Below are 144,179 nucleotides of genomic sequence, written 5' to 3'. Positions count from 1 at the left end.
TAGGGCACTTCCACTTATGGTCCTATAGCTTAGGGAAATTAAAATCAAAAAGACACAGCCACCCCAAAGGTTGGGATGGCTCTGTTTACAAGAACCTGGTTTACGGTACAAGTTCAATATCGCAGAAAGTGAAAAATCGATAAAGAAGTTGTGGTACTTACGTACAATGCAGTATCACTCAGCAATGAAATCTATGTCATCAGGCCCGTAGCAGCATAATGAGTGGATTCAGGTATGATGATTCTAACTGAAATAAGTCACACAGGAAAAGAAACATCATAAGATATCACTAATACACGGAATGTAACCTTGGCTACACAGGAACTGAATTACAAAACAGAACAGGGTCTCAAATTTAGAAACCCAACTTATGCTTGCTTAAGGGGAAAGGTGAGTTGGGGTGCTGCATAAAACCAGAGATTGAAATGAGCACAGATAAAGTTCCTTAAGCCAAATATGGAATAGACAAGAGCTACTCCTTGCTCAACGAAATGGACTCAACACCCCATATTAAATGCCTAAGAGTGTACCTGACTAGGAAGTATCTTAAAACCTATGGATTGCTATGTCTCTGAAAGAGAATCAAGTGTGTGTACAGGGGCATAAACGCAGCAGTGATAGGATTGGAGAGGTTCGTTGAGCAAATGAAGACCCTTTGAAGTCATATTGCATGGTACCCATTCCACGGGTCTCAAATCTCCAGGTTTAAGGTATTCTTCCTTCAGCTAAAACATGCATGTGGAACCCAGAGTATGATCAACTGTGTGATCGGGAGACGTGTTCCAATACGTCTCAGTTTTCGTCCCCTGGTACTCGGGTGCAACATTCCAGACGCTTTACTAACACTCTCCCGACTTGGAGAGTCAGTGCCTTTAACCTCCTGTTTGGCCCAGTTTGCAATTTCTGTGGAAGATGAACAGGAATAGGCAGAACCAATGACAGACTAGCTGGAGGTGTCTGGACGGGCAAATTTAACTCTCATTTCCCACCAGGAAGAGGAATTAACCAAAGGCTCAACGTGCCGTGCCGGAACCAGATTAGGGCCTGAAGCCATCCTGCGGTGTTGCGGCCAGCTCACGAGAAAGCGAGTTGAAGAAAGGAGCTCAGGGGCACTGTAATTCACAAACCTGCAGAGTTATAAATGACAGCTATCGTCCAAAAATATACTGAAGTAAGGCTGCCAAGAGGACTTGAAAGCGGGGCAGAATTGCAGGAAACCGATTTCAGGAGGTAGACTGGAATTGCATTTAAAGCATAGGAAAAGAGGCAGAACGTTCACAATGATGCACTTGGCCAAAAAGGGCGTATGCGTTTTTTCCTGAATATATTCAGGAAAAAACGCATACGCCCTTTTTGGCCAACCAAGCAAGCTTGCAAAGGAAATCTGCACTACAATGAAGTCTCACTTCCCCCTGGTCAAAAGGGCCATCTGAAAAAAGTGTAAAATCTAGAAAGGCAGGACAGGCCATGGAGAACTGGGAGCCTTGTTATGCTGATGGGCGGGTTGTCAATTGCCAACAGCCACTCGGGAGAAGTGTATGGTGTTTCATACAACATCTAAAAAACAAAGCAACAGAGCCTAGGGCACTTCCACTTATGGTCCTATAGCTTAGGGAAATTAAAATCAAAAGACACAGCCACCCCAAAGGTTGGGACGGCTCTGTTTACAAGAACCTGGTTTACGGTACAAGTTCAATATCGCAGAAAGTGAAAAATCGATAAAGAAGTTGTGGTACTTACGTACAATGCAATATCACTCAGCAATGAAATCTATGTCATCAGGCCCGTAGCAGCATAATGAGTGGATTCAGGTACGATGATTCTAACTGAAATAAGTCACACAGAAAAAGAAACATCATAAGATATCACTAATACACGGAATGTAACCTTGGCTACACAGGAACTGAATTACAAAACAGAACAGGATCTCAAATTTAGAAAACCAACTTATGCTTGCTTAAGGGGAAAGGTGAGTTGGGGTGCTGCATAAAACCAGAGATTGAAATGAGCACAGATAAAGTTCCTAAAGCCAAATATGGAATAGACAAGAGCTACTCCTTGCTCAACGAAATGGACTCAACACCCCATATTAAATGCCTAAGAGTGTACCTGACTAGGAAGTATCTTAAAACCTATGGATTGCTATGTCTCTGAAAGAGAATCAAGTGTGTGTACAGGGGCATAAACGCAGCAGTGATAGGATTGGAGAGGTTCGGTGAGCAAATGAAGACCCTTTGAAGTCATATTGCATGGTACCCATTCCACGGGTCTCAACTCTCCAGGTTTAAGGTATTCTTCCTTCAGCTAAAACATGCATGTGGAACCCAGAGTATGATCAACCGTGTGATCGGGAAACGTGTTCCAATATGTCTCAGTTTTCGTCCCCTGGTACTCGGTTGCAACATTCCAGACGCTTTACTAACACTCTCCCGACTTGGAGAGTCAGTGCCTTTAACCTCCTGTTTGGCCCAGTTTGCAATTTCTGCGGAAGATGAACAGGAATAGGCAGAACCAATGACAGACTAGCTGGAGGTGTCTGGACGGGCAAATTTAACTCTCATTTCCCACCAGGAAGAGGAATTTACCAAAGGCTCAGCGTGCCGTGCCGGAACCAGATTAGGGCCTGAAGCCATCCTGCCGTGTTGTGGGCAGCTCACAAGAAAGCGACTTGAAGAAAGGAGCTCAGGGGCACTGTAATTCACAAACCTGCAGAGTTATAAATGACAGCTATCGTCCAAAAATATACTGAAGTAAGGCTGCCAAGAGGACTTGAAAGCGGGGCAGAATTGCAGGAAACCGATTTCAGGAGGTAGACTGGAATTGCATTTAAAGCATAGGAAAAGAGGCAGAACGTCCACAATGATGCACTGGGCCAAAAAGGGCGTATGCGTTTTTTCCTGAATATATTCAGGAAATAACGCATACGCCCTTTTTGGCCAACCAAGCAAGCTTGCAAAGGAAATCTGCACTACAATGAAGTCTCACTTCCCCCCGGTCAAAAGGGCCATCTGAAAAAAGTGTAAAATCCAGAAAGGCAGGACAGGCCATGGAGAACTGGGAGCCTTGTTATGCTGATGGGCGGGATGTAAATTGCCAACAGCCACTCGGGAGAAGTGTATGGTGTTTCCTGAAACATCTAAAAAACAAAGCAACAGAGCCTAGGGCACTTCCACTTATGGTCCTATAGCTTAGGGAAATTAAAATCAAAAAGACACAGCCACCCCAAAGGTTGGGACGGCTCTGTTTACAAGAACCTGGTTTATGGTACAAGTTCAATATCGCAGAAAGTGAAAAATGGATAAAGAAGTTGTGGTACTTACGTACAATGCAGTATCACTCAGCAAAGAAATCTATGTCATCAGGCCCGTAGCAGCATAATGAGTGGATTCAGGTATGATGATTCTAACTGAAATAAGTCACACAGAAAAAGAAACATCATAAGATATCACTAATACACGGAATGTAACCTTGGCTACACAGGAACTGAATTACAAAACAGAACAGGGTCTCAAATTTGGAAAACCAACTTATGCTTGCTTAAGGGGAAAGGTGAGTTGGGGTGCTGCATAAAACCAGAGATTGAAATGAGCACAGATAAAGTTCCTTAAGCCAAATATGGAATAGACAAGAGCTACTCCTTGCTCAACGAAATGGACTCAACACCCCATATTAAATGCCTAAGAGTGTACCTGACTAGGAAGTATCTTAAAACCTATGGATTGCTATGTCTCCGAAAGAGAATCAAGCGTGTGTACAGGGGCATAAACGCAGCAGTGATAGGATTGGAGAGGTTCGGTGAACAAATGAAGACCCTTTGAAGTCATATTGCATGGTACCCATTCCACGGGTCTCAACTCTCCAGGTTTAAGGTATTCTTCCTTCAGCTAAAACATGCATGTGGAACCCAGAGTATGATCAACCGTGTGATCGGGAGACGTGTTCCAATATGTCTCAGTTTTCGTCCCCTGGTACTCGGGTGCAACATTCCAGACGCTTTACTAACACTCTCCCGACTTGGAGAGTCAGTGCCTTTAACCTCCTGTTTGGCCCAGTTTGCAATTTCTGCGGAAGATGAACAGGAATAGGCAGAACCAATGACAGACTAGCTGGAGGTGTCTGGACGGGCAAATTTAACTCTCATTTCCCACCAGGAAGAGGAATTAACCAAAGGCTCAGCGTGCCGTGCCGGAACCAGATTAGGGCCTGAAGCCATCCTGCGGTGTTGCGGCCAGCTCACGAGAAAGCGACTTGAAGAAAGGAGCTCAGGGGCACTGTAATTCACAAACCTGCAGAGTTATAAATGACAGCTATCGTCCAAAAATATACTGAAGTAAGGCTGCCAAGAGGACTTGAAAGCGGGGCAGAATTGCAGGAAACCGATTTCAGGAGGTAGACTGGAATTGCATTTAAAGCATAGGAAAAGAGGCAGAACGTCCACAATGATGCACTTGGCCAAAAAGGGCGTATGCGTTTTTTCCTGAATATATTCAGGAAAAAACGCATACGCCCTTTTTGGCCAACCAAGCAAGCTTGCAAAGGAAATCTGCACTACAATGAAGTCTCACTTCCCCCCGGTCAAAAGGGCCATCTGATAAAAGTGTAAAATCCAGAAAGGCAGGACAGGCCATGGAGAACTGGGAGCCTTGTTATGCTGATGGGCGGGATGTAAATTGCCAACAGCCACTCGGGAGAAGTGTATGGTGTTTCCTGAAACATCTAAAAAACAAAGCAACAGAGCCTAGGGCACTTCCACTTATGGTCCTATAGCTTAGGGAAATTAAAATCAAAAAGACACAGCCACCCCAAAGGTTGGGACGGCTCTGTTTACAAGAACCTGGTTTACGGTACAAGTTCAATATCGCAGAAAGTGAAAAATGGATAAAGAAGTTGTGGTACTTACGTACAATGCAATATCACTCAGCAATGAAATCTATGTCATCAGGCCCGTAGCAGCATAATGAGTGGATTCAGGTACGATGATTCTAACTGAAATAAGTCACACAGAAAAAGAAACATCATAAGATATCACTAATACACGGAATGTAACCTTGGCTACACAGGAACTGAATTACAAAACAGAACAGGGTCTCAAATTTAGAAACCCAACTTATGCTTGCTTAAGGGGAAAGGTGAGTTGGGGTGCTGCATAAAACCAGAGATTGAAATGAGCACAGATAAAGTTCCTTAAGCCAAATATGGAATAGACAAGAGCTACTCCTTGCTCAACGAAATGGACTCAACACCCCATATTAAATGCCTAAGAGTGTACCTGACTAGGAAGTATCTTAAAACCTATGGATTGCTATGTCTCCGAAAGAGAATCAAGCGTGTGTACAGGGGCATAAACGCAGCAGTGATAGGACTGGAGAGGTTCGGTGAGCAAATGAAGACCCTTTGAAGTCATATTGCATGGTACCCATTCCACGGGTCTCAACTCTCCAGGTTTAAGGTATTCTTCCTTCAGCTAAAACATGCATGTGGAACCCAGAGTATGATCAACCGTGTGATCGGGAGACGTGTTCCAATATGTCTCAGTTTTCGTCCCCTGGTACTCGGGTGCAACATTCCAGACGCTTTACTAACACTCTCCCGACTTGGAGAGTCAGTGCCTTTAACCTCCTGTTTGGCCCAGTTTGCAATTTCTGCGGAAGATGAACAGGAATAGGCAGAACCAATGACAGACTAGCTGGAGGTGTCTGGACGGGCAAATTTAACTCTCATTTCCCACCAGGAAGAGGAATTAACCAAAGGCTCAGCGTGCCGTGCCGGAACCAGATTAGGGCCTGAAGCCATCCTGCGGTGTTGCGGCCAGCTCACGAGAAAGCGAGTTGAAGAAAGGAGCTCAGGGGCACTGTAATTCACAAACCTGCAGAGTTATAAATGACAGCTATCGTCCAAAAATATACTGAAGTAAGGCTGCCAAGAGGACTTGAAAGCGGGGCAGAATTGCAGGAAACCGATTTCAGGAGGTAGACTGGAATTGCATTTAAAGCATAGGAAAAGAGGCAGAACGTCCACAATGATGCACTTGGCCAAAAAGGGCGTATGCGTTTTTTCCTGAATATATTCAGGAAAAAACGCATACGCCCTTTTTGGCCAACCAAGCAAGCTTGCAAAGGAAATCTGCACTACAGTGAAGTCTCACTTCCCCCCGGTCAAAAGGGCCATCTGAAAAAAGTGTAAAATCCAGAAAGGCAGGACAGGCCATGGAGAACTGGGAGCCTTGTTATGCTGATGGGCGGGATGTAAATTGCCAACAGCCACTCAGGAGAAGTGTATGGTGTTTCCTGAAACATCTAAAAAACAAAGCAACAGAGCCTAGGGCACTTCCACTTACGGTCCTATAGCTTAGGGAAATTAAAATCAAAAGACACAGCCACCCCAAAGGTTGGGACGGCTCTGTTTACAAGAACCTGGTTTACGGTACAAGTTCAATATCGCAGAAAGTGAAAAATGGATAAAGAAGTTGTGGTACTTACGTACAATGCAGTATCACTCAGCAATGAAATCTATGTCATCAGGCCCGTAGCAGCATAATGAGTGGATTCAGGTATGATGATTCTAACTGAAATAAGTCACACAGGAAAAGAAACATCATAAGATATCACTAATACACGGAATGTAAACTTGGCTACACAGGAACTGAATTACAAAACAGAACAGGGTCTCAAATTTAGAAAACCAACTTATGCTTGCTTAAGGGGAAAGGTGAGTTGGGGTGCTGCATAAAACCAGAGATTGAAATGAGCACAGATAAAGTTCCTTAAGCCAAATATGGAATAGACAAGAGCTACTCCTTGCTCAACGAAATGGACTCAACACCCCATATTAAATGCCTAAGAGTGTACCTGACTAGGAAGTATCTTAAAACCTATGGATTGCTATGTCTCTGAAAGAGAATCAAGCGTGTGTACAGGGGCATAAACGCAGCAGTGATAGGATTGGAGAGGTTCGGTGAGCAAATGAAGACCCTTTGAAGTCATATTGCATGGTACCCATTCCACGGGTCTCAACTCTCCAGGTTTAAGGTATTCTTCCTTCAGCTAAAACATGCATGTGGAACCCAGAGTATGATCAACCGTGTGATCGGGAGACGTGTTCCAATATGTCTCAGTTTTCGTCCCCTGGTACTCGGGTGCAACATTCCAGACGCTTTACTAACACTCTCCCGACTTGGAGAGTCAGTGCCTTTAACCTCCTGTTTGGCCCAGTTTGCAATTTCTGCGGAAGATGAACAGGAATAGGGAGAACCAATGACAGACTAGCTGGAGGTGTCTGGACGGGCAAATTTAACTCTCATTTCCCACCAGGAAGAGGAATTAACCAAAGGCTCAGCGTGCCGTGCCGGAACCAGATTAGGGCCTGAAGCCATCCTGCGGTGTTGCGGCCAGCTCACGAGAAAGCGAGTTGAAGAAAGGAGCTCAGGGGCACTGTAATTCACAAACCTGCAGAGTTATAAATGACAGCTATCGTCCAAAAATATACTGAAGTAAGGCTGCCAAGAGGACTTGAAAGCGGGGCAGAATTGCAGGAAACCGATTTCAGGAGGTAGACTGGAATTGCATTTAAAGCATAGGAAAAGAGGCAGAACGTCCACAATGATGCACTTGGCCAAAAAGGGCGTATGCGTTTTTTCCTGAATATATTCAGGAAAAAACGCATACGCCCTTTTTGGCCAACCAAGCAAGCTTGCAAAGGAAATCTGCACTACAATGAAGTCTCACTTCCCCCCGGTCAAAAGGGCCATCTGAAAAAAGTGTAAAATCCAGAAAGGCAGGACAGGCCATGGAGAACTGGGAGCCTTGTTATGCTGATGGGCGGGATGTCAATTGCCAACAGCCACTCGGGAGAAGTGTATGGTGTTTCCTGAAACATCTAAAAAACAAAGCAACAGAGCCTAGGGCACTTCCACTTATGGTCCTATAGCTTAGGGAAATTAAAATCAAAAGACACAGCCACCCCAAATGTTGGGACGGCTCTGTTTACAAGAACCTGGTTTACGGTACAAGTTCAATATCGCAGAAAGTGAAAAATGGATAAAGAAGTTGTGGTACTTACGTACAATGCAGTATCACTCAGCAATGAAATCTATGTCATCAGGCCCGTAGCAGCATAATGAGTGGATTCAGGTATGATGATTCTAACTGAAATAAGTCACACAGGAAAAGAAACATCATAAGATTTCACTAATACACGGAATGTAACCTTGGCTACACAGGAACTGAATTACAAAACAGAACAGGGTCTCAAATTTAGAAACCCAACTTATGCTTGCTTAAGGGGAAAGGTGAGTTGGGGTGCTGCATAAAACCAGAGATTGAAATGAGCACAGATAAAGTTCCTTAAGCCAAATATGGAATAGACAAGAGCTACTCCTTGCTCAACGAAATGGACTCAACACCCCATATTAAATGCCTAAGAGTGTACCTGACTAGGAAGTATCTTAAAACCTATGGATTGCTATGTCTCTGAAAGAGAATCAAGCGTGTGTACAGGGGCATAAACGCAGCAGTGATAGGATTGGAGAGGTTCGGTGAGCAAATGAAGACCCTTTGAAGTCATATTGCATGGTACCCATTCCACGGGTCTCAACTCTCCAGGTTTAAGGTATTCTTCCTTCAGCTAAAACATGCATGTGGAACCCAGAGTATGATCAACCGTGTGATCGGGAGACGTGTTCCAATACGTCTCAGTTTTCGTCCCCTGGTACTCGGGTGCAACATTCCAGACGCTTTACTAACACTCTCCCGACTTGGAGAGTCAGTGCCTTTAACCTCCTGTTTGGCCCAGTTTGCAATTTCTGCGGAAGATGAACAGGAATAGGGAGAACCAATGACAGACTAGCTGGAGGTGTCTGGACGGGCAAATTTAACTCTCATTTCCCACCAGGAAGAGGAATTAACCAAAGGCTCAGCGTGCCGTGCCGGAACCAGATTAGGGCCTGAAGCCATCCTGCGGTGTTGCGGCCAGCTCACGAGAAAGCGACTTGAAGAAAGGAGCTCAGGGGCACTGTAATTCACAAACCTGCAGAGTTATAAATGACAGCTATCGTCCAAAAATATACTGAAGTAAGGCTGCCAAGAGGACTTGAAAGCGGGGCAGAATTGCAGGAAACCGATTTCAGGAGGTAGACTGGAATTGCATTTAAAGCATAGGAAAAGAGGCAGAACGTCCACAATGATGCACTTGGCCAAAAAGGGCGTATGCGTTTTTTCCTGAATATATTCAGGAAAAAACGCATACGCCCTTTTTGGCCAACCAAGCAAGCTTGCAAAGGAAATCTGCACTACAGTGAAGTCTCACTTCCCCCCGGTCAAAAGGGCCATCTGAAAAAAGTGTAAAATCCAGAAAGGCAGGACAGGCCATGGAGAACTGGGAGCCTTGTTATGCTGATGGGCGGGATGTCAATTGCCAACAGCCACTCGGGAGAAGTGTATGGTGTTTCCTGAAACATCTAAAAAACAAAGCAACAGAGCCTAGGGCACTTCCACTTATGGTCCTATAGCTTAGGGAAATTAAAATCAAAAGACACAGCCACCCCAAAGGTTGGGACGGCTCTGTTTACAAGAACCTGGTTTACGGTACAAGTTCAATATCGCAGAAAGTGAAAAATGGATAAAGAAGTTGTGGTACTTACGTACAATGCAGTATCACTCAGCAATGAAATCTATGTCATCAGGCCCGTAGCAGCATAATGAGTGGATTCAGGTATGATGATTCTAACTGAAATAAGTCACACAGAAAAAGAAACATCATAAGATATCACTAATACACGGAATGTAACCTTGGCTACACAGGAACTGAATTACAAAACAGAACAGGGTCTCAAATTTAGAAAACCAACTTATGCTTGCTTAAGGGGAAAGGTGAGTTGGGGTGCTGCATAAAACCAGAGATTGAAATGAGCACAGATAAAGTTCCTTAAGCCAAATATGGAATAGACAAGAGCTACTCCTTGCTCAACGAAATGGACTCAACACCCCATATTAAATGCCTAAGAGTGTATCTGACTAGGAAGTATCTTAAAACCTATGGATTGCTATGTCTCTGAAAGAGAATCAAGTGTGTGTACAGGGGCATAAACGCAGCAGTGATAGGACTGGAGAGGTTCAGTGAGCAAATGAAGACCATTTGAAGTCATATTGCGTGGTACCCATTCCACGGGTCTCAACTCTCCAGGTTTAAGGTATTCTTCCTTCAGCTAAAACATGCATGTGGAACCCAGAGTATGATCAACCGTGTGATCGGGAGACGTGTTCCAATATGTGTCAGTTTTCGTCCCCTGGTACTCGGGTGCAACATTCCAGACGCTTTACTAACACTCTCCCGACTTGGAGAGTCAGTGCCTTTAACCTCCTGTTTGGCCCAGTTTGCAATTTCTGCGGAAGATGAACAGGAATAGGGAGAACCAATGACAGACTAGCTGGAGGTGTCTGGACGGGCAAATTTAACTCTCATTTCCCACCAGGAAGAGGAATTAACCAAAGGCTCAGCGTGCCGTGCCGGAACCAGATTAGGGCCTGAAGCCATCCTGCGGTGTTGTGGCCAGCTCACAAGAAAGCGAGTTGAAGAAAGGACCTCAGGGGCACTGTGTAATTCACAAACCTGCAGAGTTATAAATGACAGCTATCGTCCAAAAATATACTGAAGTAAGGCTGCCAAGAGGACTTGAAAGCGGGGCAGAATTGCAGGAAACCGATTTCAGGAGGTAGACTGGAATTGCATTTAAAGCATAGGAAAAGAGGCAGAACGTCCACAATGATGCACTTGGCCAAAAAGGGCGTATGCGTTTTTTCCTGAATATATTCAGGAAAAAACGCATACGCCCTTTTTGGCCAACCAAGCAAGCTTGCAAAGGAAATCTGCACTACAATGAAGTCTCACTTCCCCCCGGTCCAAAGGGCCATCTGAAAAAAGTGTAAAATCCAGAAAGGCAGGACAGGCCATGGAGAACTGGGAGCCTTGTTATGCTGATGGGCGGGATGTAAATTGCCAACAGCCACTCGGGAGAAGTGTATGGTGTTTCCTGAAACATCTAAAAAACAAAGCAACAGAGCCTAGGGCACTTCCACTTATGGTCCTATAGCTTAGGGAAATTAAAATCAAAAAGACACAGCCACCCCAAAGGTTGGGACGGCTCTGTTTACAAGAACCTGGTTTACAGTACAAGTTCAATATCGCAGAAAGTGAAAAATGGATAAAGAAGTTGTGGTACTTACGTACAATGCAGTATCACTCAGCAAAGAAATCTATGTCATCAGGCCCGTAGCAGCATAATGAGTGGATTCAGGTATGATGATTCTAACTGAAATAAGTCACACAGAAACAGAAACATCATAAGATATCACTAATACACGGAATGTAACCTTGGCTACACAGGAACTGAATTACAAAACAGAACAGGGTCTCAAATTTGGAAAACCAACTTATGCTTGCTTAAGGGGAAAGGTGAGTTGGGGTGCTGCATAAAACCAGAGATTGAAATGAGCACAGATAAAGTTCCTTAAGCCAAATATGGAATAGACAAGAGCTACTCCTTGCTCAACGAAATGGACTCAACACCCCATATTAAATGCCTAAGAGTGTACCTGACTAGGAAGTATCTTAAAACCTATGGATTGCTATGTCTCCGAAAGAGAATCAAGCGTGTGTACAGGGGCATAAACGCAGCAGTGATAGGACTGGAGAGGTTCGGTGAGCAAATGAAGACCCTTTGAAGTCATATTGCATGGTACCCATTCCACGGGTCTCAACTCTCCAGGTTTAAGGTATTCTTCCTTCAGCTAAAACATGCATGTGGAACCCAGAGTATGATCAACCGTGTGATCGGGAGACGTGTTCCAATATGTCTCAGTTTTCGTCCCCTGGTACTCGGGTGCAACATTCCAGACGCTTTACTAACACTCTCCCGACTTGGAGAGTCAGTGCCTTTAACCTCCTGTTTGGCCCAGTTTGCAATTTCTGCGGAAGATGAACAGGAATAGGCAGAACCAATGACAGACTAGCTGGAGGTGTCTGGACGGGCAAATTTAACTCTCATTTCCCACCAGGAAGAGGAATTAACCAAAGGCTCAGCGTGCCGTGCCGGAACCAGATTAGGGCCTGAAGCCATCCTGCGGGGTTGCGGCCAGCTCACGAGAAAGCGACTTGAAGAAAGGAGCTCAGGGGCACTGTAATTCACAAACCTGCAGAGTTATAAATGACAGCTATCGTCCAAAAATATACTGAAGTAAGGCTGCCAAGAGGACTTGAAAGCGGGGCAGAATTGCAGGAAACCGATTTCAGGAGGTAGACTGGAATTGCATTTAAAGCATAGGAAAAGAGGCAGAACGTCCACAATGATGCACTTGGCCAAAAAGGGCGTATGCGTTTTTTCCTGAATATATTCAGGAAAAAACGCATACGCCCTTTTTGGCCAACCAAGCAAGCTTGCAAAGGAAATCTGCACTACAGTGAAGTCTCACTTCCCCCTGGTCAAAAGGGCCATCTGAAAAAAGTGTAAAATCCAGAAAGGCAGGACAGGCCATGGAGAACTGGGAGCCTTGTTATGCTGATGGGCGGGATGTAAATTGCCAACAGCCACTCAGGAGAAGTGTATGGTGTTTCCTGAAACATCTAAAAAACAAAGCAACAGAGCCTAGGGCACTTCCACTTACGGTCCTATAGCTTAGGGAAATTAAAATCAAAAGACACAGCCACCCCAAAGGTTGGGACGGCTCTGTTTACAAGAACCTGGTTTACGGTACAAGTTCAATATCGCAGAAAGTGAAAAATGGATAAAGAAGTTGTGGTACTTACGTACAATGCAGTATCACTCAGCAATGAAATCTATGTCATCAGGCCCGTAGCAGCATAATGAGTGGATTCAGGTATGATGATTCTAACTGAAATAAGTCACACAGGAAAAGAAACATCATAAGATATCACTAATACACGGAATGTAAACTTGGCTACACAGGAACTGAATTACAAAACAGAACAGGGTCTCAAATTTAGAAAACCAACTTATGCTTGCTTAAGGGGAAAGGTGAGTTGGGGTGCTGCATAAAACCAGAGATTGAAATGAGCACAGATAAAGTTCCTTAAGCCAAATATGGAATAGACAAGAGCTACTCCTTGCTCAACGAAATGGACTCAACACCCCATATTAAATGCCTAAGAGTGTACCTGACTAGGAAGTATCTTAAAACCTATGGATTGCTATGTCTCTGAAAGAGAATCAAGCGTGTGTACAGGGGCATAAACGCAGCAGTGATAGGATTGGAGAGGTTCGGTGAGCAAATGAAGACCCTTTGAAGTCATATTGCATGGTACCCATTCCACGGGTCTCAACTCTCCAGGTTTAAGGTATTCTTCCTTCAGCTAAAACATGCATGTGGAACCCAGAGTATGATCAACCGTGTGATCGGGAGACGTGTTCCAATATGTCTCAGTTTTCGTCCCCTGGTACTCGGGTGCAACATTCCAGACGCTTTACTAACACTCTCCCGACTTGGAGAGTCAGTGCCTTTAACCTCCTGTTTGGCCCAGTTTGCAATTTCTGCGGAAGATGAACAGGAATAGGGAGAACCAATGACAGACTAGCTGGAGGTGTCTGGACGGGCAAATTTAACTCTCATTTCCCACCAGGAAGAGGAATTAACCAAAGGCTCAGCGTGCCGTGCCGGAACCAGATTAGGGCCTGAAGCCATCCTGCGGTGTTGCGGCCAGCTCACGAGAAAGCGAGTTGAAGAAAGGAGCTCAGGGGCACTGTAATTCACAAACCTGCAGAGTTATAAATGACAGCTATCGTCCAAAAATATACTGAAGTAAGGCTGCCAAGAGGACTTGAAAGCGGGGCAGAATTGCAGGAAACCGATTTCAGGAGGTAGACTGGAATTGCATTTAAAGCATAGGAAAAGAGGCAGAACGTCCACAATGATGCACTTGGCCAAAAAGGGCGTATGCGTTTTTTCCTGAATATATTCAGGAAAAAACGCATACGCCCTTTTTGGCCAACCAAGCAAGCTTGCAAAGGAAATCTGCACTACAATGAAGTCTCACTTCCCCCCGGTCAAAAGGGCCATCTGAATAAAGTGTAAAATCCAGAAAGGCAGGACAGGCCATGGAGAACTGGGAGCCTTGTTATGCTGATGGGCGGGATGTAAATTGCCAACAGCCACTCGGGAGAAGTGTATGGTGTTTCCTGAAACATCTAAAAAACAAAGCAACAGAGCCTAGGGCACTTCCACTTATGGTCCTATAGCTTAGGGAAATTAAAATCAAAAGACACAGCCACCCCAAATGTTGGGACGGCTCTGTTTACAAGAACCTGGTTTACGGTACAAGTTCAATATCGCAGAAAGTGAAAAATGGATAAAGAAGTTGTGGTACTTACGTACAATGCAGTATCACTCAGCAATGAAATCTATGTCATCAGGCCCGTAGCAGCATAATGAGTGGATTCAGGTATGATGATTCTAACTGAAATAAGTCACACAGGAAAAGAAACATCATAAGATTTCACTAATACACGGAATGTAACCTTGGCTACACAGGAACTGAATTACAAAACAGAACAGGGTCTCAAATTTAGAAACCCAACTTATGCTTGCTTAAGGGGAAAGGTGAGTTGGGGTGCTGCATAAAACCAGAGATTGAAATGAGCACAGATAAAGTTCCTTAAGCCAAATATGGAATAGACAAGAGCTACTCCTTGCTCAACGAAATGGACTCAACACCCCATATTAAATGCCTAAGAGTGTACCTGACTAGGAAGTATCTTAAAACCTATGGATTGCTATGTCTCTGAAAGAGAATCAAGCGTGTGTACAGAGGCATAAACGCAGCAGTGATAGGATTGGAGAGGTTCGGTGAGCAAATGAAGACCCTTTGAAGTCATATTGCATGGTACCCATTCCACGGGTCTCAACTCTCCAGGTTTAAGGTATTCTTCCTTCAGCTAAAACATGCATGTGGAACCCAGAGTATGATCAACCGTGTGATCGGGAGACGTGTTCCAATATGTCTCAGTTTTCGTCCCCTGGTACTCGGGTGCAACATTCCAGACGCTTTACTAACACTCTCCCGACTTGGAGAGTCAGTGCCTTTAACCTCCTGTTTGGCCCAGTTTGCAATTTCTGCGGAAGATGAACAGGAATAGGGAGAACCAATGACAGACTAGCTGGAGGTGTCTGGACGGGCAAATTTAACTCTCATTTCCCACCAGGAAGAGGAATTAACCAAAGGCTCAGCGTGCCGTGCCGGAACCAGATTAGGGCCTGAAGCCATCCTGCGGTGTTGCGGCCAGCTCACGAGAAAGCGACTTGAAGAAAGGAGCTCAGGGGCACTGTAATTCACAAACCTGCAGAGTTATAAATGACAGCTATCGTCCAAAAATATACTGAAGTAAGGCTGCCAAGAGGACTTGAAAGCGGGGCAGAATTGCAGGAAACCGATTTCAGGAGGTAGACTGGAATTGCATTTAAAGCATAGGAAAAGAGGCAGAACGTCCACAATGATGCACTTGGCCAAAAAGGGCGTATGCGTTTTTTCCTGAATATATTCAGGAAAAAACGCATACGCCCTTTTTGGCCAACCAAGCAAGCTTGCAAAGGAAATCTGCACTACAGTGAAGTCTCACTTCCCCCCGGTCAAAAGGGCCATCTGAAAAAAGTGTAAAATCCAGAAAGGCAGGACAGGCCATGGAGAACTGGGAGCCTTGTTATGCTGATGGGCGGGATGTCAATTGCCAACAGCCACTCGGGAGAAGTGTATGGTGTTTCCTGAAACATCTAAAACACAAAGCAACAGAGCCTAGGGCACTTCCACTTATGGTCCTATAGCTTAGGGAAATTAAAATCAAAAGACACAGCCACCCCAAAGGTTGGGACGGCTCTGTTTACAAGAACCTGGTTTACGGTACAAGTTCAATATCGCAGAAAGTGAAAAATGGATAAAGAAGTTGTGGTACTTACGTACAATGCAGTATCACTCAGCAATGAAATCTATGTCATCAGGCCCGTAGCAGCATAATGAGTGGATTCAGGTATGATGATTCTAACTGAAATAAGTCACACAGAAAAAGAAACATCATAAGATATCACTAATACACGGAATGTAACCTTGGCTACACAGGAACTGAATTACAAAACAGAACAGGGTCTCAAATTTAGAAAACCAACTTATGCTTGCTTAAGGGGAAAGGTGAGTTGGGGTGCTGCATAAAACCAGAGATTGAAATGAGCACAGATAAAGTTCCTTAAGCCAAATATGGAATAGACAAGAGCTACTCCTTGCTCAACGAAATGGACTCAACACCCCATATTAAATGCCTAAGAGTGTACCTGACTAGGAAGTATCTTAAAACCTATGGATTGCTATGTCTCTGAAAGAGAATCAAGTGTGTGTAAAGGGGCATAAACGCAGCAGTGATAGTATTGGAGAGGTTCGGTGAGCAAATGAAGACCCTTTGAAGTCATATTGCATGGTACCCATTCCACGGGTCTCAACTCTCCAGGTTTAAGGTATTCTTCCTTCAGCTAAAACATGCATGTGGAACCCAGAGTATGATCAACCGTGTGATCGGGAGACGTGTTCCAATATGTCTCAGTTTTCGTCCCCTGGTACTCGGGTGCAACATTCCAGACGCTTTACTAACACTCTCCCGACTTGGAGAGTCAGTGCCTTTAACCTCCTGTTTGGCCCAGTTTGCTATTTCTGCGGAAGATGAACAGGAATAGGCAGAACCAATGACAGACTAGCTGGAGGTGTCTGGACGGGCAAATTTAACTCTCATTTCCCACCAGGAAGAGGAATTAACCAAAGGCTCAGCGTGCCGTGCCGGAACCAGATTAGGGCCTGAAGCCATCCTGCGGTGTTGCGGCCAGCTCACGAGAAAGCGAGTTGAAGAAAGGAGCTCAGGGGCACTGTAATTCACAAACCTGCAGAGTTATAAATGACAGCTATCGTCCAAAAATATACTGAAGTAAGGCTGCCAAGAGGACTTGAAAGCGGGGCAGAATTGCAGGAAACCGATTTCAGGAGGTAGACTGGAATTGCATTTAAAGCATAGGAAAAGAGGCAGAACGTCCACAATGATGCACTTGGCCAAAAAGGGCGTATGCGTTTTTTCCTGAATATATTCAGGAAAAAACGCATACGCCCTTTTTGGCCAACCAAGCAAGCTTGCAAAGGAAATCTGCACTACAGTGAAGTCTCACTTCCCCCTGGTCAAAAGGGCCATCTGAAAAAAGTGTAAAATCCAGAAAGGCAGGACAGGCCATGGAGAACTGGGAGCCTTGTTATGCTGATGGGCGGGATGTAAATTGCCAACAGCCACTCAGGAGAAGTGTATGGTGTTTCCTGAAACATCTAAAAAACAAAGCAACAGAGCCTAGGGCACTTCCACTTACGGTCCTATAGCTTAGGGAAATTAAAATCAAAAGACACAGCCACCCCAAAGGTTGGGACGGCTCTGTTTACAAGAACCTGGTTTACGGTACAAGTTCAATATCGCAGAAAGTGAAAAATGGATAAAGAAGTTGTGGTACTTACGTACAATGCAGTATCACTCAGCAATGAAATCTATGTCATCAGGCCCGTAGCAGCATAATGAGTGGATTCAGGTATGATGATTCTAACTGAAATAAGTCACACAGGAAAAGAAACATCATAAGATATCACTAATACACGGAATGTAAACTTGGCTACACAGGAACTGAATTACAAAACAGAACAGGGTCTCAAATTTAGAAAACCAACTTATGCTTGCTTAAGGGGAAAGGTGAGTTGGGGTGCTGCATAAAACCAGAGATTGAAATGAGCACAGATAAAGTTCCTTAAGCCAAATATGGAATAGACAAGAGCTACTCCTTGCTCAACGAAATGGACTCAACACCCCATATTAAATGCCTAAGAGTGTACCTGACTAGGAAGTATCTTAAAACCTATGGATTGCTATGTCTCTGAAAGAGAATCAAGCGTGTGTACAGGGGCATAAACGCAGCAGTGATAGGATTGGAGAGGTTCGGTGAGCAAATGAAGACCCTTTGAAGTCATATTGCATGGTACCCATTCCACGGGTCTCAACTCTCCAGGTTTAAGGTATTCTTCCTTCAGCTAAAACATGCATGTGGAACCCAGAGTATGATCAACCGTGTGATCGGGAGACGTGTTCCAATATGTCTCAGTTTTCGTCCCCTGGTACTCGGGTGCAACATTCCAGACGCTTTACTAACACTCTCCCGACTTGGAGAGTCAGTGCCTTTAACCTCCTGTTTGGCCCAGTTTGCAATTTCTGCGGAAGATGAACAGGAATAGGGAGAACCAATGACAGACTAGCTGGAGGTGTCTGGACGGGCAAATTTAACTCTCATTTCCCACCAGGAAGAGGAATTAACCAAAGGCTCAGCGTGCCGTGCCGGAACCAGATTAGGGCCTGAAGCCATCCTGCGGTGTTGCGGCCAGCTCACGAGAAAGCGAGTTGAAGAAAGGAGCTCAGGGGCACTGTAATTCACAAACCTGCAGAGTTATAAATGACAGCTATCGTCCAAAAATATACTGAAGTAAGGCTGCCAAGAGGACTTGAAAGCGGGGCAGAATTGCAGGAAACCGATTTCAGGAGGTAGACTGGAATTGCATTTAAAGCATAGGAAAAGAGGCAGAACGTCCACAATGATGCACTTGGCCAAAAAGGGCGTATGCGTTTTTTCCTGAATATATTCAGGAAAAAACGCATACGCCCTTTTTGGCCAACCAAGCAAGCTTGCAAAGGAAATCTGCACTACAGTGAAGTCTCACTTCCCCCCGGTCAAAAGGGCCATCTGAAAAAAGTGTAAAATCCAGAAAGGCAGGACAGGCCATGGAGAACTGGGAGCCTTGTTATGCTGATGGGCGGGATGTCAATTGCCAACAGCCACTCGGGAGAAGTGTATGGTGTTTCCTGAAACATCTAAAAAACAAAGCAACAGAGCCTAGGGCACTTCCACTTATGGTCCTATAGCTTAGGGAAATTAAAATCAAAAGACACAGCCACCCCAAATGTTGGGACGGCTCTGTTTACAAGAACCTGGTTTACGGTACAAGTTCAATATCGCAGAAAGTGAAAAATGGATAAAGAAGTTGTGGTACTTACGTACAATGCAGTATCACTCAGCAATGAAATCTATGTCATCAGGCCCGTAGCAGCATAATGAGTGGATTCAGGTATGATGATTCTAACTGAAATAAGTCACACAGGAAAAGAAACATCATAAGATTTCACTAATACACGGAATGTAACCTTGGCTACACAGGAACTGAATTACAAAACAGAACAGGGTCTCAAATTTAGAAACCCAACTTATGCTTGCTTAAGGGGAAAGGTGAGTTGGGGTGCTGCATAAAACCAGAGATTGAAATGAGCACAGATAAAGTTCCTTAAGCCAAATATGGAATAGACAAGAGCTACTCCTTGCTCAACGAAATGGACTCAACACCCCATATTAAATGCCTAAGAGTGTACCTGACTAGGAAGTATCTTAAAACCTATGGATTGCTATGTCTCTGAAAGAGAATCAAGCGTGTGTACAGGGGCATAAACGCAGCAGTGATAGGATTGGAGAGGTTCGGTGAGCAAATGAAGACCCTTTGAAGTCATATTGCATGGTACCCATTCCACGGGTCTCAACTCTCCAGGTTTAAGGTATTCTTCCTTCAGCTAAAACATGCATGTGGAACCCAGAGTATGATCAACCGTGTGATCGGGAGACGTGTTCCAATATGTCTCAGTTTTCGTCCCCTGGTACTCGGGTGCAACATTCCAGACGCTTTACTAACACTCTCCCGACTTGGAGAGTCAGTGCCTTTAACCTCCTGTTTGGCCCAGTTTGCAATTTCTGCGGAAGATGAACAGGAATAGGGAGAACCAATGACAGACTAGCTGGAGGTGTCTGGACGGGCAAATTTAACTCTCATTTCCCACCAGGAAGAGGAATTAACCAAAGGCTCAGCATGCCGTGCCGGAACCAGATTAGGGCCTGAAGCCATCCTGCGGTGTTGCGGCCAGCTCACGAGAAAGCGACTTGAAGAAAGGAGCTCAGGGGCACTGTAATTCACAAACCTGCAGAGTTATAAATGACAGCTATCGTCCAAAAATATACTGAAGTAAGGCTGCCAAGAGGACTTGAAAGCGGGGCAGAATTGCAGGAAACCGATTTCAGGAGGTAGACTGGAATTGCATTTAAAGCATAGGAAAAGAGGCAGAACGTCCACAATGATGCACTTGGCCAAAAAGGGCGTATGCGTTTTTTCCTGAATATATTCAGGAAAAAACGCATACGCCCTTTTTGGCCAACCAAGCAAGCTTGCAAAGGAAATCTGCACTACAATGAAGTCTCACTTCCCCCCGGTCAAAAGGGCCATCTGAAAAAAGTGTAAAATCCAGAAAGGCAGGACAGGCCATGGAGAACTGGGAGCCTTGTTATGCTGATGGGCGGGATGTAAATTGCCAACAGCCACTCGGGAGAAGTGTATGGTGTTTCCTGAAACATCTAAAAAACAAAGCAACAGAGCCTAGGGCACTTCCACTTATGGTCCTATAGCTTAGGGAAATTAAAATCAAAAGACACAGCCACCCCAAAGGTTGGGACGGCTCTGTTTACAAGAACCTGGTTTACGGTACAAGTTCAATATCGCAGAAAGTGAAAAATGGATAAAGAAGTTGTGGTACTTACGTACAATGCAGTATCACTCAGCAATGAAATCTATGTCATCAGGCCCGTAGCAGCATAATGAGTGGATTCAGGTATGATGATTCTAAGTGAAATAAGTCACACAGGAAAAGAAACATCATAAGATTTCACTAATACACGGAATGTAACCTTGGCTACACAGGAACTGAATTACAAAACAGAACAGGGTCTCAAATTTAGAAACCCATCTTATGCTTGCTTAAGAGGAAAGGTGAGTTGGGGTGCTGCATAAAACCAGAGATTGAAATGAGCACAGATAAAGTTCCTTAAGCCAAATATGGAATAGACAAGAGCTACTCCTTGCTCAACGAAATGGACTCAACACCCCATATTAAATGCCTAAGAGTGTACCTGACTAGGAAGTATCTTAAAACCTATGGATTGCTATGTCTCTGAAAGAGAATCAAGCGTGTGTACAGGGGCATAAACGCAGCAGTGATAGGATTGGAGAGGTTCGGTGAGCAAATGAAGACCCTTTGAAGTCATATTGCATGGTACCCATTCCACGGGTCTCAACTCTCCAGGTTTAAGGTATTCTTCCTTCAGCTAAAACATGCATGTGGAACCCAGAGTATGATCAACCGTGTGATCGGGAGACGTGTTCCAATATGTCTCAGTTTTCGTCCCCTGGTACTCGGGTGCAACATTCCAGACGCTTTACTAACACTCTCCCGACTTGGAGAGTCAGTGCCTTTAACCTCCTGTTTGGCCCAGTTTGCAATTTCTGCGGAAGATGAACAGGAATAGGGAGAACCAATGACAGACTAGCTGGAGGTGTCTGGACGGGCAAATTTAACTCTCATTTCGCACCAGGAAGAGGAATTAACCAAAGGCTCAGCGTGCCGTGCTGGAACCAGATTAGGGCCTGAAGCCATCCTGCGGTGTTGCGGCCAGCTCACGAGAAAGCGAGTTGAAGAAAGGAGCTCAGGGGCACTGTAATTCACAAACGTGCAGAGTTATAAATGACAGCTATCGTCCAAAAATATACTGAAGTAAGGCTGCCAAGAGGACTTGAAAGCGGGGCAGAATTGCAGGAAACCGATTTCAGGAGGTAGACTGGAATTGCATTTAAAGCATAGGAAAAGAGGCAGAACGTCCACAATGATGCACTTGGCCAAAAAGGGCATATGCGTTTTTTCCTGAATATATTCAGGAAAAAACGCATACGCCCTTTTTGGCCAACCAAGCAAGCTTGCAAAGGAAATCTGCACTACAATGAAGTCTCACTTCCCCCCGGTCAAAAGGGCCATCTGAAAAAAGTGTAAAATCCAGAAAGGCAGGACAGGCCATGGAGAACTGGGAGCCTTGTTATGCTGATGGGCGGGATGTAAATTGCCAACAGCCACTCGGGAGAAGTGTATGGTGTTTCCTGAAACATCTAAAAAACAAAGCAACAGAGCCTAGGGCACTTCCACTTATGGTCCTATAGCTTAGGGAAATTAAAATCAAAAGACACAGCCACCCCAAAGGTTGGGACGGCTCTGTTTACAAGAACCTGGTTTACGGTACAAGTTCAATATCACAGAAAGTGAAAAATGGATAAAGAAGTTGTGGTACTTACGTACAATGCAGTATCACTCAGCAATGAAATCTATGTCATCAGGCCCGTAGCAGCATAATGAGTGGATTCAGGTATGATGATTCTAACTGAAATAAGTCACACAGGAAAAGAAACATCATAAGATATCACTAATACACGGAATGTAACCTTGGCTACACAGGAACTGAATTACAAAACAGAACAGGGTCTCAAATTTAGAAACCCAACTTATGCTTGCTTAAGGGGAAAGGTGAGTTGGGGTGCTGCATAAAACCAGAGATTGAAATGAGCACAGATAAAGTTCCTTAAGCCAAATATGGAATAGACAAGAGCTACTCCTTGCTCAACGAAATGGACTCAACACCCCATATTAAATGCCTAAGAGTGTACCTGACTAGGAAGTATCTTAAAACCTATGGATTGCTATGTCTCTGAAAGAGAATCAAGCGTGTGTACAGGGGCATAAACGCAGCAGTGATAGGATTGGAGAGGTTCGGTGAGCAAATGAAGACCCTTTGAAGTCATATTGCATGGTACCCATTCCACGGGTCTCAACTCTCCAGGTTTAAGGTATTCTTCCTTCAGCTAAAACATGCATGTGGAACCCAGAGTATGATCAACCATGTGATCGGGAGACGTGTAACAATATGTCTCAGTTTTCGTCCCCTGGTACTCGGGTGCAACATTCCAGATGCTTTACTAACACTCTCCCGACTTGGAGAGTCAGTGCCTTTAACCTCCTGTTTGGCCCAGTTTGCAATTTCTGCGGAAGATGAACAGGAATAGGGAGAACCAATGACAGACTAGCTGGAGGTGTCTGGACGGGCAAATTTAACTCTCATTTCCCACCAGGAAGAGGAATTAACCAAAGGCTCAGCGTGCCGTGCCGGAACCAGATTAGGGCCTGAAGCCATCCTGCGGTGTTGCGGCCAGCTCACGAGAAAGCGAGTTGAAGAAAGGAGCTCAGGGGCACTGTAATTCACAAACCTGCAGAGTTATAAATGACAGCTATCGTCCAAAAATATACTGAAGTAAGGCTGCCAAGAGGACTTGAAAGCGGGGCAGAATTGCAGGAAACCGATTTCAGGAGGTAGACTGGAATTGCATTTAAAGCATAGGAAAAGAGGCAGAACGTCCACAATGATGCACTTGGCCAAAAAGGGCGTATGCGTTTTTTCCTGAATATATTCAGGAAAAAACGCATACGCCCTTTTTGGCCAACCAAGCAAGCTTGCAAAGGAAATCTGCACTACAATGAAGTCTCACTTCCCCCCGGTCAAAAGGGCCATCTGAAAAAAGTGTAAAATCCAGAAAGGCAGGACAGGCCATGGAGAACTGGGAGCCTTGTTATGCTGATGGGCGGGATGTAAATTGCCAACAGCCACTCGGGAGAAGTGTATGGTGTTTCCTGAAACATCTAAAAAACAAAGCAACAGAGCCTAGGGCACTTCCACTTATGGTCCTATAGCTTAGGGAAATTAAAATCAAAAGACACAGCCACCCCAAAGGTTGGGACGGCTCTGTTTACAAGAACCTGGTTTACGGTACAAGTTCAATATCGCAGAAAGTGAAAAATGGATAAAGAAGTTGTGGTACTTACGTACAATGCAGTATCACTCAGCAATGAAATCTATGTCATCAGGCCCGTAGCAGCATAATGAGTGGATTCAGGTATGATGATTCTAACTGAAATAAGTCACACAGGAAAAGAAACATCATAAGATATCACTAATACACGGAATGTAACCTTGGCTACACAGGAACTGAATTACAAAACAGAACAGGGTCTCAAATTTAGAAACCCAACTTATGCTTGCTTAAGGGGAAAGGTGAGTTGGGGTGCTGCATAAAACCAGAGATTGAAATGAGCACAGATAAAGTTCCTTAAGCCAAATATGGAATAGACAAGAGCTACTCCTTGCTCAACGAAATGGACTCAACACCCCATATTAAATGCCTAAGAGTGTACCTGACTAGGAAGTATCTTAAAACCTATGGATTGCTATGTCTCTGAAAGAGAATCAAGCGTGTGTACAGGGGCATAAACGCAGCAGTGATAGGATTGGAGAGGTTCGGTGAGCAAATGAAGACCCTTTGAAGTCATATTGCATGGTACCCATTCCACGGGTCTCAACTCTCCAGGTTTAAGGTATTCTTCCTTCAGCTAAAACATGCATGTGGAACCCAGAGTATGATCAACCGTGTGATCGGGAGACGTGTTCCAATATGTCTCAGTTTTCGTCCCCTGGTACTCGGGTGCAACATTCCAGACGCTTTACTAACACTCTCCCGACTTGGAGAGTCAGTGCCTTTAACCTCCTGTTTGGCCCAGTTTGCAATTTCTGCGGAAGATGAACAGGAATAGGGAGAACCAATGACAGACTAGCTGGAGGTGTCTGGACGGGCAAATTTAACTCTCATTTCCCACCAGGAAGAGGAATTAACCAAAGGCTCAGCGTGCCGTGCCGGAACCAGATTAGGGCCTGAAGCCATCCTGCGGTGTTGCGGCCAGCTCACGAGAAAGCGAGTTGAAGAAAGGAGCTCAGGGGCACTGTAATTCACAAACCTGCAGAGTTATAAATGACAGCTATCGTCCAAAAATATACTGAAGTAAGGCTGCCAAGAGGACTTGAAAGCGGGGCAGAATTGCAGGAAACCGATTTCAGGAGGTAGACTGGAATTGCATTTAAAGCATAGGAAAAGAGGCAGAACGTCCACAATGATGCACTTGGCCAAAAAGGGCGTATGCGTTTTTTCCTGAATATATTCAGGAAAAAACGCATACGCCCTTTTTGGCCAACCAAGCAAGCTTGCAAAGGAAATCTGCACTACAATGAAGTCTCACTTCCCCCCGGTCAAAAGGGCCATCTGAAAAAAGTGTAAAATCCAGAAAGGCAGGACAGGCCATGGAGAACTGGGAGCCTTGTTATGCTGATGGGCGGGATGTAAATTGCCAACAGCCACTCGGGAGAAGTGTATGGTGTTTCCTGAAACATCTAAAAAACAAAGCAACAGAGCCTAGGGCACTTCCACTTATGGTCCTATAGCTTAGGGAAATTAAAATCAAAAGACACAGCCACCCCAAAGGTTGGGACGGCTCTGTTTACAAGAACCTGATTTACGGTACAAGTTCAATATCGCAGAAAGTGAAAAATGGATAAAGAAGTTGTGGTACTTACGTACAATGCAGTATCACTCAGCAATGAAATCTATGTCATCAGGCCCGTAGCAGCATAATGAGTGGATTCAGGTATGATGATTCTAACTGAAATAAGTCACACAGGAAAAGAAACATCATAAGATATCACTAATACACGGAATGTAACCTTGGCTACACAGGAACTGAATTACAAAACAGAACAGGGTCTCATATTTAGAAACCCAACTTATGCTTGCTTAAGGGGAAAGGTGAGTTGGGGTGCTGCATAAAACCAGAGATTGAAATGAGCACAGATAAAGTTCCTTAAGCCAAATATGGAATAGACAAGAGCTACTCCTTGCTCAACGAAATGGACTCAACACCCCATATTAAATGCCTAAGAGTGTACCTGACTAGGAAGTATCTTAAAACCTATGGATTGCTATGTCTCTGAAAGAGAATCAAGCGTGTGTACAGGGGCATAAACGCAGCAGTGATAGGATTGGAGAGGTTCGGTGAGCAAATGAAGACCCTTTGAAGTCATATTGCATGGTACCCATTCCACGGGTCTCAACTCTCCAGGTTTAAGGTATTCTTCCTTCAGCTAAAACATGCATGTGGAACCCAGAGTATGATCAACCGTGTGATCGGGAGACGTGTTCCAATATGTCTCAGTTTTCGTCCCCTGGTACTCGGGTGCAACATTCCAGACGCTTTACTAACACTCTCCCGACTTGGAGAGTCAGTGCCTTTAACCTCCTGTTTGGCCCAGTTTGCAATTTCTGCGGAAGATGAACAGGAATAGGGAGAACCAATGACAGACTAGCTGGAGGTGTCTGGACGGGCAAATTTAACTCTCATTTCCCACCAGGAAGAGGAATTAACCAAAGGCTCAGCGTGCCGTGCCGGAACCAGATTAGGGCCTGAAGCCATCCTGCGGTGTTGCGGCCAGCTCACGAGAAAGCGAGTTGAAGAAAGGAGCTCAGGGGCACTGTAATTCACAAACCTGCAGAGTTATAAATGACAGCTATCGTCCAAAAATATACTGAAGTAAGGCTGCCAAGAGGACTTGAAAGCGGGTCAGAATTGCAGGAAACCGATTTCAGGAGGTAGACTGGAATTGCATTTAAAGCATAGGAAAAGAGGCAGAACGTCCACAATGATGCACTTGGCCAAAAAGGGCGTATGCGTTTTTTCCTGAATATATTCAGGAAAAAACGCATACGCCCTTTTTGGCCAACCAAGCAAGCTTGCAAAGGAAATCTGCACTACAATGAAGTCTCAATTCCCCCTGGTCAAAAGGGCCATCTGAAAAAAGTGTAAAATCCATAAAGGCATGACAGGCCATGGAGAACTGGGAGCCATCTTATGCTGATGGGCGGGATGTAAATTGCCAACAGCCACTCTGGAGAAGTGTTTGGTGTTTCCTGAAACATCTAAAAAACAAAGCAACAGAGCCTAGGGCACTTCCACTTATGGTACTATAGTTTAGGGCAATTAAAATCAAAAAGACACAGCCACCCCAAAGTTTGGGATGGCTCTGTTTACAAGAACCTCATATACGGTACAAGTTCAATATCGCAGAAAGTGAAAAATGGATAAAGAAGTTGTGGTACTTACGTACAATGCAATATCACTCAGCAATGAAATCTATGTCATCAGGCCCGTAGCAGCATAATGAGTGGACTAAGTACGATGAATCTAACTGAAATAAGTCACACAGAAAAAGAAACATCATAAGGTATCACTAATACACGGAATGTAAACTTGGCTACACAGGAACTGAATTACAAAACAGAACAGGGTCTCAAATTTAGAAAACCAACTTATGCTTGCTTAAGGGGAAAGGTGAGTTGGGGTGCTGCATAAAACCAGAGATTGAAATGAGCACAGATAAAGTTCCTTAAGCCAAATATGGAATAGACAAGAGCTACTCCTTGCTCAATGAAATGGACTCAACACCCCATATTCAACGCCTAGGAATATACCTGACTAGTAAGAATGATAAAACCTATGGATTTATATATCTCTGTAAGAGAATCCGGAGTGTGTACAGCGGCATTAAAGCAGTGAAAATCAGGTAAATCCCATAATAAAAATAAATTTCTTAAACAAAACACAATGACAGTGAAATAGAGACAAATACTTAAGTAATCATTCAAGGCTTCTGATGCAACCTGCATTTACCACATCTACACCCACAGCTGGGTGACACATAAGGCTGGACACTTGGGGCTCATAAGATTGGTGAGGTTCGGTGAGCAAATGAAGACCCTTTGAAGTCATATTGCATGGTACCCATTCCACGGGTCTCAACTCTCCAGGTTTAAGGGATACTTCCTTCAGCTAAAACATGCATGTGGAACCCAGAGTATGATCAACAGTGTGATCGGGAGACGTGTTCCAATATGTGTCAGTTTTCGTCCCCTGGTACTCGGGTGCAACATGCCAGACGCTTTACTAACACTCTCCCGACTTGGAGAGTCAGTGCCTTTAACCTCCTGTTTGGCCCAGTTTGCAATTTCTGCGGAAGATGAACAGGAATAGGGAGAACCAATGACAGACTAGCTGGAGGTGTCTGGACGGGCAAATTTAACTCTCATTTCCCACCAGGAAGAGGAATTAACCAAAGGCTCAGCGTGCCGTGCCGGAACCAGATTAGGGCCTGAAGCCATCCTGCGGTGTTGCGGCCAGCTCACGAGAAAGCGACTTGAAGAAAGGAGCTCAGGGGCACTGTAATTCACAAACCTGCAGAGTTATAAATGACAGCTATCGTCCAAAAATATACTGAAGTAAGGCTGCCAAGAGGACTTGAAAGCGGGGCAGAATTGCAGGAAACCGATTTCAGGAGGTAGACTGGAATTGCATTTAAAGCATAGGAAAAGAGGCAGAACGTCCACAATGATGCACTTGGCCAAAAAGGGCGTATGCGTTTTTTCCTGAATATATTCAGGAAAAAACGCATACGCCCTTTTTGGCCAACCAAGCAAGCTTGCAAAGGAAATCTGCACTACAATGAAGTCTCACTTACTCCCGGTCAAAAGGGCCATCTGAAAAAATTGTAAAATCCAGAAAGGCAGGACAGGCCATGGAGAACTGGGAGCCTTGTTATGCTGATGGGCGGGATGTCAATTGCCAACAGCCACTCGGGAGAAGTGTATGGTGTTTCCTGAAACATCTAAAAAACAAAGCAACAGAGCCTAGGGCACTTCCACTTATGGTCCTATAGCTTAGGGAAATTAAAATAAAAAAGACACAGCCACCCCAAAGGTTGGGACGGCTCTGTTTACAAGAACCTGGTTTATGGTACAAGTTCAATATCGCAGAAAGTGAAAAATGGATAAAGAAGTTGTGGTACTTACGTACAATGCAATATCACACAGCAATGAAATCTATGTCATCAGGCCCGTAGCATCATAATGAGTGGATTCAGGTATGATGATTCTAACTGAAATAAGTCACACAGAAAAAGAAACATCATAAGGTATCACTAATACACGGAATGTAACCTTGGCTACACAGGAACTGAATTGCAAAACAGAACAGGGTCTCAAATTTAGAAAACCAACTTATGCTTGCTTAAGGGGAAAGGTGAGTTGGGGTGCTGCATAAAACCAGAGATTGAAATGAGCACAGATAAAGTTCCTTAAGCCAAGTATGGAATAGACAAGAGCTACTCCTTGCTCAAGGAAATGGACTCAACACCCCATATTAAACGCCTAAGAATGTACCTGACTAGGAAGTATCTTAAAACCAATGGATTGCTATGTCTCTGAAAGAGAATCAAGCGAGTGTACAGGGGCATAAACGCAGCAGTGATAGGACTGGAGAGGTTCGGTGAGCAAATGAAGACCCTTTGAAATCATATTGCATGGTACCCATTCCACGGGTCTCAACTCTCCAGGTTTCAGGTATTCTTCCTCAGGTAAAACATGCATGTGGAACCCAGAGTATGATCAACCATGTGATCGGGAGACGTATTCCAATATGTGTCAGTTTCCGTCCCCTGGTACTCGGGTGCAACATTCCAGACGCTTTACTAACACTCTCCCGACTTGGAGTCAGCGCCTTTAAACTCCTGTTTGGCCCAGTTTGCAATTTCTGCGGAAGATGTACAGGAATAGGGAGAACCAATGAGAGACTAGCTGGAGGTGCCTGGACGGGCAAATTTAACTCTCATTTCCCACCAGGAAGAGGAATTAACCAAAGGCTCAGCGTGCCGTGCCGGAACCAGATTAGGGCCTGAAGCCATCCTGCGGTGTTGCGGCCAGCTCACGAGAAAGCGACTTGAAGAAAGGAGCTCAGGGGTACTGTAATTCACAAACCTGCAGAGTTATAAATGACAGCTATCGTCCAAAAATATACTGAAGTAAGGCTGCCAAGAGGACTTGAAAGCGGGGCAGAATTGCAGGAAACCGATTTCAGGAGGTAGACTGGAATTGCATTTAAAGCATAGGAAAAGAGGCAGAACGTCCACAATGATGCACTTGGCCAAAAAGGGCGTATGCGTTTTTTCCTGAATATATTCAGGAAAAAACGCATACGCCCTTTTTGGCCAACCAAGCAAGCTTGCAAAGGAAATCTGCACTACAATGAAGTCTCACTTCCCCCTGGTCAAAAGGGCCATCTGAAAAAAGTGTAAAATCCAGAAAGGCAGGACAGGCCATGGAGAACTGGGAGCCTTGTTATGCTGATGGGCGGGATGTCAATTGCCAACAGCCACTCGGGAGAAGTGTATGGTGTTTCCTGAAACATCTAAAAAACAAAGCAACAGAGCCTAGGGCACTTCCACTTATGGTCCTATAGCTTAGGGAAATTAAAATCAAAAGACACAGCCACCTCAAAGGTTGGGACGGCTCTGTTTACAAGAACCTGGTTTACGGTACAAGTTCAATATCGCAGAAAGTGAAAAATGGATAAAGAAGTTGTGGTACTTACGTACAATGCAATATCACTCAGCAATGAAATCTATGTCATCAGGCCCGTAGTAGCATAATGAGTGGATTCAGGTATGATGATTCTAACTGAAATAAGTCACACAGAAAAAGAAACATCATAAGATATCACTAATAGACGGAATGTAAACTTGGCTACACAGGAACTGAATTACAAAACAGAACAGGATCTCAAATTTAGAAAACCAAATTATGCTTGCTTAAGGGGAAAGGTGAGTTGGGGTGCTGCATAAAACCAGAGATTGAAATGAGCACAGATAAAGTTCCTTAAGCCAAATATGGAATAGACAAGAGCTACTCCTTGCTCAACGAAATGGACTCAACACCCCATATTAAACACCTAAGAATATAACTGACTAGGAAGTATCTTAAAACCTATGGATTGCTATGTCTCCGAAAGAGAATCAAGCGTGAGTGCAGGGGCATAAACGCAGCAGTGATAGGACTGGAGAGGTTCGGTGAGCAAATGAAGACCCTTTGAAGTCATATTGCATGGTACCCATTCCACGGGTCTCAACTCTCCAGGTTTAAGGTATTCTTCCTTCAGCTAAAACATGCATGTGGAACCCTGAGTATGATCAACCGTGTGATCGGGAGACGTGTTCAAGTATGTCTCAGTTTTCGTCCCCAGGTACTCGGGTGCAACATTCCAGACGCTTTACTAACACTCTCCCGACTTGGAGAGTCAGTGCCTTTAACCTCCTGTTTGGCCCAGTTTGCAATTTCTGCGGAAGATGAACAGGGATAGGGAGAACCAATGACAGACTAGCTGGAGGTGTCTGGACGGGCAAATTTAACTCTCATTTCGCACCAGGAAGAGGAATTAACCAAAGGCTCAGCGTGCCGTGCTGGAACCAGATTAGGGCCTGAAGCCATCCTGCGGTGTTGCGGCCAGCTCACGAGAAAGCGAGTTGAAGAAAGGAGCTCAGGGGCACTGTAATTCACAAACGTGCAGAGTTATAAATGACAGCTATCGTCCAAAAATATACTGAAGTAAGGCTGCCAAGAGGACTTGAAAGCGGGGCAGAATTGCAGGAAACCGATTTCAGGAGGTAGACTGGAATTGCATTTAAAGCATAGGAAAAGAGGCAGAACGTCCACAATGATGCACTTGGCCAAAAAGGGCGTATGCGTTTTTTCCTGAATATATTCAGGAAAAAACGCATACGCCCTTTTTGGCCAACCAAGCAAGCTTGCAAAGGAAATCTGCACTACAGTGAAGTCTCACTTCCCCCCGGTCAAAAGGGCCATCTGAAAAAAGTGTAAAATCCAGAAAGGCAGGACAGGCCATGGAGAACTGGGAGCCTTGTTATGCTGATGGGCGGGATGTCAATTGCCAACAGCCACTCGGGAGAAGTGTATGGTGTTTCCTGAAACATCTAAAAAACAAAGCAACAGAGCCTAGGGCACTTCCACTTATGGTCCTATAGCTTAGGGAAATTAAAATCAAAAGACACAGCCACCCCAAAGGTTGGGACGGCTCTGTTTACAAGAACCTGGTTTACGGTACAAGTTCAATATCGCAGAAAGTGAAAAATGGATAAAGAAGTTGTGGTACTTACGTACAATGCAGTATCACTCAGCAATGAAATCTATGTCATCAGGCCCGTAGCAGCATAATGAGTGGATTCAGGTATGATGATTCTAACTGAAATAAGTCACACAGAAAAAGAAACATCATAAGATATCACTAATACACGGAATGTAACCTTGGCTACACAGGAACTGAATTACAAAACAGAACAGGGTCTCAAATTTAGAAACCCAACTTATGCTTGCTTAAGGGGAAAGGTGAGTTGGGGTGCTGCATAAAACCAGAGATTGAAATGAGCACAGATAAAGTTCCTTAAGCCAAATATGGAATAGACAAGAGCTACTCCTTGCTCAACGAAATGGACTCAACACCCCATATTAAATGCCTAAGAGTGTACCTGACTAGGAAGTATCTTAAAACCTATGGATTGCTATGTCTCTGAAAGAGAATCAAGTGTGTGTAAAGGGGCATAAACGCAGCAGTGATAGTATTGGAGAGGTTCGGTGAGCAAATGAAGACCCTTTGAAGTCATATTGCATGGTACCCATTCCACGGGTCTCAACTCTCCAGGTTTAAGGTATTCTTCCTTCAGCTAAAACATGCATGTGGAACCCAGAGTATGATCAACCGTGTGATCGGGAGACGTGTTCCAATATGTCTCAGTTTTCGTCCCCTGGTACTCGGGTGCAACATTCCAGACGCTTTACTAACACTCTCCCGACTTGGAGAGTCAGTGCCTTTAACCTCCTGTTTGGCCCAGTTTGCTATTTCTGCGGAAGATGAACAGGAATAGGCAGAACCAATGACAGACTAGCTGGAGGTGTCTGGACGGGCAAATTTAACTCTCATTTCCCACCAGGAAGAGGAATTAACCAAAGGCTCAGCGTGCCGTGCCGGAACCAGATTAGGGCCTGAAGCAATCCTGTGGTGTTGCGGCCAGCTCACAAGAAAGCGAGTTGAATAAAGGAGCTCAGGGGCACTGTAATTCACAAACCTGCAGAGTTATAAATGACAGCTATCGTCCAAAAATATACTGAAGTAAGGCTGCCAAGAGGACTTGAAAGCGGGGCAGAATTGCAAGAAACCGATTTCAGGAGGTAGACTGGATTTGCATTTAAAGCATAGGAAAAGAGGCAGAACGTCCACAATGATGCACTTGGCCAAAAAGGGCGTATGGTTTTTTCCTGAATATATTCAGGAAAAAACGCATACGCCCTTTTTGGCCAACCAAGCAAGCTTGCAAAGAAAATCTGCACTACAGTGAAGTCTCACTTCCCCCCGGTCAAAAGGGCCATCTGAAAAAAGTGTAAAATCCAGAAAGGCAGGACAGGCCATGGAGAACTGGGAGCCTTGTTATGCTGATGGGCGGGATGTCAATTGCCAACAGCCACTCGGGAGAAGTGTATGGTGTTTCCTGAAACATCTAAAAAACAAAGCAACAGAGCCTAGGGCACTTCCACTTATGGTCCTATAGCTTAGGGAAATTAAAATCAAAAGACACAGCCACCCCAAAGGTTGGGACGGCTCTGTTTACAAGAACCTGGTTTACGGTACAAGTTGAGTATCGCAGAAAGTGAAAAATGGATAAAGAAGTTGTGGTACTTACGTACAATGCAGTATCACTCAGCAATGAAATCTATGTCATCAGGCCCGTAGCAGCATAATGAGTGGATTCAGGTACGATGATTCTAACTGAAATAAGTCACACAGGAAAAGAAACATCATAAGATATCACTAATACACGGAATGTAAACTTGGCTACACAGGAACTGAATTACAAAACAGAACAGGGTCTCAAATTTAGAAACCCAACTTATGCTTGCTTAAGGGGAAAGGTGAGTTGGGGTGCTGCATAAAACCAGAGATTGAAATGAGCACAGATAAAGTTCCTTAAGCCAAATATGGAATAGACAAGAGCTACTCCTTGCTCAACGAAATGGACTCAACACCCCATATTAAATGCCTAAGAGTGTACCTGACTAGGAAGTATCTTAAAACCTATGGATTGCTATGTGTCTGAAAGAGAATCAAGTGTGTGTACAGGGGCATAAACGCAGCAGTGATAGGATTGGAGAGGTTCGGTGAGCAAATGAAGACCCTTTGAAGTCATATTGCATGGTACCCATTCCACGAGTCTCAACTCTCCAGGTTTAAGGTATTCTTCCTTCAGCTAAAACATGCATGTGGAACCCAGAGTATGATCAACCGTGTGATCGGGAGACGTGTTCCAATATGTCTCAGTTTTCGTCCCCTGGTACTCGGGTGCAACATTCCAGACGCTTTACTAACACTCTCCCGACTTGGAGAGTCAGTGCCTTTAACCTCCTGTTTGGCCCAGTTTGCAATTTCTGCGGAAGATGAACAGGAATAGGGAGAACCAATGACAGACTAGCTGGAGGTGTCTGGACGGGCAAATTTAACTCTCATTTCCCACCAGGAAGAGGAATTAACCAAAGGCTCAGCGTGCCGTGCCGGAACCAGATTAGGGCCTGAAGCCATCCTGCGGGGTTGCGGCCAGCTCACGAGAAAGCGAGTTGAAGAAAGGAGCTCAGGGGCACTGTAATTCACAAACCTGCAGAGTTATAAATGACAGCTATCGTCCAAAAATATACTGAAGTAAGGCTGCCAAGAGGACTTGAAAGCGGGGCAGAATTGCAGGAAACCGATTTCAGGAGGTAGACTGGAATTGCATTTAAAGCATAGGAAAAGAGGCAGAACGTCCACAATGATGCACTTGGCCAAAAAGTGCGTATGCGTTTTTTCCTGAATATATTCAGGAAAAAACGCATACGCCCTTTTTGGCCAACCAAGCAAGCTTGCAAAGGAAATCTGCACTACAATGAAGTCTCACTTCCCCCCGGTCAAAAGGGCCATCTGAAAAAAGTGTAAAATCCAGAAAGGCAGGACAGGCCATGGAGAACTGGGAGCCTTGTTATGCTGATGGGCGGGATGTCAATTGCCAACAGCCACTCGGGAGAAGTGTATGGTGTTTCCTGAAACATCCAAAAAACAAAGCAACAGAGCCTAGGGCACTTCCACTTATGGTCCTATAGCTTAGGGAAATTAAAATCAAAGGACACAGCCACCCCAAAGGTTGGGACGGCTCTGTTTACAAGAACCTGGTTTACGGTACAAGTTGAGTATCGCAGAAACTGAAAAATGGATAAAGAAGTTGTGGTACTTACGTACAATGCAGTATCACTCAGCAATGAAATCTATGTCATCAGGCCCGTAGCAGCATAATGAGTGGATTCAGGTACGATGATTCTAACTGAAATAAGTCACACAGGAAAAGAAACATCATAAGATATCACTAATACACGGAATGTAAACTTGGCTACACAGGAACTGAATTACAAAACAGAACAGGGTCTCAAATTTAGAAACCCAACTTATGCTTGCTTAAGGGGAAAGGTGAGTTGGGGTGCTGCATAAAACCAGAGATTGAAATGAGCACAGATAAAGTTCCTTAAGCCAAATATGGAATAGACAAGAGCTACTCCTTGCTCAACGAAATGGACTCAACACCCCATATTAAATACCTAAGAGTGTACCTGACTAGGAAGTATCTTAAAACCTATGGATTGCTATGTCTCTGAAAGAGAATCAAGTGTGTGTACAGGGGCATAAACGCAGCAGTGATAGGATTGTGAGAGGGTTCGGTGAGCAAATGAAGACCCTTGAAGTCATATTGCATGGTACCCATTCCACGGGTCTCAACTCTCCAGGTTTAAGGTATTCTTCCTTCAGCTAAAACATGCATGTGGAACCCAGAGTATGATCAACCGTGTGATCGGGAGACGTGTTCCAATATGTCCTCAGTTTTCGTCCCCTGGTACTCGGGTGCAACATTCCAGACGCTTTACTAACACTCTCCCGACTTGGAGAGTCAGTGCCTTTAACCTCCTGTTTGGCCCCAGTTTGCAATTTCTGCGGAAGATGAACAGGAATAGGCAGAACCAATGACAGACTAGCTGGAGGTGTCTGGAGCGGCAAATTTAACTCTCATTTCCCACCAGGAAGAGGAATTTAACCAAAGGCTCAGCGTGCCGTGCCGGAACCAGATTAGGGCCTGAAGCCATCCTGCGGTGTTGCGGCCAGCTCACGAGAGAAAGCGAGTTGAAGAAAGGAGCTCAGGGGCACTGTAATTGCACAAACCTGCAGAGTTATAAATGACAGCTATCGTCCAAAAATATACTGAAGTAAGGCTGCCAAGAGGACTTGAAAGCGGGCTAGAATTGCAGGAAACCGATTTCAGGAGGTAGACTGGAATTGCATTTAAAGCATAGGAATAGAGCAGAACGTCCACAATGATGCACTTGGCCAAAAGGGCGTATGCGTTTTTTCCTGAATATATTCAGGAAAAAACGCATACGCCCTTTTTGGCCAACCAAGCAAGGCTTGCAAAGGAAATCTGCACTACAATGAAGTCTCACTTCCCCCGGTCAAAAGGGCCATCTGAAAAAAGTGTAAAATCCAGAAGGCAGGACAGGCCATGGAGAACTGGGAGCCTTGTTAGGCTGATGGGCGGGATGTAAATTGCCAACAGCCACTCGGGAGAAGTGTATGGTGTTTCCTGAAACATCTAAAAAAACAAAGCAACAGAGCCTAGGGCACTTCCACTTATGGTCCTATAGCTTAGGGGAAATTAAAATCAAAAGACACAGCCACCCCAAAGGTTGGGACGGCTCTGTTTACAAGAACCTGGTTTACGGTACAAGTTCAATATCGCAGAAAGTGAAAAATGGATAAAGAAGTTGTGGTACTTACGTACAATGCAGTATCACTCAGCAATGAAATCTATGTCATCAGGCCCGTAGCAGCATAATGAGTGGATTCAGGTACGATGATTCTAACTGAAATAAGTCACACAGGAAAAGAACATTCATAAGATATCACTAATACACGAATGTAAACTTGGCTACACAGGAACTGAATTACAAAACAGAACAGGGTCTCAAATTTAGAACCCAACTTATGCTTGCTTAAGGGGAAAGGTGAGTTGGGGTGCTGCATAAAACCAGAGATTGAAATGAGCACAGATAAAGTTCCTTAAGCCAAATATGGAATAGACAAGAGCTACTCCTTGCTCAACGAAATGGACTCAACACCCCATATTAAATGCCTAAGAGTGTACCTGACTAGGAAGTATCTTAAAACCTATGGATTGCTATGTCTCTGAAAGAGAATCAAGTGTGTGTACAGGGGCATAAACGCAGCAGTGATAGGATTGGAGAGGTTCGGTGAGCAAATGAAGACCCTTTGAAGTCATATTGCATGGTACCCCTTCCACGGGTCTCAACTCTCCAGGTTTAAGGTATTCTTCCTTCAGCTAAAACATGCATGTGGAACCCAGAGTATGATCAACCGTGTGATCGGGAGACGTGTTCCAATATGTCTCAGTTTTCGTCCCCTGGTACTCGGGTGCAACATTCCAGACGCTTTACTAACACTCTCCCGACTTGGAGAGTCAGTGCCTTTAACCTCCTGTTTGGCCCAGTTTGCAATTTCTGCGGAAGATGAACAGGAATAGGGAGAACCAATGACAGACTAGCTGGAGGTGTCTGGACGGGCAAATTTAACTCTCATTTCCCACCAGGAAGAGGAATTAACCAAAGGCTCAGCGTGCCGTGCCGGAACCAGATTAGGGCCTGAAGCCATCCTGCGGGGTTGCGGCCAGCTCACGAGAAAGCGAGTTGAAGAAAGGAGCTCAGGGGCACTGTAATTCACAAACCTGCAGAGTTATAAATGACAGCTATCGTCCAAAAATATACTGAAGTAAGGCTGCCAAGAGGACTTGAAAGCGGGGCAGAATTGCAGGAAACCGATTTCAGGAGGTAGACTGGAATTGCATTTAAAGCATAGGAAAAGAGGCAGAACGTCCACAATGATGCACTTGGCCAAAAAGGGCGTATGCGTTTTTTCCTGAATATATTCAGGAAAAAACGCATACGCCCTTTTTGGCCAACCAAGCAAGCTTGCAAAGGAAATCTGCACTACAATGAAGTCTCACTTCCCCCCGGTCCAAAGGGCCATCTGAAAAAAGTGTAAAATCCAGAAAGGCAGGACAGGCCATGGAGAACTGGGAGCCTTGTTATGCTGATGGGCGGGATGTAAATTGCCAACAGCCACTCAGGAGAAGTGTATGGTGTTTCCTGAAACATCTAAAAAACAAAGCAACAGAGCCTAGGGCACTTCCACTTATGGTCCTATAGCTTAGGGAAATTAAAATCAAAAGACACAGCCACCCCAAAGGTTGGGACGGCTCTGTTTACAAGAACCTGGTTTACGGTACAAGTTCAATATCGCAGAAAGTGAAAAATGGATAAAGAAGTTGTGGTACTTACGTACAATGCAGTATCACTCAGCAATGAAATCTATGTCATCAGGCCCGTAGCAGCATAATGAGTGGATTCAGGTACGATGATTCTAACTGAAATAAGTCACACAGGAAAAGAAACATCATAAGATATCACTAATACACGGAATGTAACCTTGGCTACACAGGAACTGAATTACAAAACAGAACAGGGTCTCAAATTTAGAAACCCAACTTATGCTTGCTTAAGGGGAAAGGTGAGTTGGGGTGCTGCATAAAACCAGAGATTGAAATGAGCACAGATAAAGTTCCTTAAGCCAAATATGGAATAGACAAGAGCTACTCCTTGCTCAACGAAATGGACTCAACACCCCATATTAAATGCCTAAGAGTGTACCTGACTAGGAAGTATCTTAAAACCTATGGATTGCTATGTCTCTGAAAGAGAATCAAGTGTGTGTACAGGGGCATAAACGCAGCAGTGATAGGATTGGAGAGGTTCGGTGAGCAAATGAAGACCCTTTGAAGTCATATTGCATGGTACCCATTCCACGGGTCTCAACTCTCCAGGTTTAAGGTATTCTTCCTTCAGCTAAAACATGCATGTGGAACCCAGAGTATGATCAACCGTGTGATCGGGAGACGTGTTCCAATATGTCTCAGTTTTCGTCCCCTGGTACTCGGGTGCAACATTCCAGACGCTTTACTAACACTCTCCCGACTTGGAGAGTCAGTGCCTTTAACCTCCTGTTTGGCCCAGTTTGCAATTTCTGCGGAAGATGAACAGGAATAGGGAGAACCAATGACAGACTAGCTGGAGGTGTCTGGACGGGCAAATTTAACTCTCATTTCCCACCAGGAAGAGGAATTAACCAAAGGCTCAGCGTGCCGTGCCGGAACCAGATTAGGGCCTGAAGCCATCCTGCGGGGTTGCGGCCAGCTCACGAGAAAGCGAGTTGAAGAAAGGAGCTCAGGGGCACTGTAATTCACAAACCTGCAGAGTTATAAATGACAGCTATCGTCCAAAAATATACTGAAGTAAGGCTGCCAAGAGGACTTGAAAGCGGGGCAGAATTGCAGGAAACCGATTTCAGGAGGGAGACTGGAATTGCATTTAAAGCATAGGAAAAGAGACAGAACGTCCACAATGATGCACTTGGCCAAAAAGGGCGTATGCGTTTTTTCCTGAATATATTCAGGAAAAAACGCATACGCCCTTTTTGGCCAACCAAGCAAGCTTGCAAAGGAAATCTGCACTACAGTGAAGTCTCACTTCCCCCCGGTCAAAAGGGCCATCTGAAAAAAGTGTAAAATCCAGAAAGGCAGGACAGGCCATGGAGAACTGGGAGCCTTGTTATGCTGATGGGCGGGATGTCAATTGCCAACAGCCACTCGGGAGAAGTGTATGGTGTTTCCTGAAACATCTAAAAAACAAAGCAACAGAGCCTAGGGCACTTCCACTTATGGTCCTATAGCTTAGGGAAATTAAAATCAAAAGACACAGCCACCCCAAAGGTTGGGACGGCTCTGTTTACAAGAACCTGGTTTACGGTACAAGTTCAATATCGCAGAAAGTGAAAAATGGATAAAGAAGTTGTGGTACTTACGTACAATGCAGTATCACTCAGCAATGAAATCTATGTCATCAGGCCCGTAGCAGCATAATGAGTGGATTCAGGTACGATGATTCTAACTGAAATAAGTCACACAGGAAAAGAAACATCATAAGATATCACTAATACACGGAATGTAAACTTGGCTACACAGGAACTGAATTACAAAACAGAACAGGGTCTCAAATTTAGAAACCCAACTTATGCTTGCTTAAGGGGAAAGGTGAGTTGGGGTGCTGCATAAAACCAGAGATTGAAATGAGCACAGATAAAGTTCCTTAAGCCAAATATGGAATAGACAAGAGCTACTCCTTGCTCAACGAAATGGACTCAACACCCCATATTAAATGCCTAAGAGTGTACCTGACTAGGAAGTATCTTAAAACCTATGGATTGCTATGTCTCTGAAAGAGAATCAAGTGTGTGTACAGGGGCATAAACGCAGCAGTGATAGGATTGGAGAGGTTCGGTGAGCAAATGAAGACCCTTTGAAGTCATATTGCATGGTACCCATTCCACGAGTCTCAACTCTCCAGGTTTAAGGTATTCTTCCTTCAGCTAAAACATGCATGTGGAACCCAGAGTATGATCAACCGTGTGATCGGGAGACGTGTTCCAATATGTCTCAGTTTTCGTCCCCTGGTACTCGGGTGCAACATTCCAGACGCTTTACTAACACTCTCCCGACTTGGAGAGTCAGTGCCTTTAACCTCCTGTTTGGCCCAGTTTGCAATTTCTGCGGAAGATGAACAGGAATAGGCAGAACCAATGACAGACTAGCTGGAGGTGTCTGGACGGGCAAATTTAACTCTCATTTCCCACCAGGAAGAGGAATTAACCAAAGGCTCAGCGTGCCGTGCTGGAACCAGATTAGGGCCTGAAGCCATCCTGCGGTGTTGCGGCCAGCTCACGAGAAAGCGAGTTGAAGAAAGGAGCTCAGGGGCACTGTAATTCACAAACCTGCAGAGTTATAAATGACAGCTATCGTCCAAAAATATACTGAAGTAAGGCTGCCAAGAGGACTTGAAAGCGGGGCAGAATTGCAGGAAACCGATTTCAGGAGGTAGACTGGAATTGCATTTAAAGCATAGGAAAAGAGACAGAACGTCCACAATGATGCACTTGGCCAAAAAGGGCGTATGCGTTTTTTCCTGAATATATTCAGGAAAAAACGCATACGCCCTTTTTGGCCAACCAAGCAAGCTTGCAAAGGAAATCTGCACTACAGTGAAGTCTCACGTCCCCCCGGTCAAAAGGGCCATCTGAAAAAAGTGTAAAATCCAGAAAGGCAGGACAGGCCATGGAGAACTGGGAGCCTTGTTAGGCTGATGGGCGGGATGTAAATTGCCAACAGCCACTCGGGAGAAGTGTATGGTGTTTCCTGAAACATCTAAAAAACAAAGCAACAGAGCCTAGGGCACTTCCACTTATGGTCCTATAGCTTAGGGAAATTAAAATCAAAAGACACAGCCACCCCAAAGGTTGGGACGGCTCTGTTTACAAGAACCTGGTTTACGGTACAAGTTCAATATCGCAGAAAGTGAAAAATGGATAAAGAAGTTGTGGTACTTACGTACAATGCAGTATCACTCAGCAATGAAATCTATGTCATCAGGCCCGTAGCAGCATAATGAGTGGATTCAGGTATGATGATTCTAACTGAAATAAGTCACACAGGAAAAGAAACATCATAAGATATCACTAATACACGGAATGTAACCTTGGCTACACAGGAACTGAATTACAAAACAGAACAGGGTCTCAAATTTAGAAAACCAACTTATGCTTGCTTAAGGGGAAAGGTGAGTTGGGGTGCTGCATAAAACCAGAGATTGAAATGAGCACAGATAAAGTTCCTTAAGCCAAATATGGAATAGACAAGAGCTACTCCTTGCTCAACGAAATGGACTCAACACCCCATATTAAATGCCTAAGAGTGTACCTGACTAGGAAGTATCTTAAAACCTATGGATTGCTATGTCTCTGAAAGAGAATCAAGTGTGTGTACAGGGGCATAAACGCAGCAGTGATAGGATTGGAGAGGTTCGGTGAGCAAATGAAGACCCTTTGAAGTCATATTGCATGGTACCCATTCCACGGGTCTCAACTCTCCAGGTTTAAGGTATTCTTCCTTCAGCTAAAACATGCATGTGGAACCCAGAGTATGATCAACCGTGTGATCGGGAGACGTGTTCCAATATGTCTCAGTTTTCGTCCCCTGGTACTCGGGTGCAACATTCCAGACGCTTTACTAACACTCTCCCGACTTGGAGAGTCAGTGCCTTTAACCTCCTGTTTGGCCCAGTTTGCAATTTCTGCGGAAGATGAACAGGAATAGGCAGAACCAATGACAGACTAGCTGGAGGTGTCTGGACGGGCAAATTTAACTCTCATTTCCCACCAGGAAGAGGAATTAACCAAAGGCTCAGCGTGCCGTGCCGGAACCAGATTAGGGCCTGAAGCCATCCTGCGGGGTTGCGGCCAGCTCACGAGAAAGCGAGTTGAAGAAAGGAGCTCAGGGGCACTGTAATTCACAAACCTGCAGAGTTATAAATGACAGCTATCGTCCAAAAATATACTGAAGTAAGGCTGCCAAGAGGACTTGAAAGCGGGGCAGAATTGCAGGAAACCGATTTCAGGAGGGAGACTGGAATTGCATTTAAAGCATAGGAAAAGAGACAGAACGTCCACAATGATGCACTTGGCCAAAAAGGGCGTATGCGTTTTTTCCTGAATATATTCAGGAAAAAACGCATACGCCCTTTTTGGCCAACCAAGCAAGCTTGCAAAGGAAATCTGCACTACAGTGAAGTCTCACTTCCCCCCGGTCAAAAGGGCCATCTGAAAAAAGTGTAAAATCCAGAAAGGCAGGACAGGCCATGGAGAACTGGGAGCCTTGTTATGCTGATGGGCGGGATGTCAATTGCCAACAGCCACTCGGGAGAAGTGTATGGTGTTTCCTGAAACATCTAAAAAACAAAGCAACAGAGCCTAGGGCACTTCCACTTATGGTCCTATAGCTTAGGGAAATTAAAATCAAAAGACACAGCCACCCCAAAGGTTGGGACGGCTCTGTTTACAAGAACCTGGTTTACGGTACAAGTTCAATATCGCAGAAAGTGAAAAATGGATAAAGAAGTTGTGGTACTTACGTACAATGCAGTATCACTCAGCAATGAAATCTATGTCATCAGGCCCGTAGCAGCATAATGAGTGGATTCAGGTACGATGATTCTAACTGAAATAAGTCACACAGGAAAAGAAACATCATAAGATATCACTAATACACGGAATGTAAACTTGGCTACACAGGAACTGAATTACAAAACAGAACAGGGTCTCAAATTTAGAAACCCAACTTATGCTTGCTTAAGGGGAAAGGTGAGTTGGGGTGCTGCATAAAACCAGAGATTGAAATGAGCACAGATAAAGTTCCTTAAGCCAAATATGGAATAGACAAGAGCTACTCCTTGCTCAACGAAATGGACTCAACACCCCATATTAAATGCCTAAGAGTGTACCTGACTAGGAAGTATCTTAAAACCTATGGATTGCTATGTCTCTGAAAGAGAATCAAGTGTGTGTACAGGGGCATAAACGCAGCAGTGATAGGATTGGAGAGGTTCGGTGAGCAAATGAAGACCCTTTGAAGTCATATTGCATGGTACCCATTCCACGAGTCTCAACTCTCCAGGTTTAAGGTATTCTTCCTTCAGCTAAAACATGCATGTGGAACCCAGAGTATGATCAACCGTGTGATCGGGAGACGTGTTCCAATATGTCTCAGTTTTCGTCCCCTGGTACTCGGGTGCAACATTCCAGACGCTTTACTAACACTCTCCCGACTTGGAGAGTCAGTGCCTTTAACCTCCTGTTTGGCCCAGTTTGCAATTTCTGCGGAAGATGAACAGGAATAGGCAGAACCAATGACAGACTAGCTGGAGGTGTCTGGACGGGCAAATTTAACTCTCATTTCCCACCAGGAAGAGGAATTAACCAAAGGCTCAGCGTGCCGTGCTGGAACCAGATTAGGGCCTGAAGCCATCCTGCGGTGTTGCGGCCAGCTCACGAGAAAGCGAGTTGAAGAAAGGAGCTCAGGGGCACTGTAATTCACAAACCTGCAGAGTTATAAATGACAGCTATCGTCCAAAAATATACTGAAGTAAGGCTGCCAAGAGGACTTGAAAGCGGGGCAGAATTGCAGGAAACCGATTTCAGGAGGTAGACTGGAATTGCATTTAAAGCATAGGAAAAGAGACAGAACGTCCACAATGATGCACTTGGCCAAAAAGGGCGTATGCGTTTTTTCCTGAATATATTCAGGAAAAAACGCATACGCCCTTTTTGGCCAACCAAGCAAGCTTGCAAAGGAAATCTGCACTACAGTGAAGTCTCACGTCCCCCCGGTCAAAAGGGCCATCTGAAAAAAGTGTAAAATCCAGAAAGGCAGGACAGGCCATGGAGAACTGGGAGCCTTGTTAGGCTGATGGGCGGGATGTAAATTGCCAACAGCCACTCGGGAGAAGTGTATGGTGTTTCCTGAAACATCTAAAAAACAAAGCAACAGAGCCTAGGGCACTTCCACTTATGGTCCTATAGCTTAGGGAAATTAAAATCAAAAGACACAGCCACCCCAAAGGTTGGGACGGCTCTGTTTACAAGAACCTGGTTTACGGTACAAGTTCAATATCGCAGAAAGTGAAAAATGGATAAAGAAGTTGTGGTACTTACGTACAATGCAGTATCACTCAGCAATGAAATCTATGTCATCAGGCCCGTAGCAGCATAATGAGTGGATTCAGGTATGATGATTCTAACTGAAATAAGTCACACAGGAAAAGAAACATCATAAGATATCACTAATACACGGAATGTAACCTTGGCTACACAGGAACTGAATTACAAAACAGAACAGGGTCTCAAATTTAGAAAACCAACTTATGCTTGCTTAAGGGGAAAGGTGAGTTGGGGTGCTGCATAAAACCAGAGATTGAAATGAGCACAGATAAAGTTCCTTAAGCCAAATATGGAATAGACAAGAGCTACTCCTTGCTCAACGAAATGGACTCAACACCCCATATTAAATGCCTAAGAGTGTACCTGACTAGGAAGTATCTTAAAACCTATGGATTGCTATGTCTCTGAAAGAGAATCAAGTGTGTGTACAGGGGCATAAACGCAGCAGTGATAGGATTGGAGAGGTTCGGTGAGCAAATGAAGACCCTTTGAAGTCATATTGCATGGTACCCATTCCACGGGTCTCAACTCTCCAGGTTTAAGGTATTCTTCCTTCAGCTAAAACATGCATGTGGAACCCAGAGTATGATCAACCGTGTGATCGGGAGACGTGTTCCAATATGTCTCAGTTTTCGTCCCCTGGTACTCGGGTGCAACATTCCAGACGCTTTACTAACACTCTCCCGACTTGGAGAGTCAGTGCCTTTAACCTCCTGTTTGGCCCAGTTTGCAATTTCTGCGGAAGATGAACAGGAATAGGCAGAACCAATGACAGACTAGCTGGAGGTGTCTGGACGGGCAAATTTAACTCTCATTTCCCACCAGGAAGAGGAATTAACCAAAGGCTCAGCGTGCCGTGCCGGAACCAGATTAGGGCCTGAAGCCATCCTGCGGGGTTGCGGCCAGCTCACGAGAAAGCGAGTTGAAGAAAGGAGCTCAGGGGCACTGTAATTCACAAACCTGCAGAGTTATAAATGACAGCTATCGTCCAAAAATATACTGAAGTAAGGCTGCCAAGAGGACTTGAAAGCGGGGCAGAATTGCAGGAAACCGATTTCAGGAGGGAGACTGGAATTGCATTTAAAGCATAGGAAAAGAGACAGAACGTCCACAATGATGCACTTGGCCAAAAAGGGCGTATGCGTTTTTTCCTGAATATATTCAGGAAAAAACGCATACGCCCTTTTTGGCCAACCAAGCAAGCTTGCAAAGGAAATCTGCACTACAGTGAAGTCTCACTTCCCCCCGGTCAAAAGGGCCATCTGAAAAAAGTGTAAAATCCAGAAAGGCAGGACAGGCCATGGAGAACTGGGAGCCTTGTTATGCTGATGGGCGGGATGTCAATTGCCAACAGCCACTCGGGAGAAGTGTATGGTGTTTCCTGAAACATCTAAAAAACAAAGCAACAGAGCCTAGGGCACTTCCACTTATGGTCCTATAGCTTAGGGAAATTAAAATCAAAAGACACAGCCACCCCAAAGGTTGGGACGGCTCTGTTTACAAGAACCTGGTTTACGGTACAAGTTCAATATTGCAGAAAGTGAAAAATGGATAAAGAAGTTGTGGTACTTACGTACAATGCAGTATCACTCAGCAATGAAATCTATGTCATCAGGCCCGTAGCAGCATAATGAGTGGATTCAGGTACGATGATTCTAACTGAAATAAGTCACACAGGAAAAGAAACATCATAAGATATCACTAATACACGGAATGTAAACTTGGCTACACAGGAACTGAATTACAAAACAGAACAGGGTCTCAAATTTAGAAACCCAACTTATGCTTGCTTAAGGGGAAAGGTGAGTTGGGGTGCTGCATAAAACCAGAGATTGAAATGAGCACAGATAAAGTTCCTTAAGCCAAATATGGAATAGACAAGAGCTACTCCTTGCTCAACGAAATGGACTCAACACCCCATATTAAATGCCTAAGAGTGTACCTGACTAGGAAGTATCTTAAAACCTATGGATTGCTATGTCTCTGAAAGAGAATCAAGTGTGTGTACAGGGGCATAAACGCAGCAGTGATAGGATTGGAGAGGTTCGGTGAGCAAATGAAGACCCTTTGAAGTCATATTGCATGGTACCCATTCCACGAGTCTCAACTCTCCAGGTTTAAGGTATTCTTCCTTCAGCTAAAACATGCATGTGGAACCCAGAGTATGATCAACCGTGTGATCGGGAGACGTGTTCCAATATGTCTCAGTTTTCGTCCCCTGGTACTCGGGTGCAACATTCCAGACGCTTTACTAACACTCTCCCGACTTGGAGAGTCAGTGCCTTTAACCTCCTGTTTGGCCCAGTTTGCAATTTCTGCGGAAGATGAACAGGAATAGGCAGAACCAATGACAGACTAGCTGGAGGTGTCTGGACGGGCAAATTTAACTCTCATTTCCCACCAGGAAGAGGAATTAACCAAAGGCTCAGCATGCCGTGCTGGAACCAGATTAGGGCCTGAAGCCATCCTGCGGTGTTGCGGCCAGCTCACGAGAAAGCGAGTTGAAGAAAGGAGCTCAGGGGCACTGTAATTCACAAACCTGCAGAGTTATAAATGACAGCTATCGTCCAAAAATATACTGAAGTAAGGCTGCCAAGAGGACTTGAAAGCGGGGCAGAATTGCAGGAAACCGATTTCAGGAGGTAGACTGGAATTGCATTTAAAGCATAGGAAAAGAGACAGAACGTCCACAATGATGCACTTGGCCAAAAAGGGCGTATGCGTTTTTTCCTGAATATATTCAGGAAAAAACGCATACGCCCTTTTTGGCCAACCAAGCAAGGTTGCAAAGGAAATCTGCACTACAGTGAAGTCTCACGTCCCCCCGGTCAAAAGGGCCATCTGAAAAAAGTGTAAAATCCAGAAAGGCAGGACAGGCCATGGAGAACTGGGAGCCTTGTTAGGCTGATGGGCGGGATGTAAATTGCCAACAGCCACTCGGGAGAAGTGTATGGTGTTTCCTGAAACATCTAAAAAACAAAGCAACAGAGCCTAGGGCACTTCCACTTATGGTCCTATAGCTTAGGGAAATTAAAATCAAAAGACACAGCCACCCCAAAGGTTGGGACGGCTCTGTTTACAAGAACCTGGTTTACGGTACAAGTTCAATATCGCAGAAAGTGAAAAATGGATAAAGAAGTTGTGGTACTTACGTACAATGCAGTATCACTCAGCAATGAAATCTATGTCATCAGGCCCGTAGCAGCATAATGAGTGGATTCAGGTATGATGATTCTAACTGAAATAAGTCACACAGGAAAAGAAACATCATAAGATATCACTAATACACGGAATGTAACCTTGGCTACACAGGAACTGAATTACAAAACAGAACAGGGTCTCAAATTTAGAAACCCAACTTATGCTTGCTTAAGGGGAAAGGTGAGTTGGGGTGCTGCATAAAACCAGAGATTGAAATGAGCACAGATAAAGTTCCTTAAGCCAAATATGGAATAGACAAGAGCTACTCCTTGCTCAACGAAATGGACTCAACACCCCATATTAAATGCCTAAGAGTGTACCTGACTAGGAAGTATCTTAAAACCTATGGATTGCTATGTCTCTGAAAGAGAATCAAGTGTGTGTACAGGGGCATAAACGCAGCAGTGATAGGATTGGAGAGGTTCGGTGAGCAAATGAAGACCCTTTGAAGTCATATTGCATGGTACCCATTCCACGGGTCTCAACTCTCCAGGTTTAAGGTATTCTTCCTTCAGCTAAAACATGCATGTGGAACCCAGAGTATGATCAACCGTGTGATCGGGAGACGTGTTCCAATATGTCTCAGTTTTCGTCCCCTGGTACTCGGGTGCAACATTCCAGACGCTTTACTAACACTCTCCCGACTTGGAGAGTCAGTGCCTTTAACCTCCTGTTTGGCCCAGTTTGCAATTTCTGCGGAAGATGAACAGGAATAGGGAGAACCAATGACAGACTAGCTGGAGGTGTCTGGACGGGCAAATTTAACTCTCATTTCCCACCAGGAAGAGGAATTAACCAAAGGCTCAGCGTGCCGTGCCGGAACCAGATTAGGGCCTGAAGCCATCCTGCGGGGTTGCGGCCAGCTCACGAGAAAGCGAGTTGAAGAAAGGAGCTCAGGGGCACTGTAATTCACAAACCTGCAGAGTTATAAATGACAGCTATCGTCCAAAAATATACTGAAGTAAGGCTGCCAAGAGGACTTGAAAGCGGGGCAGAATTGCAGGAAACCGATTTCAGGAGGGAGACTGGAATTGCATTTAAAGCATAGGAAAAGAGACAGAACGTCCACAATGATGCACTTGGCCAAAAAGGGCGTATGCGTTTTTTCCTGAATATATTCAGGAAAAAACGCATACGCCCTTTTTGGCCAACCAAGCAAGCTTGCAAAGGAAATCTGCACTACAGTGAAGTCTCACTTCCCCCCGGTCAAAAGGGCCATCTGAAAAAAGTGTAAAATCCAGAAAGGCAGGACAGGCCATGGAGAACTGGGAGCCTTGTTATGCTGATGGGCGGGATGTCAATTGCCAACAGCCACTCGGGAGAAGTGTATGGTGTTTCCTGAAACATCTAAAAAACAAAGCAACAGAGCCTAGGGCACTTCCACTTATGGTCCTATAGCTTAGGGAAATTAAAATCAAAAGACACAGCCACCCCAAAGGTTGGGACGGCTCTGTTTACAAGAACCTGGTTTACGGTACAAGTTCAATATCGCAGAAAGTGAAAAATGGATAAAGAAGTTGTGGTACTTACGTACAATGCAGTATCACTCAGCAATGAAATCTATGTCATCAGGCCCGTAGCAGCATAATGAGTGGATTCAGGTACGATGATTCTAACTGAAATAAGTCACACAGGAAAAGAAACATCATAAGATATCACTAATACACGGAATGTAAACTTGGCTACACAGGAACTGAATTACAAAACAGAACAGGGTCTCAAATTTAGAAACCCAACTTATGCTTGCTTAAGGGGAAAGGTGAGTTGGGGTGCTGCATAAAACCAGAGATTGAAATGAGCACAGATAAAGTTCCTTAAGCCAAATATGGAATAGACAAGAGCTACTCCTTGCTCAACGAAATGGACTCAACACCCCATATTAAATGCCTAAGAGTGTACCTGACTAGGAAGTATCTTAAAACCTATGGATTGCTATGTCTCTGAAAGAGAATCAAGTGTGTGTACAGGGGCATAAACGCAGCAGTGATAGGATTGGAGAGGTTCGGTGAGCAAATGAAGACCCTTTGAAGTCATATTGCATGGTACCCATTCCACGAGTCTCAACTCTCCAGGTTTAAGGTATTCTTCCTTCAGCTAAAACATGCATGTGGAACCCAGAGTATGATCAACCGTGTGATCGGGAGACGTGTTCCAATATGTCTCAGTTTCCGTCCCCTGGTACTCGGGTGCAACATTCCAGACGCTTTACTAACACTCTCCCGACTTGGAGAGTCAGTGCCTTTAACCTCCTGTTTGGCCCAGTTTGCAATTTCTGCGGAAGATGAACAGGAATAGGCAGAACCAATGACAGACTAGCTGGAGGTGTCTGGACGGGCAAATTTAACTCTCATTTCCCACCAGGAAGAGGAATTAACCAAAGGCTCAGCGTGCCGTGCTGGAACCAGATTAGGGCCTGAAGCCATCCTGCGGTGTTGCGGCCAGCTCACGAGAAACCGAGTTGAAGAAAGGAGCTCAGGGGCACTGTAATTCACAAACCTGCAGAGTTATAAATGACAGCTATCGTCCAAAAATATACTGAAGTAAGGCTGCCAAGAGGACTTGAAAGCGGGGCAGAATTGCAGGAAACCGATTTCAGGAGGTAGACTGGAATTGCATTTAAAGCATAGGAAAAGAGACAGAACGTCCACAATGATGCACTTGGCCAAAAAGGGCGTATGCGTTTTTTCCTGAATATATTCAGGAAAAAACGCATACGCCCTTTTTGGCCAACCAAGCAAGGTTGCAAAGGAAATCTGCACTACAGTGAAGTCTCACGTCCCCCCGGTCAAAAGGGCCATCTGAAAAAAGTGTAAAATCCAGAAAGGCAGGACAGGCCATGGAGAACTGGGAGCCTTGTTAGGCTGATGGGCGGGATGTAAATTGCCAACAGCCACTCGGGAGAAGTGTATGGTGTTTCCTGAAACATCTAAAAAACAAAGCAACAGAGCCTAGGGCACTTCCACTTATGGTCCTATAGCTTAGGGAAATTAAAATCAAAAGACACAGCCACCCCAAAGGTTGGGACGGCTCTGTTTACAAGAACCTGGTTTACGGTACAAGTTCAATATCGCAGAAAGTGAAAAATGGATAAAGAAGTTGTGGTACTTACGTACAATGCAGTATCACTCAGCAATGAAATCTATGTCATCAGGCCCGTAGCAGCATAATGAGTGGATTCAGGTATGATGATTCTAACTGAAATAAGTCACACAGGAAAAGAAACATCATAAGATATCACTAATACACGGAATGTAACCTTGGCTACACAGGAACTGAATTACAAAACAGAACAGGGTCTCAAATTTAGAAAACCAACTTATGCTTGCTTAAGGGGAAAGGTGAGTTGGGGTGCTGCATAAAACCAGAGATTGAAATGAGCACAGATAAAGTTCCTTAAGCCAAATATGGAATAGACAAGAGCTACTCCTTGCTCAACGAAATGGACTCAACACCCCATATTAAATGCCTAAGAGTGTACCTGACTAGGAAGTATCTTAAAACCTATGGATTGCTATGTCTCTGAAAGAGAATCAAGTGTGTGTACAGGGGCATAAACGCAGCAGTGATAGGATTGGAGAGGTTCGGTGAGCAAATGAAGACCCTTTGAAGTCATATTGCATGGTACCCATTCCACGGGTCTCAACTCTCCAGGTTTAAGGTATTCTTCCTTCAGCTAAAACATGCATGTGGAACCCAGAGTATGATCAACCGTGTGATCGGGAGACGTGTTCCAATATGTCTCAGTTTTCGTCCCCTGGTACTCGGGTGCAACATTCCAGACGCTTTACTAACACTCTCCCGACTTGGAGAGTCAGTGCCTTTAACCTCCTGTTTGGCCCAGTTTGCAATTTCTGCGGAAGATGAACAGGAATAGGGAGAACCAATGACAGACTAGCTGGAGGTGTCTGGACGGGCAAATTTAACTCTCATTTCCCACCAGGAAGAGGAATTAACCAAAGGCTCAGCGTGCCGTGCCGGAACCAGATTAGGGTTGAAGCCATCCTGCGGGGTTGCGGCCAGCTCACGAGAAAGCGAGTTGAAGAAAGGAGCTCAGGGGCACTGTAATTCACAAACCTGCAGAGTTATAAATGACAGCTATCGTCCAAAAATATACTGAAGTAAGGCTGCCAAGAGGACTTGAAAGCGGGGCAGAATTGCAGGAAACCGATTTCAGGAGGGAGACTGGAATTGCATTTAAAGCATAGGAAAAGAGACAGAACGTCCACAATGATGCACTTGGCCAAAAAGGGCGTATGCGTTTTTTCCTGAATATATTCAGGAAAAAACGCATACGCCCTTTTTGGCCAACCAAGCAAGCTTGCAAAGGAAATCTGCACTACAATGAAGTCTCACTTCCCCCCGGTCCAAAGGGCCATCTGAAAAAAGTGTAAAATCCAGAAAGGCAGGACAGGCCATGGAGAACTGGGAGCCTTGTTATGCTGATGGGCGGGATGTAAATTGCCAACAGCCACTCAGGAGAAGTGTATGGTGTTTCCTGAAACATCTAAAAAACAAAGCAACAGAGCCTAGGGCACTTCCACTTATGGTCCTATAGCTTAGGGAAATTAAAATCAAAAGACACAGCCACCCCAAAGGTTGGGACGGCTCTGTTTACAAGAACCTGGTTTACGGTACAAGTTCAATATCGCAGAAAGTGAAAAATGGATAAAGAAGTTGTGGTACTTACGTACAATGCAGTATCACTCAGCAATGAAATCTATGTCATCAGGCCCGTAGCAGCATAATGAGTGGATTCAGGTACGATGATTCTAACTGAAATAAGTCACACAGGAAAAGAAACATCATAAGATATCACTAATACACGGAATGTAAACTTGGCTACACAGGAACTGAATTACAAAACAGAACAGGGTCTCAAATTTAGAAACCCAACTTATGCTTGCTTAAGGGGAAAGGTGAGTTGGGGTGCTGCATAAAACCAGAGATTGAAATGAGCACAGATAAAGTTCCTTAAGCCAAATATGGAATAGACAAGAGCTACTCCTTGCTCAACGAAATGGACTCAACACCCCATATTAAATGCCTAAGAGTGTACCTGACTAGGAAGTATCTTAAAACCTATGGATTGCTATGTCTCTGAAAGAGAATCAAGTGTGTGTACAGGGGCATAAACGCAGCAGTGATAGGATTGGAGAGGTTCGGTGAGCAAATGAAGACCCTTTGAAGTCATATTGCATGGTACCCATTCCACGGGTCTCAACTCTCCAGGTTTAAGGTATTCTTCCTTCAGCTAAAACATGCATGTGGAACCCAGAGTATGATCAACCGTGTGATCGGGAGACGTGTTCCAATATGTCTCAGTTTTCGTCCCCTGGTACTCGGGTGCAACATTCCAGACGCTTTACTAACACTCTCCCGACTTGGAGAGTCAGTGCCTTTAACCTCCTGTTTGGCCCAGTTTGCAATTTCTGCGGAAGATGAACAGGAATAGGGAGAACCAATGACAGACTAGCTGGAGGTGTCTGGACGGGCAAATTTAACTCTCATTTCCCACCAGGAAGAGGAATTAACCAAAGGCTCAGCGTGCCGTGCCGGAACCAGATTAGGGCCTGAAGCCATCCTGCGGGGTTGCGGCCAGCTCACGAGAAAGCGAGTTGAAGAAAGGAGCTCAGGGGCACTGTAATTCACAAACCTGCAGAGTTATAAATGACAGCTATCGTCCAAAAATATACTGAAGTAAGGCTGCCAAGAGGACTTGAAAGCGGGGCAGAATTGCAGGAAACCGATTTCAGGAGGTAGACTGGAATTGCATTTAAAGCATAGGAAAAGAGGCAGAACGTCCACAATGATGCACTTGGCCAAAAAGGGCGTATGCGTTTTTTCCTGAATATATTCAGGAAAAAACGCATACGCCCTTTTTGGCCAACCAAGCAAGCTTGCAAAGGAAATCTGCACTACAGTGAAGTCTCACTTCCCCCCGGTCAAAAGGGCCATCTGAAAAAAGTGTAAAATCCAGAAAGGCAGGACAGGCCATGGAGAACTGGGAGCCTTGTTATGCTGATGGGCGGGATGTCAATTGCCAACAGCCACTCGGGAGAAGTGTATGGTGTTTCCTGAAACATCTAAAAAACAAAGCAACAGAGCCTAGGGCACTTCCACTTATGGTCCTATAGCTTAGGGAAATTAAAATCAAAAGACACAGCCACCCCAAAGGTTGGGACGGCTCTGTTTACAAGAACCTGGTTTACGGTACAAGTTCAATATCGCAGAAAGTGAAAAATGGATAAAGAAGTTGTGGTACTTACGTACAATGCAGTATCACTCAGCAATGAAATCTATGTCATCAGGCCCGTAGCAGCATAATGAGTGGATTCAGGTACGATGATTCTAACTGAAATAAGTCACACAGGAAAAGAAACATCATAAGATATCACTAATACACGGAATGTAAACTTGGCTACACAGGAACTGAATTACAAAACAGAACAGGGTCTCAAATTTAGAAACCCAACTTATGCTTGCTTAAGGGGAAAGGTGAGTTGGGGTGCTGCATAAAACCAGAGATTGAAATGAGCACAGATAAAGTTCCTTAAGCCAAATATGGAATAGACAAGAGCTACTCCTTGCTCAACGAAATGGACTCAACACCCCATATTAAATGCCTAAGAGTGTACCTGACTAGGAAGTATCTTAAAACCTATGGATTGCTATGTCTCTGAAAGAGAATCAAGTGTGTGTACAGGGGCATAAACGCAGCAGTGATAGGATTGGAGAGGTTCGGTGAGCAAATGAAGACCCTTTGAAGTCATATTGCATGGTACCCCTTCCACGGGTCTCAACTCTCCAGGTTTAAGGTATTCTTCCTTCAGCTAAAACATGCATGTGGAACCCAGAGTATGATCAACCGTGTGATCGGGAGACGTGTTCCAATATGTCTCAGTTTTCGTCCCCTGGTACTCGGGTGCAACATTCCAGACGCTTTACTAACACTCTCCCGACTTGGAGAGTCAGTGCCTTTAACCTCCTGTTTGGCCCAGTTTGCAATTTCTGCGGAAGATGAACAGGAATAGGGAGAACCAATGACAGACTAGCTGGAGGTGTCTGGACGGGCAAATTTAACTCTCATTTCCCACCAGGAAGAGGAATTAACCAAAGGCTCAGCGTGCCGTGCCGGAACCAGATTAGGGCCTGAAGCCATCCTGCGGGGTTGCGGCCAGCTCACGAGAAAGCGAGTTGAAGAAAGGAGCTCAGGGGCACTGTAATTCACAAACCTGCAGAGTTATAAATGACAGCTATCGTCCAAAAATATACTGAAGTAAGGCTGCCAAGAGGACTTGAAAGCGGGGCAGAATTGCAGGAAACCGATTTCAGGAGGTAGACTGGAATTGCATTTAAAGCATAGGAAAAGAGGCAGAACGTCCACAATGATGCACTTGGCCAAAAAGGGCGTATGCGTTTTTTCCTGAATATATTCAGGAAAAAACGCATACGCCCTTTTTGGCCAACCAAGCAAGCTTGCAAAGGAAATCTGCACTACAATGAAGTCTCACTTCCCCCCGGTCCAAAGGGCCATCTGAAAAAAGTGTAAAATCCAGAAAGGCAGGACAGGCCATGGAGAACTGGGAGCCTTGTTATGCTGATGGGCGGGATGTAAATTGCCAACAGCCACTCGGGAGAAGTGTATGGTGTTTCCTGAAACATCTAAAAAACAAAGCAACAGAGCCTAGGGCACTTCCACTTATGGTCCTATAGCTTAGGGAAATTAAAATCAAAAGACACAGCCACCCCAAAGGTTGGGACGGCTCTGTTTACAAGAACCTGGTTTACGGTACAAGTTCAATATCGCAGAAAGTGAAAAATGGATAAAGAAGTTGTGGTACTTACGTACAATGCAGTATCACTCAGCAATGAAATCTATGTCATCAGGCCCGTAGCAGCATAATGAGTGGATTCAGGTACGATGATTCTAACTGAAATAAGTCACACAGGAAAAGAAACATCATAAGATATCACTAATACACGGAATGTAACCTTGGCTACACAGGAACTGAATTACAAAACAGAACAGGGTCTCAAATTTAGAAACCCAACTTATGCTTGCTTAAGGGGAAAGGTGAGTTGGGGTGCTGCATAAAACCAGAGATTGAAATGAGCACAGATAAAGTTCCTTAAGCCAAATATGGAATAGACAAGAGCTACTCCTTGCTCAACGAAATGGACTCAACACCCCATATTAAATGCCTAAGAGTGTACCTGACTAGGAAGTATCTTAAAACCTATGGATTGCTATGTCTCTGAAAGAGAATCAAGTGTGTGTACAGGGGCATAAACGCAGCAGTGATAGGATTGGAGAGGTTCGGTGAGCAAATGAAGACCCTTTGAAGTCATATTGCATGGTACCCATTCCACGGGTCTCAACTCTCCAGGTTTAAGGTATTCTTCCTTCAGCTAAAACATGCATGTGGAACCCAGAGTATGATCAACCGTGTGATCGGGAGACGTGTTCCAATATGTCTCAGTTTTCGTCCCCTGGTACTCGGGTGCAACATTCCAGACGCTTTACTAACACTCTCCCGACTTGGAGAGTCAGTGCCTTTAACCTCCTGTTTGGCCCAGTTTGCAATTTCTGCGGAAGATGAACAGGAATAGGGAGAACCAATGACAGACTAGCTGGAGGTGTCTGGACGGGCAAATTTAACTCTCATTTCCCACCAGGAAGAGGAATTAACCAAAGGCTCAGCGTGCCGTGCCGGAACCAGATTAGGGCCTGAAGCCATCCTGCGGGGTTGCGGCCAGCTCACGAGAAAGCGAGTTGAAGAAAGGAGCTCAGGGGCACTGTAATTCACAAACCTGCAGAGTTATAAATGACAGCTATCGTCCAAAAATATACTGAAGTAAGGCTGCCAAGAGGACTTGAAAGCGGGGCAGAATTGCAGGAAACCGATTTCAGGAGGGAGACTGGAATTGCATTTAAAGCATAGGAAAAGAGGCAGAACGTCCACAATGATGCACTTGGCCAAAAAGGGCGTATGCGTTTTTTCCTGAATATATTCAGGAAAAAACGCATACGCCCTTTTTGGCCAACCAAGCAAGCTTGCAAAGGAAATCTGCACTACAGTGAAGTCTCACGTCCCCCCGGTCAAAAGGGCCATCTGAAAAAAGTGTAAAATCCAGAAAGGCAGGACAGGCCATGGAGAACTGGGAGCCTTGTTATGCTGATGGGCGGGATGTAAATTGCCAACAGCCACTCGGGAGAAGTGTATGGTGTTTCCTGAAACATCTAAAAAACAAAGCAACAGAGCCTAGGGCACTTCCACTTATGGTCCTATAGCTTAGGGAAATTAAAATCAAAAGACACAGCCACCCCAAAGGTTGGGACGGCTCTGTTTACAAGAACCTGGTTTACGGTACAAGTTCAGTATCGCAGAAAGTGAAAAATGGATAAAGAAGTTGTGGTACTTACGTACAATGCAGTATCACTCAGCAATGAAATCTATGTCATCAGGCCCGTAGCAGCATAATGAGTGGATTCAGGTATGATGATTCTAACTGAAATAAGTCACACAGGAAAAGAAACATCATAAGATATCACTAATACACGGAATGTAAACTTGGCTACACAGGAACTGAATTACAAAACAGAACAGGGTCTCAAATTTAGAAACCCAACTTATGCTTGCTTAAGGGGAAAGGTGAGTTGGGGTGCTGCATAAAACCAGAGATTGAAATGAGCACAGATAAAGTTCCTTAAGCCAAATATGGAATAGACAAGAGCTACTCCTTGCTCAACGAAATGGACTCAACACCCCATATTAAATGCCTAAGAGTGTACCTGACTAGGAAGTATCTTAAAACCTATGGATTGCTATGTCTCTGAAAGAGAGTCAAGTGTGTGTACAGGGGCATAAACGCAGCAGTGATAGGATTGGAGAGGTTCGGTGAGCAAATGAAGACCCTTTGAAGTCATATTGCATGGTACCCCTTCCACGGGTCTCAACTCTCCAGGTTTAAGGTATTCTTCCTTCAGCTAAAACATGCATGTGGAACCCAGAGTATGATCAACCATGTGATCGGGAGACGTGTTCCAATATGTCTCAGTTTTCGTCCCCTGGTACTCGGGTGCAACATTCCAGACGCTTTACTAACACTCTCCCGACTTGGAGAGTCAGTGCCTTTAACCTCCTGTTTGGCCCAGTTTGCAATTTCTGCGGAAGATGAACAGGAATAGGGAGAACCAATGACAGACTAGCTGGAGGTGTCTGGACGGGCAAATTTAACTCTCATTTCCCACCAGGAAGAGGAATTAACCAAAGGCTCAGCGTGCCGTGCCGGAACCAGATTAGGGCCTGAAGCCATCCTGCGGGGTTGCGGCCAGCTCACGAGAAAGCGAGTTGAAGAAAGGAGCTCAGGGGCACTGTAATTCACAAACCTGCAGAGTTATAAATGACAGCTATCGTCCAAAAATATACTGAAGTAAGGCTGCCAAGAGGACTTGAAAGCGGGGCAGAATTGCAGGAAACCGATTTCAGGAGGTAGACTGGAATTGCATTTAAAGCATAGGAAAAGAGGCAGAACGTCCACAATGATGCACTTGGCCAAAAAGGGCGTATGCGTTTTTTCCTGAATATATTCAGGAAAAAACGCATACGCCCTTTTTGGCCAACCAAGCAAGCTTGCAAAGGAAATCTGCACTACAATGAAGTCTCACTTCCCCCCGGTCCAAAGGGCCATCTGAAAAAAGTGTAAAATCCAGAAAGGCAGGACAGGCCATGGAGAACTGGGAGCCTTGTTATGCTGATGGGCGGGATGTAAATTGCCAACAGCCACTCAGGAGAAGTGTATGGTGTTTCCTGAAACATCTAAAAAACAAAGCAACAGAGCCTAGGGCACTTCCACTTATGGTCCTATAGCTTAGGGAAATTAAAATCAAAAGACACAGCCACCCCAAAGGTTGGGACGGCTCTGTTTACAAGAACCTGGTTTACGGTACAAGTTCAATATCGCAGAAAGTGAAAAATGGATAAAGAAGTTGTGGTACTTACGTACAATGCAGTATCACTCAGCAATGAAATCTATGTCATCAGGCCCGTAGCAGCATAATGAGTGGATTCAGGTACGATGATTCTAACTGAAATAAGTCACACAGGAAAAGAAACATCATAAGATATCACTAATACACGGAATGTAAACTTGGCTACACAGGAACTGAATTACAAAACAGAACAGGGTCTCAAATTTAGAAACCCAACTTATGCTTGCTTAAGGGGAAAGGTGAGTTGGGGTGCTGCATAAAACCAGAGATTGAAATGAGCACAGATAAAGTTCCTTAAGCCAAATATGGAATAGACAAGAGCTACTCCTTGCTCAACGAAATGGACTCAACACCCCATATTAAATGCCTAAGAGTGTACCTGACTAGGAAGTATCTTAAAACCTATGGATTGCTATGTCTCTGAAAGAGAATCAAGTGTGTGTACAGGGGCATAAACGCAGCAGTGATAGGATTGGAGAGGTTCGGTGAGCAAATGAAGACCCTTTGAAGTCATATTGCATGGTACCCATTCCACGGGTCTCAACTCTCCAGGTTTAAGGTATTCTTCCTTCAGCTAAAACATGCATGTGGAACCCAGAGTATGATCAACCGTGTGATCGGGAGACGTGTTCCAATATGTCTCAGTTTTCGTCCCCTGGTACTCGGGTGCAACATTCCAGACGCTTTACTAACACTCTCCCGACTTGGAGAGTCAGTGCCTTTAACCTCCTGTTTGGCCCAGTTTGCAATTTCTGCGGAAGATGAACAGGAATAGGGAGAACCAATGACAGACTAGCTGGAGGTGTCTGGACGGGCAAATTTAACTCTCATTTCCCACCAGGAAGAGGAATTAACCAAAGGCTCAGCGTGCCGTGCCGGAACCAGATTAGGGCCTGAAGCCATCCTGCGGGGTTGCGGCCAGCTCACGAGAAAGCGAGTTGAAGAAAGGAGCTCAGGGGCACTGTAATTCACAAACCTGCAGAGTTATAAATGACAGCTATCGTCCAAAAATATACTGAAGTAAGGCTGCCAAGAGGACTTGAAAGCGGGGCAGAATTGCAGGAAACCGATTTCAGGAGGGAGACTGGAATTGCATTTAAAGCATAGGAAAAGAGACAGAACGTCCACAATGATGCACTTGGCCAAAAAGGGCGTATGCGTTTTTTCCTGAATATATTCAGGAAAAAACGCATACGCCCTTTTTGGCCAACCAAGCAAGCTTGCAAAGGAAATCTGCACTACAGTGAAGTCTCACTTCCCCCCGGTCAAAAGGGCCATCTGAAAAAAGTGTAAAATCCAGAAAGGCAGGACAGGCCATGGAGAACTGGGAGGCTTGTTATGCTGATGGGCGGGATGTCAATTGCCAACAGCCACTCGGGAGAAGTGTATGGTGTTTCCTGAAACATCTAAAAAACAAAGCAACAGAGCCTAGGGCACTTCCACTTATGGTCCTATAGCTTAGGGAAATTAAAATCAAAAGACACAGCCACCCCAAAGGTTGGGACGGCTCTGTTTACAAGAACCTGGTTTACGGTACAAGTTCAATATCGCAGAAAGTGAAAAATGGATAAAGAAGTTGTGGTACTTACGTACAATGCAGTATCACTCAGCAATGAAATCTATGTCATCAGGCCCGTAGCAGCATAATGAGTGGATTCAGGTACGATGATTCTAACTGAAATAAGTCACACAGGAAAAGAAACATCATAAGATATCACTAATACACGGAATGTAAACTTGGCTACACAGGAACTGAATTACAAAACAGAACAGGGTCTCAAATTTAGAAACCCAACTTATGCTTGCTTAAGGGGAAAGGTGAGTTGGGGTGCTGCATAAAACCAGAGATTGAAATGAGCACAGATAAAGTTCCTTAAGCCAAATATGGAATAGACAAGAGCTACTCCTTGCTCAACGAAATGGACTCAACACCCCATATTAAATGCTTAAGAGTGTACCTGACTAGGAAGTATCTTAAAACCTATGGATTGCTATGTCTCTGAAAGAGAATCAAGTGTGTGTACAGGGGCATAAACGCAGCAGTGATAGGATTGGAGAGGTTCGGTGAGCAAATGAAGACCCTTTGAAGTCATATTGCATGGTACCCATTCCACGGGTCTCAACTCTCCAGGTTTAAGGTATTCTTCCTTCAGCTAAAACATGCATGTGGAACCCAGAGTATGATCAACCGTGTGATCGGGAGACGTGTTCCAATATGTCTCAGTTTTCGTCCCCTGGTACTCGGGTGCAACATTCCAGACGCTTTACTAACACTCTCCCGACTTGGAGAGTCAGTGCCTTTAACCTCCTGTTTGGCCCAGTTTGCAATTTCTGCGGAAGATGAACAGGAATAGGGAGAACCAATGACAGACTAGCTGGAGGTGTCTGGACGGGCAAATTTAACTCTCATTTCCCACCAGGAAGAGGAATTAACCAAAGGCTCAGCGTGCCGTGCCGGAACCAGATTAGGGCCTGAAGCCATCCTGCGGGGTTGCGGCCAGCTCACGAGAAAGCGAGTTGAAGAAAGGAGCTCAGGGGCACTGTAATTCACAAACATGCAGAGTTATAAATGACAGCTATCGTCCAAAAATATACTGAAGTAAGGCTGCCAAGAGGACTTGAAAGCGGGGCAGAATTGCAGGAAACCGATTTCAGGAGGGAGACTGGAATTGCATTTAAAGCATAGGAAAAGAGACAGAACGTCCACAATGATGCACTTGGCCAAAAAGGGCGTATGCGTTTTTTCCTGAATATATTCAGGAAAAAACGCATACGCCCTTTTTGGCCAACCAAGCAAGCTTGCAAAGGAAATCTGCACTACAGTGAAGTCTCACTTCCCCCCGGTCAAAAGGGCCATCTGAAAAAAGTGTAAAATCCAGAAAGGCAGGACAGGCCATGGAGAACTGGGAGCCTTGTTATGCTGATGGGCGGGATGTCAATTGCCAACAGCCACTCGGGAGAAGTGTATGGTGTTTCCTGAAACATCTAAAAAACAAAGCAACAGAGCCTAGGGCACTTCCACTTATGGTCCTATAGCTTAGGGAAATTAAAATCAAAAGACACAGCCACCCCAAAGGTTGGGACGGCTCTGTTTACAAGAACCTGGTTTACGGTACAAGTTCAATATCGCAGAAAGTGAAAAATGGATAAAGAAGTTGTGGTACTTACGTACAATGCAGTATCACTCAGCAATGAAATCTATGTCATCAGGCCCGTAGCAGCATAATGAGTGGATTCAGGTATGATGATTCTAACTGAAATAAGTCACACAGAAAAAGAAACATCATAAGATATCACTAATACACGGAATGTAACCTTGGCTACACAGGAACTGAATTACAAAACAGAACAGGGTCTCAAATTTAGAAACCCAACTTATGCTTGCTTAAGGGGAAAGGTGAGTTGGGGTGCTGCATAAAACCAGAGATTGAAATGAGCACAGATAAAGTTCCTTAAGCCAAATATGGAATAGACAAGAGCTACTCCTTGCTCAACGAAATGGACTCAACACCCCATATTAAATGCCTAAGAGTGTACCTGACTAGGAAGTATCTTAAAACCTATGGATTGCTATGTCTCTGAAAGAGAATCAAGTGTGTGTACAGGGGCATAAACGCAGCAGTGATAGGATTGGAGAGGTTCGGTGAGCAAATGAAGACCCTTTGAAGTCATATTGCATGGTACCCATTCCACGGGTCTCAACTCTCCAGGTTTAAGGTATTCTTCCTTCAGCTAAAACATGCATGTGGAACCCAGAGTATGATCAACCGTGTGATCGGGAGACGTGTTCCAATATGTCTCAGTTTTCGTCCCCTGGTACTCGGGTGCAACATTCCAGACGCTTTACTAACACTCTCCCGACTTGGAGAGTCAGTGCCTTTAACCTCCTGTTTGGCCCAGTTTGCTATTTCTGCGGAAGATGAACAGGAATAGGCAGAACCAATGACAGACTAGCTGGAGGTGTCTGGACGGGCAAATTTAACTCTCATTTCCCACCAGGAAGAGGAATTAACCAAAGGCTCAGCGTGCCGTGCTGGAACCAGATTAGGGCCTGAAGCCATCCTGCGGTGTTGCGGCCAGCTCACGAGAAAGCGAGTTGAAGAAAGGAGCTCAGGGGCACTGTAATTCACAAACCTGCAGAGTTATAAATGACAGCTATCGTCCAAAAATATACTGAAGTAAGGCTGCCAAGAGGACTTGAAAGCGGGGCAGAATTGCAGGAAACCGATTTCAGGAGGTAGACTGGAATTGCATTTAAAGCATAGGAAAAGAGGCAGAACGTCCACAATGATGCACTTGGCCAAAAAGGGCGTATGCGTTTTTTCCTGAATATATTCAGGAAAAAACGCATACGCCCTTTTTGGCCAACCAAGCAAGCTTGCAAAGGAAATCTGCACTACAATGAAGTCTCACTTCCCCCCGGTCAAAAGGGCCATCTGAAAAAAGTGTAAAATCCAGAAAGGCAGGACAGGCCATGGAGAACTGGGAGCCTTGTTACGCTGATGGGCGGGATGTAAATTGCCAACAGCCACTCGGAAGAAGTGTATGGTGTTTCCTGAAACATCTAAAAAACAAAGCAACAGAGCCTAGGGCACTTCCACTTATGGTCCTATAGCTTAGGGAAATTAAAATCAAAAGACACAGCCACCCCAAAGGTTGGGACGGCTCTGTTTACAAGAACCTGGTTTACGGTACAAGTTCAATATCGCAGAAAGTGAAAAATGGATAAAGAAGTTGTGGTACTTACGTACAATGCAGTATCACTCAGAAATGAAATCTATGTCATCAGGCCCGTAGCAGCATAATGAGTGGATTCAGGTATGATGATTCTAACTGAAATAAGTCACACAGGAAAAGAAACATCATAAGATATCACTAATACACGGAATGTAAACTTGGCTACACAGGAACTGAATTACAAAACAGAACAGGGTCTCAAATTTAGAAACCCAACTTATGCTTGCTTAAGGGGAAAGGTGAGTTGGGGTGCTGCATAAAACCAGAGATTGAAATGAGCACAGATAAAGTTCCTTAAGCCAAATATGGAATAGACAAGAGCTACTCCTTGCTCAACGAAATGGACTCAACACCCCATATTAAATGCCTAAGAGTGTACCTGACTAGGAAGTATCTTAAAACCTATGGATTGCTATGTGTCTGAAAGAGAATCAAGTGTGTGTACAGGGGCATAAACGCAGCAGTGATAGGATTGGAGAGGTTCGGTGAGCAAATGAAGACCCTTTGAAGTCATATTGCATGGTACCCATTCCACGGGTCTCAACTCTCCAGGTTTAAGGTATTCTTCCTTCAGCTAAAACATGCATGTGGAACCCAGAGTATGATCAACCGTGTGATCGGGAGACGTGTTCCAATATGTGTCAGTTTTCGTCCCCTGGTACTCGGGTGCAACATTCCAGACGCTTTACTAACACTCTCCCGACTTGGAGAGTCAGTGCCTTTAACCTCCTGTTTGGCCCAGTTTGCAATTTCTGCGGAAGATGAACAGGAATAGGGAGAACCAATGACAGACTAGCTGGAGGTGTCTGGACGGGCAAATTTAACTCTCATTTCCCACCAGGAAGAGGAATTAACCAAAGGCTCAGCGTGCCGTGCCGGAACCAGATTAGGGCCTGAAGCCATCCTGCGGTGTTGCGGCCAGCTCACGAGAAAGCGAGTTGAAGAAAGGAGCTCAGGGGCACTGTAATTCACAAACCTGCAGAGTTATAAATGACAGCTATCGTCCAAAAATATACTGAAGTAAGGCTGCCAAGAGGACTTGAAAGCGGGGCAGAATTGCAGGAAACCGATTTCAGGAGGTAGACTGGAATTGCATTTAAAGCATAGGAAAAGAGGCAGAACGTCCACAATGATGCACTTGGCCAAAAAGGGCGTATGCGTTTTTTCCTGAATATATTCAGGAAAAAACGCATACGCCCTTTTTGGCCAACCAAGCAAGCTTGCAAAGGAAATCTGCACTACAATGAAGTCTCACTTCCCCCCGGTCCAAAGGGCCATCTGAAAAAAGTGTAAAATCCAGAAAGGCAGGACAGGCCATGGAGAACTGGGAGCCTTGTTATGCTGATGGGCGGGATGTCAATTGCCAACAGCCACTCGGGAGAAGTGTATGGTGTTTCCTGAAACATCTAAAAAACAAAGCAACAGAGCCTAGGGCACTTCCACTTATGGTCCTATAGCTTAGGGAAATTAAAATCAAAAAGATACAGCCACCCCAAATGTTGGGACGGCTCTGTTTACAAGAACCTGGTTTACGGTACAAGTTCAATATCGCAGAAAGTGAAAAATGGATAAAGAAGTTGTGGTACTTACGTACAATGCAGTATCACTCAGAAATGAAATCTATGTCATCAGGCCTGTAGCAGCATAATGAGTGGATTCAGGTATGATGATTCTAACTGAAATAAGTCACACAGGAAAAGAAACATCATAAGATATCACTAATACACGGAATGTAAACTTGGCTACACAGGAACTGAATTACAAAACAGAACAGGGTCTCAAATTTAGAAACCCAACTTATGCTTGCTTAAGGGGAAAGGTGAGTTGGGGTGCTGCATAAAACCAGAGATTGAAATGAGCACAGATAAAGTTCCTTAAGCCAAATATGGAATAGACAAGAGCTACTCCTTGCTCAACGAAATGGACTCAACACCCCATATTAAATGCCTAAGAGTGTACCTGACTAGGAAGTATCTTAAAACCTATGGATTGCTATGTGTCTGAAAGAGAATCAAGTGTGTGTACAGGGGCATAAACGCAGCAGTGATAGGATTGGAGAGGTTCGGTGAGCAAATGAAGACCCTTTGAAGTCATATTGCATGGTACCCATTCCACGGGTCTCAACTCTCCAGGTTTAAGGTATTCTTCCTTCAGCTAAAACATGCATGTGGAACCCAGAGTATGATCAACCGTGTGATCGGGAGACGTGTTCCAATATGTCTCAGTTTTCGTCCCCTGGTACTCGGGTGCAACATTCCAGACGCTTTACTAACACTCTCCCGACTTGGAGAGTCAGTGCCTTTAACCTCCTGTTTGGCCCAGTTTGCAATTTCTGCGGAAGATGAACAGGAATAGGGAGAACCAATGACAGACTAGCTGGAGGTGTCTGGACCGGCAAATTTAACTCTCATTTCCCACCAGGAAGAGGAATTAACCAAAGGCTCAGCGTGCAGTGCCGGAACCAGATTAGGGCCTGAAGCCATCCTGCGGTGTTGCGGCCAGCTCACGAGAAAGCGAGTTGAAGAAAGGAGCTCAGGGGCACTGTAATTCACAAACCTGCAGAGTTATAAATGACAGCTATCGTCCAAAAATATACTGAAGTAAGGCTGCCAAGAGGACTTGAAAGCGGGGCAGAATTGCAGGAAACCGATTTCAGGAGGTAGACTGGAATTGCATTGAAAGCATAGGAAAAGAGGCAGAACGTCCACAATGATGCACTTGGCCAAAAAGGGCGTATGCGTTTTTTCCTGAATATATTCAGGAAAAAACGCATACGCCCTTTTTGGCCAACCAAGCAAGCTTGCAAAGGAAATCTGCACTACAATGAAGTCTCACTTCCCCCCGGTCCAAAGGGCCATCTGAAAAAAGTGTAAAATCCAGAAAGGCAGGACAGGCCATGGAGAACTGGGAGCCTTGTTACGCTGATGGGCGGGATGTAAATTGCCAACAGCCACTCGGGAGAAGTGTATGGTGTTTCCTGAAACATCTAAAAAACAAAGCAACAGAGCCTAGGGCACTTCCACTTATGGTCCTATAGCTTAGGGAAATTAAAATCAAAAGACACAGCCACCCCAAATGTTGGGACGGCTCTGTTTACAAGAACCTGGTTTACGGTACAAGTTCAATATCGCAGAAAGTGCAAAATGGATAAAGAAGTTGTGGTACTTACGTACAATGCAATATCACTCAGCAATGAAATCTATGTCATCAGCCCCGTAGCAGCATAATGAGTGGATTCAAGTATGATGATTCTAACTGAAATAAGTCACACAGGAAAAGAAACATCATAAGATATCACTAATACACGGAATGTAACCTTGGCTACACAGGAACTGAATTACAAAACAGAACAGGGTCTCAAATTTAGAAACCCAAATTATGCTTGCTTAAGGGGAAAGGTGAGTTGGGGTGCTGCATAAAACCAGAGATTGAAATGAGCACAGATAAAGTTCCTTAAGCCAAATATGGAATAGACAAGAGCTACTCCTTGCTCAATGAAATGGACTCAACACCCCATATTAAATGCCTAAGAGTGTACCTGACTAGGAAGTATCTTAAAACCTATGGATTGCTATGTCTCTGAAAGAGAATCAAGTGTGTGTACAGGGGCATAAACGCAGCAGTGATAGGATTGGAGAGGTTCGGTGAGCAAATGAAGACCCTTTGAAGTCATATTGCATGGTACCCATTCCACGGGTCTCAACTCTCCAGGTTTAAGGTATTCTTCCTTCAGCTAAAACATGCATGTGGAACCCAGAGTATGATCAACCGTGTGATCGGGAGACGTGTTCCAATATGTCTCAGTTTTCGTCCCCTGGTACTCGGGTGCAACATTCCAGACGCTTTACTAACACTCTCCCGACTTGGAGAGTCAGTGCCTTTAACCTCCTGTTTGGCCCAGTTTGCAATTTCTGCGGAAGATGAACAGGAATAGGGAGAACCAATGACAGACTAGCTGGAGGTGTCTGGACGGGCAAATTTAACTCTCATTTCCCACCAGGAAGAGGAATTAACCAAAGGCTCAGCGTGCCGTGCCGGAACCAGATTAGGGCCTGAAGCCATCCTGCGGTGTTGCGGCCAGCTCACGAGAAAGCGAGTTGAAGAAAGGAGCTCAGGGGCACTGTAATTCACAAACCTGCAGAGTTATAAATGACAGCTATCGTCCAAAAATATACTGAAGTAAGGCTGCCAAGAGGACTTGAAAGCGGGGCAGAATTGCAGGAAACCGATTTCAGGAGGTAGACTGGAATTGCATTTAAAGCATAGGAAAAGAGGCAGAACGTCCACAATGATGCACTTGGCCAAAAAGGGCGTATGCGTTTTTTCCTGAATATATTCAGGAAAAAACGCATACGCCCTTTTTGGCCAACCAAGCAAGCTTGCAAAGGAAATCTGCACTACAATGAAGTCTCACTTCCCCCCGGTCCAAAGGGCCATCTGAAAAAAGTGTAAAATCCAGAAAGGCAGGACAGGCCATGGAGAACTGGGAGCCTTGTTATGCTGATGGGCGGGATGTAAATTGCCAACAGCCACTCGGGAGAAGTGTATGGTGTTTCCTGAAACATCTAAAAAACAAAGCAACAGAGCCTAGGGCACTTCCACTTATGGTCCTATAGCTTAGGGAAATTAAAATCAAAAGACACAGCCACCCCAAAGGTTGGGACGGCTCTGTTTACAAGAACCTGGTTTACGGTACAAGTTCAATATCGCAGAAAGTGAAAAATGGATAAAGAAGTTGTGGTACTTACGTACAATGCAGTATCACTCAGAAATGAAATCTATGTCATCAGGCCTGTAGCAGCATAATGAGTGGATTCAGGTATGATGATTCTAACTGAAATAAGACACACAGGAAAAGAAACATCATAAGATATCACTAATACACGGAATGTAAACTTGGCTACACAGGAACTGAATTACAAAACAGAACAGGGTCTCAAATTTAGAAACCCAACTTATGCTTGCTTAAGGGGAAAGGTGAGTTGGGGTGCTGCATAAAACCAGAGATTGAAATGAGCACAGATAAAGTTCCTAAAGCCAAATATGGAATAGACAAGAGCTACTCCTTGCTCAACGAAATGGACTCAACACCCCATATTAAATGCCTAAGAGTGTACCTGACTAGGAAGTATCTTAAAACCTATGGATTGCTATGTCTCTGAAAGAGAATCAAGTGTGTGTACAGGGGCATAAACGCAGCAGTGATAGGATTGGAGAGGTTCGGTGAGCAAATGAAGACCCTTTGAAGTCATATTGCATGGTACCCATTCCACGGGTCTCAACTCTCCAGGTTTAAGGTATTCTTCCTTCAGCTAAAACATGCATGTGGAACCCAGAGTATGATCAACCGTGTGATCGGGAGACGTGTTCCAATATGTCTCAGTTTTCGTCCCCTGGTACTCGGGTGCAACATTCCAGACGCTTTACTAACACTCTCCCGACTTGGAGAGTCAGTGCCTTTAACCTCCTGTTTGGCCCAGTTTGCAATTTCTGCGGAAGATGAACAGGAATAGGCAGAACCAATGACAGACTAGCTGGAGGTGTCTGGACGGGCAAATTTAACTCTCATTTCCCACCAGGAAGAGGAATTAACCAAAGGCTCAGCGTGCCGTGCCGGAACCAGATTAGGGCCTGAAGCCATCCTGCGGTGTTGCGGCCAGCTCACGAGAAAGCGAGTTGAAGAAAGGAGCTCAGGGGCACTGTAATTCACAAACCTGCAGAGTTATAAATGACAGCTATCGTCCAAAAATATACTGAAGTAAGGCTGCCAAGAGGACTTGAAAGCGGGGCAGAATTGCAGGAAACCGATTTCAGGAGGTAGACTGGAATTGCATTGAAAGCATAGGAAAAGAGGCAGAACGTCCACAATGATGCACTTGGCCAAAAAGGGCGTATGCGTTTTTTCCTGAATATATTCAGGAAAAAACGCATACGCCCTTTTTGGCCAACCAAGCAAGCTTGCAAAGGAAATGTGCACTACAATGAAGTCTCACTTCCCCCCGGTCCAAAGGGCCATCTGAAAAAAGTGTAAAATCCAGAAAGGCAGGACAGGCCATGGAGAACTGGGAGCCTTGTTATGCTGATGGGCGGGATGTAAATTGCCAACAGCCACTCGGGAGAAGTGTATGGTGTTTCCTGAAACATCTAAAAAACAAAGCAACAGAGCCTAGGGCAATTCCACTTATGGTCCTATAGCTTAGGGAAATTAAAATCAAAAAGACACAGCCACCCCAAAGGTTGGGACGGCTCTGTTTACAAGAACCTGGTTTACGGTACAAGTTCAATATCGCAGAAAGTGAAAAATGGATAAAGAAGTTGTGGTACTTACGTACAATGCAGTATCACTCAGAAATGAAATCTATGTCATCAGGCCTGTAGCAGCATAATGAGTGGATTCAGGTATGATGATTCTAACTGAAATAAGTCACACAGGAAAAGAAACATCATAAGATATCACTAATACACGGAATGTAAACTTGGCTACACAGGAACTGAATTACAAAACAGAACAGGGTCTCAAATTTAGAAAACCAACTTATGCTTGCTTAAGGGGAAAGGTGAGTTGGGGTGCTGCATAAAACCAGAGATTGAAATGAGCACAGATAAAGTTCCTTAATCCAAATATGGAATAGACAAGAGCTACTCCTTGCTCAACGAAATGGACTCAACACCCCATATTAAATGCCTAAGAGTGTACCTGACTAGGAAGTATCTTAAAACCTATGGATTGCTATGTCTCTGAAAGAGAATCAAGTGTGTGTACAGGGGCATAAACGCAGCAGTGATAGGATTGGAGAGGTTCGGTGAGCAAATGAAGACCCTTTGAAGTCATATTGCATGGTACCCATTCCACGGGTCTCAACTCTCCAAGTTTAAGGTATTCTTCCTTCAGCTAAAACATGCATGTGGAACCCAGAGTATGATCAACCATGTGATCGGGAGACGTGTTCCAATATGTCTCAGTTTTCGTCCCCTGGTACTCGGGTGCAACATTCCAGACGCTTTACTAACACTCTCCCGACTTGGAGAGTCAGTGCCTTTAACCTCCTGTTTGGCCCAGTTTGCAATTTCTGCGGAAGATGAACAGGAATAGGGAGAACCAATGACAGACTAGCTGGAGGTGTCTGGACGGGCAAATTTAACTCTCATTTCCCACCAGGAAGAGGAATTAACCAAAGGCTCAGCGTGCCGTGCCGGAACCAGATTAGGGCCTGAAGCCATCCTGCGGGGTTGCGGCCAGCTCACGAGAAAGCGAGTTGAAGAAAGGAGCTCAGGGGCACTGTAATTCACAAACCTGCAGAGTTATAAATGACAGCTATCGTCCAAAAATATACTGAAGTAAGGCTGCCAAGAGGACTTGAAAGCGGGGCAGAATTGCAGGAAACCGATTTCAGGAGGTAGACTGGAATTGCATTTAAAGCATAGGAAAAGAGGCAGAACGTCCACAATGATGCACTTGGCCAAAAAGGGCGTATGCGTTTTTTCCTGAATATATTCAGGAAAAAACGCATACGCCCTTTTTGGCCAACCAAGCAAGCTTGCAAAGGAAATCTGCACTACAGTGAAGTCTCACTTCCCCCCGGTCAAAAGGGCCATCTGAAAAAAGTGTAAAATCCAGAAAGGCAGGACAGGCCATGGAGAACTGGGAGCCTTGTTATGCTGATGGGCGGGATGTCAATTGCCAACAGCCACTCGGGAGAAGTGTATGGTGTTTCCTGAAACATCTAAAAAACAAAGCAACAGAGCCTAGGGCACTTCCACTTATGGTCCTATAGCTTAGGGAAATTAAAATCAAAAGACACAGCCACCCCAAAGGTTGGGACGGCTCTGTTTACAAGAACCTGGTTTACGGTACAAGTTCAATATCGCAGAAAGTGAAAAATGGATAAAGAAGTTGTGGTACTTACTTACAATGCAATATCACTCAGCAATGAAATCTATGTCATCAGGCCCGTAGCAGCATAATGAGTGGATTCAGGTACGATGATTCTAACTGAAATAAGTCACACAGAAAAAGAAACATCATAAGATATCACTAATACACGGAATGTAACCTTGGCTACACAGGAACTGAATTACAAAACAGAACAGGGTCTCAAATTTAGAAACCCAACTTATGCTTGCTTAAGGGGAAAGGTGAGTTGGGGTGCTGCATAAAACCAGAGATTGAAATGAGCACAGATAAAGTTCCTTAAGCCAAATATGGAATAGACAAGAGCTACTCCTTGCTCAACGAAATGGACTCAACACCCCATATTAAATGCCTAAGAGTGTACCTGACTAGGAAGTATCTTAAAACCTATGGATTGCTATGTCTCTGAAAGAGAATCAAGTGTGTGTACAGGGGCATAAACGCAGCAGTGATAGGATTGGAGAGGTTCGGTGAGCAAATGAAGACCCTTTGAAGTCATATTGCATGGTACCCATTCCACGGGTCTCAACTCTCCAGGTTTAAGGTATTCTTCCTTCAGCTAAAACATGCATGTGGAACCCAGAGTATGATCAACTGTGTGATCGGGAGACGTGTTCCAATACGTCTCAGTTTTCGTCCCCTGGTACTCGGGTGCAACATTCCAGACGCTTTACTAACACTCTCCCGACTTGGAGAGTCAGTGCCTTTAACCTCCTGTTTGGCCCAGTTTGCAATTTCTGTGGAAGATGAACAGGAATAGGCAGAACCAATGACAGACTAGCTGGAGGTGTCTGGACGGGCAAATTTAACTCTCATTTCCCACCAGGAAGAGGAATTAACCAAAGGCTCAACGTGCCGTGCCGGAACCAGATTAGGGCCTGAAGCCATCCTGTGGTGTTGCGGCCAGCTCACGAGAAAGCGACTTGAAGAAAGGAGCTCAGGTACACTGTAATTCACAAACCTGCAGAGTTATAAATGACAGCTATCGTCCAAAAATATACTGAAGTAAGGCTGCCAAGAGGACTTGAAAGCGGGGCAGAATTGCAGGAAACCGATTTCAGGAGGTAGACTGGAATTGCATTTAAAGCATAGGAAAAGAGGCAGAACGTCCACAATGATGCACTTGGCCAAAAAGGGCGTATGCGTTTTTTCCTGAATATATTCAGGAAAAAACGCATACGCCCTTTTTGGCCAACCAAGCAATCTTGCAAAGGAAATCTGCACTACAATGAAGTCTCACTTCCCCCCGGTCCAAAGGGCCATCTGAAAAAAGTGTAAAATCCAGAAAGGCAGGACAGGCCATGGAGAACTGGGAGCCTTGTTACGCTGATGGGCGGGATGTAAATTGCCAACAGCCACTCGGGAGAAGTGTATGGTGTTTCCTGAAACATCTAAAAAACAAAGCAACAGAGCCTAGGGCACTTCCACTTATGGTCCTATAGCTTAGGGAAATTAAAATCAAAAGACACAGCCACCCCAAATGTTGGGACGGCTCTGTTTACAAGAACCTGGTTTACGGTACAAGTTCAATATCGCAGAAAGTGAAAAATGGATAAAGAAGTTGTGGTACTTACGTACAATGCAATATCACTCAGCAATGAAATCTATGTCATCAGCCCCGTAGCAGCATAATGAGTGGATTCAGGTATGATGATTCTAACTGAAATAAGTCACACAGGAAAAGAAACATCATAAGATATCACTAATACACGGAATGTAACCTTGGCTACACAGGAACTGAATTACAAAACAGAACAGGGTCTCAAATTTAGAAACCCAAATTATGCTTGCTTAAGGGGAAAGGTGAGTTGGGGTGCTGCATAAAACCAGAGATTGAAATGAGCACAGATAAAGTTCCTTAAGCCAAATATGGAATAGACAAGAGCTACTCCTTGCTCAATGAAATGGACTCAACACCCCATATTAAATGCCTAAGAGTGTACCTGACTAGGAAGTATCTTAAAACCTATGGATTGCTATGTCTCTGAAAGAGAATCAAGTGTGTGTACAGGGGCATAAACGCAGCAGTGATAGGATTGGAGAGGTTCGGTGAGCAAATGAAGACCCTTTGAAGTCATATTGCATGGTACCCATTCCACGGGTCTCAACTCTCCAGGTTTAAGGTATTCTTCCTTCAGCTAAAACATGCATGTGGAACCCAGAGTATGATCAACCGTGTGATCGGGAGACGTGTTCCAATATGTCTCAGTTTTCGTCCCCTGGTACTCGGGTGCAACATTCCAGACGCTTTACTAACACTCTCCCGACTTGGAGAGTCAGTGCCTTTAACCTCCTGTTTGGCCCAGTTTGCAATTTCTGCGGAAGATGAACAGGAATAGGGAGAACCAATGACAGACTAGCTGGAGGTGTCTGGACGGGCAAATTTAACTCTCATTTCCCACCAGGAAGAGGAATTAACCAAAGGCTCAGCGTGCCGTGCCGGAACCAGATTAGGGCCTGAAGCCATCCTGCGGTGTTGCGGCCAGCTCACGAGAAAGCGAGTTGAAGAAAGGAGCTCAGGGGCACTGTAATTCACAAACCTGCAGAGTTATAAATGACAGCTATCGTCCAAAAATATACTGAAGTAAGGCTGCCAAGAGGACTTGAAAGCGGGGCAGAATTGCAGGAAACCGATTTCAGGAGGTAGACTGGAATTGCATTTAAAGCATAGGAAAAGAGGCAGAACGTCCACAATGATGCACTTGGCCAAAAAGGGCGTATGCGTTTTTTCCTGAATATATTCAGGAAAAAACGCATACGCCCTTTTTGGCCAACCAAGCAAGCTTGCAAAGGAAATCTGCACTACAATGAAGTCTCACTTCCCCCCGGTCCAAAGGGCCATCTGAAAAAAGTGTAAAATCCAGAAAGGCAGGACAGGCCATGGAGAACTGGGAGCCTTGTTATGCTGATGGGCGGGATGTAAATTGCCAACAGCCACTCGGGAGAAGTGTATGGTGTTTCCTGAAACATCTAAAAAACAAAGCAACAGAGCCTAGGGCACTTCCACTTATGGTCCTATAGCTTAGGGAAATTAAAATCAAAAGACACAGCCACCCCAAAGGTTGGGACGGCTCTGTTTACAAGAACCTGGTTTACGGTACAAGTTCAATATCGCAGAAAGTGAAAAATGGATAAAGAAGTTGTGGTACTTACGTACAATGCAGTATCACTCAGAAATGAAATCTATGTCATCAGGCCTGTAGCAGCATAATGAGTGGATTCAGGTATGATGATTCTAACTGAAATAAGTCACACAGGAAAAGAAACATCATAAGATATCACTAATACACGGAATGTAAACTTGGCTACACAGGAACTGAATTACAAAACAGAACAGGGTCTCAAATTTAGAAAACCAACTTATGCTTGCTTAAGGGGAAAGGTGAGTTGGGGTGCTGCATAAAACCAGAGATTGAAATGAGCACAGATAAAGTTCCTAAAGCCAAATATGGAATAGACAAGAGCTACTCCTTGCTCAACGAAATGGACTCAACACCCCATATTAAATGCCTAAGAGTGTACCTGACTAGGAAGTATCTTAAAACCTATGGATTGCTATGTCTCTGAAAGAGAATCAAGTGTGTGTACAGGGGCATAAACGCAGCAGTGATAGGATTGGAGAGGTTCGGTGAGCAAATGAAGACCCTTTGAAGTCATATTGCATGGTACCCATTCCACGGGTCTCAACTCTCCAGGTTTAAGGTATTCTTCCTTCAGCTAAAACATGCATGTGGAACCCAGAGTATGATCAACCATGTGATCGGGAGACGTGTTCCAATATGTCTCAGTTTTCGTCCCCTGGTACTCGGGTGCAACATTCCAGACGCTTTACTAACACTCTCCCGACTTGGAGAGTCAGTGCCTTTAACCTCCTGTTTGGCCCAGTTTGCAATTTCTGCGGAAGATGAACAGGAATAGGCAGAACCAATGACAGACTAGCTGGAGGTGTCTGGACGGGCAAATTTAACTCTCATTTCCCACCAGGAAGAGGAATTAACCAAAGGCTCAGCGTGCCGTGCCGGAACCAGATTAGGGCCTGAAGCCATCCTGCGGTGTTGCGGCCAGCTCACGAGAAAGCGAGTTGAAGAAAGGAGCTCAGGGGCACTGTAATTCACAAACCTGCAGAGTTATAAATGACAGCTATCGTCCAAAAATATACTGAAGTAAGGCTGCCAAGAGGACTTGAAAGCGGGGCAGAATTGCAGGAAACCGATTTCAGGAGGTAGACTGGAATTGCATTGAAAGCATAGGAAAAGAGGCAGAACGTCCACAATGATGCACTTGGCCAAAAAGGGCGTATGCGTTTTTTCCTGAATATATTCAGGAAAAAACGCATACGCCCTTTTTGGCCAACCAAGCAAGCTTGCAAAGGAAATGTGCACTACAATGAAGTCTCACTTCCCCCCGGTCCAAAGGGCCATCTGAAAAAAGTGTAAAATCCAGAAAGGCAGGACAGGCCATGGAGAACTGGGAGCCTTGTTATGCTGATGGGCGGGATGTAAATTGCCAACAGCCACTCGGGAGAAGTGTATGGTGTTTCCTGAAACATCTAAAAAACAAAGCAACAGAGCCTAGGGCACTTCCACTTATGGTCCTATAGCTTAGGGAAATTAAAATCAAAAAGACACAGCCACCCCAAAGGTTGGGATGGCTCTGTTTACAAGAACCTGGTTTACGGTACAAGTTCAATATCGCAGAAAGTGAAAAATGGATAAAGAAGTTGTGGTACTTACGTACAATGCAGTATCACTCAGAAATGAAATCTATGTCATCAGGCCTGTAGCAGCATAATGAGTGGATTCAGGTATGATGATTCTAACTGAAATAAGTCACACAGGAAAAGAAACATCATAAGATATCACTAATACACGGAATGTAAACTTGGCTACACAGGAACTGAATTACAAAACAGAACAGGGTCTCAAATTTAGAAAACCAACTTATGCTTGCTTAAGGGGAAAGGTGAGTTGGGGTGCTGCATAAAACCAGAGATTGAAATGAGCACAGATAAAGTTCCTTAAGCCAAATATGGAATAGACAAGAGCTACTCCTTGCTCAACGAAATGGACTCAACACCCCATATTAAATGCCTAAGAGTGTACCTGACTAGGAAGTATCTTAAAACCTATGGATTGCTATGTCTCTGAAAGAGAATCAAGTGTGTGTACAGGGGCATAAACGCAGCAGTGATAGGATTGGAGAGGTTCGGTGAGCAAATGAAGACCCTTTGAAGTCATATTGCATGGTACCCATTCCACGGGTCTCAAATCTCCAGGTTTAAGGTATTCTTCCTTCAGCTAAAACATGCATGTGGAACCCAGAGTATGATCAACCGTGTGATCGGGAGACGTGTTCCAATATGTCTCAGTTTTCGTCCCCTGGTACTCGGGTGCAACATTCCAGACGCTTTACTAACACTCTCCCGACTTGGAGAGTCAGTGCCTTTAACCTCCTGTTTGGCCCAGTTTGCAATTTCTGCGGAAGATGAACAGGAATAGGCAGAACCAATGACAGACTAGCTGGAGGTGTCTGGACGGGCAAATTTAACTCTCATTTCCCACCAGGAAGAGGAATTAACCAAAGGCTCAGCGTGCCGTGCCGGAACCAGATTAGGGCCTGAAGCCATCCTGCGGTGTTGCGGCCAGCTCACGAGAAAGCGAGTTGAAGAAAGGAGCTCAGGGGCACTGTAATTCACAAACCTGCAGAGTTATAAATGACAGCTATCGTCCAAAAATATACTGAAGTAAGGCTGCCAAGAGGACTTGAAAGCGGGGCAGAATTGCAGGAAACCGATTTCAGGAGGTAGACTGGAATTGCATTTAAAGCATAGGAAAAGAGGCAGAACGTCCACAATGATGCACTTGGCCAAAAAGGGCGTATGCGTTTTTTCCTGAATATATTCAGGAAAAAACGCATACGCCCTTTTTGGCCAACCAAGCAAGCTTGCAAAGGAAATCTGCACTACAATGAAGTCTCACTTCCCCCCGGTCCAAAGGGCCATCTGAAAAAAGTGTAAAATCCAGAAAGGCAGGACAGGCCATGGAGAACTGGGAGCCTTGTTATGCTGATGGGCGGGATGTAAATTGCCAACAGCCACTCGGGAGAAGTGTATGGTGTTTCCTGAAACATCTAAAAAACAAAGCAACAGAGCCTAGGGCAATTCCACTTATGGTCCTATAGCTTAGGGAAATTAAAATCAAAAAGACACAGCCACCCCAAAGGTTGGGACGGCTCTGTTTACAAGAACCTGGTTTACGGTACAAGTTCAATATCGCAGAAAGTGAAAAATGGATAAAGAAGTTGTGGTACTTACGTACAATGCAGTATCACTCAGAAATGAAATCTATGTCATCAGGCCTGTAGCAGCATAATGAGTGGATTCAGGTATGATGATTCTAACTGAAATAAGTCACACAGGAAAAGAAACATCATAAGATATCACTAATACACGGAATGTAAACTTGGCTACACAGGAACTGAATTACAAAACAGAACAGGGTCTCAAATTTAGAAAACCAACTTATGCTTGCTTAAGGGGAAAGGTGAGTTGGGGTGCTGCATAAAACCAGAGATTGAAATGAGCACAGATAAAGTTCCTTAAGCCAAATATGGAATAGACAAGAGCTACTCCTTGCTCAACGAAATGGACTCAACACCCCATATTAAATGCCTAAGAGTGTACCTGACTAGGAAGTATCTTAAAACCTATGGATTGCTATGTCTCTGAAAGAGAATCAAGTGTGTGTACAGGGGCATAAACGCAGCAGTGATAGGATTGGAGAGGTTCGGTGAGCAAATGAAGACCCTTTGAAGTCATATTGCATGGTACCCATTCCACGGGTCTCAACTCTCCAAGTTTAAGGTATTCTTCCTTCAGCTAAAACATGCATGTGGAACCCAGAGTATGATCAACCATGTGATCGGGAGACGTGTTCCAATATGTCTCAGTTTTCGTCCCCTGGTACTCGGGTGCAACATTCCAGACGCTTTACTAACACTCTCCCGACTTGGAGAGTCAGTGCCTTTAACCTCCTGTTTGGCCCAGTTTGCAATTTCTGCGGAAGATGAACAGGAATAGGCAGAACCAATGACAGACTAGCTGGAGGTGTCTGGACGGGCAAATTTAACTCTCATTTCCCACCAGGAAGAGGAATTAACCAAAGGCTCAGCGTGCCGTGCCGGAACCAGATTAGGGCCTGAAGCCATCCTGCGGGGTTGCGGCCAGCTCACGAGAAAGCGAGTTGAAGAAAGGAGCTCAGGGGCACTGTAATTCACAAACCTGCAGAGTTATAAATGACAGCTATCGTCCAAAAATATACTGAAGTAAGCCTGCCAAGAGGACTTGAAAGCGGGGCAGAATTGCAGGAAACCGATTTCAGGAGGTAGACTGGAATTGCATTGAAAGCATAGGAAAAGAGGCAGAACGTCCACAATGATGCACTTGGCCAAAAAGGGCGTATGCGTTTTTTCCTGAATATATTCAGGAAAAAACGCATACGCCCTTTTTGGCCAACCAAGCAAGCTTGCAAAGGAAATCTGCACTACAATGAAGTCTCACTTCCCCCCGGTCAAAAGGGCCATCTGAAAAAAGTGTAAAATCCAGAAAGGCAGGACAGGCCATGGAGAACTGGGAGCCTTGTTATGCTGATGGGCGGGATGTCAATTGCCAACAGCCACTCGGGAGAAGTGTATGGTGTTTCCTGAAACATCTAAAAAACAAAGCAACAGAGCCTAGGGCACTTCCACTTATGGTCCTATAGCTTAGGGAAATTAAAATCAAAAGACACAGCCACCCCAAATGTTGGGACGGCTCTGTTTACAAGAACCTGGTTTACGGTACAAGTTCAATATCGCAGAAAGTGAAAAATGGATAAAGAAGTTGTGGTACTTACGTACAATGCAATATCACTCAGCAATGAAATCTATGTCATCAGGCCCGTAGCAGCATAATGAGTGGATTCAGGTACGATGATTCTAACTGAAATAAGTCACACAGGAAAAGAAACATCATAAGATATCACTAATACACGGAATGTAACCTTGGCTACACAGGAACTGAATTACAAAACAGAACAGGGTCTCAAATTTAGAAACCCAACTTATGCTTGCTTAAGGGGAAAGGTGAGTTGGGGTGCTGCATAAAACCAGAGATTGAAATGAGCACAGATAAAGTTCCTTAAGCCAAATATGGAATAGACAAGAGCTACTCCTTGCTCAACGAAATGGACTCAACACCCCATATTAAATGCCTAAGAGTGTACCTGACTAGGAAGTATCTTAAAACCTATGGATTGCTATGTCTCTGAAAGAGAATCAAGTGTGTGTACAGGGGCATAAACGCAGCAGTGATAGGATTGGAGAGGTTCGTTGAGCAAATGAAGACCCTTTGAAGTCATATTGCATGGTACCCATTCCACGGGTCTCAAATCTCCAGGTTTAAGGTATTCTTCCTTCAGCTAAAACATGCATGTGGAACCCAGAGTATGATCAACTGTGTGATCGGGAGACGTGTTCCAATACGTCTCAGTTTTCGTCCCCTGGTACTCGGGTGCAACATTCCAGACGCTTTACTAACACTCTCCCGACTTGGAGAGTCAGTGCCTTTAACCTCCTGTTTGGCCCAGTTTGCAATTTCTGTGGAAGATGAACAGGAATAGGCAGAACCAATGACAGACTAGCTGGAGGTGTCTGGACGGGCAAATTTAACTCTCATTTCCCACCAGGAAGAGGAATTAACCAAAGGCTCAACGTGCCGTGCCGGAACCAGATTAGGGCCTGAAGCCATCCTGTGGTGTTGCGGCCAGCTCACGAGAAAGCGACTTGAAGAAAGGAGCTCAGGGGCACTGTAATTCACAAACCTGCAGAGTTATAAATGACAGCTATCGTCCAAAAATATACTGAAGTAAGGCTGCCAAGAGGACTTGAAAGCGGGGCAGAATTGCAGGAAACCGATTTCAGGAGGTAGACTGGAATTGCATTTAAAGCATAGGAAAAGAGGCAGAACGTCCACAATGATGCACTTGGCCAAAAAGGGCGTATGCGTTTTTTCCTGAATATATTCAGGAAAAAACGCATACGCCCTTTTTGGCCAACCAAGCAAGCTTGCAAAGGAAATCTGCACTACAATGAAGTCTCACTTCCCCCTGGTCAAAAGGGCCATCTGAAAAAAGTGTAAAATCTAGAAAGGCAGGACAGGCCATGGAGAACTGGGAGCCTTGTTATGCTGATGGGCGGGATGTAAATTGCCAACAGCCACTCGGGAGAAGTGTATGGTGTTTCCTGAAACATCTAAAAAACAAAGCAACAGAGCCTAGGGCACTTCCACTTATGGTCCTATAGCTTAGGGAAATTAAAATCAAAAGACACAGCCACCCCAAAGGTTGGGACGGCTCTGTTTACAAGAACCTGGTTTACGGTACAAGTTCAATATCGCAGAAAGTGAAAAATGGATAAAGAAGTTGTGGTACTTACGTACAATGCAATATCACTCAGCAATGAAATCTATGTCATCAGGCCCGTAGCAGCATAATGAGTGGATTCAGGTACGATGATTCTAACTGAAATAAGTCACACAGAAAAAGAAACATCATAAGATATCACTAATACACGGAATGTAACCTTGGCTACACAGGAACTGAATTACAAAACAGAACAGGGTCTCAAATTTAGAAACCCAACTTATGCTTGCTTAAGGGGAAAGGTGAGTTGGGGTGCTGCATAAAACCAGAGATTGAAATGAGCACAGATAAAGTTCCTTAAGCCAAATATGGAATAGACAAGAGCTACTCCTTGCTCAACGAAATGGACTCAACACCCCATATTAAATGCCTAAGAGTGTACCTGACTAGGAAGTATCTTAAAACCTATGGATTGCTATGTCTCTGAAAGAGAATCAAGTGTGTGTACAGGGGCATAAACGCAGCAGTGATAGGATTGGAGAGGTTCGTTGAGCAAATGAAGACCCTTTGAAGTCATATTGCATGGTACCCATTCCACGGGTCTCAAATCTCCAGGTTTAAGGTATTCTTCCTTCAGCTAAAACATGCATGTGGAACCCAGAGTATGATCAACTGTGTGATCGGGAGACGTGTTCCAATACGTCTCAGTTTTCGTCCCCTGGTACTCGGGTGCAACATTCCAGACGCTTTACTAACACTCTCCCGACTTGGAGAGTCAGTGCCTTTAACCTCCTGTTTGGCCCAGTTTGCAATTTCTGTGGAAGATGAACAGGAATAGGCAGAACCAATGACAGACTAGCTGGAGGTGTCTGGACGGGCAAATTTAACTCTCATTTCCCACCAGGAAGAGGAATTAACCAAAGGCTCAACGTGCCGTGCCGGAACCAGATTAGGGCCTGAAGCCATCCTGTGGTGTTCCGGCCAGCCCACGAGAAAGCGACTTGAAGAAAGGAGCTCAGGGGCACTGTAATTCACAAACCTGCAGAGTTATAAATGACAGCTATCGTCCAAAAATATACTGAAGTAAGGCTGCCAAGAGGACTTGAAAGCGGGGCAGAATTGCAGGAAACCGATTTCAGGAGGTAGACTGGAATTGCATTTAAAGCATAGGAAAAGAGGCAGAACGTCCACAATGATGCACTTGGCCAAAAAGGGCGTATGCGTTTTTTCCTGAATATATTCAGGAAAAAACGCATACGCCCTTTTTGGCCAACCAAGCAAGCTTGCAAAGGAAATCTGCACTACAATGAAGTCTCACTTCCCCCCGGTCAAAAGGGCCATCTGAAAAAAGTGTAAAATCCAGAAAGGCAGGACAGGCCATGGAGAACTGGGAGCCTTGTTATGCTGATGGGCGGGATGTCAATTGCCAACAGCCACTCGGGAGAAGTGTATGGTGTTTCCTGAAACATCTAAAAAACAAAGCAACAGAGCCTAGGGCACTTCCACTTATGGTCCTATAGCTTAGGGAAATTAAAATCAAAAAGACACAGCCACCCCAAAGGTTGGGATGGCTCTGTTTACAAGAACCTGGTTTACGGTACAAGTTCAATATCGCAGAAAGTGAAAAATGGATAAAGAAGTTGTGATACTTACGTACAATGCAATATCACTCAGCAATGAAATCTATGTCATCAGGCCCGTAGCAGCATAATGAGTGGATTCAGGTACGATGATTCTAACTGAAATAAGTCACACAGAAAAAGAAACATCATAAGATATCACTAATACACGGAATGTAACCTTGGCTACACAGGAACTGAATTACAAAACAGAACAGGGTCTCAAATTTAGAAACCCAACTTATGCTTGCTTAAGGGGAAAGGTGAGTTGGGGTGCTGCATAAAACCAGAGATTGAAATGAGCACAGATAAAGTTCCTTAAGCCAAATATGGAATAGACAAGAGCTACTCCTTGCTCAACGAAATGGACTCAACACCCCATATTAAATGCCTAAGAGTGTACCTGACTAGGAAGTATCTTAAAACCTATGGATTGCTATGTGTCTGAAAGAGAATCAAGCGTGTGTACAGGGGCATAAACGCAGCAGTGATAGGATTGGAGAGTTTCGTTGAGCAAATGAAGACCCTTTGAAGTCATATTGCATGGTACCCATTCCACGGGTCTCAACTCTCCAGGTTTAAGGTATTCTTCCTTCAGCTAAAACATGCATGTGGAACCCAGAGTATGATCAACCATGTGATCGGGAGACGTGTTCCAATATGTCTCAGTTTTCGTCCCCTGGTACTCGGGTGCAACATTCCAGACACTTTACTAACACTCTCCCGGCTTGGAGAGTCAGTGCCTTTAACCTCCTGTTTGGCCCAGTTTGCAATTTCTGCGGAAGATGAACAGGAATAGGCAGAACCAATGACAGACTAGCTGGAGGTGTCTGGACGGGCAAATTTAACTCTCATTTCGCACCAGGAAGAGGAATTAACCAAAGGCTCAGCGTGCCGTTCCGGAACCAGATTAGGGCCTGAAGCAATCCTGCGGTGTTGCGGCCAGCTCACGAGAAAGCAAGTTGAAGAAAGGAGCTCAGGGGCACTGTAATTCACAAACCTGCAGAGTTATAAATGACAGCTATCGTCCAAAAATATACTGAAGTAAGGCTGCCAAGAGGACTTGAAAGCGGGGCAGAATTGCAGGAAACCGATTTCAGGAGGTAGACTGGAATTGCATTTAAAGCATAGGAAAAGAGGCAGAACGTCCACAATGATGCACTTGGCCAAAAAGGGCGTATGCGTTTTTTCCTGAATATATTCAGGAAAAAACGCATACGCCCTTTTTGGCCAACCAAGCAAGCTTGCAAAGGAAATCTGCACTACAATGAAGTCTCACTTCCCCCCGGTCAAAAGGGCCATCTGAAAAAAGTGTAAAATCCAGAAAGGCAGGACAGGCCATGGAGAACTGGGAGCCTTGTTATGCTGATGGGCGGGATGTAAATTGCCAACAGCCACTCGGGAGAAGTGTATGGTGTTTCCTGAAACATCTAAAAAACAAAGCAACAGAGCCTAGGGCACTTCCACTTATGGTCCTATAGCTTAGGGAAATTAAAATCAAAAAGACACAGCCACCCCAAAGGTTGGGATGGCTCTGTTTACAAGAACCTGGTTTACGGTACAAGTTCAATATCGCAGAAAGTGAAAAATCGATAAAGAAGTTGTGGTACTTACGTACAATGCAGTATCACTCAGCAATGAAATCTATGTCATCAGGCCCGTAGCAGCATAATGAGTGGATTCAGGTATGATGATTCTAACTGAAATAAGTCACACAGGAAAAGAAACATCATAAGATATCACTAATACACGGAATGTAACCTTGGCTACACAGGAACTGAATTACAAAACAGAACAGGGTCTCAAATTTAGAAACCCAACTTATGCTTGCTTAAGGGGAAAGGTGAGTTGGGGTGCTGCATAAAACCAGAGATTGAAATGAGCACAGATAAAGTTCCTTAAGCCAAATATGGAATAGACAAGAGCTACTCCTTGCTCAACGAAATGGACTCAACACCCCATATTAAATGCCTAAGAGTGTACCTGACTAGGAAGTATCTTAAAACCTATGGATTGCTATGTCTCTGAAAGAGAATCAAGTGTGTGTACAGGGGCATAAATGCAGCAGTGATAGGATTGGAGAGGTTCGTTGAGCAAATGAAGACCCTTTGAAGTCATATTGCATGGTACCCATTCCACGGGTCTCAAATCTCCAGGTTTAAGGTATTCTTCCTTCAGCTAAAACATGCATGTGGAACCCAGAGTATGATCAACTGTGTGATCGGGAGACGTGTTCCAATACGTCTCAGTTTTCGTCCCCTGGTACTCGGGTGCAACATTCCAGACGCTTTACTAACACTCTCCCGACTTGGAGAGTCAGTGCCTTTAACCTCCTGTTTGGCCCAGTTTGCAATTTCTGTGGAAGATGAACAGGAATAGGCAGAACCAATGACAGACTAGCTGGAGGTGTCTGGACGGGCAAATTTAACTCTCATTTCCCACCAGGAAGAGGAATTAACCAAAGGCTCAACGTGCCGTGCCGGAACCAGATTAGGGCCTGAAGCCATCCTGCGGTGTTGCGGCCAGCTCACGAGAAAGCGAGTTGAAGAAAGGAGCTCAGGGGCACTGTAATTCACAAACCTGCAGAGTTATAAATGACAGCTATCGTCCAAAAATATACTGAAGTAAGGCTGCCAAGAGGACTTGAAAGCGGGGCAGAATTGCAGGAAACCGATTTCAGGAGGTAGACTGGAATTGCATTTAAAGCATAGGAAAAGAGGCAGAACGTTCACAATGATGCACTTGGCCAAAAAGGGCGTATGCGTTTTTTCCTGAATATATTCAGGAAAAAACGCATACGCCCTTTTTGGCCAACCAAGCAAGCTTGCAAAGGAAATCTGCACTACAATGAAGTCTCACTTCCCCCTGGTCAAAAGGGCCATCTGAAAAAAGTGTAAAATCTAGAAAGGCAGGACAGGCCATGGAGAACTGGGAGCCTTGTTATGCTGATGGGCGGGTTGTCAATTGCCAACAGCCACTCGGGAGAAGTGTATGGTGTTTCATACAACATCTAAAAAACAAAGCAACAGAGCCTAGGGCACTTCCACTTATGGTCCTATAGCTTAGGGAAATTAAAATCAAAAGACACAGCCACCCCAAAGGTTGGGACGGCTCTGTTTACAAGAACCTGGTTTACGGTACAAGTTCAATATCGCAGAAAGTGAAAAATGGATAAAGAAGTTGTGGTACTTACGTACAATGCAATATCACTCAGCAATGAAATCTATGTCATCAGGCCCGTAGCAGCATAATGAGTGGATTCAGGTACGATGATTCTAACTGAAATAAGTCACACAGAAAAAGAAACATCATAAGATATCACTAATACACGGAATGTAACCTTGGCTACACAGGAACTGAATTACAAAACAGAACAGGATCTCAAATTTAGAAAACCAACTTATGCTTGCTTAAGGGGAAAGGTGAGTTGGGGTGCTGCATAAAACCAGAGATTGAAATGAGCACAGATAAAGTTCCTAAAGCCAAATATGGAATAGACAAGAGCTACTCCTTGCTCAACGAAATGGACTCAACACCCCATATTAAATGCCTAAGAGTGTACCTGACTAGGAAGTATCTTAAAACCTATGGATTGCTATGTCTCTGAAAGAGAATCAAGTGTGTGTACAGGGGCATAAACGCAGCAGTGATAGGATTGGAGAGGTTCGGTGAGCAAATGAAGACCCTTTGAAGTCATATTGCATGGTACCCATTCCACGGGTCTCAACTCTCCAGGTTTAAGGTATTCTTCCTTCAGCTAAAACATGCATGTGGAACCCAGAGTATGATCAACCGTGTGATCGGGAAACGTGTTCCAATATGTCTCAGTTTTCGTCCCCTGGTACTCGGTTGCAACATTCCAGACGCTTTACTAACACTCTCCCGACTTGGAGAGTCAGTGCCTTTAACCTCCTGTTTGGCCCAGTTTGCAATTTCTGCGGAAGATGAACAGGAATAGGCAGAACCAATGACAGACTAGCTGGAGGTGTCTGGACGGGCAAATTTAACTCTCATTTCCCACCAGGAAGAGGAATTTACCAAAGGCTCAGCGTGCCGTGCCGGAACCAGATTAGGGCCTGAAGCCATCCTGCCGTGTTGTGGGCAGCTCACAAGAAAGCGACTTGAAGAAAGGAGCTCAGGGGCACTGTAATTCACAAACCTGCAGAGTTATAAATGACAGCTATCGTCCAAAAATATACTGAAGTAAGGCTGCCAAGAGGACTTGAAAGCGGGGCAGAATTGCAGGAAACCGATTTCAGGAGGTAGACTGGAATTGCATTTAAAGCATAGGAAAAGAGGCAGAACGTCCACAATGATGCACTGGGCCAAAAAGGGCGTATGCGTTTTTTCCTGAATATATTCAGGAAATAACGCATACGCCCTTTTTGGCCAACCAAGCAAGCTTGCAAAGGAAATCTGCACTACAGTGAAGTCTCACTTCCCCCCGGTCAAAAGGGCCATCTGAAAAAAGTGTAAAATCCAGAAAGGCAGGACAGGCCATGGAGAACTGGGAGCCTTGTTATGCTGATGGGCGGGATGTAAATTGCCAACAGCCACTCGGGAGAAGTGTATGGTGTTTCCTGAAACATCTAAAAAACAAAGCAACAGAGCCTAGGGCACTTCCACTTATGGTCCTATAGCTTAGGGAAATTAAAATCAAAAAGACACAGCCACCCCAAAGGTTGGGACGGCTCTGTTTACAAGAACCTGGTTTATGGTACAAGTTCAATATCGCAGAAAGTGAAAAATGGATAAAGAAGTTGTGGTACTTACGTACAATGCAGTATCACTCAGCAATGAAATCTATGTCATCAGGCCCGTAGCAGCATAATGAGTGGATTCAGGTATGATGATTCTAACTGAAATAAGTCACACAGAAAAAGAAACATCATAAGATATCACTAATACACGGAATGTAACCTTGGCTACACAGGAACTGAATTACAAAACAGAACAGGGTCTCAAATTTGGAAAACCAACTTATGCTTGCTTAAGGGGAAAGGTGAGTTGGGGTGCTGCATAAAACCAGAGATTGAAATGAGCACAGATAAAGTTCCTTAAGCCAAATATGGAATAGACAAGAGCTACTCCTTGCTCAACGAAATGGACTCAACACCCCATATTAAATGCCTAAGAGTGTACCTGACTAGGAAGTATCTTAAAACCTATGGATTGCTATGTCTCCGAAAGAGAATCAAGCGTGTGTACAGGGGCATAAACGCAGCAGTGATAGGATTGGAGAGGTTCGGTGAACAAATGAAGACCCTTTGAAGTCATATTGCATGGTACCCATTCCACGGGTCTCAACTCTCCAGGTTTAAGGTATTCTTCCTTCAGCTAAAACATGCATGTGGAACCCAGAGTATGATCAACCGTGTGATCGGGAGACGTGTTCCAATATGTCTCAGTTTTCGTCCCCTGGTACTCGGGTGCAACATTCCAGACGCTTTACTAACACTCTCCCGACTTGGAGAGTCAGTGCCTTTAACCTCCTGTTTGGCCCAGTTTGCAATTTCTGCGGAAGATGAACAGGAATAGGCAGAACCAATGACAGACTAGCTGGAGGTGTCTGGACGGGCAAATTTAACTCTCATTTCCCACCAGGAAGAGGAATTAACCAAAGGCTCAGCGTGCCGTGCCGGAACCAGATTAGGGCCTGAAGCCATCCTGCGGTGTTGCGGCCAGCTCACGAGAAAGCGACTTGAAGAAAGGAGCTCAGGGGCACTGTAATTCACAAACCTGCAGAGTTATAAATGACAGCTATCGTCCAAAAATATACTGAAGTAAGGCTGCCAAGAGGACTTGAAAGCGGGGCAGAATTGCAGGAAACCGATTTCAGGAGGTAGACTGGAATTGCATTTAAAGCATAGGAAAAGAGGCAGAACGTCCACAATGATGCACTTGGCCAAAAAGGGCGTATGCGTTTTTTCCTGAATATATTCAGGAAAAAACGCATACGCCCTTTTTGGCCAACCAAGCAAGCTTGCAAAGGAAATCTGCACTACAATGAAGTCTCACTTCCCCCCGGTCAAAAGGGCCATCTGATAAAAGTGTAAAATCCAGAAAGGCAGGACAGGCCATGGAGAACTGGGAGCCTTGTTATGCTGATGGGCGGGATGTAAATTGCCAACAGCCACTCGGGAGAAGTGTATGGTGTTTCCTGAAACATCTAAAAAACAAAGCAACAGAGCCTAGGGCACTTCCACTTATGGTCCTATAGCTTAGGGAAATTAAAATCAAAAAGACACAGCCACCCCAAAGGTTGGGACGGCTCTGTTTACAAGAACCTGGTTTACGGTACAAGTTCAATATCGCAGAAAGTGAAAAATGGATAAAGAAGTTGTGGTACTTACGTACAATGCAATATCACTCAGCAATGAAATCTATGTCATCAGGCCCGTAGCAGCATAATGAGTGGATTCAGGTACGATGATTCTAACTGAAATAAGTCACACAGAAAAAGAAACATCATAAGATATCACTAATACACGGAATGTAACCTTGGCTACACAGGAACTGAATTACAAAACAGAACAGGGTCTCAAATTTAGAAACCCAACTTATGCTTGCTTAAGGGGAAAGGTGAGTTGGGGTGCTGCATAAAACCAGAGATTGAAATGAGCACAGATAAAGTTCCTTAAGCCAAATATGGAATAGACAAGAGCTACTCCTTGCTCAACGAAATGGACTCAACACCCCATATTAAACACCTAACAATATACCTGACTAGGAAGTATCTTAAAACCTATGGATTGCTATGTCTCCGAAAGAGAATCAAGCGTGTGTACAGGGGCATAAACGCAGCAGTGATAGGACTGGAGAGGTTCGGTGAGCAAATGAAGACCCTTTGAAGTCATATTGCATGGTACCCATTCCACGGGTCTCAACTCTCCAGGTTTAAGGTATTCTTCCTTCAGCTAAAACATGCATGTGGAACCCAGAGTATGATCAACCGTGTGATCGGGAGACGTGTTCCAATATGTCTCAGTTTTCGTCCCCTGGTACTCGGGTGCAACATTCCAGACGCTTTACTAACACTCTCCCGACTTGGAGAGTCAGTGCCTTTAACCTCCTGTTTGGCCCAGTTTGCAATTTCTGCGGAAGATGAACAGGAATAGGCAGAACCAATGACAGACTAGCTGGAGGTGTCTGGACGGGCAAATTTAACTCTCATTTCCCACCAGGAAGAGGAATTAACCAAAGGCTCAGCGTGCCGTGCCGGAACCAGATTAGGGCCTGAAGCCATCCTGCGGTGTTGCGGCCAGCTCACGAGAAAGCGAGTTGAAGAAAGGAGCTCAGGGGCACTGTAATTCACAAACGTGCAGAGTTATAAATGACAGCTATCGTCCAAAAATATACTGAAGTAAGGCTGCCAAGAGGACTTGAAAGCGGGGCAGAATTGCAGGAAACCGATTTCAGGAGGTAGACTGGAATTGCATTTAAAGCATAGGAAAAGAGGCAGAACGTCCACAATGATGCACTTGGCCAAAAAGGGCGTATGCGTTTTTTCCTGAATATATTCAGGAAAAAACGCATACGCCCTTTTTGGCCAACCAAGCAAGCTTGCAAAGGAAATCTGCACTACAGTGAAGTCTCACTTCCCCCTGGTCAAAAGGGCCATCTGAAAAAAGTGTAAAATCCAGAAAGGCAGGACAGGCCATGGAGAACTGGGAGCCTTGTTATGCTGATGGGCGGGATGTAAATTGCCAACAGCCACTCAGGAGAAGTGTATGGTGTTTCCTGAAACATCTAAAAAACAAAGCAACAGAGCCTAGGGCACTTCCACTTACGGTCCTATAGCTTAGGGAAATTAAAATCAAAAGACACAGCCACCCCAAAGGTTGGGACGGCTCTGTTTACAAGAACCTGGTTTACGGTACAAGTTCAATATCGCAGAAAGTGAAAAATGGATAAAGAAGTTGTGGTACTTACGTACAATGCAGTATCACTCAGCAATGAAATCTATGTCATCAGGCCCGTAGCAGCATAATGAGTGGATTCAGGTACGATGATTCTAACTGAAATAAGTCACACAGGAAAAGAAACATCATAAGATATCACTAATACACGGAATGTAACCTTGGCTACACAGGAACTGAATTACAAAACAGAACAGGGTCTCAAATTTAGAAAACCAACTTATGCTTGCTTAAGGGGAAAGGTGAGTTGGGGTGTTGCATAAAACCAGAGATTGAAATGAGCACAGATAAAGTTCCTTAAGCCAAATATGGAATAGACAAGAGCTACTCCTTGCTCAACGAAATGGACTCAACACCCCATATTAAATGCCTAAGAGTGTACCTGACTAGGAAGTATCTTAAAACCTATGGATTGCTATGTCTCTGAAAGAGAATCAAGTGTGTGTACAGGGGCATAAACGCAGCAGTGATAGGATTGGAGAGGTTCGGTGAGCAAATGAAGACCCTTTGAAATCATATTGCATGGTACCCATTCCACGGGTCTCAAATCTCCAGGTTTAAGGTATTCTTCCTTCAGCTAAAACATGCATGTGGAACCCAGAGTATGATCAACCGTGTGATCGGGAGACGTGTTCCAATATGTCTCAGTTTTCGTCCCCTGGTACTCGGGTGCAACATTCCAGACGCTTTACTAACACTCTCCCGACTTGGAGAGTCAGTGCCTTTAACCTCCTGTTTGGCCCAGTTTGCGATTTCTGCGGAAGATGAACAGGAATAGGGAGAACCAATGACAGACTAGCTGGAGGTGTCTGGACGGGCAAATTTAACTCTCATTTCCCACCAGGAAGAGGAATTAACCAAAGGCTCAGCGTGCCGTGCCGGAACCAGATTAGGGCCTGAAGCCATCCTGCGGTGTTGCGGCCAGCTCACGAGAAAGCGAGTTGAAGAAAGGAGCTCAGGGGCACTGTAATTCACAAACCTGCAGAGTTATAAATGACAGCTATCGTCCAAAAATATACTGAAGTAAGGCTGCCAAGAGGACTTGAAAGCGGGGCAGAATTGCAGGAAACCGATTTCAGGAGGTAGACTGGAATTGCATTTAAAGCATAGGAAAAGAGGCAGAACGTCCACAATGATGCACTTGGCCAAAAAGGGCGTATGCGTTTTTTCCTGAATATATTCAGGAAAAATCGCATACGCCCTTTTTGGCCAACCAAGCAAGCTTGCAATGGAAATCTGCACTACAATGAAGTCTCACTTCCCCCCGGTCAAAAGGGCCATCTGAAAAAAGTGTAAAATCCAGAAAGGCAGGACAGGCCATGGAGAACTGGGAGCCTTGTTATGCTGATGGGCGGGATGTAAATTGCCAACAGCCACTCGGGAGAAGTGTATGGTGTTTCCTGAAACATCTAAAAAACAAAGCAACAGAGCCTAGGGCACTTCCACTTATGGTCCTATAGCTTAGGGAAATTAAAATCAAAAAGACACAGCCACCCGAAAGGTTGGGACGGCTCTGTTTACAAGAACCTGGTTTACGGTACAAGTTCAATATCGCAGAAAGTGAAAAATGGATAAAGAAGTTGTGGTACTTACGTACAATGCAATATCACTCAGCAATGAAATCTATGTCATCAGGCCCGTAGCAGCATAATGAGTGGATTCAGGTATGATGATTCTAACTGAAATAAGTCACACAGGAAAAGAAACATCATAAGATATCACTAATACACGGAATGTAACCTTGGCTACACAGGAACTGAATTACAAAACAGAACAGGGTCTCAAATTTAGAAAACCAACTTATGCTTGCTTAAGGGGAAAGGTGAGTTGGGGTGCTGCATAAAACCAGAGATTGAAATGAGCACAGATAAAGTTCCTTAAGCCAAATATGGAATAGACAAGAGCTACTCCTTGCTCAACGAAATGGACTCAACACCCCATATTAAATGCCTAAGAGTGTATCTGACTAGGAAGTATCTTAAAACCTATGGATTGCTATGTCTCTGAAAGAGAATCAAGTGTGTGTACAGGGGCATAAACGCAGCAGTGATAGGACTGGAGAGGTTCAGTGAGCAAATGAAGACCATTTGAAGTCATATTGCGTGGTACCCATTCCACGGGTCTCAACTCTCCAGGTTTAAGGTATTCTTCCTTCAGCTAAAACATGCATGTGGAACCCAGAGTATGATCAACCGTGTGATCGGGAGACGTGTTCCAATATGTGTCAGTTTTCGTCCCCTGGTACTCGGGTGCAACATTCCAGACGCTTTACTAACACTCTCCCGACTTGGAGAGTCAGTGCCTTTAACCTCCTGTTTGGCCCAGTTTGCAATTTCTGCGGAAGATGAACAGGAATAGGGAGAACCAATGACAGACTAGCTGGAGGTGTGTGGACGGGCAAATTTAACTCTCATTTCCCACCAGGAAGAGGAATTAACCAAAGGCTCAGCGTGCCGTGCCGGAACCAGATTAGGGCCTGAAGCCATCCTGCGGTGTTGTGGCCAGCTCACAAGAAAGCGAGTTGAAGAAAGGACCTCAGGGGCACTGTGTAATTCACAAACCTGCAGAGTTATAAATGACAGCTATCGTCCAAAAATATACTGAAGTAAGGCTGCCAAGAGGACTTGAAAGCGGGGCAGAATTGCAGGAAACCGATTTCAGGAGGTAGACTGGAATTGCATTTAAAGCATAGGAAAAGAGGCAGAACGTCCACAATGATGCACTTGGCCAAAAAGGGCGTATGCGTTTTTTCCTGAATATATTCAGGAAAAAACGCATACGCCCTTTTTGGCCAACCAAGCAAGCTTGCAAAGGAAATCTGCACTACAATGAAGTCTCACTTCCCCCCGGTCCAAAGGGCCATCTGAAAAAAGTGTAAAATCCAGAAAGGCAGGACAGGCCATGGAGAACTGGGAGCCTTGTTATGCTGATGGGCGGGATGTAAATTGCCAACAGCCACTCGGGAGAAGTGTATGGTGTTTCCTGAAACATCTAAAAAACAAAGCAACAGAGCCTAGGGCACTTCCACTTATGGTCCTATAGCTTAGGGAAATTAAAATCAAAAAGACACAGCCACCCCAAAGGTTGGGACGGCTCTGTTTACAAGAACCTGGTTTACAGTACAAGTTCAATATCGCAGAAAGTGAAAAATGGATAAAGAAGTTGTGGTACTTACGTACAATGCAGTATCACTCAGCAAAGAAATCTATGTCATCAGGCCCGTAGCAGCATAATGAGTGGATTCAGGTATGATGATTCTAACTGAAATAAGTCACACAGAAACAGAAACATCATAAGATATCACTAATACACGGAATGTAACCTTGGCTACACAGGAACTGAATTACAAAACAGAACAGGGTCTCAAATTTGGAAAACCAACTTATGCTTGCTTAAGGGGAAAGGTGAGTTGGGGTGCTGCATAAAACCAGAGATTGAAATGAGCACAGATAAAGTTCCTTAAGCCAAATATGGAATAGACAAGAGCTACTCCTTGCTCAACGAAATGGACTCAACACCCCATATTAAATGCCTAAGAGTGTACCTGACTAGGAAGTATCTTAAAACCTATGGATTGCTATGTCTCCGAAAGAGAATCAAGCGTGTGTACAGGGGCATAAACGCAGCAGTGATAGGACTGGAGAGGTTCGGTGAGCAAATGAAGACCCTTTGAAGTCATATTGCATGGTACCCATTCCACGGGTCTCAACTCTCCAGGTTTAAGGTATTCTTCCTTCAGCTAAAACATGCATGTGGAACCCAGAGTATGATCAACCGTGTGATCGGGAGACGTGTTCCAATATGTCTCAGTTTTCGTCCCCTGGTACTCGGGTGCAACATTCCAGACGCTTTACTAACACTCTCCCGACTTGGAGAGTCAGTGCCTTTAACCTCCTGTTTGGCCCAGTTTGCAATTTCTGCGGAAGATGAACAGGAATAGGCAGAACCAATGACAGACTAGCTGGAGGTGTCTGGACGGGCAAATTTAACTCTCATTTCCCACCAGGAAGAGGAATTAACCAAAGGCTCAGCGTGCCGTGCCGGAACCAGATTAGGGCCTGAAGCCATCCTGCGGTGTTGCGGCCAGCTCACGAGAAAGCGAGTTGAAGAAAGGAGCTCAGGGGCACTGTAATTCACAAACCTGCAGAGTTATAAATGACAGCTATCGTCCAAAAATATACTGAAGTAAGGCTGCCAAGAGGACTTGAAAGCGGGGCAGAATTGCAGGAAACCGATTTCAGGAGGTAGACTGGAATTGCATTTAAAGCATAGGAAAAGAGGCAGAACGTCCACAATGATGCACTTGGCCAAAAAGGGCGTATGCGTTTTTTCCTGAATATATTCAGGAAAAAACGCATACGCCCTTTTTGGCCAACCAAGCAAGCTTGCAAAGGAAATCTGCACTACAGTGAAGTCTCACTTCCCCCCGGTCAAAAGGGCCATCTGAAAAAAGTGTAAAATCCAGAAAGGCAGGACAGGCCATGGAGAACTGGGAGCCTTGTTATGCTGATGGGCGGGATGTAAATTGCCAACAGCCACTCAGGAGAAGTGTATGGTGTTTCCTGAAACATCTAAAAAACAAAGCAACAGAGCCTAGGGCACTTCCACTTACGGTCCTGTAGCTTAGGGAAATTAAAATCAAAAGACACAGCCACCCCAAAGGTTGGGACGGCTCTGTTTACAAGAACCTGGTTTACGGTACAAGTTCAATATCGCAGAAAGTGAAAAATGGATAAAGAAGTTGTGGTACTTACGTACAATGCAGTATCACTCAGCAATGAAATCTATGTCATCAGGCCCGTAGCAGCATAATGAGTGGATTCAGGTATGATGATTCTAACTGAAATAAGTCACACAGGAAAAGAAACATCATAAGATATCACTAATACACGGAATGTAAACTTGGCTACACAGGAACTGAATTACAAAACAGAACAGGGTCTCAAATTTAGAAAACCAACTTATGCTTGCTTAAGGGGAAAGGTGAGTTGGGGTGCTGCATAAAACCAGAGATTGAAATGAGCACAGATAAAGTTCCTTAAGCCAAATATGGAATAGACAAGAGCTACTCCTTGCTCAACGAAATGGACTCAACACCCCATATTAAATGCCTAAGAGTGTACCTGACTAGGAAGTATCTTAAAACCTATGGATTGCTATGTCTCTGAAAGAGAATCAAGCGTGTGTACAGGGGCATAAACGCAGCAGTGATAGGATTGGAGAGGTTCGGTGAGCAAATGAAGACCCTTTGAAGTCATATTGCATGGTACCCATTCCACGGGTCTCAACTCTCCAGGTTTAAGGTATTCTTCCTTCAGCTAAAACATGCATGTGGAACCCAGAGTATGATCAACCGTGTGATCGGGAGACGTGTTCCAATATGTCTCAGTTTTCGTCCCCTGGTACTCGGGTGCAACATTCCAGACGCTTTACTAACACTCTCCCGACTTGGAGAGTCAGTGCCTTTAACCTCCTGTTTGGCCCAGTTTGCGATTTCTGCGGAAGATGAACAGGAATAGGGAGAACCAATGACAGACTAGCTGGAGGTGTCTGGACGGGCAAATTTAACTCTCATTTCCCACCAGGAAGAGGAATTAACCAAAGGCTCAGCGTGCCGTGCCGGAACCAGATTAGGGCCTGAAGCCATCCTGCGGTGTTGCGGCCAGCTCACGAGAAAGCGAGTTGAAGAAAGGAGCTCAGGGGCACTGTAATTCACAAACCTGCAGAGTTATAAATGACAGCTATCGTCCAAAAATATACTGAAGTAAGGCTGCCAAGAGGACTTGAAAGCGGGGCAGAATTGCAGGAAACCGATTTCAGGAGGTAGACTGGAATTGCATTTAAAGCATAGGAAAAGAGGCAGAACGTCCACAATGATGCACTTGGCCAAAAAGGGCGTATGCGTTTTTTCCTGAATATATTCAGGAAAAATCGCATACGCCCTTTTTGGCCAACCAAGCAAGCTTGCAATGGAAATCTGCACTACAATGAAGTCTCACTTCCCCCCGGTCAAAAGGGCCATCTGAAAAAAGTGTAAAATCCAGAAAGGCAGGACAGGCCATGGAGAACTGGGAGCCTTGTTATGCTGATGGGCGGGATGTAAATTGCCAACAGCCACTCGGGAGAAGTGTATGGTGTTTCCTGAAACATCTAAAAAACAAAGCAACAGAGCCTAGGGCACTTCCACTTATGGTCCTATAGCTTAGGGAAATTAAAATCAAAAAGACACAGCCACCCGAAAGGTTGGGACGGCTCTGTTTACAAGAACCTGGTTTACGGTACAAGTTCAATATCGCAGAAAGTGAAAAATGGATAAAGAAGTTGTGGTACTTACGTACAATGCAGTATCACTCAGCAATGAAATCTATGTCATCAGGCCCGTAGCAGCATAATGAGTGGATTCAGGTATGATGATTCTAACTGAAATAAGTCACACAGGAAAAGAAACATCATAAGATATCACTAATACACGGAATGTAAACTTGGCTACACAGGAACTGAATTACAAAACAGAACAGGGTCTCAAATTTAGAAACCCAACTTATGCTTGCTTAAGGGGAAAGGTGAGTTGGGGTGCTGCATAAAACCAGAGATTGAAATGAGCACAGATAAAGTTCCTTAAGCCAAATATGGAATAGACAAGAGCTACTCCTTGCTCAACGAAATGGACTCAACACCCCATATTAAATGCCTAAGAGTGTACCTGACTAGGAAGTATCTTAAAACCTATGGATTGCTATGTCTCTGAAAGAGAATCAAGCGTGTGTACAGGGGCATAAACGCAGCAGTGATAGGATTGGAGAGGTTCGGTGAGCAAATGAAGACCCTTTGAAGTCATATTGCATGGTACCCATTCCACGGGTCTCAACTCTCCAGGTTTAAGGTATTCTTCCTTCAGCTAAAACATGCATGTGGAACCCAGAGTATGATCAACCGTGTGATCGGGAGACGTGTTCCAATATGTGTCAGTTTTCGTCCCCTGGTACTCGGGTGCAACATTCCAGACGCTTTACTAACACTCTCCCGACTTGGAGAGTCAGTGCCTTTAACCTCCTGTTTGGCCCAGTTTGCGATTTCTGCGGAAGATGAACAGGAATAGGGAGAACCAATGACAGACTAGCTGGAGGTGTCTGGACGGGCAAATTTAACTCTCATTTCCCACCAGGAAGAGGAATTAACCAAAGGCTCAGCGTGCCGTGCCGGAACCAGATTAGGGCCTGAAGCCATCCTGCGGTGTTGCGGCCAGCTCACGAGAAAGCGAGTTGAAGAAAGGAGCTCAGGGGCACTGTAATTCACAAACCTGCAGAGTTATAAATGACAGCTATCGTCCAAAAATATACTGAAGTAAGGCTGCCAAGAGGACTTGAAAGCGGGGCAGAATTGCAGGAAACCGATTTCAGGAGGTAGACTGGAATTGCATTTAAAGCATAGGAAAAGAGGCAGAACGTCCACAATGATGCACTTGGCCAAAAAGGGCGTATGCGTTTTTTCCTGAATATATTCAGGAAAAATCGCATACGCCCTTTTTGGCCAACCAAGCAAGCTTGCAATGGAAATCTGCACTACAATGAAGTCTCACTTCCCCCCGGTCAAAAGGGCCATCTGAAAAAAGTGTAAAATCCAGAAAGGCAGGACAGGCCATGGAGAACTGGGAGCCTTGTTATGCTGATGGGCGGGATGTAAATTGCCAACAGCCACTCGGGAGAAGTGTATGGTGTTTCCTGAAACATCTAAAAAACAAAGCAACAGAGCCTAGGGCACTTCCACTTATGGTCCTATAGCTTAGGGAAATTAAAATCAAAAAGACACAGCCACCCGAAAGGTTGGGACGGCTCTGTTTACAAGAACCTGGTTTACGGTACAAGTTCAATATCGCAGAAAGTGAAAAATGGATAAAGAAGTTGTGGTACTTACGTACAATGCAATATCACTCAGCAATGAAATCTATGTCATCAGGCCCGTAGCAGCATAATGAGTGGATTCAGGTATGATGATTCTAACTGAAATAAGTCACACAGGAAAAGAAACATCATAAGATATCACTAATACACGGAATGTAACCTTGGCTACACAGGAACTGAATTACAAAACAGAACAGGGTCTCAAATTTAGAAAACCAACTTATGCTTGCTTAAGGGGAAAGGTGAGTTGGGGTGCTGCATAAAACCAGAGATTGAAATGAGCACAGATAAAGTTCCTTAAGCCAAATATGGAATAGACAAGAGCTACTCCTTGCTCAACGAAATGGACTCAACACCCCATATTAAATGCCTAAGAGTGTATCTGACTAGGAAGTATCTTAAAACCTATGGATTGCTATGTCTCTGAAAGAGAATCAAGTGTGTGTACAGGGGCATAAACGCAGCAGTGATAGGACTGGAGAGGTTCAGTGAGCAAATGAAGACCATTTGAAGTCATATTGCGTGGTACCCATTCCACGGGTCTCAACTCTCCAGGTTTAAGGTATTCTTCCTTCAGCTAAAACATGCATGTGGAACCCAGAGTATGATCAACCGTGTGATCGGGAGACGTGTTCCAATATGTGTCAGTTTTCGTCCCCTGGTACTCGGGTGCAACATTCCAGACGCTTTACTAACACTCTCCCGACTTGGAGAGTCAGTGCCTTTAACCTCCTGTTTGGCCCAGTTTGCAATTTCTGCGGAAGATGAACAGGAATAGGGAGAACCAATGACAGACTAGCTGGAGGTGTGTGGACGGGCAAATTTAACTCTCATTTCCCACCAGGAAGAGGAATTAACCAAAGGCTCAGCGTGCCGTGCCGGAACCAGATTAGGGCCTGAAGCCATCCTGCGGTGTTGTGGCCAGCTCACAAGAAAGCGAGTTGAAGAAAGGACCTCAGGGGCACTGTGTAATTCACAAACCTGCAGAGTTATAAATGACAGCTATCGTCCAAAAATATACTGAAGTAAGGCTGCCAAGAGGACTTGAAAGCGGGGCAGAATTGCAGGAAACCGATTTCAGGAGGTAGACTGGAATTGCATTTAAAGCATAGGAAAAGAGGCAGAACGTCCACAATGATGCACTTGGCCAAAAAGGGCGTATGCGTTTTTTCCTGAATATATTCAGGAAAAAACGCATACGCCCTTTTTGGCCAACCAAGCAAGCTTGCAAAGGAAATCTGCACTACAATGAAGTCTCACTTCCCCCCGGTCCAAAGGGCCATCTGAAAAAAGTGTAAAATCCAGAAAGGCAGGACAGGCCATGGAGAACTGGGAGCCTTGTTATGCTGATGGGCGGGATGTAAATTGCCAACAGCCACTCGGGAGAAGTGTATGGTGTTTCCTGAAACATCTAAAAAACAAAGCAACAGAGCCTAGGGCACTTCCACTTATGGTCCTATAGCTTAGGGAAATTAAAATCAAAAAGACACAGCCACCCCAAAGGTTGGGACGGCTCTGTTTACAAGAACCTGGTTTACAGTACAAGTTCAATATCGCAGAAAGTGAAAAATGGATAAAGAAGTTGTGGTACTTACGTACAATGCAGTATCACTCAGCAAAGAAATCTATGTCATCAGGCCCGTAGCAGCATAATGAGTGGATTCAGGTATGATGATTCTAACTGAAATAAGTCACACAGAAACAGAAACATCATAAGATATCACTAATACACGGAATGTAACCTTGGCTACACAGGAACTGAATTACAAAACAGAACAGGGTCTCAAATTTGGAAAACCAACTTATGCTTGCTTAAGGGGAAAGGTGAGTTGGGGTGCTGCATAAAACCAGAGATTGAAATGAGCACAGATAAAGTTCCTTAAGCCAAATATGGAATAGACAAGAGCTACTCCTTGCTCAACGAAATGGACTCAACACCCCATATTAAATGCCTAAGAGTGTACCTGACTAGGAAGTATCTTAAAACCTATGGATTGCTATGTCTCCGAAAGAGAATCAAGCGTGTGTACAGGGGCATAAACGCAGCAGTGATAGGACTGGAGAGGTTCGGTGAGCAAATGAAGACCCTTTGAAGTCATATTGCATGGTACCCATTCCACGGGTCTCAACTCTCCAGGTTTAAGGTATTCTTCCTTCAGCTAAAACATGCATGTGGAACCCAGAGTATGATCAACCGTGTGATCGGGAGACGTGTTCCAATATGTCTCAGTTTTCGTCCCCTGGTACTCGGGTGCAACATTCCAGACGCTTTACTAACACTCTCCCGACTTGGAGAGTCAGTGCCTTTAACCTCCTGTTTTGCCCAGTTTGCAATTTCTGCGGAAGATGAACAGGAATAGGCAGAACCAATGACAGACTAGCTGGAGGTGTCTGGACGGGCAAATTTAACTCTCATTTCCCACCAGGAAGAGGAATTAACCAAAGGCTCAGCGTGCCGTGCCGGAACCAGATTAGGGCCTGAAGCCATCCTGCGGTGTTGCGGCCAGCTCACGAGAAAGCGAGTTGAAGAAAGGAGCTCAGGGGCACTGTAATTCACAAACCTGCAGAGTTATAAATGACAGCTATCGTCCAAAAATATACTGAAGTAAGGCTGCCAAGAGGACTTGAAAGCGGGGCAGAATTGCAGGAAACCGATTTCAGGAGGTAGACTGGAATTGCATTTAAAGCATAGGAAAAGAGGCAGAACGTCCACAATGATGCACTTGGCCAAAAAGGGCGTATGCGTTTTTTCCTGAATATATTCAGGAAAAAACGCATACGCCCTTTTTGGCCAACCAAGCAAGCTTGCAAAGGAAATCTGCACTACAGTGAAGTCTCACTTCCCCCCGGTCAAAAGGGCCATCTGAAAAAAGTGTAAAATCCAGAAAGGCAGGACAGGCCATGGAGAACTGGGAGCCTTGTTATGCTGATGGGCGGGATGTAAATTGCCAACAGCCACTCAGGAGAAGTGTATGGTGTTTCCTGAAACATCTAAAAAACAAAGCAACAGAGCCTAGGGCACTTCCACTTACGGTCCTGTAGCTTAGGGAAATTAAAATCAAAAGACACAGCCACCCCAAAGGTTGGGACGGCTCTGTTTACAAGAACCTGGTTTACGGTACAAGTTCAATATCGCAGAAAGTGAAAAATGGATAAAGAAGTTGTGGTACTTACGTACAATGCAGTATCACTCAGCAATGAAATCTATGTCATCAGGCCCGTAGCAGCATAATGAGTGGATTCAGGTATGATGATTCTAACTGAAATAAGTCACACAGGAAAAGAAACATCATAAGATATCACTAATACACGGAATGTAAACTTGGCTACACAGGAACTGAATTACAAAACAGAACAGGGTCTCAAATTTAGAAAACCAACTTATGCTTGCTTAAGGGGAAAGGTGAGTTGGGGTGCTGCATAAAACCAGAGATTGAAATGAGCACAGATAAAGTTCCTTAAGCCAAATATGGAATAGACAAGAGCTACTCCTTGCTCAACGAAATGGACTCAACACCCCATATTAAATGCCTAAGAGTGTACCTGACTAGGAAGTATCTTAAAACCTATGGATTGCTATGTCTCTGAAAGAGAATCAAGCGTGTGTACAGGGGCATAAACGCAGCAGTGATAGGATTGGAGAGGTTCGGTGAGCAAATGAAGACCCTTTGAAGTCATATTGCATGGTACCCATTCCACGGGTCTCAACTCTCCAGGTTTAAGGTATTCTTCCTTCAGCTAAAACATGCATGTGGAACCCAGAGTATGATCAACCGTGTGATCGGGAGACGTGTTCCAATATGTCTCAGTTTTCGTCCCCTGGTACTCGGGTGCAACATTCCAGACGCTTTACTAACACTCTCCCGACTTGGAGAGTCAGTGCCTTTAACCTCCTGTTTGGCCCAGTTTGCAATTTCTGCGGAAGATGAACAGGAATAGGGAGAACCAATGACAGACTAGCTGAAGGTGTCTGGACGGGCAAATTTAACTCTCATTTCCCACCAGGAAGAGGAATTAACCAAAGGCTCAGCGTGCCGTGCCGGAACCAGATTAGGGCCTGAAGCCATCCTGCGGTGTTGCGGCCAGCTCACGAGAAAGCGAGTTGAAGAAAGGAGCTCAGGGGCACTGTAATTCACAAACCTGCAGAGTTATAAATGACAGCTATCGTCCAAAAATATACTGAAGTAAGGCTGCCAAGAGGACTTGAAAGCGGGGCAGAATTGCAGGAAACCGATTTCAGGAGGTAGACTGGAATTGCATTTAAAGCATAGGAAAAGAGGCAGAACGTCCACAATGATGCACTTGGCCAAAAAGGGCGTATGCGTTTTTTCCTGAATATATTCAGGAAAAAACGCATACGCCCTTTTTGGCCAACCAAGCAAGCTTGCAAAGGAAATCTGCACTACAATGAAGTCTCACTTCCCCCCGGTCAAAAGGGCCATCTGAAAAAAGTGTAAAATCCAGAAAGGCAGGACAGGCCATGGAGAACTGGGAGCCTTGTTATGCTGATGGGCGGGATGTAAATTGCCAACAGCCACTCGGGAGAAGTGTATGGTGTTTCCTGAAACATCTAAAAAACAAAGCAACAGAGCCTAGGGCACTTCCACTTATGGTCCTATAGCTTAGGGAAATTAAAATCAAAAGACACAGCCACCCCAAATGTTGGGACGGCTCTGTTTACAAGAACCTGGTTTACGGTACAAGTTCAATATCGCAGAAAGTGAAAAATGGATAAAGAAGTTGTGGTACTTACGTACAATGCAGTATCACTCAGCAATGAAATCTATGTCATCAGGCCCGTAGCAGCATAATGAGTGGATTCAGGTATGATGATTCTAACTGAAATAAGTCACACAGGAAAAGAAACATCATAAGATTTCACTAATACACGGAATGTAACCTTGGCTACACAGGAACTGAATTACAAAACAGAACAGGGTCTCAAATTTAGAAACCCAACTTATGCTTGCTTAAGGGGAAAGGTGAGTTGGGGTGCTGCATAAAACCAGAGATTGAAATGAGCACAGATAAAGTTCCTTAAGCCAAATATGGAATAGACAAGAGCTACTCCTTGCTCAACGAAATGGACTCAACACCCCATATTAAATGCCTAAGAGTGTACCTGACTAGGAAGTATCTTAAAACCTATGGATTGCTATGTCTCTGAAAGAGAATCAAGCGTGTGTACAGGGGCATAAACGCAGCAGTGATAGGATTGGAGAGGTTCGGTGAGCAAATGAAGACCCTTTGAAGTCATATTGCATGGTACCCATTCCACGGGTCTCAACTCTCCAGGTTTAAGGTATTCTTCCTTCAGCTAAAACATGCATGTGGAACCCAGAGTATGATCAACCGTGTGATCGGGAGACGTGTTCCAATATGTCTCAGTTTTCGTCCCCTGGTACTCGGGTGCAACATTCCAGACGCTTTACTAACACTCTCCCGACTTGGAGAGTCAGTGCCTTTAACCTCCTGTTTGGCCCAGTTTGCAATTTCTGCGGAAGATGAACAGGAATAGGGAGAACCAATGACAGACTAGCTGGAGGTGTCTGGACGGGCAAATTTAACTCTCATTTCCCACCAGGAAGAGGAATTAACCAAAGGCTCAGCGTGCCGTGCCGGAACCAGATTAGGGCCTGAAGCCATCCTGCGGTGTTGCGGCCAGCTCACGAGAAAGCGACTTGAAGAAAGGAGCTCAGGGGCACTGTAATTCACAAACCTGCAGAGTTATAAATGACAGCTATCGTCCAAAAATATACTGAAGTAAGGCTGCCAAGAGGACTTGAAAGCGGGGCAGAATTGCAGGAAACCGATTTCAGGAGGTAGACTGGAATTGCATTTAAAGCATAGGAAAAGAGGCAGAACGTCCACAATGATGCACTTGGCCAAAAAGGGCGTATGCGTTTTTTCCTGAATATATTCAGGAAAAAACGCATACGCCCTTTTTGGCCAACCAAGCAAGCTTGCAAAGGAAATCTGCACTACAGTGAAGTCTCACTTCCCCCCGGTCAAAAGGGCCATCTGAAAAAAGTGTAAAATCCAGAAAGGCAGGACAGGCCATGGAGAACTGGGAGCCTTGTTATGCTGATGGGCGGGATGTCAATTGCCAACAGCCACTCGGGAGAAGTGTATGGTGTTTCCTGAAACATCTAAAAAACAAAGCAACAGAGCCTAGGGCACTTCCACTTATGGTCCTATAGCTTAGGGAAATTAAAATCAAAAGACACAGCCACCCCAAAGGTTGGGACGGCTCTGTTTACAAGAACCTGGTTTACGGTACAAGTTCAATATCGCAGAAAGTGAAAAATGGATAAAGAAGTTGTGGTACTTACGTACAATGCAGTATCACTCAGCAATGAAATCTATGTCATCAGGCCCGTAGCAGCATAATGAGTGGATTCAGGTATGATGATTCTAACTGAAATAAGTCACACAGAAAAAGAAACATCATAAGATATCACTAATACACGGAATGTAACCTTGGCTACACAGGAACTGAATTACAAAACAGAACAGGGTCTCAAATTTAGAAAACCAACTTATGCTTGCTTAAGGGGAAAGGTGAGTTGGGGTGCTGCATAAAACCAGAGATTGAAATGAGCACAGATAAAGTTCCTTAAGCCAAATATGGAATAGACAAGAGCTACTCCTTGCTCAACGAAATGGACTCAACACCCCATATTAAATGCCTAAGAGTGTATCTGACTAGGAAGTATCTTAAAACCTATGGATTGCTATGTCTCTGAAAGAGAAACAAGTGTGTGTACAGGGGCATAAACGCAGCAGTGATAGGACTGGAGAGGTTCAGTGAGCAAATGAAGACCATTTGAAGTCATATTGCGTGGTACCCATTCCACGGGTCTCAACTCTCCAGGTTTAAGGTATTCTTCCTTCAGCTAAAACATGCATGTGGAACCCAGAGTATGATCAACCGTGTGATCGGGAGACGTGTTCCAATATGTGTCAGTTTTCGTCCCCTGGTACTCGGGTGCAACATTCCAGACGCTTTACTAACACTCTCCCGACTTGGAGAGTCAGTGCCTTTAACCTCCTGTTTGGCCCAGTTTGCAATTTCTGCGGAAGATGAACAGGAATAGGGAGAACCAATGACAGACTAGCTGGAGGTGTCTGGACGGGCAAATTTAACTCTCATTTCCCACCAGGAAGAGGAATTAACCAAAGGCTCAGCGTGCCGTGCCGGAACCAGATTAGGGCCTGAAGCCATCCTGCGGTGTTGCGGCCAGCTCACAAGAAAGCGAGTTGAAGAAAGGACCTCAGGGGCACTGTGTAATTCACAAACCTGCAGAGTTATAAATGACAGCTATCGTCCAAAAATATACTGAAGTAAGGCTGCCAAGAGGACTTGAAAGCGGGGCAGAATTGCAGGAAACCGATTTCAGGAGGTAGACTGGAATTGCATTTAAAGCATAGGAAAAGAGGCAGAACGTCCACAATGATGCACTTGGCCAAAAAGGGCGTATGCGTTTTTTCCTGAATATATTCAGGAAAAAACGCATACGCCCTTTTTGGCCAACCAAGCAAGCTTGCAAAGGAAATCTGCACTACAATGAAGTCTCACTTCCCCCCGGTCCAAAGGGCCATCTGAAAAAAGTGTAAAATCCAGAAAGGCAGGACAGGCCATGGAGAACTGGGAGCCTTGTTATGCTGATGGGCGGGATGTAAATTGCCAACAGCCACTCGGGAGAAGTGTATGGTGTTTCCTGAAACATCTAAAAAACAAAGCAACAGAGCCTAGGGCACTTCCACTTATGGTCCTATAGCTTAGGGAAATTAAAATCAAAAAGACACAGCCACCCCAAAGGTTGGGACGGCTCTGTTTACAAGAACCTGGTTTACAGTACAAGTTCAATATCGCAGAAAGTGAAAAATGGATAAAGAAGTTGTGGTACTTACGTACAATGCAGTATCACTCAGCAAAGAAATCTATGTCATCAGGCCCGTAGCAGCATAATGAGTGGATTCAGGTATGATGATTCTAACTGAAATAAGTCACACAGAAACAGAAACATCATAAGATATCACTAATACACGGAATGTAACCTTGGCTACACAGGAACTGAATTACAAAACAGAACAGGGTCTCAAATTTGGAAAACCAACTTATGCTTGCTTAAGGGGAAAGGTGAGTTGGGGTGCTGCATAAAACCAGAGATTGAAATGAGCACAGATAAAGTTCCTTAAGCCAAATATGGAATAGACAAGAGCTACTCCTTGCTCAACGAAATGGACTCAACACCCCATATTAAATGCCTAAGAGTGTACCTGACTAGGAAGTATCTTAAAACCTATGGATTGCTATGTCTCCGAAAGAGAATCAAGCGTGTGTACAGGGGCATAAACGCAGCAGTGATAGGACTGGAGAGGTTCGGTGAGCAAATGAAGACCCTTTGAAGTCATATTGCATGGTACCCATTCCACGGGTCTCAACTCTCCAGGTTTAAGGTATTCTTCCTTCAGCTAAAACATGCATGTGGAACCCAGAGTATGATCAACCGTGTGATCGGGAGACGTGTTCCAATATGTCTCAGTTTTCGTCCCCTGGTACTCGGGTGCAACATTCCAGACGCTTTACTAACACTCTCCCGACTTGGAGAGTCAGTGCCTTTAACCTCCTGTTTGGCCCAGTTTGCAATTTCTGCGGAAGATGAACAGGAATAGGCAGAACCAATGACAGACTAGCTGGAGGTGTCTGGACGGGCAAATTTAACTCTCATTTCCCACCAGGAAGAGGAATTAACCAAAGGCTCAGCGTGCCGTGCCGGAACCAGATTAGGGCCTGAAGCCATGCTGCGGTGTTGCGGCCAGCTCACGAGAAAGCGACTTGAAGAAAGGAGCTAAGGGGCACTGTAATTCACAAACCTGCAGAGTTATAAATGACAGCTATCGTCCAAAAATATACTGAAGTAAGGCTGCCAAGAGGACTTGAAAGCGGGGCAGAATTGCAGGAAACCGATTTCAGGAGGTAGACTGGAATTGCATTTAAAGCATAGGAAAAGAGGCAGAACGTCCACAATGATGCACTTGGCCAAAAAGGGCGTATGCGTTTTTTCCTGAATATATTCAGGAAAAAACGCATACGCCCTTTTTGGCCAACCAAGCAAGCTTGCAAAGGAAATCTGCACTACAGTGAAGTCTCACTTCCCCCTGGTCAAAAGGGCCATCTGAAAAAATTGTAAAATCCAGAAAGGCAGGACAGGCCATGGAGAACTGGGAGCCTTGTTATGCTGATGGGCGGGATGTAAATTGCCAACAGCCACTCAGGAGAAGTGTATGGTGTTTCCTGAAACATCTAAAAAACAAAGCAACAGAGCCTAGGGCACTTCCACTTACGGTCCTATAGCTTAGGGAAATTAAAATCAAAAGACACAGCCACCCCAAAGGTTGGGACGGCTCTGTTTACAAGAACCTGGTTTACGGTACAAGTTCAATATCGCAGAAAGTGAAAAATGGATAAAGAAGTTGTGGTACTTACGTACAATGCAGTATCACTCAGCAATGAAATCTATGTCATCAGGCCCGTAGCAGCATAATGAGTGGATTCAGGTATGATGATTCTAACTGAAATAAGTCACACAGGAAAAGAAACATCATAAGATATCACTAATACACGGAATGTAAACTTGGCTACACAGGAACTGAATTACAAAACAGAACAGGGTCTCAAATTTAGAAAACCAACTTATGCTTGCTTAAGGGGAAAGGTGAGTTGGGGTGCTGCATAAAACCAGAGATTGAAATGAGCACAGATAAAGTTCCTTAAGCCAAATATGGAATAGACAAGAGCTACTCCTTGCTCAACGAAATGGACTCAACACCCCATATTAAATGCCTAAGAGTGTACCTGACTAGGAAGTATCTTAAAACCTATGGATTGCTATGTCTCTGAAAGAGAATCAAGCGTGTGTACAGGGGCATAAACGCAGCAGTGATAGGATTGGAGAGGTTCGGTGAGCAAATGAAGACCCTTTGAAGTCATATTGCATGGTACCCATTCCACGGGTCTCAACTCTCCAGGTTTAAGGTATTCTTCCTTCAGCTAAAACATGCATGTGGAACCCAGAGTATGATCAACCGTGTGATCGGGAGACGTGTTCCAATATGTCTCAGTTTTCGTCCCCTGGTACTCGGGTGCAACATTCCAGACGCTTTACTAACACTCTCCCGACTTGGAGAGTCAGTGCCTTTAACCTCCTGTTTGGCCCAGTTTGCAATTTCTGCGGAAGATGAACAGGAATAGGGAGAACCAATGACAGACTAGCTGGAGGTGTCTGGACGGGCAAATTTAACTCTCATTTCCCACCAGGAAGAGGAATTAACCAAAGGCTCAGCGTGCCGTGCCGGAACCAGATTAGGGCCTGAAGCCATCCTGCGGTGTTGCGGCCAGCTCACGAGAAAGCGAGTTGAAGAAAGGAGCTCAGGGGCACTGTAATTCACAAACCTGCAGAGTTATAAATGACAGCTATCGTCCAAAAATATACTGAAGTAAGGCTGCCAAGAGGACTTGAAAGCGGGGCAGAATTGCAGGAAACCGATTTCAGGAGGTAGACTGGAATTGCATTTAAAGCATAGGAAAAGAGGCAGAACGTCCACAATGATGCACTTGGCCAAAAAGGGCGTATGCGTTTTTTCCTGAATATATTCAGGAAAAAACGCATACGCCCTTTTTGGCCAACCAAGCAAGCTTGCAAAGGAAATCTGCACTACAATGAAGTCTCACTTCCCCCCGGTCAAAAGGGCCATCTGAAAAAAGTGTAAAATCCAGAAAGGCAGGACAGGCCATGGAGAACTGGGAGCCTTGTTATGCTGATGGGCGGGATGTAAATTGCCAACAGCCACTCGGGAGAAGTGTATGGTGTTTCCTGAAACATCTAAAAAACAAAGCAACAGAGCCTAGGGCACTTCCACTTATGGTCCTATAGCTTAGGGAAATTAAAATCAAAAGACACAGCCACCCCAAATGTTGGGACGGCTCTGTTTACAAGAACCTGGTTTACGGTACAAGTTCAATATCGCAGAAAGTGAAAAATGGATAAAGAAGTTGTGGTACTTACGTACAATGCAGTATCACTCAGCAATGAAATCTATGTCATCAGGCCCGTAGCAGCATAATGAGTGGATTCAGGTATGATGATTCTAACTGAAATAAGTCACACAGGAAAAGAAACATCATAAGATTTCACTAATACACGGAATGTAACCTTGGCTACACAGGAACTGAATTACAAAACAGAACAGGGTCTCAAATTTAGAAACCCAACTTATGCTTGCTTAAGGGGAAAGGTGAGTTGGGGTGCTGCATAAAACCAGAGATTGAAATGAGCACAGATAAAGTTCCTTAAGCCAAATATGGAATAGACAAGAGCTACTCCTTGCTCAACGAAATGGACTCAACACCCCATATTAAATGCCTAAGAGTGTACCTGACTAGGAAGTATCTTAAAACCTATGGATTGCTATGTCTCTGAAAGAGAATCAAGCGTGTGTACAGGGGCATAAACGCAGCAGTGATAGGATTGGAGAGGTTCGGTGAGCAAATGAAGACCCTTTGAAGTCATATTGCATGGTACCCATTCCACGGGTCTCAACTCTCCAGGTTTAAGGTATTCTTCCTTCAGCTAAAACATGCATGTGGAACCCAGAGTATGATCAACCGTGTGATCGGGAGACGTGTTCCAATATGTCTCAGTTTTCGTCCCCTGGTACTCGGGTGCAACATTCCAGACGCTTTACTAACACTCTCCCGACTTGGAGAGTCAGTGCCTTTAACCTCCTGTTTGGCCCAGTTTGCAATTTCTGCGGAAGATGAACAGGAATAGGGAGAACCAATGACAGACTAGCTGGAGGTGTCTGGACGGGCAAATTTAACTCTCATTTCCCACCAGGAAGAGGAATTAACCAAAGGCTCAGCGTGCCGTGCCGGAACCAGATTAGGGCCTGAAGCCATCCTGCGGTGTTGCGGCCAGCTCACGAGAAAGCGACTTGAAGAAAGGAGCTCAGGGGCACTGTAATTCACAAACCTGCAGAGTTATAAATGACAGCTATCGTCCAAAAATATACTGAAGTAAGGCTGCCAAGAGGACTTGAAAGCGGGGCAGAATTGCAGGAAACCGATTTCAGGAGGTAGACTGGAATTGCATTTAAAGCATAGGAAAAGAGGCAGAACGTCCACAATGATGCACTTGGCCAAAAAGGGCGTATGCGTTTTTTCCTGAATATATTCAGGAAAAAACGCATACGCCCTTTTTGGCCAACCAAGCAAGCTTGCAAAGGAAATCTGCACTACAGTGAAGTCTCACTTCCCCCCGGTCAAAAGGGCCATCTGAAAAAAGTGTAAAATCCAGAAAGGCAGGACAGGCCATGGAGAACTGGGAGCCTTGTTATGCTGATGGGCGGGATGTCAATTGCCAACAGCCACTCGGGAGAAGTGTATGGTGTTTCCTGAAACATCTAAAAAACAAAGCAACAGAGCCTAGGGCACTTCCACTTATGGTCCTATAGCTTAGGGAAATTAAAATCAAAAGACACAGCCACCCCAAAGGTTGGGACGGCTCTGTTTACAAGAACCTGGTTTACGGTACAAGTTCAATATCACAGAAAGTGAAAAATGGATAAAGAAGTTGTGGTACTTACGTACAATGCAGTATCACTCAGCAATGAAATCTATGTCATCAGGCCCGTAGCAGCATAATGAGTGGATTCAGGTATGATGATTCTAACTGAAATAAGTCACACAGAAAAAGAAACATCATAAGATATCACTAATACACGGAATGTAACCTTGGCTACACAGGAACTGAATTACAAAACAGAACAGGGTCTCAAATTTAGAAAACCAACTTATGCTTGCTTAAGGGGAAAGGTGAGTTGGGGTGCTGCATAAAACCAGAGATTGAAATGAGCACAGATAAAGTTCCTTAAGCCAAATATGGAATAGACAAGAGCTACTCCTTGCTCAACGAAATGGACTCAACACCCCATATTAAATGCCTAAGAGTGTACCTGACTAGGAAGTATCTTAAAACCTATGGATTGCTATGTCTCTGAAAGAGAATCAAGTGTGTGTAAAGGGGCATAAACGCAGCAGTGATAGTATTGGAGAGGTTCGGTGAGCAAATGAAGACCCTTTGAAGTCATATTGCATGGTACCCATTCCACGGGTCTCAACTCTCCAGGTTTAAGGTATTCTTCCTTCAGCTAAAACATGCATGTGGAACCCAGAGTATGATCAACCGTGTGATCGGGAGACGTGTTCCAATATGTCTCAGTTTTCGTCCCCTGGTACTCGGGTGCAACATTCCAGACGCTTTACTAACACTCTCCCGACTTGGAGAGTCAGTGCCTTTAACCTCCTGTTTGGCCCAGTTTGCTATTTCTGCGGAAGATGAACAGGAATAGGCAGAACCAATGACAGACTAGCTGGAGGTGTCTGGACGGGCAAATTTAACTCTCATTTCCCACCAGGAAGAGGAATTAACCAAAGGCTCAGCGTGCCGTGCCGGAACCAGATTAGGGCCTGAAGCCATCCTGCGGTGTTGCGGCCAGCTCACGAGAAAGCGAGTTGAAGAAAGGAGCTCAGGGGCACTGTAATTCACAAACCTGCAGAGTTATAAATGACAGCTATCGTCCAAAAATATACTGAAGTAAGGCTGCCAAGAGGACTTGAAAGCGGGGCAGAATTGCAGGAAACCGATTTCAGGAGGTAGACTGGAATTGCATTTAAAGCATAGGAAAAGAGGCAGAACGTCCACAATGATGCACTTGGCCAAAAAGGGCGTATGCGTTTTTTCCTGAATATATTCAGGAAAAAACGCATACGCCCTTTTTGGCCAACCAAGCAAGCTTGCAAAGGAAATCTGCACTACAGTGAAGTCTCACTTCCCCCTGGTCAAAAGGGCCATCTGAAAAAAGTGTAAAATCCAGAAAGGCAGGACAGGCCATGGAGAACTGGGAGCCTTGTTATGCTGATGGGCGGGATGTAAATTGCCAACAGCCACTCAGGAGAAGTGTATGGTGTTTCCTGAAACATCTAAAAAACAAAGCAACAGAGCCTAGGGCACTTCCACTTACGGTCCTATAGCTTAGGGAAATTAAAATCAAAAGACACAGCCACCCCAAAGGTTGGGACGGCTCTGTTTACAAGAACCTGGTTTACGGTACAAGTTCAATATCGCAGAAAGTGAAAAATGGATAAAGAAGTTGTGGTACTTACGTACAATGCAGTATCACTCAGCAATGAAATCTATGTCATCAGGCCCGTAGCAGCATAATGAGTGGATTCAGGTATGATGATTCTAACTGAAATAAGTCACACAGGAAAAGAAACATCATAAGATATCACTAATACACGGAATGTAAACTTGGCTACACAGGAACTGAATTACAAAACAGAACAGGGTCTCAAATTTAGAAAACCAACTTATGCTTGCTTAAGGGGAAAGGTGAGTTGGGGTGCTGCATAAAACCAGAGATTGAAATGAGCACAGATAAAGTTCCTTAAGCCAAATATGGAATAGACAAGAGCTACTCCTTGCTCAACGAAATGGACTCAACACCCCATATTAAATGCCTAAGAGTGTACCTGACTAGGAAGTATCTTAAAACCTATGGATTGCTATGTCTCTGAAAGAGAATCAAGCGTGTGTACAGGGGCATAAACGCAGCAGTGATAGGATTGGAGAGGTTCGGTGAGCAAATGAAGACCCTTTGAAGTCATATTGCATGGTACCCATTCCACGGGTCTCAACTCTCCAGGTTTAAGGTATTCTTCCTTCAGCTAAAACATGCATGTGGAACCCAGAGTATGATCAACCGTGTGATCGGGAGACGTGTTCCAATATGTCTCAGTTTTCGTCCCCTGGTACTCGGGTGCAACATTCCAGACGCTTTACTAACACTCTCCCGACTTGGAGAGTCAGTGCCTTTAACCTCCTGTTTGGCCCAGTTTGCAATTTCTGCGGAAGATGAACAGGAATAGGGAGAACCAATGACAGACTAGCTGGAGGTGTCTGGACGGGCAAATTTAACTCTCATTTCCCACCAGGAAGAGGAATTAACCAAAGGCTCAGCGTGCCGTGCCGGAACCAGATTAGGGCCTGAAGCCATCCTGCGGTGTTGCGGCCAGCTCACGAGAAAGCGAGTTGAAGAAAGGAGCTCAGGGGCACTGTAATTCACAAACCTGCAGAGTTATAAATGACAGCTATCGTCCAAAAATATACTGAAGTAAGGCTGCCAAGAGGACTTGAAAGCGGGGCAGAATTGCAGGAAACCGATTTCAGGAGGTAGACTGGAATTGCATTTAAAGCATAGGAAAAGAGGCAGAACGTCCACAATGATGCACTTGGCCAAAAAGGGCGTATGCGTTTTTTCCTGAATATATTCAGGAAAAAACGCATACGCCCTTTTTGGCCAACCAAGCAAGCTTGCAAAGGAAATCTGCACTACAATGAAGTCTCACTTCCCCCCGGTCAAAAGGGCCATCTGAAAAAAGTGTAAAATCCAGAAAGGCAGGACAGGCCATGGAGAACTGGGAGCCTTGTTATGCTGATGGGCGGGATGTAAATTGCCAACAGCCACTCGGGAGAAGTGTATGGTGTTTCCTGAAACATCTAAAAAACAAAGCAACAGAGCCTAGGGCACTTCCACTTATGGTCCTATAGCTTAGGGAAATTAAAATCAAAAGACACAGCCACCCCAAATGTTGGGACGGCTCTGTTTACAAGAACCTGGTTTACGGTACAAGTTCAATATCGCAGAAAGTGAAAAATGGATAAAGAAGTTGTGGTACTTACGTACAATGCAGTATCACTCAGCAATGAAATCTATGTCATCAGGCCCGTAGCAGCATAATGAGTGGATTCAGGTATGATGATTCTAACTGAAATAAGTCACACAGGAAAAGAAACATCATAAGATTTCACTAATACACGGAATGTAACCTTGGCTACACAGGAACTGAATTACAAAACAGAACAGGGTCTCAAATTTAGAAACCCAACTTATGCTTGCTTAAGGGGAAAGGTGAGTTGGGGTGCTGCATAAAACCAGAGATTGAAATGAGCACAGATAAAGTTCCTTAAGCCAAATATGGAATAGACAAGAGCTACTCCTTGCTCAACGAAATGGACTCAACACCCCATATTAAATGCCTAAGAGTGTACCTGACTAGGAAGTATCTTAAAACCTATGGATTGCTATGTCTCTGAAAGAGAATCAAGCGTGTGTACAGGGGCATAAACGCAGCAGTGATAGGATTGGAGAGGTTCGGTGAGCAAATGAAGACCCTTTGAAGTCATATTGCATGGTACCCATTCCACGGGTCTCAACTCTCCAGGTTTAAGGTATTCTTCCTTCAGCTAAAACATGCATGTGGAACCCAGAGTATGATCAACCGTGTGATCGGGAGACGTGTTCCAATATGTCTCAGTTTTCGTCCCCTGGTACTCGGGTGCAACATTCCAGACGCTTTACTAACACTCTCCCGACTTGGAGAGTCAGTGCCTTTAACCTCCTGTTTGGCCCAGTTTGCAATTTCTGCGGAAGATGAACAGGAATAGGGAGAACCAATGACAGACTAGCTGGAGGTGTCTGGACGGGCAAATTTAACTCTCATTTCCCACCAGGAAGAGGAATTAACCAAAGGCTCAGCGTGCCGTGCCGGAACCAGATTAGGGCCTGAAGCCATCCTGCGGTGTTGCGGCCAGCTCACGAGAAAGCGAGTTGAAGAAAGGAGCTCAGGGGCACTGTAATTCACAAACCTGCAGAGTTATAAATGACAGCTATCGTCCAAAAATATACTGAAGTAAGGCTGCCAAGAGGACTTGAAAGCGGGGCAGAATTGCAGGAAACCGATTTCAGGAGGTAGACTGGAATTGCATTTAAAGCATAGGAAAAGAGGCAGAACGTCCACAATGATGCACTTGGCCAAAAAGGGCGTATGCGTTTTTTCCTGAATATATTCAGGAAAAAACGCATACGCCCTTTTTGGCCAACCAAGCAAGCTTGCAAAGGAAATCTGCACTACAATGAAGTCTCACTTCCCCCGGGTCAAAAGGGCCATCTGAAAAAAGTGTAAAATCCAGAAAGGCAGGACAGGCCATGGAGAACTGGGAGCCTTGTTATGCTGATGGGCGGGATGTAAATTGCCAACAGCCACTCGGGAGAAGTGTATGGTGTTTCCTGAAACATCTAAAAAACAAAGCAACAGAGCCTAGGGAACTTCCACTTATGGTCCTATAGCTTAGGGAAATTAAAATCAAAAGACACAGCCACCCCAAAGGTTGGGATGGCTCTGTTTACAAGAACCTGGTTTACGGTACAAGTTCAATATCGCAGAAAGTGAAAAATGGATAAAGAAGTTGTGGTACTTACGTACAATGCAGTATCACTCAGCAATGAAATCTATGTCATCAGGCCCGTAGCAGCATAATGAGTGGATTCAGGTATGATGATTCTAAGTGAAATAAGTCACACAGGAAAAGAAACATCATAAGATTTCACTAATACACGGAATGTAACCTTGGCTACACAGGAACTGAATTACAAAACAGAACAGGGTCTCAAATTTAGAAACCCATCTTATGCTTGCTTAAGAGGAAAGGTGAGTTGGGGTGCTGCATAAAACCAGAGATTGAAATGAGCACAGATAAAGTTCCTTAAGCCAAATATGGAATAGACAAGAGCTACTCCTTGCTCAACGAAATGGACTCAACACCCCATATTAAATGCCTAAGAGTGTACCTGACTAGGAAGTATCTTAAAACCTATGGATTGCTATGTCTCTGAAAGAGAATCAAGCGTGTGTACAGGGGCATAAACGCAGCAGTGATAGGATTGGAGAGGTTCGGTGAGCAAATGAAGACCCTTTGAAGTCATATTGCATGGTACCCATTCCACGGGTCTCAACTCTCCAGGTTTAAGGTATTCTTCCTTCAGCTAAAACATGCATGTGGAACCCAGAGTATGATCAACCGTGTGATCGGGAGACGTGTTCCAATATGTCTCAGTTTTCGTCCCCTGGTACTCGGGTGCAACATTCCAGACGCTTTACTAACACTCTCCCGACTTGGAGAGTCAGTGCCTTTAACCTCCTGTTTGGCCCAGTTTGCAATTTCTGCGGAAGATGAACAGGAATAGGGAGAACCAATGACAGACTAGCTGGAGGTGTCTGGACGGGCAAATTTAACTCTCATTTCCCACCAGGAAGAGGAATTAACCAAAGGCTCAGCGTGCCGTGCCGGAACCAGATTAGGGCCTGAAGCCATCCTGCGGTGTTGCGGCCAGCTCACGAGAAAGCGAGTTGAAGAAAGGAGCTCAGGGGCACTGTAATTCACAAACCTGCAGAGTTATAAATGACAGCTATCGTCCAAAAATATACTGAAGTAAGGCTGCCAAGAGGACTTGAAAGCGGGGCAGAATTGCAGGAAACCGATTTCAGGAGGTAGACTGGAATTGCATTTAAAGCATAGGAAAAGAGGCAGAACGTCCACAATGATGCACTTGGCCAAAAAGGGCGTATGCGTTTTTTCCTGAATATATTCAGGAAAAAACGCATACGCCCTTTTTGGCCAACCAAGCAAGCTTGCAAAGGAAATCTGCACTACAATGAAGTCTCACTTCCCCCCGGTCAAAAGGGCCATCTGAAAAAAGTGTAAAATCCAGAAAGGCAGGACAGGCCATGGAGAACTGGGAGCCTTGTTATGCTGATGGGCGGGATGTAAATTGCCAACAGCCACTCGGGAGAAGTGTATGGTGTTTCCTGAAACATCTAAAAAACAAAGCAACAGAGCCTAGGGCACTTCCACTTATGGTCCTATAGCTTAGGGAAATTAAAATCAAAAGACACAGCCACCCCAAAGGTTGGGACGGCTCTGTTTACAAGAACCTGATTTACGGTACAAGTTCAATATCGCAGAAAGTGAAAAATGGATAAAGAAGTTGTGGTACTTACGTACAATGCAGTATCACTCAGCAATGAAATCTATGTCATCAGGCCCGTAGCAGCATAATGAGTGGATTCAGGTATGATGATTCTAACTGAAATAAGTCACACAGGAAAAGAAACATCATAAGATATCACTAATACACGGAATGTAACCTTGGCTACACAGGAACTGAATTACAAAACAGAACAGGGTCTCATATTTAGAAACCCAACTTATGCTTGCTTAAGGGGAAAGGTGAGTTGGGGTGCTGCATAAAACCAGAGATTGAAATGAGCACAGATAAAGTTCCTTAAGCCAAATATGGAATAGACAAGAGCTACTCCTTGCTCAACGAAATGGACTCAACACCCCATATTAAATGCCTAAGAGTGTACCTGACTAGGAAGTATCTTAAAACCTATGGATTGCTATGTCTCTGAAAGAGAATCAAGCGTGTGTACAGGGGCATAAACGCAGCAGTGATAGGATTGGAGAGGTTCGGTGAGCAAATGAAGACCCTTTGAAGTCATATTGCATGGTACCCATTCCACGGGTCTCAACTCTCCAGGTTTAAGGTATTCTTCCTTCAGCTAAAACATGCATGTGGAACCCAGAGTATGATCAACTGTGTGATCGGGAGACGTGTTCCAATATGTCTCAGTTTTCGTCCCCTGGTACTCGGGTGCAACATTCCAGACGCTTTACTAACACTCTCCCGACTTGGAGAGTCAGTGCCTTTAACCTCCTGTTTGGCCCAGTTTGCAATTTCTGCGGAAGATGAACAGGAATAGGGAGAACCAATGACAGACTAGCTGGAGGTGTCTGGACGGGCAAATTTAACTCTCATTTCCCACCAGGAAGAGGAATTAACCAAAGGCTCAGCGTGCCGTGCCGGAACCAGATTAGGGCCTGAAGCCATCCTGCGGTGTTGCGGCCAGCTCACGAGAAAGCGAGTTGAAGAAAGGAGCTCAGGGGCACTGTAATTCACAAACCTGCAGAGTTATAAATGACAGCTATCGTCCAAAAATATACTGAAGTAAGGCTGCCAAGAGGACTTGAAAGCGGGGCAGAATTGCAGGAAACCGATTTCAGGAGGTAGACTGGAATTGCATTTAAAGCATAGGAAAAGAGGCAGAACGTCCACAATGATGCACTTGGCCAAAAAGGGCGTATGCGTTTTTTCCTGAATATATTCAGGAAAAAACGCATACGCCCTTTTTGGCCAACCAAGCAAGCTTGCAAAGGAAATCTGCACTACAATGAAGTCTCAATTCCCCCTGGTCAAAAGGGCCATCTGAAAAAAGTGTAAAATCCATAAAGGCATGACAGGCCATGGAGAACTGGGAGCCATCTTATGCTGATGGGCGGGATGTAAATTGCCAACAGCCACTCTGGAGAAGTGTTTGGTGTTTCCTGAAACATCTAAAAAACAAAGCAACAGAGCCTAGGGCACTTCCACTTATGGTACTATAGTTTAGGGCAATTAAAATCAAAAAGACACAGCCACCCCAAAGTTTGGGATGGCTCTGTTTACAAGAACCTCATATACGGTACAAGTTCAATATCGCAGAAAGTGAAAAATGGATAAAGAAGTTGTGGTACTTACGTACAATGCAATATCACTCAGCAATGAAATCTATGTCATCAGGCCCGTAGCAGCATAATGAGTGGATTCAGGTATGATGATTCTAACTGAAATAAGTCACACAGAAAAAGAAACATCATAAGATATCACTAATACACGGAATGTAACCTTGGCTACACAGGAACTGAATTCCAAAACAGAACAGGGTCTCAAATTTAGAAACCCAACTTATGCTTGCTTAAGGGGAAAGGTGAGTTGGGGTGCTGCATAAAACCAGAGATTGAAATGAGCACAGATAAAGTTCCTTAAGCCAAATATGGAATAGACAAGAGCTACTCCTTGCTCAACGAAATGGACTCAACACCCCATATTAAATGCCTAAGAGTGTACCTGACTAGGAAGTATCTTAAAACCTATGGATTGCTATGTCTCTGAAAGAGAATCAAGCGTGTGTACAGGGGCATAAACGCAGCAGTGATAGGATTGGAGAGGTTCGGTGAGCAAATGAAGACCCTTTGAAGTCATATTGCATGGTACCCATTCCACGGGTCTCAACTCTCCAGGTTTAAGGTATTCTTCCTTCAGCTAAAACATGCATGTGGAACCCAGAGTATGATCAACCGTGTGATCGGGAGACGTGTTCCAATATGTCTCAGTTTTCGTCCCCTGGTACTCGGGTGCAACATTCCAGACGCTTTACTAACACTCTCCCGACTTGGAGAGTCAGTGCCTTTAACCTCCTGTTTGGCCCAGTTTGCAATTTCTGCGGAAGATGAACAGGAATAGGGAGAACCAATGACAGACTAGCTGGAGGTGTCTGGACGGGCAAATTTAACTCTCATTTCCCACCAGGAAGAGGAATTAACCAAAGGCTCAGCGTGCCGTGCCAGAACCAGATTAGGGCCTGAAGCCATCCTGCGGTGTTGCGGCCAGCTCACGAGAAAGCGAGTTGAAGAAAGGAGCTCAGGGGCACTGTAATTCACAAACCTGCAGAGTTATAAATGACAGCTATCGTCCAAAAATATACTGAAGTAAGGCTGCCAAGAGGACTTGAAAGCGGGGCAGAATTGCAGGAAACCGATTTCAGGAGGTAGACTGGAATTGCATTTAAAGCATAGGAAAAGAGGCAGAACGTCCACAATGATGCACTTGGCCAAAAAGGGCGTATGCGTTTTTTCCTGAATATATTCAGGAAAAAACGCATACGCCCTTTTTGGCCAACCAAGCAAGCTTGCAAAGGAAATCTGCACTACAATGAAGTCTCACTTCCCCCCGGTCAAAAGGGCCATCTGAAAAAAGTGTAAAATCCAGAAAGGCAGGACAGGCCATGGAGAACTGGGAGCCTTGTTATGCTGATGGGCGGGATGTAAATTGCCAACAGCCACTCGGGAGAAGTGTATGGTGTTTCCTGAAACATCTAAAAAACAAAGCAACAGAGCCTAGGGCACTTCCACTTATGGTCCTATAGCTTAGGGAAATTAAAATCAAAAGACACAGCCACCCCAAAGGTTGGGACGGCTCTGTTTACAAGAACCTGATTTACGGTACAAGTTCAATATCGCAGAAAGTGAAAAATGGATAAAGAAGTTGTGGTACTTACGTACAATGCAGTATCACTCAGCAATGAAATCTATGTCATCAGGCCCGTAGCAGCATAATGAGTGGATTCAGGTATGATGATTCTAACTGAAATAAGTCACACAGGAAAAGAAACATCATAAGATATCACTAATACACGGAATGTAACCTTGGCTACACAGGAACTGAATTACAAAACAGAACAGGGTCTCATATTTAGAAACCCAACTTATGCTTGCTTAAGGGGAAAGGTGAGTTGGGGTGCTGCATAAAACCAGAGATTGAAATGAGCACAGATAAAGTTCCTTAAGCCAAATATGGAATAGACAAGAGCTACTCCTTGCTCAACGAAATGGACTCAACACCCCATATTAAATGCCTAAGAGTGTACCTGACTAGGAAGTATCTTAAAACCTATGGATTGCTATGTCTCTGAAAGAGAATCAAGCGTGTGTACAGGGGCATAAACGCAGCAGTGATAGGATTGGAGAGGTTCGGTGAGCAAATGAAGACCCTTTGAAGTCATATTGCATGGTACCCATTCCACGGGTCTCAACTCTCCAGGTTTAAGGTATTCTTCCTTCAGCTAAAACATGCATGTGGAACCCAGAGTATGATCAACCGTGTGATCGGGAGACGTGTTCCAATATGTCTCAGTTTTCGTCCCCTGGTACTCGGGTGCAACATTCCAGACGCTTTACTAACACTCTCCCGACTTGGAGAGTCAGTGCCTTTAACCTCCTGTTTGGCCCAGTTTGCAATTTCTGCGGAAGATGAACAGGAATAGGGAGAACCAATGACAGACTAGCTGGAGGTGTCTGGACGGGCAAATTTAACTCTCATTTCCCACCAGGAAGAGGAATTAACCAAAGGCTCAGCGTGCCGTGCCGGAACCAGATTAGGGCCTGAAGCCATCCTGCGGTGTTGCGGCCAGCTCACGAGAAAGCGAGTTGAAGAAAGGAGCTCAGGGGCACTGTAATTCACAAACCTGCAGAGTTATAAATGACAGCTATCGTCCAAAAATATACTGAAGTAAGGCTGCCAAGAGGACTTGAAAGCGGGGCAGAATTGCAGGAAACCGATTTCAGGAGGTAGACTGGAATTGCATTTAAAGCATAGGAAAAGAGGCAGAACGTCCACAATGATGCACTTGGCCAAAAAGGGCGTATGCGTTTTTTCCTGAATATATTCAGGAAAAAACGCATACGCCCTTTTTGGCCAACCAAGCAAGCTTGCAAAGGAAATCTGCACTACAATGAAGTCTCAATTCCCCCTGGTCAAAAGGGCCATCTGAAAAAAGTGTAAAATCCATAAAGGCATGACAGGCCATGGAGAACTGGGAGGCATCTTATGCTGATGGGCGGGATGTAAATTGCCAAAGCCACTCTGGAGAAGTGTTTGGTGTTTCCTGAAACATCTAAAAAACAAAGCAACAGAGCCTAGGGCACTTCCACTTATGGTACTATAGTTTAGGGCAATTAAAATCAAAAAGACACAGCCACCCCAAAGTTTGGGATGGCTCTGTTTACAAGAACCTCATATACGGTACAAGTTCAATATCGCAGAAAGTGAAAAATGGATAAAGAAGTTGTGGTACTTACGTACAATGCAATATCACTCAGCAATGAAATCTATGTCATCAGGCCCGTAGCAGCATAATGAGTGGACTAAGTACGATGAATCTAACTGAAATAAGTCACACAGAAAAAGAAACATCATAAGGTATCACTAATACACGGAATGTAAACTTGGCTACACAGGAACTGAATTACAAAACAGAACAGGGTCTCAAATTTAGAAAACCAACTTATGCTTGCTTAAGGGGAAAGGTGAGTTGGGGTGCTGCATAAAACCAGAGATTGAAATGAGCACAGATAAAGTTCCTTAAGCCAAATATGGAATAGACAAGAGCTACTCCTTGCTCAATGAAATGGACTCAACACCCCATATTCAACGCCTAGGAATATACCTGACTAGTAAGAATGATAAAACCTATGGATTTATATATCTCTGTAAGAGAATCCGGAGTGTGTACAGCGGCATTAAAGCAGTGAAAATCAGGTAAATCCCATAATAAAAATAAATTTCTTAAACAAAACACAATGACAGTGAAATAGAGACAAATACTTAAGTAATCATTCAAGGCTTCTGATGCAACCTGCATTTACCACATCTACACCCACAGCTGGGTGACACATAAGGCTGGACACTTGGGGCTCATAAGATTGTTGAGGTTCGGTGAGCAAATGAAGACCCCTTGAAGTCATATTGCATGGTACCCATTCCACGGGTCTCAACTCTCCAGGTTTAAGGGATACTTCCTTCAGCTAAAACATGCATGTGGAACCCAGAGTATGATCAACAGTGTGATCGGGAGACGTGTTCCAATATGTGTCAGTTTTCGTCCCCTGGTACTCGGGTGCAACATGCCAGACGCTTTACTAACACTCTCCCGACTTGGAGAGTCAGTGCCTTTAACCTCCTGTTTGGCCCAGTTTGCAATTTCTGCGGAAGATGAACAGGAATAGGGAGAACCAATGACAGACTAGCTGGAGGTGTCTGGACGGGCAAATTTAACTCTCATTTCCCACCAGGAAGAGGAATTAACCAAAGGCTCAGCGTGCCGTGCCGGAACCAGATTAGGGCCTGAAGCCATCCTGCGGTGTTGCGGCCAGCTCACGAGAAAGCGAGTTGAAGAAAGGAGCTCAGGGGCACTGTAATTCACAAACCTGCAGAGTTATAAATGACAGCTATCGTCCAAAAATATACTGAAGTAAGGCTGCCAAGAGGACTTGAAAGCGGGGCAGAATTGCAGGAAACCGATTTCAGGAGGTAGACTGGAATTGCATTTAAAGCATAGGAAAAGAGGCAGAACGTCCACAATGATGCACTTGGCCAAAAAGGGCGTATGCGTTTTTTCCTGAATATATTCAGGAAAAAACGCATACGCCCTTTTTGGCCAACCAAGCAAGCTTGCAAAGGAAATCTGCACTACAATGAAGTCTCACTTACTCCCGGTCAAAAGGGCCATCTGAAAAAATTGTAAAATCCAGAAAGGCAGGACAGGCCATGGAGAACTGGGAGCCTTGTTATGCTGATGGGCGGGATGTCAATTGCCAACAGCCACTCGGGAGAAGTGTATGGTGTTTCCTGAAACATCTAAAAAACAAAGCAACAGAGCCTAGGGCACTTCCACTTATGGTCCTATAGCTTAGGGAAATTAAAATAAAAAAGACACAGCCACCCCAAAGGTTGGGACGGCTCTGTTTACAAGAACCTGGTTTATGGTACAAGTTCAATATCGCAGAAAGTGAAAAATGGATAAAGAAGTTGTGGTACTTACGTACAATGCAATATCACACAGCAATGAAATCTATGTCATCAGGCCCGTAGCATCATAATGAGTGGATTCAGGTATGATGATTCTAACTGAAATAAGTCACACAGAAAAAGAAACATCATAAGGTATCACTAATACACGGAATGTAAACTTGGCTACACAGGAACTGAATTGCAAAACAGAACAGGGTCTCAAATTTAGAAAACCAACTTATGCTTGCTTAAGGGGAAAGGTGAGTTGGGGTGCTGCATAAAACCAGAGATTGAAATGAGCACAGATAAAGTTCCTTAAGCCAAGTATGGAATAGACAAGAGCTACTCCTTGCTCAAGGAAATGGACTCAACACCCCATATTAAACGCCTAAGAATGTACCTGACTAGGAAGTATCTTAAAACCAATGGATTGCTATGTCTCTGAAAGAGAATCAAGCGAGTGTACAGGGGCATAAACGCAGCAGTGATAGGACTGGAGAGGTTCGGTGAGCAAATGAAGACCCTTTGAAATCATATTGCATGGTACCCATTCCACGGGTCTCAACTCTCCAGGTTTCAGGTATTCTTCCTCAGGTAAAACATGCATGTGGAACCCAGAGTATGATCAACCATGTGATCGGGAGACGTATTCCAATATGTGTCAGTTTCCGTCCCCTGGTACTCGGGTGCAACATTCCAGACGCTTTACTAACACTCTCCCGACTTGGAGTCAGCGCCTTTAAACTCCTGTTTGGCCCAGTTTGCAATTTCTGCGGAAGATGTACAGGAATAGGGAGAACCAATGAGAGACTAGCTGGAGGTGTCTGGACGGGCAAATTTAACTCTCATTTCCCACCAGGAAGAGGAATTAACCAAAGGCTCAGCGTGCCGTGCCGGAACCAGATTAGGGCCTGAAGCCATCCTGCGGTGTTGCGGCCAGCTCACGAGAAAGCGACTTGAAGAAAGGAGCTCAGGGGTACTGTAATTCACAAACCTGCAGAGTTATAAATGACAGCTATCATCCAAAAATATACTGAAGTAAGGCTGCCAAGAGGACTTGAAAGCGGGGCAGAATTGCAGGAAACCGATTTCAGGAGGTAGACTGGAATTGCATTTAAAGCATAGGAAAAGAGGCAGAACGTCCACAATGATGCACTTGGCCAAAAGGGCGTATGCGTTTTTTCCTGAATATATTCAGGAAAAAACGCATACGCCCTTTTTGGCCAACCAAGCAAGCTTGCAAAGGAAATCTGCACTACAATGAAGTCTCACTTCCCCCCGGTCAAAAGGGCCATCTGAAAAAAGTGTAAAATCCAGAAAGGCAGGACAGGCCATGGAGAACTGGGAGCCTTGTTATGCTGATGGGCGGGATGTCAATTGCCAACAGCCACTCGGGAGAAGTGTATGGTGTTTCCTGAAACATCTAAAAAACAAAGCAACAGAGCCTAGGGCACTTCCACTTATGGTCCTATAGCTTAGGGAAATTAAAATCAAAAGATACAGCCACCTCAAAGGTTGGGACGGCTCTGTTTACAAGAACCTGGTTTACGGTACAAGTTCAATATCGCAGAAAGTGAAAAATGGATAAAGAAGTTGTGGTACTTACGTACAATGCAATATCACTCAGCAATGAAATCTATGTCATCAGGCCCGTAGTAGCATAATGAGTGGATTCAGGTATGATGATTCTAACTGAAATAAGTCACACAGAAAAAGAAACATCATAAGATATCACTAATAGACGGAATGTAAACTTGGCTACACAGGAACTGAATTACAAAACAGAACAGGATCTCAAATTTAGAAAACCAACTTATGCTTGCTTAAGGGGAAAGGTGAGTTGGGGTGCTGCATAAAACCAGAGATTGAAATGAGCACAGATAAAGTTCCTTAAGCCAAATATGGAATAGACAAGAGCTACTCCTTGCTCAACGAAATGGACTCAACACCCCATATTAAATGCCTAAGAGTGTACCTGACTAGGAAGTATCTTAAAACCTATGGATTGCTATGTCTCCGAAAGAGAATCAAGCGTGAGTGCAGGGGCATAAACGCAGCAGTGATAGGACTGGAGAGGTTCGGTGAGCAAATGAAGACCCTTTGAAGTCATATTGCATGGTACCCATTCCACGGGTCTCAACTCTCCAGGTTTAAGGTATTCTTCCTTCAGCTAAAACATGCATGTGGAACCCTGAGTATGATCAACCGTGTGATCGGGAGACGTGTTCAAGTATGTCTCAGTTTTCGTCCCCAGGTACTCGGGTGCAACATTCCAGACGCTTTACTAACACTCTCCCGACTTGGAGAGTCAGTGCCTTTAACCTCCTGTTTGGCCCAGTTTGCAATTTCTGCGGAAGATGAACAGGAATAGGGAGAACCATTGAGAGACTAGCTGGAGGTGTCTGGACGGGCAAATTTAACTCTCATTTCCCACCAGGAAGAGGAATTAACCAAAGGCTCAGCGTGCCGTGCCGGAACCAGATTAGGGCCTGAAGCCATCCTGCGGTGTTGCGGCCAGCTCACGAGAAAGCGAGTTGAAGAAAGGAGCTCAGGGGCACTGTAATTCACAAACCTGCAGAGTTATAAATGACAGCTATCGTCCAAAAATATACTGAAGTAAGGCTGCCAAGAGGACTTGAAAGCGGGGCAGAATTGCAAGAAACCGATTTCAGGAGGTAGACTGGATTTGCATTTAAAGCATAGGAAAAGAGGCAGAACGTCCACAATGATGCACTTGGCCAAAAAGGGCGTATGTTTTTTTCCTGAATATATTCAGGAAAAAACGCATACGCCCTTTTTGGCCAACCAAGCAAGCTTGCAAAGAAAATCTGCACTACAATGAAGTCTCACTTCCCCCCGGTCCAAAGGGCCATCTGAAAAAAGTGTAAAATCCAGAAAGGCAGGACAGGCAATGGAGAACTGGGAGCCTTGTTATGCTGATGGGCGGGATGTAAATTGCCAACAGCCACTCGGGAGAAGTGTATGGTGTTTCCTGAAACATCTAAAAAACAAAGCAACAGAGCCTAGGGCACTTCCACTTATGGTCCTATAGCTTAGGGAAATTAAAATCAAAAGACACAGCCACCCCAAAGGTTGGGACGGCTCTGTTTACAAGAACCTGGTTTACGGTACAAGTTCAATATCGCAGAAAGTGAAAAATGGATAAAGAAGTTGTGGTACTTACGTACAATGCAGTATCACTCAGCAATGAAATCTATGTCATCAGGCCCGTAGCAGCATAATGAGTGGATTCAGGTATGATGATTCTAACTGAAATAAGTCACACAGAAAAAGAAACATCATAAGATATCACTAATACACGGAATGTAACCTTGGCTACACAGGAACTGAATTACAAAACAGAACAGGGTCTCAAATTTAGAAAACCAACTTATGCTTGCTTAAGGGGAAAGGTGAGTTGGGGTGCTGCATAAAAGCAGAGATTGAAATGAGCACAGATAAAGTTCCTTAAGCCAAATATGGAATAGACAAGAGCTACTCCTTGCTCAACGAAATGGACTCAACACCCCATATTAAATGCCTAAGAGTGTACCTGACTAGGAAGTATCTTAAAACCTATGGATTGCTATGTCTCTGAAAGAGAATCAAGTGTGTGTACAGGGGCATAAACGCAGCAGTGATAGGATTGGAGAGGTTCGGTGAGCAAATGAAGACCCTTTGAAGTCATATTGCATGGTACCCATTCCACGGGTCTCAACTCTCCAGGTTTAAGGTATTCTTCCTTCAGCTAAAACATGCATGTGGAACCCAGAGTATGATCAACCGTGTGATCGGGAGACGTGTTCCAATATGTCTCAGTTTTCGTCCCCTGGTACTCGGGTGCAACATTCCAGACGCTTTACTAACACTCTCCCGACTTGGAGAGTCAGCGCCTTTAACCTCCTGTTTGGCCCAGTTTGCAATTTCTGCGGAAGATGAACAGGAATAGGGAGAACCAATGACAGACTAGCTGGAGGTGTCTGGACGGGCAAATTGAACTCTCATTTCCCACCAGGAAGAGGAATTAACCAAAGGCTCAGCGTGCCGTGCTGGAACCAGATTAGGGCCTGAAGCCATCCTGCGGTGTTGCGGCCAGCTCACGAGAAAGCGAGTTGAAGAAAGGAGCTCAGGGGCACTGTAATTCACAAACGTGCAGAGTTATAAATGACAGCTATCGTCCAAAAATATACTGAAGTAAGGCTGCCAAGAGGACTTGAAAGCGGGGCAGAATTGCAGGAAACCGATTTCAGGAGGTAGACTGGAATTGCATTTAAAGCATAGGAAAAGAGGCAGAACGTCCACAATGATGCACTTGGCCAAAAAGGGCGTATGCGTTTTTTCCTGAATATATTCAGGAAAAAACGCATACGCCCTTTTTGGCCAACCAAGCAAGCTTGCAAAGGAAATCTGCACTACAGTGAAGTCTCACTTCCCCCCGGTCAAAAGGGCCATCTGAAAAAAGTGTAAAATCCAGAAAGGCAGGACAGGCCATGGAGAACTGGGAGCCTTGTTATGCTGATGGGCGGGATGTCAATTGCCAACAGCCACTCGGGAGAAGTGTATGGTGTTTCCTGAAACATCTAAAAAACAAAGCAACAGAGCCTAGGGCACTTCCACTTATGGTCCTATAGCTTAGGGAAATTAAAATCAAAAGACACAGCCACCCCAAAGGTTGGGACGGCTCTGTTTACAAGAACCTGGTTTACGGTACAAGTTCAATATCGCAGAAAGTGAAAAATGGATAAAGAAGTTGTGGTACTTACGTACAATGCAGTATCACTCAGCAATGAAATCTATGTCATCAGGCCCGTAGCAGCATAATGAGTGGATTCAGGTATGATGATTCTAACTGAAATAAGTCACACAGAAAAAGAAACATCATAAGATATCACTAATACACGGAATGTAACCTTGGCTACACAGGAACTGAATTACAAAACAGAACAGGGTCTCAAATTTAGAAAACCAACTTATGCTTGCTTAAGGGGAAAGGTGAGTTGGGGTGCTGCATAAAACCAGAGATTGAAATGAGCACAGATAAAGTTCCTTAAGCCAAATATGGAATAGACAAGAGCTACTCCTTGCTCAACGAAATGGACTCAACACCCCATATTAAATGCCTAAGAGTGTACCTGACTAGGAAGTATCTTAAAACCTATGGATTGCTATGTCTCTGAAAGAGAATCAAGTGTGTGTAAAGGGGCATAAACGCAGCAGTGATAGTATTGGAGAGGTTCGGTGAGCAAATGAAGACCCTTTGAAGTCATATTGCATGGTACCCATTCCACGGGTCTCAACTCTCCAGGTTTAAGGTATTCTTCCTTCAGCTAAAACATGCATGTGGAACCCAGAGTATGATCAACCGTGTGATCGGGAGACGTGTTCCAATATGTCTCAGTTTTCGTCCCCTGGTACTCGGGTGCAACATTCCAGACGCTTTACTAACACTCTCCCGACTTGGAGAGTCAGTGCCTTTAACCTCCTGTTTGGCCCAGTTTGCTATTTCTGCGGAAGATGAACAGGAATAGGCAGAACCAATGACAGACTAGCTGGAGGTGTCTGGACGGGCAAATTTAACTCTCATTTCCCACCAGGAAGAGGAATTAACCAAAGGCTCAGCGTGCCGTGCCGGAACCAGATTAGGGCCTGAAGCCATCCTGCGGTGTTGCGGCCAGCTCACGAGAAAGCGAGTTGAAGAAAGGAGCTCAGGGGCACTGTAATTCACAAACCTGCAGAGTTATAAATGACAGCTATCGTCCAAAAATATACTGAAGTAAGGCTGCCAAGAGGACTTGAAAGCGGGGCAGAATTGCAAGAAACCGATTTCAGGAGGTAGACTGGATTTGCATTTAAAGCATAGGAAAAGAGGCAGAACGTCCACAATGATGCACTTGGCCAAAAAGGGCGTATGGTTTTTTCCTGAATATATTCAGGAAAAAACGCATACGCCCTTTTTGGCCAACCAAGCAAGCTTGCAAAGAAAATCTGCACTACAATGAAGTCTCACTTCCCCCCGGTCAAAAGGGCCATCTGAAAAAAGTGTAAAATCCAGAAAGGCAGGACAGGCCATAGAGAACTGGGAGCCTTGTTATGCTGATGGGCGGGATGTCAATTGCCAACAGCCACTCGGGAGAAATGTATGGTGTTTCCTGAAATATCTAAAAAACAAAGCAACAGAGCCTAGGGCACTTCCACTTATGGTCCTATAGCTTAGGGAAATTAAAATCAAAAGACACAGCCACCCCAAAGGTTGGGACGGCTCTGTTTACAAGAACCTGGTTTACGGTACAAGTTCAATATCGCAGAAAGTGAAAAATGGATAAAGAAGTTGTGGTACTTACGTACAATGCAGTATCACTCAGCAATGAAATCTATGTCATCAGGCCCGTAGCAGCATAATGAGTGGATTCAGGTACGATGATTCCAACTGAAATAAGTCACACAGGAAAAGAAACATCATAAGATATCACTAATACACGGAATGTAAACTTGGCTACACAGGAACTGAATTACAAAACAGAACAGGGTCTCAAATTTAGAAACCCAACTTATGCTTGCTTAAGGGGAAAGGTGAGTTGGGGTGCTGCATAAAACCAGAGATTGAAATGAGCACAGATAAAGTTCCTTAAGCCAAATATGGAATAGACAAGAGCTACTCCTTGCTCAACGAAATGGACTCAACACCCCATATTAAATGCCTAAGAGTGTACCTGACTAGGAAGTATCTTAAAACCTATGGATTGCTATGTGTCTGAAAGAGAATCAAGTGTGTGTACAGGGGCATAAACGCAGCAGTGATAGGATTGGAGAGGTTCGGTGAGCAAATGAAGACCCTTTGAAGTCATATTGCATGGTACCCATTCCACGGGTCTCAACTCTCCAGGTTTAAGGTATTCTTCCTTCAGCTAAAACATGCATGTGGAACCCAGAGTATGATCAACCGTGTGATCGGGAGACGTGTTCCAATATGTCTCAGTTTTCGTCCCCTGGTACTCGGGTGCAACATTCCAGACGCTTTACTAACACTCTCCCGGCTTGGAGAGTCAGTGCCTTTAACCTCCTGTTTGGCCCAGTTTGCAATTTCTGCGGAAGATGAACAGGAATAGGCAGAACCAATGACAGACTAGCTGGAGGTGTCTGGACGGGCAAATTTAACTCTCATTTCCCACCAGGAAGAGGAATTAACCAAAGGCTCAGCGTGCCGTGCCGGAACCAGATTAGGGCCTGAAGCCATCCTGCGGTGTTGCGGCCAGCTCACGAGAAAGCGAGTTGAAGAAAGGAGCTCAGGGGCACTGTAATTCACAAACGTGCAGAGTTATAAATGACAGCTATCGTCCAAAAATATACTGAAGTAAGGCTGCCAAGAGGACTTGAAAGCGGGGCAGAATTGCAGGAAACCGATTTCAGGAGGTAGACTGGAATTGCATTTAAAGCATAGGAAAAGAGGCAGAACGTCCACAATGATGCACTTGGCCAAAAAGGGCGTATGCGTTTTTTCCTGAATATATTCAGGAAAAAACGCATACGCCCTTTTTGGCCAACCAAGCAAGCTTGCAAAGGAAATCTGCACTACAATGAAGTCTCACTTCCCCCAGGTCAAAAGGGCCATCTGAAAAAAGTGTAAAATCCAGAAAGGCAGGACAGGCCATGGAGAACTGGGAGCCTTGTTATGCTGATGGGCGGGATGTCAATTGCCAACAGCCACTCGGGAGAAGTGTATGGTGTTTCCTGAAACATCTAAAAAACAAAGCAACAGAGCCTAGGGCACTTCCACTTATGGTCCTATAGCTTAGGGAAATTAAAATCAAAAGACACAGCCACCCCAAAGGTTGGGACGGCTCTGTTTACAAGAACCTGGTTTACGGTACAAGTTCAATATCGCAGAAAGTGAAAAATGGATAAAGAAGTTGTGGTACTTACGTACAATGCAGTATCACTCAGCAATGAAATCTATGTCATCAGGCCCGTAGCAGCATAATGAGTGGATTCAGGTATGATGATTCTAACTGAAATAAGTCACACAGGAAAAGAAACATCATAAGATATCACTAATACACGGAATGTAACCTTGGCTACACAGGAACTGAATTACAAAACAGAACAGGGTCTCAAATTTAGAAAACCAACTTATGCTTGCTTAAGGGGAAAGGTGAGTTGGGGTGCTGCATAAAACCAGAGATTGAAATGAGCACAGATAAAGTTCCTTAAGCCAAATATGGAATAGACAAGAGCTACTCCTTGCTCAACGAAATGTATTCAACACCCCATATTAAACACCTAAGAATGTACCTGACTAGGAAGTATCTTAAAACCTATGGATTGCTATGTCTCCAAAAGAGAATCAAGCGTGTGTGCAGGGGCATAAACGCAGCAGTGATAGGATTGGAGAGGTTCGGTGAGCAAATGAAGACCCTTTGAAGTCATATTGCATGGTACCCATTCCACGGGTCTCAACTCTCCAGGTTTAAGGTATTCTTCCTTCAGCTAAAACATGCATGTGGAACCCAGAGTATGATCAACCGTGTGATCGGGAGACGTGTTCCAATATGTCTCAGTTTTCGTCCCCTGGTACTCGGGTGCAACATTCCAGACGCTTTACTAACACTCTCCCGACTTGGAGAGTCAGTGCCTTTAACCTCCTGTTTGGCCCAGTTTGCAATTTCTGCGGAAGATGAACAGGAATAGGGAGAACCAATGACAGACTAGCTGGAGGTGTCTGGACGGGCAAATTTAACTCTCATTTCCCACCAGGAAGAGGAATTAACCAAAGGCTCAGCGTGCCGTGCCGGAACCAGATTAGGGCCTGAAGCCATCCTGCGGTGTTGCGGCCAGCTCACGAGAAAGCGAGTTGAAGAAAGGAGCTCAGGGGCACTGTAATTCACAAACCTGCAGAGTTATAAATGACAGCTATCGTCCAAAAATATACTGAAGTAAGGCTGCCAAGAGGACTTGAAAGCGGGGCAGAATTGCAGGAAACCGATTTCAGGAGGTAGACTGGAATTGCATTTAAAGCATAGGAAAAGAGGCAGAACGTCCACAATGATGCACTTGGCCAAAAAGGGCGTATGCGTTTTTTCCTGAATATATTCAGGAAAAAACGCATACGCCCTTTTTGGCCAACCAAGCAAGCTTGCAAAGGAAATCTGCACTACAATGAAGTCTCACTTCCCCCCGGTCAAAAGGGCCATCTGAAAAAAGTGTAAAATCCAGAAAGGCAGGACAGGCCATGGAGAACTGGGAGCCTTGTTATGCTGATGGGCGGGATGTAAATTGCCAACAGCCACTCGGGAGAAGTGTATGGTGGTTCCTGAAACATCTAAAAAACAAAGTAACAGAGCCTAGGGCACTTCCACTTATGGTCCTATAGCTTAGGGAAATTAAAATCAAAAGACACAGCCACCCCAAAGGTTGGGACGGCTCTGTTTACAAGAACCTGGTTTACGGTACAAGTTCAATATCGCAGAAAGTGAAAAATGGATAAAGAAGTTGTGGTACTTACGTACAATGCAATATCACTCAGCAATGAAATCTATGTCATCAGGCCCGTAGCAGCATAATGAGTGGATTCAGGTACGATGATTCTAACTGAAATAAGTCACACAGAAAAAGAAACATCATAAGATATCACTAATACACGGAATGTAACCTTGGCTACACAGGAACTGAATTACAAAACAGAACAGGGTCTCAAATTTGAAACCCAACTTATGCTTGCTTAAGGGGAAAGGTGAGTTGGGGTGCTGCATAAAACCAGAGATTGAAATGAGCACAGATAAAGTTCCTTAAGCCAAATATGGAATAGACAAGAGCTACTCCTTGCTCAACGAAATGTATTCAACACCCCATATTAAACACCTAAGAATGTACCTGACTAGGAAGTATCTTAAAACCTATGGATTGCTATGTCTCCAAAAGAGAATCAAGCGTGTGTGCAGGGGCATAAACGCAGCAGTGATAGGATTGGAGAGGTTCGGTGAGCAAATGAAGACCCTTTGAAGTCATATTGCATGGTACCCATTCCACGGGTCTCAACTCTCCAGGTTTAAGGTATTCTTCCTTCAGCTAAAACATGCATGTGGAACCCAGAGTATGATCAACCGTGTGATCGGGAGACATGTTCCAATATGTCTCAGTTTTCGTCCCCTGGTACTCGGGTGCAACATTCCAGACGCTTTACTAACACTCTCCCGACTTGGAGAGTCAGTGCCTTTAACCTCCTGTTTGGCCCAGTTTGCAATTTCTGCGGAAGATGAACAGGAATAGGGAGAACCAATGAGAGACTAGCTGGAGGTGTCTGGACGGGCAAATTTAACTCTCATTTCCCACCAGGAAGAGGAATTAACCAAAGGCTCAGCGTGCCGTGCCGGAACCAGATTAGGGCCTGAAGCCATCCTGCGGTGTTGCGGCCAGCTCACGAGAAAGCGAGTTGAAGAAAGGAGCTCAGGGGCACTGTAATTCACAAACCTGCAGAGTTATAAATGACAGCTATCGTCCAAAAATATACTGAAGTAAGGCTGCCAAGAGGACTTGAAAGCGGGGCAGAATTGCAGGAAACCGATTTCAGGAGGTAGACTGGAATTGCATTGAAAGCATAGGAAAAGAGGCAGAACGTCCACAATGATGCACTTGGCCAAAAAGGGCGTATGCGTTTTTTCCTGAATATATTCAGGAAAAAACGCATACGCCCTTTTTGGCCAACCAAGCAAGCTTGCAAAGGAAATCTGCACTACAGTGAAGTCTCACTTCCCCCCGGTCAAAAGGGCCATCTGAAAAAAGTGTAAAATCCAGAAAGGCAGGACAGGCCATGGAGAACTGGGAGCCTTGTTATGCTGATGGGCGGGATGTCAATTGCCAACAGCCACTCGGGAGAAGTGTATGGTGGTTCCTGAAACATCTAAAAAACAAAGCAACAGAGCCTAGGGCACTTCCACTTATGGTCCTATAGCTTAGGGAAATTAAAATCAAAAGACACAGCCACCCCAAAGGTTGGGACGGCTCTGTTTACAAGAACCTGGTTTACGGTACAAGTTCAATATCGCAGAAAGTGAAAAATGGATAAAGAAGTTGTGGTACTTACGTACAATGCAGTATCACTCAGCAATGAAATCTATGTCATCAGGCCCGTAGCAGCATAATGAGTGGATTCAGGTACGATGATTCTAACTGAAATAAGTCACACAGAAAAAGAAACATCATAAGATAACACTAATACACGGAATGTAAACTTGGCTACACAGGAACTGAATTACAAAACAGAACAGCGTCTCAAATTTAGAAACCCAACTTATGCTTGCTTAAGGGGAAAGGTGAGTTGGGGTGCTGCATAAAACCAGAGATTGAAATGAGCACAGATAAAGTTCCTTAAGCCAAATATGGAATAGACAAGAGCTACTCCTTGCTCAACGAAATGTATTCAACACCCCATATTAAACACCTAAGAATGTACCTGACTAGGAAGTATCTTAAAACCTATGGATTGCTATGTCTCCAAAAGAGAATCAAGCGTGTGTGCAGGGGCATAAACGCAGCAGTGATAGGATTGGAGAGGTTCGGTGAGCAAATGAAGACCCTTTGAAGTCATATTGCATGGTACCCATTCCACGGGTCTCAACTCTCCAGGTTTAAGGTATTCTTCCTTCAGCTAAAACATGCATGTGGAACCCAGAGTATGATCAACCGTGTGATCGGGAGACGTGTTCCAATATGTCTCAGTTTTCGTCCCCTGGTACTCGGGTGCAACATTCCAGACGCTTTACTAACACTCTCCCGACTTGGAGAGTCAGTGCCTTTAACCTCCTGTTTGGCCCAGTTTGCAATTTCTGCGGAAGATGAACAGGAATAGGGAGAACCAATGACAGACTAGCTGGAGGTGTCTGGACGGGCAAATTTAACTCTCATTTCCCACCAGGAAGAGGAATTAACCAAAGGCTCAGCGTGCCGTGCCGGAACCAGATTAGGGCCTGAAGCCATCCTGCGGTGTTGCGGCCAGCTCACGAGAAAGCGAGTTGAAGAAAGGAGCTCAGGGGCACTGTAATTCACAAACCTGCAGAGTTATAAATGACAGCTATCGTCCAAAAATATACTGAAGTAAGGCTGCCAAGAGGACTTGAAAGCGGGGCAGAATTGCAGGAAACCGATTTCAGGAGGTAGACTGGAATTGCATTGAAAGCATAGGAAAAGAGGCAGAACGTCCACAATGATGCACTTGGCCAAAAAGGGCGTATGCGTTTTTTCCTGAATATATTCAGGAAAAAACGCATACGCCCTTTTTGGCCAACCAAGCAAGCTTGCAAAGGAAATCTGCACTACAATGAAGTCTCACTTCCCCCCGGTCAAAAGGGCCATCTGAAAAAAGTGTAAAATCCAGAAAGGCAGGACAGGCCATGGAGAACTGGGAGCCTTGTTATGCTGATGGGCGGGATGTAAATTGCCAACAGCCACTCGGGAGAAGTGTATGGTGTTTCCTGAAACATCTAAAAAACAAAGCAACAGAGCCTAGGGCACTTCCACTTATGGTCCTATAGCTTAGGGAAATTAAAATCAAAAGACACAGCCACCCCAAAGGTTGGGACGGCTCTGTTTACAAGAACCTGGTTTACGGTACAAGTTCAATATCGCAGAAAGTGAAAAATGGATAAAGAAGTTGTGGTACTTACGTACAATGCAATATCACTCAGCAATGAAATCTATGTCATCAGGCCCGTAGCAGCATAATGAGTGGATTCAGGTACGATGATTCTAACTGAAATAAGTCACACAGAAAAAGAAACATCATAAGATATCACTAATACACGGAATGTAAACTTGGCTACACAGGAACTGAATTACAAAACAGAACAGGGTCTCAAATTTAGAAAACCAACTTATGCTTGCTTAAGGGGAAAGGTGAGTTGGGGTGCTGCATAAAACCAGAGATTGAAATGAGCACAGATAAAGTTCCTTAAGCCAAATATGGAATAGACAAGAGCTACTCCTTGCTCAACGAAATGGACTCAACACCCCATATTAAATGCCTAAGAGTGTACCTGACTAGGAAGTATCTTAAAACCTATGGATTGCTATGTGTCTGAAAGAGAATCAAGTGTGTGTACAGGGGCATAAACGCAGCAGTGATAGGATTGGAGAGGTTCGGTGAGCAAATGAAGACCCTTTGAAGTCATATTGCATGGTACCCATTCCACGGGTCTCAACTCTCCAGGTTTAAGGTATTCTTCCTTCAGCTAAAACATGCATGTGGAACCCTGAGTATGATCAACCGTGTGATCGGGAGACGTGTTCCAATATGTCTCAGTTTTCGTCCCCTGGTACTCGGGTGCAACATTCCAGACGCTTTACTAACACTCTCCCGACTTGGAGAGTCAGTGCCTTTAACCTCCTGTTTGGCCCAGTTTGCAATTTCTGCGGAAGATGAACAGGAATAGGGAGAACCAATGACAGACTAGCTGGAGGTGTCTGGACGGGCAAATTTAACTCTCATTTCCCACCAGGAAGAGGAATTAACCAAAGGCTCAGCGTGCCGTGCCGGAACCAGATTAGGGCCTGAAGCCATCCTGCGGTGTTGCGGCCAGCTCACGAGAAAGCGAGTTGAAGAAAGGAGCTCAGGGGCACTGTAATTCACAAACCTGCAGAGTTATAAATGACAGCTATCGTCCAAAAATATACTGAAGTAAGGCTGCCAAGAGGACTTGAAAGCGGGGCAGAATTGCAGGAAACCGATTTCAGGAGGTAGACTGGAATTGCATTGAAAGCATAGGAAAAGAGGCAGAACGTCCACAATGATGCACTTGGCCAAAAAGGGCGTATGCGTTTTTTCCTGAATATATTCAGGAAAAAACGCATACGCCCTTTTTGGCCAACCAAGCAAGCTTGCAAAGGAAATCTGCCCTACAATGAAGTCTCACTTCCCCCCGGTCAAAAGGGCCATCTGAAAAAAGTGTAAAATCCAGAAAGGCAGGACAGGCCATGGAGAACTGGGAGCCTTGTTATGCTGATGGGCGGGATGTAAATTGCCAACAGCCACTCGGGAGAAGTGTATGGTGGTTCCTGAAACATCTAAAAAACAAAGCAACAGAGCCTAGGGCACTTCCACTTATGGTCCTATAGCTTAGGGAAATTAAAATCAAAAAGACACAGCCACCCCAAAGGTTGGGACGGCTCTGTTTACAAGAACCTGGTTTATGGTACAAGTTCAATATCGCAGAAAGTGAAAAATGGATAAAGAAGTTGTGGTACTTACGTACAATGCAATATCACACAGCAATGAAATCTATGTCATCAGGCCCGTAGCAGCATAATGAGTGGATTCAGGTATGATGATTCTAACTGAAATAAGTCACACAGAAAAAGAAACATCATAAGATATCACTAATACACGGAATGAAAACTTGGCTACACAGGAACTGAATTGCAAAACAGAAGAGGGTCTCAAATTTAGAAAACCAACTTATGCTTGCTTAAGGGGAAAGGTGAGTTGGGGTGCTGCATAAAACCAGAGATTGAAATGAGCACAGATAAAGTTCCTTAAGCCAAATATGGAATAGACAAGAGCTACTCCTTGCTCAACGAAATGGACTCAACACCCCATATTAAATGCCTAAGAGTGTACCTGACTAGGAAGTATCTTAAAACCTATGGATTGCTATGTGTCTGAAAGAGAATCAAGTGTGTGTACAGGGGCATAAACGCAGCAGTGATAGGATTGGAGAGGTTCGGTGAGCAAATGAAGACCCTTTGAAGTCATATTGCATGGTACCCATTCCACGGGTCTCAACTCTCCAGGTTTAAGGTATTCTTCCTTCAGCTAAATCATGCATGTGGAACCCAGAGTATGATCAACCGTGTGATCGGGAGACGTGTTCCAATATGTCTCAGTTTTCGTCCCCTGGTACTCGGGTGCAACATTCCAGACGCTTTACTAACACTCTCCCGACTTGGAGAGTCAGTGCCTTTAACCTCCTGTTTGGCCCAGTTTGCAATTTCTGCGGAAGATGAACAGGAATAGGGAGAACCAATGACAGACTAGCTGGAGGTTTCTGGACGGGCAAATTTAACTCTCATTTCCCACCAGGAAGAGGAATTAACCAAAGGCTCAGCGTGCCGTGCCGGAACCAGATTAGGGCCTGAAGCCATCCTGCGGTGTTGCGGCCAGCTCACGAGAAAGCGAGTTGAAGAAAGGAGCTCAGGGGCACTGTAATTCACAAACCTGCAGAGTTATAAATGACAGCTATCGTCCAAAAATATACTGAAGTAAGGCTGCCAAGAGGACTTGAAAGCGGGGCAGAATTGCAGGAAACCGATTTCAGGAGGTAGACTGGAATTGCATTGAAAGCATAGGAAAAGAGGCAGAACGTCCACAATGATGCACTTGGCCAAAAAGGGCGTATGCGTTTTTTCCTGAATATATTCAGGAAAAAACGCATACGCCCTTTTTGGCCAACCAAGCAAGCTTGCAAAGGAAATCTGCACTACAATGAAGTCTCACTTCCCCCCAGTCAAAAGGGCCATCTGAAAAAAGTGTAAAATCCAGAAAGGCAGGACAGGCATGGAGAACTGGGAGCCTTGTTATGCTGATGGGCGGGATGTAAATTGCCAACAGCCACTTGGGAGAAGTGTATGGTGTTTCCTGAAACATCTAAAAAACAAAGCAACAGAGCCTAGGGCACTTCCACTTATGGTCCTATAGCTTAGGGAAATTAAAATCAAAAGACACAGCCACCCCAAAGGTTGGGACGGCTCTGTTTACAAGAACCTGGTTTACGGTACAAGTTCAATATCGCAGAAAGTGAAAAATGGATAAAGAAGTTGTGGTACTTACGTACAATGCAGTATCACTCAGCAATGAAATCTATGTCATCAGGCCTGTAGCAGCATAATGAGTGGATTCAGGTATGATGATTCTAACTGAAATAAGTCACACAGGAAAAGAAACATCATAAGATATCACTAATACACGGAATGTAACCTTGGCTACACAGGAACTGAATTACAAAACAGAACAGGGTCTCAAATTTAGAAAACCAACTTATGCTTGCTTAAGGGGAAAGGTGAGTTGGGGTGCTGCATAAAACCAGAGATTGAAATGAGCACAGATAAAGTTCCTTAAGCCAAATATGGAATAGACAAGAGCTACTCCTTGCTCAACGAAATGTATTCAACACCCCATATTAAACACCTAAGAATGTACCTGACTAGGAAGTATCTTAAAACCTATGGATTGCTATGTCTCCAAAAGAGAATCAAGCGTGTGTGCAGGGGCATAAACGCAGCAGTGATAGGATTGGAGAGGTTCGGTGAGCAAATGAAGACCCTTTGAAGTCATATTGCATGGTACCCATTCCACGGGTCTCAACTCTCCAGGTTTAAGGTATTCTTCCTTCAGCTAAAACATGCATGTGGAACCCAGAGTATGATCAACCGTGTGATCGGGAGACGTGTTCCAATATGTCTCAGTTTTCGTCCCCTGGTACTTGGGTGCAACATTCCAGACGCTTTACTAACACTCTCCCGACTTGGAGAGTCAGTGCCTTTAACCTCCTGTTTGGCCCAGTTTGCAATTTCTGCGGAAGATGAACAGGAATAGGGAGAACCAATGACAGACTAGCTGGAGGTGTCTGGACGGGCAAATTTAACTCTCATTTCCCACCAGGAAGAGGAATTAACCAAAGGCTCAGCGTGCCGTGCCGGAACCAGATTAGGGCCTGAAGCCATCCTGCGGTGTTGCGGCCAGCTCACGAGAAAGCGAGTTGAAGAAAGGAGCTCAGGGGCACTGTAATTCACAAACCTGCAGAGTTATAAATGACAGCTATCGTCCAAAAATATACTGAAGTAAGGCTGCCAAGAGGACTTGAAAGCGGGGCAGAATTGCAGGAAACCGATTTCAGGAGGTAGACTGGAATTGCATTTAAAGCATAGGAAAAGAGGCAGAACGTCCACAATGATGCACTTGGCCAAAAAGGGCGTATGCGTTTTTTCCTGAATATATTCAGGAAAAAACGCATACGCCCTTTTTGGCCAACCAAGCAAGCTTGCAAAGGAAATCTGCACTGCAATGAAGTCTCACTTCCCCCCGGTCAGAAGGGCCATCTGAAAAAAGTGTAAAATCCAGAAAGGCAGAACAGGCATGGAGAACTGGGAGCCTTGTTATGCTGATGGGCGGGATGTAAATTGCCAACAGCCACTGGGGAGAAGTGTATGGTGGTTCCTGAAACATCTAAAAAACAAAGCAACAGAGCCTAGGGCACTTCCACTTATGGTCCTATAGCTTAGGGAAATTAAAATCAAAAGACACAGCCACCCCAAAGGTTGGGACGGCTCTGTTTACAAGAACCTGGTTTACGGTACAAGTTCAATATCGCAGAAAGTGAAAAATGGATAAAGAAGTTGTGGTACTTACGTACAATGCAATATCACTCAGCAATGAAATCTATGTCATCAGGCCCGTAGCAGCATAATGAGTGGATTCAGGTACGATGATTCTAACTGAAATAAGTCTCACAGAAAAAGAAACATCATAAGATATCACTAATACACGGAATGTAAACTTGGCTACATAGAAACTGAATTACAAACAGAACACGGTCTCAAATTTAGAAACCCAACTTATGCTTCCTTAAGGGGAAAGGTGAGTTGGGGTAATGCATAAAACCAGAGATTGAAATGAGCACAGATAAAGTTCCTTAAGCCAAATATGGAATAGACAAGAGCTATTCCTTGCTCAACGAAATGGACTCAACACCCCATATTAAACGCCTAATAATGTACCTGACTAGGAAGTATCTTAAAACCTATGGACTGCTATGTCTCTGAAAGAGAAACAAGCGAGTATACAGGGGCATAAACGCAGCAGTGATAGGATAGGAGAGGTTCGGTGAGCAAATGAAGACCCTTTGAAGTCATATTGCATGGTACCCATTCCACGGTTCTCAACTCTCCAGGTTTAAGGTATTCTTCCTTCAGCTAAAACATGCATGTGGAACCCTGAGTATGATCAACCGTGTGATCGGGAGACGTGTTCAAGTATGTCTCAGTTTTCGTCCCCAGGTACTCGGGTGCAACATTCCAGACGCTTTACTAACACTCTCCCGACTTGGAGAGTCAGTGCCTTTAACCTCCTGTTTGGCCCAGTTTGCAATTTCTGCGGAAGATGAACAGGAATAGGGAGAACCAATGACAGACTAGCTGGAGGTGTCTGGACGGGCAAATTTAACTCTCATTTCCCACCAGGAAGAGGAATTAACCAAAGGCTCAGCGTGCCGTGCCGAAACCAGATTAGGGCCTGAAGCCATCCTGCGGTGTTGCGGCCAGCTCACGAGAAAGCGAGTTGAAGAAAGGAGCTCAGGGGCACTGTAATTCACAAACCTGCAGAGTTATAAATGACAGCTATCGTCCAAAAATATACTGAAGTAAGGCTGCCAAGAGGACTTGAAAGCGGGGCAGAATTGCAGGAAACCGATTTCAGGAGGTAGACTGGAATTGCATTTAAAGCATAGGAAAAGAGGCAGAACGTCCACAATGATGCACTTGGCCAAAAAGGGCGTATGCGTTTTTTCCTGAATATATTCAGGAAAAAACGCATACGCCCTTTTTGGCCAACCAAGCAAGCTTGCAAAGGAAATCTGCCCTACAATGAAGTCTCACTTCCCCCCGGTCAAAAGGGCCATCTGAAAAAAGTGTAAAATCCAGAAAGGCAGGACAGGCCATGGAGAACTGGGAGCCTTGTTATGCTGATGGGCGGGATGTAAATTGCCAACAGCCACTCGAGAGAAGTGTATGGTGTTTCCTGAAACATCTAAAAAACAAAGCAACAGAGCCTAGGGCACTTCCACTTATGGTCCTATAGCTTAGGGAAATTAAAATCAAAAAGACACAGCCACCCCAAAGGTTGGGACGGCTCTGTTTACAAGAACCTGGTTTACGGTACAAGTTCAATATCGCAGAAAGTGAAAAATGGATAAAGAAGTTGTGGTACTTACGTACAATGCAATATCACACAGCAATGAAATCTATGTCATCAGGCCCGTAGCAGCATAATGAGTGGATTCAGGTATGATGATTCTAACTGAAATAAGTCACACAGAAAAAGAAACATCATAAGATATCACTAATACACGGAATGAAAACTTGGCTACACAGGAACTGAATTGCAAAACAGAAGAGGGTCTCAAATTTAGAAAACCAACTTATGCTTGCTTAAGGGGAAAGGTGAGTTGGGGTGCTGCATAAAACCAGAGATTGAAATGAGCACAGATAAAGTTCCTTAAGCCAAATATGGAATAGACAAGAGCTATTCCTTGCTCAACGAAATGGACTCAACACCCCATATTAAACGCCTAAGAATGTACCTGACTAGGAAGTATCTTAAAACCTATGGACTGCTATGTCACCGAAAGAGAATCAAGCGAGTGTACAGGGGCATAAACGCAGCAGTGATAGGATTGGAGAGGTTCGGTGAGCAAATGAAGACCCTTTGAAGTCATATTGCATGGTACCCATTCCACGGGTCTCAACTCTCCAGGTTTAAGGTATTCTTCCTTCAGCTAAAACATGCATGTGGAACCCTGAGTATGATCAACCGTGTGATCGGGAGACGTGTTCAAGTATGTCTCAGTTTTCGTCCCCAGGTACTCGGGTGCAACATTCCAGACGCTTTACTAACACTCTCCCGACTTGGAGAGTCAGTGCCTTTAACCTCCTGTTTGGCCCAGTTTGCAATTTCTGCGGAAGATGAACAGGAATAGGGAGAACCAATGACAGACTAGCTGGAGGTGTCTGGACGGGCAAATTTAACTCTCATTTCCCACCAGGAAGAGGAATTAACCAAAGGCTCAGCGTGCCGTGCCGGAACCAGATTAGGGCCTGAAGCCATCCTGCGGTGTTGCGGCCAGCTCACGAGAAAGCGAGTTGAAGAAAGGAGCTCAGGGGCACTGTAATTCACAAACCTGCAGAGTTATAAATGACAGCTATCGTCCAAAAATATACTGAAGTAAGGCTGCCAAGAGGACTTGAAAGCGGGGCAGAATTGCAGGAAACCAATTTCAGGAGGTAGACTGGAATTGCATTTAAAGCATAGGAAAAGAGGCAGAACATCCACAATGATGCACTTGGCCAAAAAGGGCGTATGCGTTTTTTCCTGAATATATTCAGGAAAAAACGCATACGCCCTTTTTGGCCAACCAAGCAAGCTTGCATAGGAAATCTGCACTACAATGAAGTCTCTCTTCCCCCCGGTCAAAAGGGCCATCTGAAAAAAGTGTAAAATCCAGAAAGGCAGGACAGGCCATGGACAATTGGGAGCCTTGTTATGCTGATGGGCGGGATGTAAATTGCCAACAGCCACTCGGAAGAAGTGTATGGTGTTTCCTGAAACATCTAAAAAACAAAGCAACAGAGCCTAGGGCACTTCCACTTATGGTCCTATAGCTTAGGGAAATTAAAATCAAAAAGACACAGCCACCCCAAAGGTTGGGACGGCTCTGTTTACAAGAACCTGGTTTACGGTACAAGTTCAATATCGCAGAAAGTGAAAAATGGATAAAG

The sequence above is a fragment of the Lagenorhynchus albirostris genome, chromosome 4 (genome assembly GCF_949774975.1).
Source record: "Lagenorhynchus albirostris chromosome 4, mLagAlb1.1, whole genome shotgun sequence".
In the NCBI taxonomy this organism is placed as follows: Eukaryota; Metazoa; Chordata; class Mammalia; order Artiodactyla; family Delphinidae; genus Lagenorhynchus; species Lagenorhynchus albirostris.
Note: the sequence above shows the minus strand (reverse complement) of the source record.